Below are 144,179 nucleotides of genomic sequence, written 5' to 3' on the forward strand. Positions count from 1 at the left end.
GATAATAGATGGCAACAAAATTCAACATCAAATTTCAAGGCCATTCAAATAGTGCAAGATGGCTTCATTTGGATGAAACACGACCGTAACAACGATAATAGATGGCAACAAAACTCAACATCAAATTTCAAGGCCATTCAAATAGTGCAAGATGGCTTCATTTGGATGAAACATGGCCGTAACAACGATAATAGATGGCAACAAAATTCAACATCAAATTTCAAGGCCATTCAAATAGTGCAAGATGGCTTCATTTGGATGAAACATGGCCGTAACAACGATAATAGATGGCAAAAAAACTCAACATCAAATTTCAAGGCCATTGAAATAGTGCAAGATGACTTCATTTGGATGAAACACGGCCGTAACAACGATTATAGATGGCAACAAAACTCAACATCAAATTTCAAGGCCATTCAAATAGTGCAAGATGGCTTCATTTGGATGAAACATGGCCGTAACAACGATAATAGATGGCAAAAAAACTCAACATCAAATTTCAAGGCCATTGAATTAGAGCAAGATGCCTTTATTTCGATGAAACATGGCCGTAACAACGATAATAGATGGCAACAAAATTCAACATCAAATTTCAAGGCCATTCAAATAGTGCAAGATGGCTTCATTTGGATGAAACATGGCCGTAACAACGATAATAGATGGCAACAAAATTCAACATCAAATTTCAAGGCCAATGAATTAGTGCAAGATGCCTTAATTTGGATGTAACATGGTCGTAACAACGATAATAGAAGGCAACCAAACTCAACATCAAATTTCAAGGCCATTCAAATAGTGCAAGATGGCTTCATTTGGATGAAACATGGCCGTAACAACGATAATAGATGGCAAAAAATTTCAACATCAAATTTCAAGGCCATTCAAATAGTGCAATATGGCTTCATTTGGATGAAACATGGCCGTAACAACGATAATAGATGGCAACAAAATTCAACATCAAATTTCAAGGCCATTGAATTAGTGCAAGATGGCTTCATTTGGATGAAACATGGCCGTAACAACGATAATAGATGGCAACAAAATTCAACATCAAATTTCAAGGCCATTCAAATAGTGCAAGATGGCTTCATTTGGATGAAACATGGCCGTAACAACGATAATAGATGGCAAAAAAACTCAACATAAAATTTAAAGTACATGCAAATAGTGCAATATGGCTTCATTTGGATGAAACATGGCCGTAACAACGATAATAGATGGCAACAAAATTCAACATCAAATTTCAAGGCCATTCAAATAGTGCAAGGTGGCTTTATTTGGATGAAACATGGCCCCAATAACGATAATAGATGGCAAAAAAACTCAACATCAAATTTCAAGGCCATTCAAATAGTGCAAGATGGCTTCATTTGGATAAAACATGGCCGTAACAACGATAATAGATGGCAACAAAATTCAACATCAAATTTCAAGGCCATTCAAATAGTGCAAGATGGCTTCATTTGGATGAAACATGGACACAACAACGATAATAGATGGCAAAAAAAACTCAACATCAAATTTCAAGGCCATTCAAATAGTGCAAGATGGCTTCATTTGGATGAAACATGGCCACAACAACGATAATAGATAGCAACAAAATTTAACATCAAATTTCAAGGTCATTCAAATAGTGCAAGATGGCTTCATTTGGATGAAACATAGACACAACAACAATAATAGATGGCAAAAAAACTCAACATCAAATTTCAAGGTCACTCAAATAGTGCAAGATGGCTTTATTTGGATGAAACATGGCCGTAACAACGATAATAGATGGCAACAAAACTCAACATCAAATTTCAAGGACATTCAAATAGTGCAAGATGGCTTTATTTGGATGAAACATGGCCGTAACAACGATAATAGATGGCAACAAAATTCAACATCAAATTTCAAGGACATTCAAATAGTGCAAGATGGCTTCATTTGGATGAAACATGGCCACAACAACGATAATAGATGGCAACAAAATTCAACATCAAATTTCAAGGCCATTCAAATAGTGCAAGATGGCTTTCTTTGAAAGAAACATGGCTGTAACAACGATAATAGATGGCAAAAAAACTCAACATCAAATTTCAAAGACATTGAAATAGTGGAAGATGGCTTCATTTGGATGAAACATGGCCGTAACAACGATAATAGATGGCAACAAAATTCAACATCAAATTTCAAGGCCATTCAAATAGTGCAAGATGGCTTCATTTGGATGAAACATGGCCGTAACAACGATAATAGATGGCAACAAAATTCAACATCAAATTTCAAGGACATTCAAATAGTGCAAGATGGCTTCATTTGGATGAAACATGGCCACAACAACGATAATAGATGGCAACAAAATTCAACATCAAATTTCAAGGCCATTCAAATAGTGCAATATGACTTCATTTGGATGTAACATGGCCGTAACAACGATAATAGATGGCAACAAAACTCAACATCAAATTTCACGGCCATTCAAATAGTGCAAGATGGCTTCATTTGGATGAAACATGGCCGTAACAACGATAATAGATGGCAAAAAAAACTCAACATCAAATTTCAAGGCCATTGAATTAGTGCAAGATGGCTTCATTTGGATGAAACACGGCCGTAACAACGATAATAGATGGCAACAAAATTCAACATCAAATTTCAAGGCCATTCAAATAGTGCAAGATGGCTTCATTTGGATGAAACATGGCCGTAACAACGATAATAGATGGCAAAAAAAACTAAACATCAAAATTCAAGGCCATTCAAATAGTGCAATATGACTTCATTTGGATATAACATGGCCGTAACAACGATAATAGATGGCAAAAAAACTCAACATCAAATTTCAAGGCCATTGAATTAGTGCAAGATGGCTTCATTTGGATGAAACATGGCCGTAACAACGATAATAGATGGCAAAAAAACTCAACATCAAATTTAAAGGCCATTCAAATAGTGCAAGATGGCTTCATTTGGATGAAACATGGCCGTAACAACGATAATAGATGGCAACAAAATTCAACATCAAATTTCAAGGCCATTCAAATAGTGCAATATGACTTCATTTGGATATAACATGGCCGTAACAACGATAATAGATGGCAACAAAACTCAACATCAAATTTCAAGGCCATTCAAATAGTGCAATATGGCTTCATTTGGATGAAACATGGCCGTAACAACGATAATAGATGGCAACAAAATTCAACATCAAATTTCAAGGCCATTCAAATAGTGCAATATGACTTCATTTGGATGAAACATGGCCGTAACAACGATAATAGATGGCAAAAAAACTCAACATCAAATTTCAAGGCCATTCAAATAGTGCAAGATGGCTTCATTTGGATGAAACATGGCCGTAACAACGATAATAGATGGCAACAAAATTCAACATCATATTTCAAGGCCAATTAATTAGTGCAAGATGCCTTTATTTGGATGTAACATGGTCGTAACAACGATAATAGAAGGCAACAAAACTCAACATCAAATTTTAAGTTCATTCAAATAGTGCAAGATGGCTTCATTTGGATGAAACATGGCCGTAACAACGATAATAGATGGCAACAAAATTCAACATCAAATTTCAAGGCCATTCAAATAGTGCAAGATGGCTTCATTTGGATGAAACACGACCGTAACAACGATAATAGATGGCAACAAAACTCAACATCAAATTTCAAGGCCATTCAAATAGTGCAAGATGGCTTCATTTGGATGAAACATGGCCGTAACAACGATAATAGATGGCAACAAAATTCAACATCAAATTTCAAGGCCATTCAAATAGTGCAATATGACTTCATTTGGATGAAACATGGCCGTAACAACGATAATAGATGGCAAAAAAACTCAACATCAAATTTTAAGTTCATTCAAATAGTGCAAGATGGCTTCATTTGGATGAAACATGGCCGTAACAACGATAATAGATGGCAACAAAATTCAACATCAAATTTCAAGGCCATTCAAATAGTGCAAGATGGCTTCATTTGGATGAAACACGACCGTAACAACGATAATAGATGGCAACAAAACTCAAAATCAAATTTCAAGGCCATTCAAATAGTGCAAGATGGCTTCATTTGGATGAAACATGGCCGTAACAACGATAATAGATGGCAACAAAATTCAACATCATATTTCAAGGCCAATTAATTAGTGCAAGATGCCTTTATTTGGATGTAACATGGTCGTAACAACGATAATAGAAGGCAACAAAACTCAACATCAAATTTTAAGTTCATTCAAATAGTGCAAGATGGCTTCATTTGGATGAAACATGGCCGTAACAACGATAATAGATGGCAACAAAATTCAACATCAAATTTCAAGGCCATTCAAATAGTGCAAGATGGCTTCATTTGGATGAAACACGACCGTAACAACGATAATAGATGGTGTAATGTGATCGAACGTACGCGGGGCCGTCGTGCACCGTTTTTGCGGGGAGTCAGTCTTTACTGACATGAGCTGAGGTGGAACAAACTATTCGAAGCGGACTGATTTGATCGTCCAGGCGATCATGGAAACCCGGAAGGAGTTTCCCTTACTGGAAATGTTGGAGTTTAGAAGCCTTACCTTGGGTAGGGGGACATAACTAAACTCTTGAAATAAGTTGGTACACGAAGTTTTTAGGAAGCGTAACGTCCTATCTTGGCAGTCCGAACGAATCTGACTTGCCACGGTCGGAATTGGTTTTATTTATACTCAATGGGTTTCGAAATATTGGTTTTGGAATGTGTTTTTGTCCTAATTAAAGGTTATTGATATGAGGTGCAATTTATACATTATATTGGAGTGAGGTGTCTGTCAATTTTGTGCTTATGCTGCGCTTTTAGTGTTTTTACAAAGGTTCTGGAAAGTTTCAACTGTTCTAGCCAAATAACGAGTGCGTTCGTCGATCATTGCCTACACTGCGCTTTTAGCAATAAGTTGCTATGCGTTCTCTGTTTGTCCACTTTGCTGCAGTAACGCTTGAATTGCTTATGTTGCGCGTTACGGTTGTTTTCGATAAATGTCTCAATGGTTTTTTCTATGGATGGTATGGTCTACGTATGTTGCTATGGTGTGGATTGATTTGCTGATGTAATATAATGAATGTGTTGCAATAATGTGATTTGGCTTTCCGAAGTGTGTTACAATGTGTCTATAGCTAATAGTGTGTATTATAATAAGTTCTGTATAGCAGATATGCTACACCTCCTCCCTTTAGGAGAATAACGTAAATAATAAAATGATTGAAGTTATTCTTTTGATTTAATTAACCTGTTTTTGTGTACTGTTGACGATTTGTTGGTGGTTTTGTGTATTATGGTGCAGTTTGGTTCTTGTATATTTGTTACTGTAAATGGTCCAATATAAACGGGATCCAATTTCTTCCTATTTTCATTTGTTAAGTAAACTATGTCGCCTATCTCAAGTTTTAAGGAGTTAGTATTTTTATTTAGTATATTTTGCCTATTTTCTTTAGAGCTCACAAGGTTTTTCTGTGCTATTTCGTGTGATTTCTGTAATTTAAATTTCATTTCATTATAATATTGTTCAACATTATATACTGGCTCTATTTTGTTTTGGTAAATTTCTTGAGGTAGATTTGCTTTTCTGCCAAAAATCAATTCGTAAGGCGTATAACCTGTGTCTGTGTGTTCTGTGGTGTTATAAACAAATTCGTAAAATTTAATCCAGTCATCCCAGTCATCATGGTGCTCATTTACAAAGCTTCTAAGATATTCATTTAAACACCTGTGGTTTCTTTCTAGTGCTCCTATGGTTTGAGGATGGTATGCTGTACTGAACGTTTGTTTAATTTGTAAGATTTCTGTTATTTTGTTAAGGATTTCGTTATTGTATTCTAAGCCTTGATCTGATTTAAGCTCTATAAAAGTTCCAAATGTTAATATGAAATTTTCTACTAATGCTTTTGCAATAGTGTTTGCTTCTTTATTGTGAATAGGTATTATTACAACATATTTTGTCAAGTCACATTGTATAGTTATTGCGTACCTGTAGTTGTTATTGGTCTTTGTCAATGGTCCAACTGTGTCAATAGATATAACGTTAAATGGTTTGTTAGGCGTCGTTGTAATTACTGTCTGTTCTTTAGTGTGTCTGTTTACCTTATTAACTAAGCATGCTTCACACTTATTGATAAAATTTTTGATATCATTGCGCATGTTTTTCCACGTGTAAGTATCTCTTATTTTCCTGTAAAGTCTGAATTGGCCTACGTGTCCTCCCGAAGGGGTCATGTGATAATCATGGATTATTCTTAGCCGATCATGTTCTGTTTCAACCCACCTAGGTGGTGTAAACAGTATGAATTCATACTTGTCAATCACTCTGTTGGCGATTTCTTTAAGGGTTTGATGAGAGTACTGTGTAAATATTTGGTCGTGTAGAGACCAGGCTAGCTTTTTGTTTTTGTAGTTATTGGCGATTTTGCAAATGTTGAGAAGAGCAAGCTCTAAAGCTTGACTTCCATTTTTTTCTGCTTTCGCGTTAACTTTCCCTAGGACTTTCTTGTAAGTGCTGTTGCACACTTCAAATGTTATATTGTTGTCGGAAATGCTTGTTCTAATTTTTAGAAGCTTCCTTGTTTTGGATGGTGTATCCGTTGTCCACATCGTTGGTTGATCAGACCTGGTATCGATGGGTTTATGAGGTGTTACTTTTTTAGCCTCTTTTTGTTTAACCATTGCTCTGGTATTAACCATGAGGATTGTTGATTTAAGATTTTGTATATTGTTAGTTGTTGCTAACATTATGTTTGTTGGTATTTGAGCCTTAAGTTCATCTGAGGTAATGACTACTCTAGACAACGCGTCCGCTGCTACGTTTGCTTTCCCTGCTAAGAACTGTACGTCAAAGTCAAATTCTTCTAGATCTAATCTCATACGAGTTAACTTAGATGTTGGATTTTTCATCCCAAATAGGTATGCTAATGGTCTGTGGTCTGTTTTTACAATGAATTTTCGACCATATATATATGGTTTAAAGTAATTGATTGCCCAATGGATCGCTGTCAGTTCTTTTTCTATTATTGGTTTGTTTTTCTCCCCTGGCGTGAAACTTTTGCTGGCAAATGCCACTGGTAAATCGTTTCCGTCAGTTATTTGAGACAATACAGCGCCACATGCTGTATCCGATGCATCAGTTGTTATAATGAACTGTTTTGTAAAATCGGGATATTGTAGTATTGTTGGTGAGAGTAAACTTTGTTTAAGTTTTTCAAAAGCTTCCTGACATTCTTTGGTCCAATCAAATTTTACGTCCTTTTTAATAAGGTTATTAATAGGTTTAGCTATTTTTGCAAAGTTTTGTACAAATTTTCTGTAATAATTACAAAATGCTACGAAGCGTCTGGCATCATTTGCATTTTTGGGTACAGGAAATTTTTCTATTATTTCGTATTTTGAGTCATCCGGGTATATACCTTTGTCTGTTATTTTGTGACCTAGATAGGTTACTTCTGTTTTAAAGAAGCAGCATTTTTCTGGATTTAACTTAAGATTGCATTTTCTTAATTTGTTAAAAACCTTACTTAAGTTACTTATATGGTGTTGTGCGCTGCACCCTGTAACGATTATATCGTCGATGTAAACAAATGCTAGCTCAGGTGATAATCCTGCCATAGCTATTGCCATCATACGTTGAAAACTATTTGGGCTTATATTTAAACCAAAAGGCATTCTCGTAAATTGATAATGACCTGTTGGTGTGGAAAATGCAGTGAATCTTCTTGATGCTGGTTCTAGCTCAATTTGGTGGAACCCTGACATTAAGTCAAGTGTGCTAAAATATTTTGCTCTACCTAACTGGTCCAATATTGTATCTATTCTAGGGAGAGGAAATTTATCCGGCAGGATTTTTTTATTTAGTTGTCTGAAGTCAACTACTAATCGCCACTTTTTACTTCCGTCAATCGATTTTTTCGGGACTAAGAGAATGGGCGAATTATAAGCTGAAACTGAATGTTCAATTATATCATTTTTCAGCATTTTGTCGACCTGTTGATTAATTTCATCTGCTTGGGAATGGATTTGTTTATAATTAGGTATGTATGATGGGTTGTTGTCCATTAGTTCTATTGGTTGTTTGTAGAAATTATTTGTTGTGATAGGCTCATTTTCGAGACAAAATATATCTGAAAATTCAGCAATAAGGTTTTTTAAATTTCTTTTTGCTATTTCCGGTACTTGTTCTATATGAACTTTATCTTGAATTATTCTAGTTCTTTCTGGGGTATTGTAATTATTTGCCAAGAAAATTTCATAATTTTTTAAAGGTTCTATTTGTGGTCTGATTGTGCCTGTATTAATAAAGGCTGTTGACTCAGTTGTGTTGATAAGCTTGATGTTTGGATCAGTTTTGCTAATTATTGTGTTACCGATAAACACTCCTTGTTTTATTTCTTTAGAAAAAATTACTGAATCTTCTGTTATTGGTTTTAAAGTGAGTTTGCGAATTACCTCACTTCTTGGTGGTATTTCAATAATTCCATTGATGCTGTCATCAACGGGGTGTTCAATGATATCATTTCCGTTACGGAACTGTAACATCCAAGTCGAAAAAAGGATGTCGCATTGGAATTTACTGATAAAGTCCATTCCTAATACTCCGTCTGCTTGAGTTGGTAGGTCTTTTATAATAAAAAATGTATGCTCGACATTTTTGTCACCAAAATGAATGGTTGCTTGAGTGTATCCCTTTGTTTTCATTGTATCTGTTGTGATACCTATGAGTGTGAGTTCCTTGTTTTTCTTTAACTGGATTTGTTTCTTTAAACTTGAGGCTTTAAAAAGTGATACCTCAGCTCCGGAGTCAATGACCAATGTTGTGTTTTTCCCGTTAGCTATGTTCAATTTAACCTTTATGAAGTTGTTTGTTTTTATCCCTGTCATCAAAACTACTGTGGGTATTGGTTTTGGTCGTCGTCTAAAAAACGATCCCCTTCCTCTTCTTCTTTCTTGTCGGGTGTGTTGGTTTGAATTTGTGTATGCATAACCCTGCTGTGTGCCGCTTTGAATGCATTTGCGTTTCTGTTTGTCCCGTTGGTCTGGGGGCCATATCGGGGTTTCGCTTGTGTCGAACGATTTCCGTTCGGTGTAAAGTTTGTGGTGCGACTATTCTGTTCATGTGGCGGGTTTTTTCTTTCATAACTTTTCACTGTATCCAGCATGTCGGTGATACTTGAAAACTCTTTTATGTCTAAAATTAGTTGGCTGTCTCTACTGATACCTGCTTCTTTTAGTTTTATTATGACGTTTTGCTGTGTTAGTGTCTTTGCTATGTCGGGTGTCATGTTTTCCTGAATATATGCTGTTTGCAGTTGATCAGCCAATTCGTTGAGGCTATTTGCAAAAGTGTTAAAATTTTCAAATTTACCTTTTCTTCTGTCGCATAATTGTTTGTAAATTTTGGCGACTGAGATGGTATTCGTATACCTTCCTTTGATGGTAACAATTATCTCATCGAAGGATTTAGGCAGTTCTTTAAACAATTCCCTAGGTTCTTTTCCTAGTTTTGTGAGTAGGAGGTTGATTGCTATAAGGGAATTTGATGAACTGATCATACTTTTTACTGTATTGACTGTATCGATGAATTTAGTCAATTCGGATGCTTTACCCTCAAACGGTTGCATGCCCGTGAGTACGGAGAACCCTACGCTATTAAGATCGAAAGCCATTTTAGATTTTTTATGGAGTTGTAGAAAGGCTGATATGGTCTGTGCTAAGAGTTTGAACGATAACTTATTGGTTGTCAATAATGTTAAGTTGGTATTTTTGTCTTCTAAGCTATTTGTTGAGCAATCAGATGTCTTGTTATGTGAGTCGTCGTTGGTTTTTGATGTGCTCATAGCAATGATATTATGAATTAGTGCGTTAGAAATTTTACTAAATTCTAATAGTTTGTTAAAGGTGTATTTGAATTTATTTTTTTCTATCTCTTTTTGAATCTCTTTAAATGTTTCCTCGGCTTGTATTCTGAGTTGTGTTTTCGTACAAGTCCTTTGATTGGGGTCCTGTATTTTTTTAAAGATATGTTTCAAAATTTCAATTCTATCGCTTATAGTAATCATTCCTGTTTTGAATTGTTTTCATGTAATCTTTTTATAGAACTCATTTCCTAGCTTGAAAACTTTGATTTGATTTGATTTGATTATGTTCTAAAGTTTCAATACCTTAATGGGATATGCTGCGTGCATTTTGTTGCTACTGATGATGATGCTACGCTGAATCTATACCGGTGCTGGGTGTTTAATCGGTATTTGGTGCATACTCGATATTCTACGATGACGTCGTCGATCAGTCGTCGCTCGATGTCTTGTCGGGACACTTGTCTATTCTTGCCTGCCAATCCAGATTGGGCAGTGGGCTCGTCTTGTATTTTCGTCTTCCACGTTGGGAAGGGTGTTTCATTCAATCGCTGCTTGTGAACCGTAGTTTCGCTATGCACTTTATTGTCCCATATCAATTGCTCCACGAATCGTATAGATTACCAAAATGAGTTACATTATATAGGCAGTTGTATGTTATTGATTGCATCACGTTTTGCTAGAGTTTTCAATATTTTGAAAATGGTTTTAATTACTTTTTGCATGAGTATGATAGCAAGAAGTATCAGCACAATGTTCAGTTTTAATTCATGGGTTTCATGCTGCTCTGAATGAACATTTTGTGTTTGAATAATGGTAAGATCATTATCACCATCAACATTAGCTTTAGGGTTTGATGCGTCGTTACCCATTTTAAGGTTACTCTACTTGGTAAATCGATCGCATAAGCGTTACGTTTTTACACATTGGGGTAGGTTCTCACAACACTGTGATGTTCATCAATTTGACATTCCTTTTGCACTACATTGCACTAAATGTTGTTTTTTTTTCTGCACTGCACTTGCTTCTGGCTGTTCTTTCACCGTTATTATTTATAACATATGGGTCACTTGTGCCAGCAGCGTTGTTGAATGTTTCGTTAAAAAAAAAATGCACATTTGACACTTTTTTTTTCTCACGTCCCGTCGAATGCCGGTTATGGTCACAATACTTTTGGTTTGTCACACGACACTTACGTTTTACGTTACCGTTGTACTTATCACATTTTACTTGTAAATAATTTGCTTATACTTCTGCCTGTCGATTGCAGATTAAGGTCACGGTCGCCATGTAATGTGATCGAACGTACGCGGGGCCGTCGTGCACCGTTTTTGCGGGGAGTCAGTCTTTACTGACATGAGCTGAGGTGGAACAAACTATTCGAAGCGGACTGATTTGATCGTCCAGGCGATCATGGAAACCCGGAAGGAGTTTCCCTTACTGGAAATGTTGGAGTTTAGAAGCCTTACCTTGGGTAGGGGGACATAACTAAACTCTTGAAATAAGTTGGTACACGAAGTTTTTAGGAAGCGTAACGTCCTATCTTGGCAGTCCGAACGAATCTGACTTGCCACGGTCGGAATTGGTTTTATTTATACTCAATGGGTTTCGAAATATTGGTTTTGGAATGTGTTTTTGTCCTAATTAAAGGTTATTGATATGAGGTGCAATTTATACATTATATTGGAGTGAGGTGTCTGTCAATTTTGTGCTTATGCTGCGCTTTTAGTGTTTTTACAAAGGTTCTGGAAAGTTTCAACTGTTCTAGCCAAATAACGAGTGCGTTCGTCGATCATTGCCTACACTGCGCTTTTAGCAATAAGTTGCTATGCGTTCTCTGTTTGTCCACTTTGCTGCAGTAACGCTTGAATTGCTTATGTTGCGCGTTTCGGTTGTTTTCGATAAATGTCTCAATGGTTTTTTCTATGGATGGTATGGTCTACGTATGTTGCTATGGTGTGGATTGATTTGCTGATGTAATATAATGAATGTGTTGCAATAATGTGATTTGGCTTTCCGAAGTGTGTTACAATGTGTCTATAGCTAATAGTGTGTATTATAATAAGTTCTGTATAGCAGATATGCTACAATGGCAACAAAACTCAACATCAAATTTCAAGGCCATTCAAATAGTGCAAGATGGCTTCATTTGGATGAAACATGGCCGTAACAACGATAATAGATGGCAACAAAATTCAACATCAAATTTCAAGGCCATTCAAATAGTGCAAGATGGCTTCATTTGGATGAAACATGGCCGTAACAACGATAATAGATGGCAACAAAATTCAACATCAAATTTCAAGGCCATTCAAATAGTGCAAAATGGCTTCATTTGGATGAAACATGGCCGTAACAACGATAATAGATGGCAACAAAATTCAACATCAAATTTCAAGGCCATTGAATTAGAGCAAGATGCCTTTATTTCGATGAAACATGGCCGTAACAACGATAATAGATGGCAACAAAATTCAACATCAAATTTCAAGGCCATTCAAATAGTGCAAGATGGCTTCATTTGGATGAAACATGGCCGTAACAACGATAATAGATGGCAACAAAATTCAACATCATATTTCAAGGCCAATTAATTAGTGCAAGATGCCTTTATTTGGATGTAACATGGTCGTAACAACGATAATAGAAGGCAACAAAACTCAACATCAAATTTTAAGTTCATTCAAATAGTGCAAGATGGCTTCATTTGGATGAAACATGGCCGTAACAACGATAATAGATGGCAACAAAATTCAACATCAAATTTCAAGGCCATTCAAATAGTGCAAGATGGCTTCATTTGGATGAAACACGACCGTAACAACGATAATAGATGGCAACAAAACTCAACATCAAATTTCAAGGCCATTCAAATAGTGCAAGATGGCTTCATTTGGATGAAACATGGCCGTAACAACGATAATAGATGGCAACAAAATTCAACATCAAATTTCAAGGCCATTCAAATAGTGCAAGATGGCTTCATTTGGATGAAACATGGCCGTAACAACGATAATAGATGGCAACAAAATTCAACATCAAATTTCAAGGCCATTCAAATAGTGCAAGATGGCTTCATTTGGATGAAACATGGCCGTAACAACGATAATAGATGGCAACAAAATTCAACATCAAATTTCAAGGCCATTGAATTAGAGCAAGATGCCTTTATTTCGATGAAACATGGCCGTAACAACGATAATAGATGGCAACAAAATTCAACATCAAATTTCAAGGCCATTCAAATAGTGCAAGATGGCTTCATTTGGATGAAACATGGCCGTAACAACGATAATAGATGGCAACAAAATTCAACATCAAATTTCAAGGCCAATGAATTAGTGCAAGATGCCTTTATTTGGATGTAACATGGTCGTAACAACGATAATAGAAGGCAACCAAACTCAACATCAAATTTTAAGTCCATTCAAATAGTGCAAGATGGCTTCATTTGGATGAAACATGGCCGTAACAACGATAATAGATGGCAACAAAATTCAACATCAAATTTCAAGGCCATTCAAATAGTGCAAGATGGCTTCATTTGGATGAAACACGGCCGTAACAACGATAATAGATGGCAACAAAACTCAACATCAAATTTCAAGGCCATTCAAATAGTGCAAGATGGCTTCATTTGGATGAAACATGGCCGTAACAACGATAATAGATGGCAACAAAATTCAACATCAAATTTCAAGGCCATTCAAATAGTGCAAGATGGCTTCATTTGGATGAAACATGGCCGTAACAACGATAATAGATGGCAACAAAATTCAACATCAAATTTCAAGGCCATTCAAATAGTGCAAGATGGCTTCATTTGGATGAAACATGGCCGTAACAACGATAATAGATGGCAACAAAATTCAACATCAAATTTCAAGGCCATTCAAATAGTGCAAGATGGCTTCATTTGGATGAAACATGGCCGTAACAACGATAATAGATGGCAACAAAACTCAACATCAAATTACAAGGCCATTCAAATAGTGCAATATGGCTTCATTTGGATGAAACATGGCCGTAACAACGATAATAGATGGCAACAAAATTCAACATCAAATTTCAAGGCCATTCAAATAGTGCAATATGACTTCATTTGGATGTAACATGGCCGTAACAACGATAATAGATGGCAAAAAAACTCAACATCAAATTTCAAGGCCATTCAAATAGTGCAAGATGGCTTCATTTTGATGAAACATGGCCGTAACAACGATAATAGATGGCAAAAAAAACTTAACATCAAATTTCAAGGCCATTGAATTAGTGCAAGATGGCTTCATTTGGATGAAACATGGCCGTAACAACGATAATAGATGGCAACAAAATTCAACATCAAATTTCAAGGCCATTCAAATAGTGCAAGATGGCTTCATTTGGATGAAATATGGCCGTAACAACGATAATAGATGGCAAAAAAAACTAAACATCAAATTTCAAGGCCATTCAAATAGTGCAATATGACTTAATTTGGATATAACATGGCCGTAACAACGATAATAGATGGCAAAAAAAACTCAACATCAAATTTCAAGGCCATTGAATTAGTGCAAGATGGCTTCATTTGGATGAAACATGGCCGTAACAACGATAATAGATGGCAAAAAAACTCAACATCAAATTTAAAGGCCATTCAAATAGTGCAAGATGGCTTCATTTGGATGAAACATGGCCGTAACAACGATAATAGATGGCAACAAAACTCAACATCAAATTTCAAGGCCATTCAAATAGTGCAATATGACTTCATTTGGATATAACATGGCCGTAACAACGATAATGGATGGCAAAAAAACTCAACATCAAATTTCAAGGCCATTCAAATAGTGCAAGATGGCTTCATTTGGATGAAACATGGCCGTAACAACGATAATAGATGGCAACAAAATTCAACATCATATTTCAAGGCCAATTAATTAGTGCAAGATGCCTTTATTTGGATGTAACATGGTCGTAACAACGATAATAGAAGGCAACAAAACTCAACATCAAATTTTAAGTTCATTCAAATAGTGCAAGATGGCTTCATTTGGATGAAACATGGCCGTAACAACGATAATAGATGGCAACAAAATTCAACATCAAATTTCAAGGCCATTCAAATAGTGCAAGATGGCTTCATTTGGATGAAACACGACCGTAACAACGATAATAGATGGCAACAAAACTCAACATCAAATTTCAAGGCCATTCAAATAGTGCAAGATGGCTTCATTTGGATGAAACATGGCCGTAACAACGATAATAGATGGCAACAAAATTCAACATCAAATTTCAAGGCCATTCAAATAGTGCAAGATGGCTTCATTTGGATGAAACATGGCCGTAACAACGATAATAGATGGCAAAAAAACTCAACATCAAATTTCAAGGCCATTGAAATAGTGCAAGATGACTTCTTTTGGATGAAACACGGCCGTAACAACGATTATAGATGGCAACAAAACTCAACATCAAATTTCAAGGCCATTCAAATAGTGCAAGATGGCTTCATTTGGATGAAACATGGCCGTAACAACGATAATAGATGGCAAAAAAACTCAACATCAAATTTCAAGGCCATTGAATTAGAGCAAGATGCCTTTATTTCGATGAAACATGGCCGTAACAACGATAATAGATGGCAACAAAATTCAACATCAAATTTCAAGGCCATTCAAATAGTGCAAGATGGCTTCATTTGGATGAAACATGGCCGTAACAACGATAATAGATGGCAACAAAATTCAACATCAAATTTCAAGGCCAATGAATTAGTGCAAGATGCCTTTATTTGGATGTAACATGGTCGTAACAACGATAATAGATGGCAACAAAACTCAACATCAAATTTTAAGTCCATTCAAATAGTGCAAGATGGCTTCATTTGGATGAAACATGGCCTTAGCAACGATAATAGATGGCAACAAAATTCAACATCAAATTTCAAGGCCATTCAAATAGTGCAAGATGGCTTCATTTGGATGAAACACGGCCGTAACAACGATAATAGATGGCAACAAAACTCAACATCAAATTTCAAGGCCATTCAAATAGTGCAAGATGGCTTCATTTGGATGAAACATGGCCGTAACAACGATAATAGATGGCAAAAAAATTCAACATCAAATTTCAAGGCCATTCAAATAGTGCAATATGGCTTCATTTGGATGAAACATGGCCGTAACAACGATAATAGATGGCAACAAAATTCAACATCAAATTTCAAGGCCATTGAATTAGTGCAAGATGGCTTCATTTGGATGAAACATGGCCGTAACAACGATAATAGATGGCAACAAAATTCAACATCAAATTTCAAGGCCATTCAAATAGTGCAAGATGGCTTCATTTGGATGAAACATGGCCGTAACAACGATAATAGATGGCAACAAAACTCAACATCAAATTTAAAGTACATGCAAATAGTGCAATATGGCTTCATTTGGATGAAACATGGCCGTAATAACGATAATAGATGGCAACAAAATTCAACATCAAATTTCAAGGCCATTCAAATAGTGCAAGATGGCTTCATTTGGATGAAACATGGCCGTAACAACGATAATAGATGGCAACAAAATTCAACATCAAATTTCAAGGTCATTCAAATAGTGCAATATGACTTCATTTGGATGAAACATGGCCGTAACAACGATAATAGATGGCAAAAAAACTCAACATCAAATTTCAAGGCCATTCAAATAGTGCAAGATGGCTTCATTTGGATGAAACATGGCCGTAACAACGATAATAGATGGCAACAAAATTCAACATCAAATTTCAAGGCCATTCAATTAGTGCAAGATGGCTTCATTTGGATGAAACATGGCCGTAACAACGATAATAGATGGCAAAAAAACTAAACATCAAATTTCAAGGCCATTCAAATAGTGCAAGATGGCTTTATTTGGATGAAACATGGCCGTAACAACGATAATAGATGGCAACAAAATTCAACATCAAATTTCAAGGCCATTCAAATAGTGCAAGATGGCTTCATTTGGATGAAACATGGCCGTAACAACGATAATAGATGGCAAAAAAACTCAACATCAAATTTTAAGTACATGCAAATAGTGCAAGATGGCTTCATTTGGATGAAACATGGCCGTAACAACGATAATAGATGGCAAAAAAACTCAACATCAAATTTCAAGGCCATTCAAATAGTGCAAGATGGCTTCATTTGGATGAAACATGGCCGTAACAACGATAATAGATGGCAACAAAACTCAACATCAAATTTCAAGGCCATTCAAATAGTGCAAGATGGCTTCATTTGGATGAAACATGACCGTAACAACGATAATAGATGGCAACAAAATTCAACATCAAATTTCAAGGCCATTCAAATAGTGCAAGATGGCTTCATTTGGATGAAACACGACCGTAACAACGATAATAGATGGCAACAAAACTCAACATCAAATTTCAAGGCCATTCAAATAGTGCAAGATGGCTTCATTTGGATGAAACATGGCCGTAACAACGATAATAGATGGCAACAAAATTCAACATCAAATTTCAAGGCCATTCAAATAGTGCAAGATGGCTTCATTTGGATATAACATGGCCGTAACAACGATAATAGATGGCAAAAAAACTCAACATCAAATTTCAAGGCCATTCAAATAGTGCAAGATGACTTCATTTGGATGAAACACGGCCGTAACAACGATTATAGATGGCAACAAAACTCAACATCAAATTTCAAGGCCATTCAAATAGTGCAAGATGGCTTCATTTGGATGAAACATGGCCGTAACAACGATAATAGATGGCAAAAAAACTCAACATCAAATTTCAAGGCCATTGAATTAGAGCAAGATGCCTTTATTTCGATGAAACATGGCCGTAACAACGATAATAGATGGCAACAAAATTCAACATCAAATTTCAAGGCCATTCAAATAGTGCAAGATGGCTTCATTTGGATGAAACATGGCCGTAGCAACGATAATAGATGGCAACAAAATTCAACATCAAATTTCAAGGCCAATGAATTAGTGCAAGATGCCTTTATTTGGATGTAACATGGTCGTAACAACGATAATAGAAGGCAACCAAACTCAACATCAAATTTTAAGTCCATTCAAATAGTGCAAGATGGCTTCATTTGGATGAAACATGGCCGTAGCAACGATAATAGATGGCAACAAAATTCAACATCAAATTTCAAGGCCATTCAAATAGTGCAAGATGGCTTCATTTGGATAAAACACGGCCGTAACAACGATAATAGATGGCAACAAAACTCAACATCAAATTTCAAGGCCATTCAAATAGTGCAAGATGGCTTCATTTGGATGAAACATGGCCGTAACAACGATAATAGATGGCAAAAAAATTCAACATCAAATTTCAAGGCCATTCAAATAGTGCAATATGGCTTCATTTGGATGAAACATGGCCGTAACAACGATAATAGATGGCAACAAAATTCAACATCAAATTTCAAGGCCATTGAATTAGTGCAAGATGGCTTCATTTGGATGAAACATGGCCGTAACAACGATAATAGATGGCAACAAAATTCAACATCAAATTTCAAGGCCATTCAAATAGTGCAAGATGGCTTCATTTGGATGAAACATGGCCGTAACAACGATAATAGATGGCAAAAAAACTCAACATCAAATTTAAAGTACATGCAAATAGTGCAATATGGCTTCATTTGGATGAAACATGGCCGTAATAACGATAATAGATGGCAACAAAATTCAACATCAAATTTCAAGGCCATTCAAATAGTGCAAGATGGCTTCATTTGGATGAAACATGGCCGTAACAACGATAATAGATGGCAACAAAACTCAACATCAAATTTTAAGTACATGCAAATAGTGCAATATGGCTTCATTTGGATGAAACATGGCCGTAACAACGATAATAGATGGCAACAAAATTCAACATCAAATTTCAAGGCCATTCAAATAGTGCAAGATGGCTTCATTTGGATGAAACTTGGCCGTAACAACGATAATAGATGGCAACAAAATTCAACATCAAATTTCAAGGTCATTCAAATAGTGCAATATGACTTCATTTGGATGAAACATGGCCGTAACAACGATAATAGATGGCAAAAAAACTCAACATCAAATTTCAAGGCCATTCAAATAGTGCAAGATGGCTTCATTTGGATGAAACATGGCCGTAACAACGATAATAGATGGCAACAAAATTCAACATCAAATTTCAAGGCCATTCAAATAGTGCAAGATGGCTTCATTTGGATGAAACATGGCCGTAACAACGATAATAGATGGCAAAAAAACTAAACATCAAATTTCAAGGCCATTGAATTAGTGCAAGATGCCTTTATTTGGATGAAACATGGCCGTAACAACGATAACAGATGGCAACAAAATTCAACATCAAATTTCAAGGCCATTGAAATAGTGCAAGATGGCTTCATTTGGATGAAACATGGCCGTAACAACGATAATAGATGGCAAAAAAACTCAACATCAAATTTTAAGTACATGCAAATAGTGCAAGATGGCTTCATTTGGATGAAACATGGCCGTAACAACGATAATAGATGGCAAAAAAACTCAACATCAAATTTCAAGGCCATTCAAATAGTGCAAGATGGCTTCATTTGGATGAAACATGGCCGTAACAACGATAATAGATGGCAACAAAACTCAACATCAAATTTCAAGGCCATTCAAATAGTGCAATATGACTTCATTTGGATATAACATGGCCGTAACAACGATAATAGATGGCAAAAAAACTAAACATCAAATTTCAAGGCCATTGAATTAGAGCAAGATGCCTTTATTTGGATGAAACATGGCCGAAACAACGATAATAGATGGCAACAAAATTCAACATCAAATTTCAAGGTCAATGAATTAGTGCAAGATGCCTTTATTTGGATGTAACATGGCCGTAACAACGATAATTTTTTCTTTTTTCTTTGGCACAACAACCACTGTCGGTCAAGGGCCTGCCAAGTACCCACTAGTGAAGTGAGCTTGGCTTTCAGTGACTTATTGTTACCATAGCAGGATAGTCAGTCCTACGTATGGGAGCACGGTCTATTTGGGGCTCGAACCCATGACGGGCATGTTGTTAAGTACGTTAACAACGATAATAGATGGCAACAAAATTCAACATCAAATTTCAAGGCCATTCAACTAGTGCAAGATGGCTTCATTTGGATGAAACATGGCCGTAACAACGATAATAGATGGCAACAAAATTCAACATCAAATTTCAAGGTCAATGAATTAGTGCAAGATGCCTTTATTTGGATGTAACATGGCCGTAACAACGATAATTTTTTCTTTTTTCTTTGGCACAACAACCACTGTCGGTCAAGGGCCTGCCAAGTACCCACTAGTGAAGTGAGCTTGGCTTTCAGTGACTTATTGTTACCATAGCAGGATAGTCAGTCCTACGTATGGGAGCACGGTCTATTTGGGGCTTGAACCCATGACGGGCATGTTGTTAAGTACGTTAACAACGATAATAGATGGCAACAAAACTCAACATCAAATTTCAAGGCCATTGAAATAGTGCAAAATGGCTTCATTTGGATAAAACATGGCCGTAAAACGATAATAGATGGCAACAAAATTCAACATCAAATTTCAAGGCCATTCAAATAGTGCAAGATGGCTTCATTTGGATGAAACATGGCCGTAACAACGATAATAGATGGCAACAAAATTCAACATCAAATTTCAAGGCCAATGAATTAGTGCAAGATGTCTTTATTTGGATGTAACATGGCCGTAACAACGGTAATTTTTTTTTTTCTTTGGCACAACAACCACTGTCGGTCAAGGGCCTGCCAAGTACCCACTAGTGAAGTGAGCTTGGCTTTCAGTGACTTATTGTTACCATAGCAGGATAGTCAGTCCTACGTATGGGAGCACGGTCTATTCGGGGCTTGAACCCATGACGGGCATGTTGTTAAGTACGTTAACAACGATAATAGATGGCAACAAAATTCAACATCAAATTTCAAGGCCATTCAAATAGTGCAAGATGGCTTCATTTGGATGAAACATGGCCGTAACAACGATAATAGATGGCAACAAAACTCAACATCAAATTTCAAGGCCAATGAATTAGTGCAAGATGCCTTTATTTGGATGTAACATGGCCGTAACAACGATAATAGATGGCAAAAAAACTCAACATCAAATTTCAAGGCCATTCAAATAGTGCAAGATGGCTTCATTTGGATGAAACATGGCCGTAACAACGGTAATAGATGGCAACAAAATTCAACATCAAATTTCAAGGACATTCAAATAGTGCAAGATGGCTTCATTTGGATGAAACATGGCCGTAACAACGGTAATAGATGGCAAAAAAACTCAAAATCAAATTTCAAGGCCATTTAAATAGTGCAAGATGGTTTCATTTGGATGAAACATGGCCGTAACAACGATAATAGATGGCAACAAAATTCAACATTCAATTTCAAGGCCATTCAAATAGTGCAAGACGGCTTCATTTGGATGAAACATGGCCGTAACAACGGTAATAGATGGCAACAAAATTCAACATCAAATTTCAAGGCCATTGAAATAGTGCAAGATGGCTTCATTTGGATGAAACATGGCCGTAACAACGATAGTGGCCATGCGTGCCACGATAAGGATGTGTGTATGCTCCGATAGAAACTGACTGCTGGAGCGAAGTGCGCGCCCGACCGCACCACGCGATGACACAAATAAGGGAAGAAACAAAGAAAAAACAACCAAAGCAACCTTCGCCGGTACTGTGCGCACAGGTAGAAGAAGACAGAGCGCGAGAGCGAGAGAGGTGTAGTGTTTTTTCTCTGTCTCTGGCTCTGTGTAGTGGTGGACTGTACGCGAAAAACATTGGTGTCGCTTCAATGACATACGGCGCACGCACACTACCGGACCACGGCTTATTGCGACGAGTTTTGTGGTGCGCAGCGCGTAGGCGCACAGGTAATACGCAAGGCCGAATACACACAGAGCGATGCGACAGCTACCAATACGCAGGGCGCTGCTGCCGTGTCCTTTTTTTCTTCTTGCAGTCGTCGCTGTTTCTATGCACACACAGCCATACGCAGCGATTATTTGAACACAGACGCAAACAAACGGTGGCTCGTTTGGTCCGTCCATATCGCGCCGTCGTTGCGCAAAGTGCGTATGCGTGACCAAGTGCGTTGTGTTGGTGTTGGTCGGGGAAGACCGCGCAAACTGCGTTTTCCTTTTACGGGGTATGCTGCTTCTCTTCTCTACGCTTGCTGGGACAGGGTTTGTTGTAAAAGTTATTGCATTTTTAGCACACAGAAATTCAAGCACGCGCAACAGAGCCGTGCCATGCGTTTCCAGTTTACGCGCACGAGACGAGCTAAGCTAACCCCGCGCCAAGCACGCACTCAGCTTATTTAATTTTCGTGCACTTTCCATCAACCTGTTGCACTGTCCCAAAACCGTCCACCATCTCCACCCCCATCGACTTTTACACACACACACACACACACACACATACACTGACTTCAAAACCACTTGCGAAACGTTTTAGGTGGAGGGACGCACACACGGCTGGGTTAAACCGCTCATTTCACTTCCTTCACGCCAGGGTCACATACACGCACGCACGCACACACCCAACGGAAACGAACCGACGTGTCACGTCGGGTGGCTGGGAGCGTTACAATGCGGGAGGGGAGGGGGGGAATACCACATTCGCAACGATACCCACCCACAACCCTTCTCACAACTCACTCCGTACACGTATACGACCATACGGGCGACCATACTTTGCCTGTCCCTGCCCCACACTCTCCCCGCACAACCGTAGATTCGGTAATTTCTGGTTGCCACCTACGCGATCGATCGATTTCTTTTTCTACTTCGACGATACCTTCGTATTGCGTGTACGGGGAAGTGCGTACCTTCGCTCAGTGGTTCGAGGTTCGTCGTTTGACTGATGGAAAACACAGTGAAGGACCAAGGTGGATTTAAAAATATCAGGTGGTGGACTCTAGTGCATTTTGACAATTCGTCACTTGACGTAAGGTCCCCAGGATTCAAACTTTGTTTACATTAATTAAATTTGTTCATATAATTTATCTACCCCATTTTTTCGAATAAATATTCTTTAAAAATATATTTTGGACTATGTGAGTATTTCTTATTCAACATTGAAACATACATTAAAGTGTGTTATTTTGTGTTATTCTGTGAATTTATTCTAGAATTCTTTGTGTTTTCGACATTTTTGATGATAAAAATTAAGAAATCATTATTTTTTTTCGATTTTTACCTTAATTCCTCATTATCTACGAGCCGCATGGACAATTTACTTGAGATTAGAACTCATGCTAGCATGATTTTAAATTTCGTGCATAAACAAATCATCAAATCTTTTGTTAATATATTACGTTTTTTCGATAAAATCAATAGACACACTAAAATGCACCTAATAACAAAGAAATCTGTTATATTTGCTAAGCTTTGTGTGCGGAAACCAATGGTCAACGGTTCTAAAATGACGTAAAGTCCCTCAACTATGGCGACCCCCCCAAAGGCCCTAATCCACCACCTGATATTTATAATCCACCTTGGTGAAGGACCCGCGGCCAAAGCTAGACATTCCAATTTGCTTTTGACAGTAGAGTGACCAGAATATCTGAACCGATATATCTGTATTCCTACCGATTTTTTATATGCCTACCGATTCACAGATGACCGCCCTAAAACTACCGATTTTCCATTTATCCTACCGAAATCACAGAAATTTGATTTTTCAGTCTTTTGCTATGCTATGCTCATTTGTTACTCATCGCGCTGATGCACGTTTGAAACCTGGCACTTGAAAAATGTAACATGCGTTGGGAATTCAAAATTTTATCCGTTAAAATTTAATGTTCATAATAAGTAGAAAATGTCAGTTGTGTGGATTCCGAGAATTGCTCGTCAAAGAAAATCATTTAAATTTGAAATTGAATCTCGCTGTCAGTGGTTAAAGTTTAAAAAAAATTATCGTTAAAATAATTGATCAAATTTAAATTGTCGCGTCAGTGCAGTCTCAACAGTGCTCCTGCCGAAATCTGAAAACATAGTCTGGCCACTCTGGCCCGCAGGGCAAAAGCTCGCTCGAAAGGTCAAAAACCGTGGCAAAACGTCAAAAAAGACCGTCGCAAGCGCCTCCAAATCGTTGCGATTTTCCCTCGCTGGCGACGTCGTTTTTAAGTACTTGTGACGTCGGTTTTGACGTTTTGCGACGGTTTTACGACGGTGGCCGCCTTACCGTCCAAATAGACATACAGTGACAACGTCGCGTGCGACGACTTCGCGCGCGAAAATAGTAGCTCAATTTTGAAAACAGAGCTACTCGTCGCGCGCGACAATTTTGCTTCATCCTAAATAATCGAATTATCTAGTTTTTTCAAAAGACAGATTAATGCCAAACGCAAAAAATAGATTTGAACACATTTTAACCCATTTTTGTCTGTTTTCAAATAAAAAACAAGTTGGTTGACTGAGTCAAATGAGCTACTTTGATCTACACCGAGTGAAATTTTGAGCTATTTTTCGTCGCGCGCGACGTTGTCGCTCTATGTCTATTTGGACGGTTAACATGTGGGCAAAGTGACCAGAAATACCGATGTCTAGGGAAAGTGTAGAGTTTTTGAAGGAAAAAATCTCATTTTTTTTAATCATTGAACTATAACACTCAGCCAAACAATCAAAACAATCAAATTAATCAAACTGCTGCGGCCCTAAGCGGTCGCGTGGAGCCCCGAGAAAAAGAACTGGGGAAAAAAATTAGCATCTAGTTCTTCTTTGGCTTAGAATTCCTAGTAAAATTTTCAGAGCGACACTTCAAAAAGAACTTCATTTGTGTGACCGCTGAACCAAATCTAATCCATCTCCTAGATAAAGGATGCATATTCTCGTGAGATGGAACTTTCATTTTGCACATTAGCGCAACCAAACCCCCCCCCCCCCCCCACCCCCCGTTGAACACTTCTTTCGCTGTCACTTCTTTTAACTCAGTTAAGTTTCGAGTTTTAACCTACCGAAAACTACCGATAAAATTTTGATGCGCCTACCAAAAACCGCCAAAATAATCTGGCCACACTGTTTGACAGTGGGGAGAATTCACAGACGGAAAAAAATAATTTATTTTTTCATAAATAGGCTGTTTTGCTCCGTATTCCCTTTGTTTGATCTCTTTCATGTGAATTTTGATTGTTTATTTTCTCTTTTTGTTTGTGTGCTATATCGTTGCTTCATGTGGCCACCGCTTACCCGGCGCTCTAGCACCAATCGAACACGACATCGAACATGAAAAATGTATGGGATTTGACATGTTTGTCTTGTTTGTTTGTTTGTGTCTGACAGTGCACCTCCAAGGTGGATTAAAAATATCAGGTGGTGGATTAGGGCCTTTGGGGGGGTCGCCATAGTTGAGGGACTTTACGTCATTTTAGAACCGTTGACCATTGGTTTCCGCACACAAAGCTTAGCAAATATAACAGATTTCTTTGTTATTATGTGCATTTTAGTGTGTCTATTGATTTTATCGAAAAAACGTAATATATTAACAAAAGATTTGATGATTTGTTTATGCACGAAATTTAAAATCATGCTAGCATGAGTTCTAATCTCAAGTAAATTGTCCATGCGGCTCGTAGATAATGAGGAATTAAGGTAAAAATTGAAAAAAAAAATGATTTCTTAATTTTTATCATCAAAAATGTCGAAAACACAAAGAATTCTAGAATAAATTCACAGAATAACACAAAATAACACACTTTAATGTATGTTTCAATGTTGAATAAGAAATACTCACATAGTCCAAAATATATTTTTAAAGAATATTTATTCGAAAAAATGGGGTAGATAAATTATATGAACAAATTTAATTAATGTAAACAAAGTTTGAATCCTGGGGACCTTACGTCAAGTGACGAATTGTCAAAATGCACTAGAGTCCACCACCTGATATTTTTAAATCCACCTTGGTGCACCTCCATATGATTATATGGGTTTGTTCGAGTCGGTTGTCGTGTTCGAGTGGTGCCAGAGCGCAGCCTAAGGCGGCGCTCTGGGACCAATCGAACGAGACAAACAAACACGACTCTGTTCGATAGGTGCTCTGTCAGCTGTTCGATGTCTTATAGACCTGTCATGATGCACTGCAATACGCCTTTCTTTTCGTCTCGAAAATGAAGCATTTTCATAGTTTAAATGAATATCCACCTACAGGGGGAAGATTCAACTCATAATTTACTAGTTCTTCACATCTATAATAACATAGAAATCATTCAAATTTAATATTGAAAAATGTAAACAAACGTCCATGCCAAAACACATACAGTGCATACACATGGATTATGTACACACAATAGTTTAATACGTTTCAATCCTTTATATTTGATGTTATAATTGATTGAAAAGTTTAACAATAATTATTGATAGCTATTTTAAATATTTTGCACGCAATTTTAAGAAGAAAAAGAGACAAACTACGTAAACAAACTTAAAAATGTCCCGAATTGAATTCTATCTACTGTAGCTGTGAAGCGTTTGACAGCCAAGGTACTCACAGCACAGGTGGGTATCGAACATCACAGACAGAAACAACTGACATGTTCGACTCGACGTTTTTCTTGTTTGTTTGTTTGTGTCTGACAGTGCACCTCCATATGATTATATGGGTTTGTTCGTGTCGGATGTCGTGTTCGATTGCTGCTAGAGCGCCGCCTAACGCGCATGATCGGTTTGAGGGAACGGTCAGAACTTCGCCGCATGCGATTTTGCCGCAAGCTTTTGTATGGGATTTAACGTTAATTACAGCACATGCGAATTTGCCGCATGCGGCGATGCGGCAAAATCAAAATCATTTGATATTGCCGCATCGCCGCATGCGATTTTATTTTAGATGTCTAAAATCATATACAATAATGATTATCTTTATAAAGAAATAACTAAATATCATAATAATACCTTGAAAAGCTAGAAAATTGAGAAAACTCATTTCTTGCCGCATGCGGCAAAATCGCATGTGGCGAGGTTCTGACCGTTCCTTGAGCGGCGAAGGTTTATACATAACATTGTGCGGTATGGCTGGCAACACGGCTCTTAAACACAAATTGACCGTTGCGAAAAATTGATCGGCGGAAGAAATCTTTCCACACAATAGTTTTGTTATTTATAGATTGCTTCAATGGCTTAATTTTACGGTGAATTTCTACGTCTTATTTATATTTCAAAAAACAGCTGCCGGGAATGATTACACGGAAACAGGTAATTTAAGCAGTAATGGTGGCGGAATCAGTCACTGGATCGGAGTAGGTACTGTATTGGATCGAAAACTGGGACAGATCAAGGATCTGTTCCATGATAGAGGTACATTAAGGTACAATATTATAACCACAGTAAAAAAGGGAGCAGTATCTCGACCCATTCCAGGAACGGTACGGATTCAGACTCATTTCCATGGCATATCGGTTCAAGATCAACTATAGGAGAGGTTTGAGGATCAGTACCAGGGTAGAAATGATTTCTGAATTAGTTCCAGCAATTGTATAGGGGTGGTACAAATTCCAGGTTCGATACGAGTTATGTTCGGTACGATGGCTAGACCCAAATAGCCAGAATTGCTTAAGCAGCTCATTTTGGCACGCTAAAGATCGCTGCTCTAATTCGCCTTTTGCAGTAGATAAACAGCATCAAAGTTCTATGTGGGTCTTTCAAACAGCGCCTAAGCAGCTTCCTCATGCCACGATGCCAGGGATTATTTTTCTTTGTGTTTTATTTTCAAGCAAGCGTCATCGATGAAATAAACAACAAGATTTGTTTCGTTTAAACACATATGTATATTTTTAAATCCTTTGTATTGATGATTACACAAAATTTTACACAATTTAATGATAATTCACAATCACTTGACTCAATATTCATTCTTCAATTAACGAATCTAACTTATGCAGCAGCAATGAGATTATTGCCGGGGTCCGTCTTTGACACTTTGACAAGAGCCACCTTGTACCGATGTCATGCATTAAAAAGCTATAAAGTTCCACCAAGTTCAGTACCCTTTCTTAACAAGCCTTCAAGTTCCATCATGTACCCTACGCATAGTGCTAATCAGCCGCAAAGTTCCAAAGAGTACCATGTGCCTGTTAAAAAGCTCCATAGTTCCGTAAAGTACCGTCTATCTCTTAATCAGCCACAAAGTACGACATAGGAACGATTTTTCGTTAAACAGCCCTAAATCAGCTATAAAGTACGAGCTGGCTATTTGGGGAACTATTAAGGATTGGGAATCAGTTTCAGAAGCGGTATGGACTCAGTATCAGTTCCAATATGGATTCTGGACCATTTTCATAATCTGAACCTAAGTTTGCTCAGTGCCGGTATTAGCTTCATTAACGTCTTTGGTCTTCACTTTGGTTTAAAATTCGTCTCTCTTTTTCTGCCCCGTGGATTGCAGGGGCATCGGAGAATTCAATTTGTTTTAAATATCTTTACCTTTCATAGTAAAGCCTCCGAAATTAGTTCGCGAAGTCCTGTTATCCAGTTAAATTATAGTGCCGATTATCTGACTCGATTGCGTGAGAAAAGTCTCAAAAACTCTGTGTTGGTATTATGATGCGAGTTTGACAGTTCAAATGCTTCTCGTTTGACATACCAAACTTAACGAAGCAGTTTGACGGGCGTTTGCATTACCTGACTCAAAAGAAGACCGGTTTTTATCAAACGTTTTGCCGTTAGGTCGAAGTGACGGAAAGTGAGTTGATAAATTGTGCATTGTTATCAATATCTGGAACAAATTACGCAAAATGTAAGTACAAAAAAAAATCGAAATGATATTATGCAGTGAAAATAATGTGAATAACACACCGATTTTTTTATGTTATATAGGACAACTGGTGAAGCACGTACTACTAGAGTACAATACCAGCAGTTGGCTACGCTGCTAGAAGAGGTACCCGAAATAGCACGAGGGCTATTTAAGGGAGACCAAAAAAGCTTCTGGACTAAAGTGGAGTCCAACCTAAATGCTCTGGGACCGCCAATAACCCGCCAGTGCGACCTGGAAGCGGGTACGTTTTTATATTTCTTATTGTAATATATACGCGTGCTTATGTTGGTATTAATATGTGATACCATTGTTCTCTTTTCTGTCACTCTCTCGAGACGCTTTTATTGGGCACTACTGCCATTAATATTTTTTTCTATCGTCGCCAACATGCCGTTGATGGCATGTTGTATGGCAAGGCATGGGATGCACCTGGCAAATTAATATACAAGGGAGCGCCGTTTATCCGGGTACCTTTCATCCGGCTTTCCGTTTATCCGTGCTGTTGAGAAATGATAGTTCAATACAAAAGTGACATTGGGTTATGAGGAAGATATTTGAAAAAGCGGTTATAAGAGCACATTGTCACAACAAAAAACACTGTAATTCATGGCAAATTTTAAAAATTCTCTTTTGAAAAACATGAAGTTAATAAAAACTGGGTTATTTTTATTAAAAATAAGAAAAATTTCCAAAAAATCACCATGAATTGGTGATAAAATATATCATTTGACTCATTATCCGTGTTATTCGCTTATCCGGGCGAAGTCATGTCCCCAGAAACCCGGATAAACGGCGCTCCACTGTACTACAATTTATTGTTTTATATTTCAGGTTTGGTTTGATTATAAATGTGCGGTGAAAAGGAAGCTGCGGGACAATAAAAAATCCCTTAATGCTACTGGAGGTGGGCCATTCGCCCAAAAGCCATTAAATGACTTAGAGGAAAGAGTGGCAAATTTCTGTAATTTGCAATTAACATTATTAGGGAATTCAGGAAACTGTCATGGACTGAAAAATAATACGATTAATAATGAAAATCCACCTCCTGAACCAAGTATTCATATAGGGTAAACGTACCTATAGTGGTGCTAGTACCAATAGTGGCGGTATTTTTTCAGTCTTTTGCTATGCTATGCTCATTTGTTACTCATCGCGCTGATGCACGTTTGAAACCTGGCACTTGAAAAATGTAACATGCGTTGGGAATTCAAAATTTTATCCGTTAAAATTTAATGTTCATAATAAGTAGAAAATGTCAGTTGTGTGGATTCCGAGAATTGCTCGTCAAAGAAAATCATTTAAATTTGAAATTGAATCTCGCTGTCAGTGGTTAAAGTTTAAAAAAAATTATCGTTAAAATAATTGATCAAATTTAAATTGTCGCGTCAGTGCAGTCTCAACAGTGCTCCTGCTGAAATCTGAAAACATAGTCTGGCCACTCTGGCCCGCAGGGCAAAAGCTCGCTCGAAAGGTCAAAAACCGTGGCAAAACGTCAAAAAAGACTGTCGCAAGCGCCTCCAAATCGTTGCGATTTTCCCTCGCTGGCGACGTCGTTTTTAAGTACTTGTGACGTCGGTTTTGACGTTTTGCGACGGTTTTACGACGGTGGCCGCCTTACCGTCCAAATAGACATACAGTGACAACGTCGCGTGCGACGACTTCGCGCGCGAAAATAGTAGCTCAATTTTGAAAACAGAGCTACTCGTCGCGCGCGACAATTTTGCTTCATCCTAAATAATCGAATTATCTAGTTTTTTCAAAAGACAGATTAATGCCAAACGCAAAAAATAGATTTGAACACATTTTAACCCATTTTTGTCTGTTTTCAAATAAAAAACAAGTTGGTTGACTGAGTCAAATGAGCTACTTTGATCTACACCGAGTGAAATTTTGAGCTATTTTTCGTCGCGCGCGACGTTGTCGCTCTATGTCTATTTGGACGGTTAACATGTGGGCAAAGTGACCAGAAATACCGATGTCTAGGGAAAGTGTAGAGTTTTTGAAGGAAAAAATCTCATTTTTTTTAATCATTGAACTATAACACTCAGCCAAACAATCAAAACAATCAAATTAATCAAACTGCTGCGGCCCTAAGCGGTCGCGTGGAGCCCCGAGAAAAAGAACTGGGGAAAAAAATTAGCATCTAGTTCTTCTTTGGCTTAGAATTCCTAGTAAAATTTTCAGAGCGACACTTCAAAAAGAACTTCATTTGTGTGACCGCTGAACCAAATCTAATCCATCTCCTAGATAAAGGATGCATATTCTCGTGAGATGGAACTTTCATTTTGCACATTAGCGCAACCAAACCCCCCCCCCCCCCCCAACCCCCGTTGAACACTTCTTTCGCTGTCACTTCTTTTAACTCAGTTAAGTTTCGAGTTTTAACCTACCGAAAACTACCGATAAAATTTTGATGCGCCTACCAAAAACCGCCAAAATAATCTGGCCACACTGTTTGACAGTGGGGAGAATTCACAGACGGAAAAAAATAATTTATTTTTTCATAAATAGGCTGTTTTGCTCCGTATTCCCTTTGTTTGATCTCTTTCATGTGAATTTTGATTGTTTATTTTCTCTTTTTGTTTGTGTGCTATATCGTTGCTTCATGTGGCCACCGCTTACCCGGCGCTCTAGCACCAATCGAACACGACATCGAACATGAAAAATGTATGGGATTTGACATGTTTGTCTTGTTTGTTTGTTTGTGTCTGACAGTGCACCTCCAAGGTGGATTAAAAATATCAGGTGGTGGATTAGGGCCTTTGGGGGGGTCGCCATAGTTGAGGGACTTTACGTCATTTTAGAACCGTTGACCATTGGTTTCCGCACACAAAGCTTAGCAAATATAACAGATTTCTTTGTTATTATGTGCATTTTAGTGTGTCTATTGATTTTATCGAAAAAACGTAATATATTAACAAAAGATTTGATGATTTGTTTATGCACGAAATTTAAAATCATGCTAGCATGAGTTCTAATCTCAAGTAAATTGTCCATGCGGCTCGTAGATAATGAGGAATTAAGGTAAAAATTGAAAAAAAAAATGATTTCTTAATTTTTATCATCAAAAATGTCGAAAACACAAAGAATTCTAGAATAAATTCACAGAATAACACAAAATAACACACTTTAATGTATGTTTCAATGTTGAATAAGAAATACTCACATAGTCCAAAATATATTTTTAAAGAATATTTATTCGAAAAAATGGGGTAGATAAATTATATGAACAAATTTAATTAATGTAAACAAAGTTTGAATCCTGGGGACCTTACGTCAAGTGACGAATTGTCAAAATGCACTAGAGTCCACCACCTGATATTTTTAAATCCACCTTGGTGCACCTCCATATGATTATATGGGTTTGTTCGAGTCGGTTGTCGTGTTCGAGTGGTGCCAGAGCGCAGCCTAAGGCGGCGCTCTGGGACCAATCGAACGAGACAAACAAACACGACTCTGTTCGATAGGTGCTCTGTCAGCTGTTCGATGTCTTATAGACCTGTCATGATGCACTGCAATACGCCTTTCTTTTCGTCTCGAAAATGAAGCATTTTCATAGTTTAAATGAATATCCACCTACAGGGGGAAGATTCAACTCATAATTTACTAGTTCTTCACATCTATAATAACATAGAAATCATTCAAATTTAATATTGAAAAATGTAAACAAACGTCCATGCCAAAACACATACAGTGCATACACATGGATTATGTACACACAATAGTTTAATACGTTTCAATCCTTTATATTTGATGTTATAATTGATTGAAAAGTTTAACAATAATTATTGATAGCTATTTTAAATATTTTGCACGCAATTTTAAGAAGAAAAAGAGACAAACTACGTAAACAAACTTAAAAATGTCCCGAATTGAATTCTATCTACTGTAGCTGTGAAGCGTTTGACAGCCAAGGTACTCACAGCACAGGTGGGTATCGAACATCACAGACAGAAACAACTGACATGTTCGACTCGACGTTTTTCTTGTTTGTTTGTTTGTGTCTGACAGTGCACCTCCATATGATTATATGGGTTTGTTCGTGTCGGATGTCGTGTTCGATTGCTGCTAGAGCGCCGCCTAACGCGCATGATCGGTTTGAGGGAACGGTCAGAACTTCGCCGCATGCGATTTTGCCGCAAGCTTTTGTATGGGATTTAACGTTAATTACAGCACATGCGAATTTGCCGCATGCGGCGATGCGGCAAAATCAAAATCATTTGATATTGCCGCATCGCCGCATGCGATTTTATTTTAGATGTCTAAAATCATATACAATAATGATTATCTTTATAAAGAAATAACTAAATATCATAATAATACCTTGAAAAGCTAGAAAATTGAGAAAACTCATTTCTTGCCGCATGCGGCAAAATCGCATGTGGCGAGGTTCTGACCGTTCCTTGAGCGGCGAAGGTTTATACATAACATTGTGCGGTATGGCTGGCAACACGGCTCTTAAACACAAATTGACCGTTGCGAAAAATTGATCGGCGGAAGAAATCTTTCCACACAATAGTTTTGTTATTTATAGATTGCTTCAATGGCTTAATTTTACGGTGAATTTCTACGTCTAATTTATATTTCAAAAAACAGCTGCCGGGAATGATTACACGGAAACAGGTAATTTAAGCAGTAATGGTGGCGGAATCAGTCACTGGATCGGAGTAGGTACTGTATTGGATCGAAAACTGGGACAGATCAAGGATCTGTTCCATGATAGAGGTACATTAAGGTACAATATTATAACCACAGTAAAAAAGGGAGCAGTATCTCGACCCATTCCAGGAACGGTACGGATTCAGACTCATTTCCATGGCATATCGGTTCAAGATCAACTATAGGAGAGGTTTGAGGATCAGTACCAGGGTAGAAATGATTTCTGAATTAGTTCCAGCAATTGTATAGGGGTGGTACAAATTCCAGGTTCGATACGAGTTATGTTCGGTACGATGGCTAGACCCAAATAGCCAGAATTGCTTAAGCAGCTCATTTTGGCACGCTAAAGATCGCTGCTCTAATTCGCCTTTTGCAGTAGATAAACAGCATCAAAGTTCTATGTGGGTCTTTCAAACAGCGCCTAAGCAGCTTCCTCATGCCACGATGCCAGGGATTATTTTTCTTTGTGTTTTATTTTCAAGCAAGCGTCATCGATGAAATAAACAACAAGATTTGTTTCGTTTAAACACATATGTATATTTTTAAATCCTTTGTATTGATGATTACACAAAATTTTACACAATTTAATGATAATTCACAATCACTTGACTCAATATTCATTCTTCAATTAACGAATCTAACTTATGCAGCAGCAATGAGATTATTGCCGGGGTCCGTCTTTGACACTTTGACAAGAGCCACCTTGTACCGATGTCATGCATTAAAAAGCTATAAAGTTCCACCAAGTTCAGTACCCTTTCTTAACAAGCCTTCAAGTTCCATCATGTACCCTACGCATAGTGCTAATCAGCCGCAAAGTTCCAAAGAGTACCATGTGCCTGTTAAAAAGCTCCATAGTTCCGTAAAGTACCGTCTATCTCTTAATCAGCCACAAAGTACGACATAGGAACGATTTTTCGTTAAACAGCCCTAAATCAGCTATAAAGTACGAGCTGGCTATTTGGGGAACTATTAAGGATTGGGAATCAGTTTCAGAAGCGGTATGGACTCAGTATCAGTTCCAATATGGATTCTGGACCATTTTCATAATCTGAACCTAAGTTTGCTCAGTGCCGGTATTAGCTTCATTAACGTCTTTGGTCTTCACTTTGGTTTAAAATTCGTCTCTCTTTTTCTGCCCCGTGGATTGCAGGGGCATCGGAGAATTCAATTTGTTTTAAATATCTTTACCTTTCATAGTAAAGCCTCCGAAATTAGTTCGCGAAGTCCTGTTATCCAGTTAAATTATAGTGCCGATTATCTGACTCGATTGCGTGAGAAAAGTCTCAAAAACTCTGTGTTGGTATTATGATGCGAGTTTGACAGTTCAAATGCTTCTCGTTTGACATACCAAACTTAACGAAGCAGTTTGACGGGCGTTTGCATTACCTGACTCAAAAGAAGACCGGTTTTTATCAAACGTTTTGCCGTTAGGTCGAAGTGACGGAAAGTGAGTTGATAAATTGTGCATTGTTATCAATATCTGGAACAAATTACGCAAAATGTAAGTACAAAAAAAAATCGAAATGATATTATGCAGTGAAAATAATGTGAATAACACACCGATTTTTTTATGTTATATAGGACAACTGGTGAAGCACGTACTACTAGAGTACAATACCAGCAGTTGGCTACGCTGCTAGAAGAGGTACCCGAAATAGCACGAGGGCTATTTAAGGGAGACCAAAAAAGCTTCTGGACTAAAGTGGAGTCCAACCTAAATGCTCTGGGACCGCCAATAACCCGCCAGTGCGACCTGGAAGCGGGTACGTTTTTATATTTCTTATTGTAATATATACGCGTGCTTATGTTGGTATTAATATGTGATACCATTGTTCTCTTTTCTGTCACTCTCTCGAGACGCTTTTATTGGGCACTACTGCCATTAATATTTTTTTCTATCGTCGCCAACATGCCGTTGATGGCATGTTGTATGGCAAGGCATGGGATGCACCTGGCAAATTAATATACAAGGGAGCGCCGTTTATCCGGGTACCTTTCATCCGGCTTTCCGTTTATCCGTGCTGTTGAGAAATGATAGTTCAATACAAAAGTGACATTGGGTTATGAGGAAGATATTTGAAAAAGCGGTTATAAGAGCACATTGTCACAACAAAAAACACTGTAATTCATGGCAAATTTTAAAAATTCTCTTTTGAAAAACATGAAGTTAATAAAAACTGGGTTATTTTTATTAAAAATAAGAAAAATTTCCAAAAAATCACCATGAATTGGTGATAAAATATATCATTTGACTCATTATCCGTGTTATTCGCTTATCCGGGCGAAGTCATGTCCCCAGAAACCCGGATAAACGGCGCTCCACTGTACTACAATTTATTGTTTTATATTTCAGGTTTGGTTTGATTATAAATGTGCGGTGAAAAGGAAGCTGCGGGACAATAAAAAATCCCTTAATGCTACTGGAGGTGGGCCATTCGCCCAAAAGCCATTAAATGACTTAGAGGAAAGAGTGGCAAATTTCTGTAATTTGCAATTAACATTATTAGGGAATTCAGGAAACTGTCATGGACTGAAAAATAATACGATTAATAATGAAAATCCACCTCCTGAACCAAGTATTCATATAGGGTAAACGTACCTATAGTGGTGCTAGTACCAATAGTGGCGGTATTTTTTCAGTCTTTTGCTATGCTATGCTCATTTGTTACTCATCGCGCTGATGCACGTTTGAAACCTGGCACTTGAAAAATGTAACATGCGTTGGGAATTCAAAATTTTATCCGTTAAAATTTAATGTTCATAATAAGTAGAAAATGTCAGTTGTGTGGATTCCGAGAATTGCTCGTCAAAGAAAATCATTTAAATTTGAAATTGAATCTCGCTGTCAGTGGTTAAAGTTTAAAAAAAATTATCGTTAAAATAATTGATCAAATTTAAATTGTCGCGTCAGTGCAGTCTCAACAGTGCTCCTGCTGAAATCTGAAAACATAGTCTGGCCACTCTGGCCCGCAGGGCAAAAGCTCGCTCGAAAGGTCAAAAACCGTGGCAAAACGTCAAAAAAGACTGTCGCAAGCGCCTCCAAATCGTTGCGATTTTCCCTCGCTGGCGACGTCGTTTTTAAGTACTTGTGACGTCGGTTTTGACGTTTTGCGACGGTTTTACGACGGTGGCCGCCTTACCGTCCAAATAGACATACAGTGACAACGTCGCGTGCGACGACTTCGCGCGCGAAAATAGTAGCTCAATTTTGAAAACAGAGCTACTCGTCGCGCGCGACAATTTTGCTTCATCCTAAATAATCGAATTATCTAGTTTTTTCAAAAGACAGATTAATGCCAAACGCAAAAAATAGATTTGAACACATTTTAACCCATTTTTGTCTGTTTTCAAATAAAAAACAAGTTGGTTGACTGAGTCAAATGAGCTACTTTGATCTACACCGAGTGAAATTTTGAGCTATTTTTCGTCGCGCGCGACGTTGTCGCTCTATGTCTATTTGGACGGTTAACATGTGGGCAAAGTGACCAGAAATACCGATGTCTAGGGAAAGTGTAGAGTTTTTGAAGGAAAAAATCTCATTTTTTTTAATCATTGAACTATAACACTCAGCCAAACAATCAAAACAATCAAATTAATCAAACTGCTGCGGCCCTAAGCGGTCGCGTGGAGCCCCGAGAAAAAGAACTGGGGAAAAAAATTAGCATCTAGTTCTTCTTTGGCTTAGAATTCCTAGTAAAATTTTCAGAGCGACACTTCAAAAAGAACTTCATTTGTGTGACCGCTGAACCAAATCTAATCCATCTCCTAGATAAAGGATGCATATTCTAGTGAGATGGAACTTTCATTTTGCACATTAGCGCAACCAAACCCCCCCCCCCCCCCCACCCCCCGTTGAACACTTCTTTCGCTGTCACTTCTTTTAACTCAGTTAAGTTTCGAGTTTTAACCTACCGAAAACTACCGATAAAATTTTGATGCGCCTACCAAAAACCGCCAAAATAATCTGGCCACACTGTTTGACAGTGGGGAGAATTCACAGACGGAAAAAAATAATTTATTTTTTCATAAATAGGCTGTTTTGCTCCGTATTCCCTTTGTTTGATCTCTTTCATGTGAATTTTGATTGTTTATTTTCTCTTTTTGTTTGTGTGCTATATCGTTGCTTCATGTGGCCACCGCTTAGGCAGCGGTCTAATGTTGTTGCGCGCAACATTGTTGCTCGGCAACATATCGCTGAGGTGGTCTATGAATGTTGCTGGCAACATTTCGCTTTGACATTGTTTAGCGTAAAAAAAATGGCTATTAACAGCTCAGAGTTTATTTTTTATCATTCACTTGTTAAATAAAGTGTTGAAAAAACAAAATATACATGAAAAAATTTAATATAAATGCTTAAAATCCAAATTTAGTGGATGTCAACAAAACACACACTGCTGCTGTGTCATTTGATACACCCGATTACCATGACCAAGGTAAATAGAAAATGTTGCCAGACAAAAATCAAATTGGATTGAATTTGGCATGCAACAAAGTTGCGCTAGCTGTCAAAATCCATACATTTTTCCAGCAACAATGTTGCGCGCAACAAGATTAGACCAGTGCCTTACCCGGCGCTCTAGCACCAATCGAACACGACATCGAACATGAAAAATGTATGGGATTTGACATGTTTGTCTTGTTTGTTTGTTTGTGTCTGACAGTGCACCTCCAAGGTGGATTAAAAATATCAGGTGGTGGATTAGGGCCTTTGGGGGGGTCGCCATAGTTGAGGGACTTTACGTCATTTTAGAACCGTTGACCATTGGTTTCCGCACACAAAGCTTAGCAAATATAACAGATTTCTTTGTTATTATGTGCATTTTAGTGTGTCTATTGATTTTATCGAAAAAACGTAATATATTAACAAAAGATTTGATGATTTGTTTATGCACGAAATTTAAAATCATGCTAGCATGAGTTCTAATCTCAAGTAAATTGTCCATGCGGCTCGTAGATAATGAGGAATTAAGGTAAAAATTGAAAAAAAAAAATGATTTCTTAATTTTTATCATCAAAAATGTCGAAAACACAAAGAATTCTAGAATAAATTCACAGAATAACACAAAATAACATACTTTAATGTATGTTTCAATGTTGAATAAGAAATACTCACATAGTCCAAAATATATTTTTAAAGAATATTTATTCGAAAAAATGGGGTAGATAAATTATATGAACAAATTTAATTAATGTAAACAAAGTTTGAATCCTGGGGACCTTACGTCAAGTGACGAATTGTCAAAATGCACTAGAGTCCACCACCTGATATTTTTAAATCCACCTTGGTCCTTCACTGTGTTTTCCATCTGTCAAACGACGAACCTCGAACCACTGAGCGAAGGTACGCACTTCCCCGTACACGCAATACGAAGGTATCGTCGAAGTAGAAAAAGAAATCGATCGATCGCGTAGGTGGCAACCAGAAATTACCGAATCTACGGTTGTGCGGGGAGAGTGTGGGGCAGGGACAGGCAAAGTATGGTCGCCCGTATGGTCGTATACGTGTACGGAGTGAGTTGTGAGAAGGGTTGTGGGTGGGTATCGTTGCGAATGTGGTATTCCCCCCCTCCCCTCCCGCATTGTAACGCTCCCAGCCACCCGACGTGACACGTCGGTTCGTTTCCGTTGGGTGTGTGCGTGCGTGCGTGTATGTGACCCTGGCGTGAAGGAAGTGAAATGAGCGGTTTAACCCAGCCGTGTGTGCGTCCCTCCACCTAAAACGTTTCGCAAGTGGTTTTGAAGTCAGTGTATGTGTGTGTGTGTGTGTGTGTGTGTGTGTGTGTGTGTGTGTGTGTGTGTGTGTGTGTGTGTGTGTGTGTGTGTGTGTGTGTGTGTGTGTAAAAGTCGATGGGGGTGGAGATGGTGGACGGTTTTGGGACAGTGCAACAGGTTGATGGAAAGTGCACGAAAATTAAATAAGCTGAGTGCGTGCTTGGCGCGGGGTTAGCTTAGCTCGTCTCGTGCGCGTAAACTGGAAACGCATGGCACGGCTCTGTTGCGCGTGCTTGAATTTCTGTGTGCTAAAAATGCAATTACTTTTACAACAAACCCTGTCCCAGCAAGCGTAGAGAAGAGAAGCAGCATACCCCGTAAAAGGAAAACGCAGTTTGCGCGGTCTTCCCCGACCAACACCAACACAACGCACTTGGTCACGCATACGCACTTTGCGCAACGACGGCGCGATATGGACGGACCAAACGAGCCACCGTTTGTTTGCGTCTGTGTTCAAATAATCGCTGCGTATGGCTGTGTGTGCATAGAAACAGCGACGACTGCAAGAAGAAAAAAAGGACACGGCAGCAGCGCCCTGCGTATTGGTAGCTGTCGCATCGCTCTGTGTGTATTCGGCCTTGCGTATTACCTGTGCGCCTACGCGCTGCGCACCACAAAACTCGTCGCAATAAGCCGTGGTCCGGTAGTGTGCGTGCGCCGTATGTCATTGAAGCGACACCAATGTTTTTCGCGTACAGTCCACCACTACACAGAGCCAGAGACAGAGAAAAAACACTACACCTCTCTCGCTCTCGCGCTCTGTCTTCTTCTACCTGTGCGCACAGTACCGGCGAAGGTTGCTTTGGTTGTTTTTTCTTTGTTTCTTCCCTTATTTGTGTCATCGCGTGGTGCGGTCGGGCGCGCACTTCGCTCCAGCAGTCAGTTTCTATCGGAGCATACACACATCCTTATCGTGGCACGCATGGCCACTATCGTTGTTACGGCCATGTTTCATCCAAATGAAGCCATCTTGCACTATTTCAATGGCCTTGAAATTTGATGTTGAATTTTGTTGCCATCTATTACCGTTGTTACGGCCATGTTTCATCCAAATGAAGCCGTCTTGCACTATTTGAATGGCCTTGAAATTGAATGTTGAATTTTGTTGCCATCTATTATCGTTGTTACGGCCATGTTTCATCCAAATGAAACCATCTTGCACTATTTAAATGGCCTTGAAATTTGATTTTGAGTTTTTTTGCCATCTATTACCGTTGTTACGGCCATGTTTCATCCAAATGAAGCCATCTTGCACTATTTGAATGGCCTTGAAATTTGATGTTGAGTTTTTTTGCCATCTATTATCGTTGTTACGGTCATGTTTCATCCAAATGAAGCCATATGCACTATTTGAATGTCCTTGAAATTTGGTGATGAGTTTTTTTGCCATCTATTATCGTTGTTAAGGCCATGTTTCATCCAAATGAAGCCATCTTGCTTTATTTGAATGGCCTCGAAATTTGATGTTGAATTTTGTTGCCATCTATTATCGTTGTTACGGCCATGTTTCATTCAAATAAAGGCATCTTGCACTAATTCAATGGCCTTGAAATTTGATGTTGAGTTTTTTTGCCATCTATTATCGTTGTTACGGCCATGTTTCATCCAAATGAAGCCATCTTGCTTTATTTGAATGGCCTTGAAATTTGATGTTGAATTTTGTTACCATCTATTTTCTTTGTTTCGGCCATGTTTCATCCAAATGAAGCCATCTTGCACTATTTGAATGGCCTTGAAATTGAATGTTGAATTTTGTTGCCATCTATTATCGTTGTTACGGCCATGTTTCATCCAAATGAAACCATCTTGCACTATTTGAATGGCCTTGAAATTTGATGTTGAGTTTTTTTGCCATCTATTATCGTTGTTACGGCCATGTTTCATCCAAATGAAGCCATCTTGCACTATTTGAATGTCCTTGAAATTTGATGTTGAATTTTGTTGCCATCTATTATCGTTGTTACGGCCATGTTTCATCCAAATGAAGCCATCTTGCACTATTTGAATGGCCTTGAAATTTGATGTTGAGTTTTGTTGCCATCTATTATCGTTGTTACGGCCATGTTACATCCAAATAAAGGCATCTTGCACTATTTCAATGGCCTTGAAATTTAATGTTGAATTTTGTTGCCATCTATTATCGTTGTTACGGCCAGGTTTCGTCCAAATGAAGCCATCTTGCACTATTTGAATGGCCTTGAAATTTGATGTTGAATTTTGTTGCCATCTATTATCGTTGTTTTGGCCATGTTTCATCCAAATGAAGCCATCTTGCACTATTTGAATGGCCTTGAAATTGAATGTTGAATTTTGTTGCCATCTATTATTGTTGTTACGGCCATGTTTCATCCAAATGAAACCATCTTGCACTATTTGAATGGCCTTGAAATTTGATGTTGAGGTTTTTTGCCATCTATTATCGTTGTTACGGCCATGTTTCATACGAATGAAGCCATCTCGCACTATTTGAATGTCCTTGAAATTTGATGTTGAATTTTGTTGCCATCTATTATCGTTGTTACGGCCATGTTTCATCCAACTGAAGCATCTTGCACTATTTGAATGGCCTTGAAATTTGATGTTGAGTTTTTTGCCATCTATTATCGTTGTTACGGCCATGTTACATCCAAATAAAGGCATCTTGCACTAATTCATTGGCCTTGAAATTTGATGTTGAATTTTGTTGCCATCTATTATCGTTGTTACGGCCATGTTTCATCCAAATAAAGGCATCTTGCACTATTTCAATGGCCTTGAAATTTGATGTTGAGTTTGTTGCCATCTATTATCGTTGTTACGGCCATGTTTCATCCAAATGAAGCCATCTTGCACTATTTGAATGTCCTTGAAATTTGATGTTGAATTTTGTTGCCATCTATTATCGTTGTTACGGCTATGTTTCATCCAAATGAAGCCATTTTGCACTATTTGAATGGCCTTGAAATTTGATGTTGAGTTTGTTGCCATCTATTATCGTTGTTACGGCCATGTTTCATCCAAATGAAGCCATCTTGCACTATTTGAATGGCCTTGAAATTTGATGTTGAATTTTGTTGCCATCTATTATCGTTGTTAACGTACTTAACAACATGCCCGTCATGGGTTCAAGCCCCGAATAGACCGTGCTCCCATACGTAGGACTGACTATCCTGCTATGGTAACAATAAGTCACTGAAAGCCAAGCTCACTTCACTAGTGGGTACTTGGCAGGCCCTTGACCGACAGTGGTTGTTGTGCAAAAGAAAATAAAATATCGTTGTTACGGCCATGTTACATCCAAATAAAGGCATCTTGCACTATTTGAATGGCCTTGAAATTTAATGTTGAATTTTGTTGCCATCTATTATCGTTGTTACGGCCATGTTTCATCCAAATGAAGCCATCTTGCACTAATTCAATGGCCTTGAAATTTGATGTTGAGTTTTTTTGCCATCTATTATCGTTGTTACGGCCATGTTTCATCCAAATGAAGCCATCTTGCACTATTTGAATGGCCTTGAAATTGAATGTTGAATTTTGTTGCCATCTATTATCGTTGTTACGGCTATGTTTCATCCAAATGAAGCCATCTTGCACTATTTGAATGGCCTTGAAATTTGATGTTGAATTTTGTTGCCATCTATTATCGTTGTTACGGCCATGTTTTATCCAAATGAAGCCATCTTGCACTATTTGAATGGCCTTGAAATTTGAAGTTGAATTTTGTTGCCATCTATTATCGTTGTTAACGTACTTAACAACATGCCCGTCATGGGTTCAAGCCCCGAATAGACCGTGCTCCCATACGTAGGACTGACTATCCTGCTATGGTAACAATAAGTCACTGAAAGCCAAGCTCACTTCACTAGTGGGTACTTGGCAGGCCCTTGACCGACAGTGGTTGTTGTGCCAAAGAAAAAAAATTATCGTTGTTACGGCCATGTTACATCCAAATTAAGGCATCTTGCACTAATTCATTGGCCTTGAAATTTGATTTTGAATCTTGTTGCCATCTATTATCGTTGTTACGGCCATGTTTCATCCAAATGAAGCCATCTTGCACTATTTGAATGGCGTTGAAATTTGATGTTGAATTTTGTTGCCATCTATTATCGTTGTTACGGCCATGTTTTATCCAAATTAAGCCATCTTGCACTATTTGAATGTCCTTGAAATTTGATGTTGAGTTTTTTTGCCATCTATTATCGTTGTTACGGCCATGTTTCATCCAAATGAAGCCATTTTGCACTATTTGAATGGCCTTGAAATTTGATGTTGAATTTTGTTGCCATCTATTATCGTTGTTACGGCCATGTTTCATCCAAATGAAGCCATATGCACTATTTGAATGTCCTTGAAATTTGGTGATGAGTTTTTTTGCCATCTATTATCGTTGTTACGGCCATGTTTCATCCAAATGAAGCCATATGCACTATTTGAATGTCCTTGAAATTTGATGATGAGTTTTTTTGCCATCTATTATCGTTGTTACGCCCATGTTTCATCCAAATGAAGCCATATGCACTATTTGAATGTCCTTGAAATTTGGTGATGAGTTTTTTTGCCATCTATTATCGTTGTTACGGCCATGTTTCATCCAAATGAAGCCATCTTGCTTTATTTGAGTGGCCTCGAAATTTGATGTTGAATTTTGTTGCCATCTATTATCGTTGTTACGGCCATGTTTCATTCAAATAAAGGCATCTTGCACTAATTCAATGGCCTTGAAATTTGATGTTGAATTTTGTTGCCATCTATTATCGTTGTTACGGCCATGTTTCATCCAAATGAAGCCATCTTGCTTTATTTGAATGGCCTTGAAATTTGATGTTGAATTTTGTTGCCATCTATTTTCTTTGTTTCGGCCATGTTTCATCCAAATGAAGCCATTTTGCACTATTTGAATGGCCTTGAAATTGAATGTTGAATTTTGTTGCCATCTATTATCGTTGTTACGGCCATGTTTCATCCAAATGAAACCATTTTGCACTATTTGAATGGCCTTGAAATTTGATGTTGAGTTTTGTTGCCATCTATTATCGTTGTTACGGCCATGTTTCATCCAAATAAAGGCATCTTGCACTAATTCATTGGCCTTGAAATTTGATGTTGAATTTTGTTGCCATCTATTATCGTTGTTACGGCCATGTTTCATCCAAATGAAGCCATCTTGCTTTATTTGAATGGCCTTGAAATTTGATGTTGAATTTTGTTGCCATCTATTATCGTTGTTACGGCCATGTTTCATCCAAATGAAGCCATATGCACTTTTTGAATGTCCTTGAAATTTGATGATGAGTTTTTTTGCCATCTATTATCGTTGTTACGGCCATGTTTCATCCAAATGAAGCCATCTTGCACTATTTGAATGTCCTTGAAATTTGATGTTGAATTTTGTTGCCATCTATTTTCGTTGTTACGGCCATGTTTCATCCAAATGAAGCCATCTTGCACTATTTGAATGGCCTTGAAATTTGATGTTGAATTTTGTTGCCATCTATTATCCTTGTTACGGCCATGTTTCATCCAAATAAAGGCATCTTGCACTAATTCATTGGCCTTGAAATTTGATGTTGAATTTTGTTGCCATCTATTATCGTTGTTACGGCCATGTTTCATCCAAATGAAGCCATCTTGCACTATTTGAATGGCCTTGAAATTTGATGTTGAATTTTGTTGCCATCTATTATCGTTGTTAACGTACTTAACAACATGCCCGTCATGGGTTCAAGCCCCGAATAGACCGTGCTCCCATACGTAGGACTGACTATCCTGCTATGGTAACAATAAGTCACTGAAAGCCAAGCTCACTTCACTAGTGGGTACTTGGCAGGCCCTTGACCGACAGTGGTTGTTGTGCAAAAGAAAAAAAAATATCGTTGTTACGGCCATGTTACATCCAAATAAAGGCATCTTGCACTATTTCAATGGCCTTGAAATTTAATGTTGAATTTTGTTGCCATCTATTATCGTTGTTACGTTCATGTTTCGTCCAAATGAAGCCATCTTGCACTATTTGAATGGCCTTGAAATTTGATGTTGAATTTGTTGCCATCTATTATCGTTGTTACGGCCATGTTTCATCCAAATGAAGCCATTTTGCTCTATTTCAATGGCCTTGAAATTTGATGTTGAATTTTGTTGCCATCTATTATCGTTGTTACGGCCATGTTTCATCCCAATGAAGCCATCTTGCACTATTTGAATGGCTTTGAAATTTGATGTTGAATTTTGTTGCCATCTATTTTCGTTGTTATGGCCATGTTTCATCCAAATGAAGCCATCTTGCACTATTTGAATGGCCTTGAAATTTGATGTTGAATTTTGTTGCCATCTATTATCGTTGTTACGGCTATGTTTCATCCAAATAAAGGCATCTTGCACTATTTGAATGGCCTTGAAATTTGATGTTGAATTTTGTTGCCATCTATTATCGTTGTTACGGCCATGTTTTATCCAAATGAAGCCATTTTGCACTATTTCAATGGCCTTGAAATTTGATGTTGAGTTTGTTGTCATCTATTATCGTTGTTACGGCCATGTTTCATCCAAATGAAGCCATCTTGCACTATTTGAATGGCCTTGAAACTTGAAGTTGAATTTTGTTGCCATCTATTATCGTTGTTAACGTACTTAACAACATGCCCGTCATGGGTTCAAGCCCCGAATAGACCGTGCTCCCATACGTAGGACTGACTATCCTGCTATGGTTACAATAAGTCACTGAAAGCCAAGCTCACTTCACTAGTGGGTACTTGGCAGGCCCTTGACCGACAGTGGTTGTTGTGCCAAAGAAAAAAAAATTATCGTTGTTACGGCCATGTTACATCCAAATTAAGGCATCTTGCACTAATTCATTGGCCTTGAAATTTGATGTTGAATCTTGTTGCCATCTATTATCGTTGTTACGGCCATGTTTCATCCAAATGAAGCCATCTTGCACTATTTGAATGGCCTTGAAATTTGATGTTGAATTTTGTTGCCATCTATTATCGTTTTACGGCCATGTTTCATCCAAATGAAGCCATATTGCACTATTTGAATGGCCTTGAAATTTGGTGATGAGTTTTTTGCCATCTATTATCGTTGTTACGGCCATGTTTCATCCAAATGAAGCCATCTTGCTTTATTTGAATGGCCTCGAAATTTGATGTTGAATTTTGTTGCCATCTATTATTGTTGTTACGGCCATGTTTCATTCAAATAAAGGCATCTTGCACTAATTCAATGGCCTTGAAATTTGATGTTGAATTTTGTTGCCATCTATTATCGTTGTTACGGCCATGTTTCATCCAAATGAAGCCATCTTGCTTTATTTGAATGGCCTTGAAATTTGATGTTGAATTTTGTTGCCATCTATTTTCTTTGTTTCGGTCATGTTTCATCCAAATGAAGCCATCTTGCACTATTTGAATGGCCTTGAAATTGAATGTTGAATTTTGTTGCCATCTATTATCGTTGTTACGGCCATGTTTCATCCAAATGAAACCATCTTGCACTATTTGAATGGCCTTGAAATTTGATGTTGAGTTTTGTTGCCATCTATTATCGTTGTAACGGCCATGTTTCATCCAAATAAAGGCATCTTGCACTCATTCATTGGCCTTGAAATTTGATGTTGAATTTTGTTGCCATCTATTATCGTTGTTACGGCCATTTTTCATCCAAATGAAGCCATCTTGCTTTATTTGAATGGCCTTGAAATTTGATGTTGAATTTTGTTGCCATCTATTATCGTTGTTACGGCCATGTTTCATCCAAATGAAGCCATATGCACTATTTGAATGTCCTTGAAATTTGATGATGAGTTTTTTGCCATCTATTATCGTTGTTACGGCCATGTTTCATCCAAATGAAGCCATCTTGCACTATTTGAATGTCCTTGAAATTTGATGTTGAATTTTGTTGCCATCTATTTTCGTTGTTACGGCCATGTTTCATCCAAATGAAGCCATCTTGCACTATTTGAATGGCCTTGAAATTTGATGTTGAGTTTTGTTGCCATCTATTATCGTTGTTACGGCCATGTTTCATCCAAATAAAGGCATCTTGCACTAATTCATTGGCCTTGAAATTTGATGTTGAATTTTGTTGCCATCTATTATCGTTGTTACGGCCATGTTTCATCCAAATGAAGCCATCTTGCTTTATTTGAATGGCCTTGAAATTTGATGTTGAATTTTGTTGCCATCTATTATCGTTGTTAACGTACTTAACAACATGGCCGTCATGGGTTCAAGCCCCGAATAGACCGTGCTCCCATACGTAGGACTGACTATCCTGCTATGGTAACAATAAGTCACTGAAAGCCAAGCTCACTTCACTAGTGGGTACTTGGCAGGCCCTTGACCGACAGTGGTTGTTGTGCAAAAGAAAAAAAAAATATCGTTGTTACGGCCATGTTACATCCAAATAAAGGCATCTTGCACTATTTCAATGGCCTTGAAATTTAATGTTGAATTTTGTTGCCATCTATTATCGTTGTTACGTTCATGTTTCGTCCAAATGAAGCCATCTTGCACTATTTGAATGACCTTGAAATTTGATGTTGAATTTTGTTGCCATCTATTATCGTTGTTACGGCCATGTTACATCCAAATGAAGCCATCTTGCACTAATTCAATGGCCTTGAAATTTGATGTTGAATTTTGTTGCCATCTATTATCGTTGTTACGTTCATGTTTCGTCCAAATGAAGCCATCTTGCACTATTTGAATGACCTTGAAATTTGATGTTGAATTTTGTTGCCATCTATTATCGTTGTTACGGCCATGTTTTATCCAAATGAAGCCATATTGCACTATTTGAATGACCTTGAAATTTGATGTTGAATTTTGTTGCCATCTATTATCGTTGTTACGGCCATGTTACATCCAAATGAAGCCATCTTGCACTAATTCAATGGCCTTGAAATTTGATGTTGAGTTTTTTTGCCATCTATTATCGTTGTTACGGCCATGTTTCATCCAAATGAAGCCATCTTGCACTATTTGAATGGCCTTGAAATTTGATGTTGAATTTTGTTGCCATCTATTATCGTTGTTACGGCTATATTTCATCCAAATAAAGGCATCTTGCACTATTTGAATGGCCTTGAAATTTGATGTTGAGTTTTGTTGCCATCTATTATCGTTGTTACGGCCATGTTTCATCCCAATGAAGCCATCTTGCACTATTTGAATGGCTTTGAAATTTGATGTTGAATTTTGTTGCCATCTATTATTGTTGTTACGGCCATGTTTTATCCAAATGAAGCCATATTGCACTATTTGAATGGCCTTGAAAATTGATGTTGAGTTTTGTTGCCATCTATTATCCTTGTTACGGCCATGTTTCATCCAAATGAAGCCATCTTGCACTAATTCAATGGCCTTGAAATTTGATGTTGAATTTTGTTGCCATCTATTATCGTTGTTACGGCCATGTTTCATCGCAATGAAGCCATCTTGCACTATTTGAATGGCTTTGAAATTTGATGGTGAATTTTGTTGCCATCTATTATCGTTGTTACGGCCATGTTTTATCCAAATGAAGCCATTTTGCACTATTTCAATGGCCTTGAAATTTGATGTTGAGTTTGTTGCCATCTATTATCGTTGTTACGGCCATGTTTCATCCAAATGAAGCCATCTTGCACTATTTGAATGGCCTTGAAATTTGAAGTTGAATTTTGTTGCCATCTATTATCGTTGTTAACGTACTTAACAACATGCCCGTCATGGGTTCAAGCCCCGAATAGACCGTGCTCCCATACGAAGGACTGACTATCCTGCTATGATAACAATAAGTCACTGAAAGCCAAGCTCATTTCACTAGTGGGTACTTGGCAGGCCCTTGACCGACAGTGGTTGTTGTGCCAAAGAAAAAAAAATTATCGTTGTTACGGCCATGTTACATCCAAATTAAGGCATCTTGCACTAATTCATTGGCCTTGAAATTTGATGTTGAATCTTGTTGCCATCTATTATCGTTGTTACGGCCATGTTTCATCCAAATGAAGCCATCTTGCACTATTTGAATGGCCTTGAAATTTGATGTTGAATTTTGTTGCCATCTATTATCGTTTTACGGCCATGTTTCATCCAAATGAAGCCATATTGCACTATTTGAATGGCCTTGAAATTTGATGTTGAGTTTTTTTGCCATCTATTATCGTTGTTACGGCCATGTTTCATCCAAATGAAGCCATTTTGCACTATTTGAATGGCCTTGAAATTTGATGTTGAGTTTTTTTGCCATCTATTATCGTTGATACGGCCATGTTTCATCCAAATGAAGCCATATGCTCTATTTGAATGTCCTTGAAATTTGGTGATGAGTTTTGTTGCCATCTATTATCGTTGTTACGGCCATGTTTCATCCAAATGAAGCCATATGCACTATTTGAATGTCCTTGAAATTTGATGATGAGTTTTTTTGCCATCTTTTATCGTTGTTACGCCCATGTTTCATCCAAATGAAGCCATATGCACTATTTGAATGTCCTTGAAATTTGTTGATGAGTTTTTTTGCCATCTATTATCGTTGTTACGGCCATGTTTCATCCAAATGAAGCCATCTTGCTTTATTTGAATGGCCTCGAAATTTGATGTTGAATTTTGTTGCCATCTATTATCGTTGTTACGGCCATGTTTCATTCAAATAAAGGCATCTTGCACTAATTCAATGGCCTTGAAATTTGATGTTGAATTTTGTTGCCATCTATCATCGTTGTTACGGCCATGTTTCATCCAAATGAAGCCATCTTGCACTATTTGAATGGCCTTGAAATTTGATGTTGAATTTTGTTGCCATCTATTTTCTTTGTTTCGGTCATGTTTCATCCAAATGAAGCCATCTTGCACTATTTGAATGGCCTTGAAATTGAATGTTGAATTTTGTTGCCATCTATTATCGTTGTTACGGCCATGTTTCATCCAAATGAAACCATCTTGCACTATTTGAATGGCCTTGAAATTTGATGTTGAGTTTTGTTGCCATCTATTATCGTTGTTACGGCCATGTTTCATCCAAATAAAGGCATCTTGCACTAATTCATTGGCCTTGAAATTTGATGTTGAATTTTGTCGCCGTCTATTATCGTTGTTACGGCCATGTTTCATCCAAATGAAGCCATCTTGCTTTATTTGAATGGCCTTGAAATTTGATGTTGAATTTTGTTGCCATCTATTATCGTTGTTACGGCCATGTTTCATCCAAATGAAGCCATATGCACTATTTGAATGTCCTTGAAATTTGATGTTGAGTTTTTTTGCCATCTATTATCGTTGTTACGGGCATGTTTCATCCAAATGAAGCCATCTTGCACTATTTGAATGTCCTTGAAATTTGATGTTGAATTTTGTTGCCATCTATTTTCGTTGTTACGGCCATGTTTCATCCAAATGAAGCCATCTTGCACTATTTGAATGGCCTTGAAATTTGATGTTGAGTTTTTTTTGCCATCTATTATCGTTGTTACGGCCATGTTTCATCCAAATAAAGGCATCTTGCACTATTTCATTGGCCTTGAAATTTGATGTTGAATTTTGTTGCCATCTATTATCGTTGTTACGGCCATGTTTCATCCAAATGAAGCCATCTTGCTTTATTTGAATGGCCTTGAAATTTGATGTTGAATTTTGTTGCCATCTATTATCGTTGTTAACGTACTTAACAACATGCCCGTCATGGGTTCAAGCCCCGAATAGACCGTGCTCCCATACGTAGGACTGACTATCCTGTTATGGTAACAATAAGTCACTGAAAGCCAAGCTCACTTCACTAGTGGGTACTTGGCAGGCCCTTGACCGACAGTGGTTGTTGTGCAAAAGAAAAAAAAATATCGTTGTTACGGCCATGTTACATCCAAATAAAGGCATCTTGCACTATTTGAATGGCCTTGAAATTTGATGTTGAATTTTGTTGCCATCTATTATCGTTGTTACGGCCATGTTTCGTCCAAATGAAGCCATCTTGCACTATTTGAATGGCCTTGAAATTTGATGTTGAATTTTGTTGCCATCTATTATCGTTGTTACGGCCATGTTTTATCCAAATGAAGCCATCTTGCACTATTTGAATGGCCTTGAAATTTGATGTTGAGTTTTTTTGCCATCTATTATCCTTGTTACGGCCATGTTTCATCCAAATGAAGCCATCTTGCACTATTTGAATGGCCTTGAAATTTGATGTTGAGTTTTGTTGCCATCTATTATCGTTGTTACGGCCATGTTTCATCCAAATGAAGCCATCTTGCACTTTTTGAATGTCCTTGAAATTTGATGTTGAATTTTGTTGCCATCTATTATCGTTGTTACGACCATGTTTTATCCATATTAAGCCATCTTGCACTATTTGAAAGGCCTTGAAATTTGATGTTGAATTTTGTTGCCATCTATTATCGTTGTTACGGCCATGTTTTATCCAAATGAAGCCATCTTGCTTTATTTCAATGGCCTTGAAATTTGATGTTGAGTTTGTTGCCATCTATTATCGTTGTTACGGCCATGTTTCATCCAAATGAAGCCATCTTGCACTATTTGAATGGCCTTGAAATTTGATGTTGAATTTTGTTGCCATCTATTATCGTTGTTAACGTACTTAACAACATGCCCGTCATGGGTTCAAGCCCCGAATAGACCGTGCTCCCATACGTAGGACTGACTATCCTGCTATGGTAACAATAAGTCACTGAAAGCCAAGCTCACTTCACTAGTGGGTACTTGGCAGGCCCTTGACCGACAGTGGTTGTTGTGCAAAAGAAAAAAAAATATCGTTGTTACGGCCATGTTACATCCAAATAAAGGCATCTTGCACTATTTCAATGGCCTTGAAATTTAATGTTGAATTTTGTTGCCATCTATTATCGTTGTTACGGCCATGTTTCGTACAAATGAAGCCATCTTGCACTATTTGAATGGCCTTGAAATTTGATGTTGAATTTTGTTGCCATCTATTATCGTTGTTTTGGCCATGTTTTATCCAAATGAAGCCATATTGCACTATTTGAATGGCCTTGAAATTTGATGTTGAGTTTTTTTGCCATCTATTATCGTTGTTACGGCCATGTTTCATCCAAATGAAGCCATCTTGCACTAATTCAATGGCCTTGAAATTTGATGTTGAATTTTGTTGCCATCTATTATCGTTGTTACGGCCATGTTTCAACCCAATGAAGCCATCTTGCACTATTTGAATGGCTTTGAAATTTGATGTTGAATTTTGTTGCCATCTATTATCGTTGTTACGGCCATGTTTCATCCAAATGAAGCCATCTTGCACTAATTCAATGGCCTTGAAATTTGATGTTGAGTTTTTTTGCCATCTATTATCGTTGTTACGGCCATGTTTCATCCAAATGAAGCCATCTTGCACTTATTTGAATGGCCTTGAAATTTGATGTTGAGTTTTGTTGCCATCTATTATCGTTGTTACGGCTATGTTTCATCCAAATAAAGGCATCTTGCACTATTTGAATGGCCTTGAAATTTGATGTTGAATTTTGTTGCCATCTATTATCGTTGTTACGGCCATGTTTTATCCAAATGAAGCCATTTTGCACTATTTCAATGGCCTTGAAATTTGATGTTGAGTTTGTTGCCATCTATTATCGTTGTTACGGGCATGTTTCATCCAAATGAAGCCATCTTGCACTATTTGAATGGCCTTGAAATTTGATGTTGAATTTTGTTGCCATCTATTATCGTTGTTACGGCCATGTTTCATCCAAATGAAGCCATCTTGCACTATTTGAATGGCCTTGAAATATGATGTTGAATTTTGTTGCCATCTATTATCGTTGTTACGGCCATGTTTCATCCAAATAAAGGCATCTTGCACTAATTCATTGGCCTTGAAATTTGATGTTGAATTTTGTTGCCATCTATTATCGTTGTTACGGCCATGTTTCATCCAAATGAAGCCATCTTGCTTTATTTGAATGGCCTTGAAATTTGATGTTGAATTTTGTTGCCATCTATTATTGTTGTTAACGTACTTAACAACATGCCCGTCATGGGTTCAAGCCCCGAATAGACCGTGCTCCCATACGTAGGACTGACTATCCTGCTATGGTAACAATAAGTCACTGAAAGCCAAGCTCACTTCACTAGTGGGTACTTGGCAGGCCCTTGACCGACAGTGGTTGTTGTGCAAAAGAAAAAAAAATATCGTTGTTACGGCCATGTTACATCCAAATAAAGGCATCTTGCACTATTTGAATGGCCTTGAAATTTGATGTTGAATTTTGTTGCCATCTATTATCGTTGTTACGGGCATGTTTCATCCAAATGAAGCCATCTTGCACTATTTGAATGGCCTTGAAATTTGATGTTGAATTTTGTTGCCATCTATTATCGTTGTTACGGGCATGTTTCATCCAAATGAAGCCATCTTGCACTATTTGAATGGCCTTGAAATTTGATGTTGAATTTTGTTGCCATCTATTATCGTTGTTACGGCCATGTTTCATCCAAATGAAGCCATCTTGCTTTATTTGAATGGCCTTGAAATTTGATGTTGAATTTTGTTGCCATCTATTATCGTTGTTAACGTACTTAACAACATGCCCGTCATGGGTTACAGCCCCGAATAGACCGTGCTCCAATACGTAGGACTGACTATCCTGTTATGGTAACAATAAGTCACTGAAAGCCAAGCTCACTTCACTAGTGGGTACTTGGCAGGCCCTTGACCGACAGTGGTTGTTGTGCAAAAGAAAAAAAAATATCGTTGTTACGGCCATGTTACATCCAAATAAAGGCATCTTGCACTATTTGAATGGCCTTGAAATTTGATGTTGAATTTTGTTGCCATCTATTATCGTTGTTACGGCCATGTTTCGTCCAAATGAAGCCATCTTGCACTATTTGAATGGCCTTGAAATTTGATGTTGAATTTTGTTGCCATCTATTATCGTTGTTACGGCCATGTTTTATCCAAATGAAGCCATATTGCACTATTTGAATGGCCTTAAAATTTGATGTTGAGTTTTTTTGCCATCTATTATCCTTGTTACGGCCATGTTTCATCCAAATGAAGCCATCTTGCACTATTTGAATGGCCTTGAAATTTGATGTTGAGTTTTTTTTTGCCATCTATTATCGTTGTTACGGCCATGTTTCATCCAAATGAAGCCATATTGCACTATTTGAATGTCCTTGAAATTTGATGTTGAATTTTGTTGCCATCTATTATCGTTGTTTTGGCCATGTTTTATCCAAATGAAGCCATCTTGCACTATTTCAATGGCCTTGAAATTTGATGTTGAATTTTGTTGCCATCTATTATCGTTGTTACGGCCATGTTTTATCCAAATGAAGCCATCTTGCTTTATTTCAATGGCCTTGAAATTTGATGTTGAGTTTGTTGCCATCTATTATCGTTGTTACGGCCATGTTTCATCCAAATGAAGCCATCTTGCACTATTTGAATGGCCTTGAAATTTGATGTTGAATTTTGTTGCCATCTATTATTGTTGTTAACGTACTTAACAACATGCCCGTCATGGGTTCAAGCCCCGAATAGACCGTGCTCCCATACGTAGGACTGACTATCCTGCTATGGTAACAATAAGTCACTGAAAGCCAAGCTCACTTCACTAGTGGGTACTTGGCAGGCCCTTGACCGACAGTGGTTGTTGTGCCAAAGAAAAAAAAATTATCGTTGTTAACGTACTTAACGTACTTACTCATGTGTTCAAGCCCCAAATATACCGTGCTCCCATATGTAGGACTGACTATTCTGCTATGGTAACAATAAGTCACTGAAAGCCAAGCTCACTTCACTAGTGGGTACTTGGCAGGCCCTTGACCGACAGTGGTTGTTGTGCCAACGAAAACAAAAATTATCGTTGTTACGGCCATGTTTCATCCAAATGAAGCCATCTTGCACTATTTGAATGGCCTTGAAATTTGATGTTGAATTTTGTTGCCATCTATTATCGTTGTTAACGTACTTAACAACATGCCCGTCATGGGTTCAAGCCCCGAATAGACCGTGCTCCCATACGTAGGACTGACTATCCTGCTATGGTAACAATAAGTCACTGAAAGCCAAGCTCACTTCACTAGTGGGTACTTGGCAGGCCCTTGACCGACAGTGGTTGTTGTGCCAAAGAAAACAAAAATTATCGTTGTTACGGCCATGTTTCATCCAAATAAAGGCATCTTGCACTATTTGAATGGCCTTGAAATTTGATGTTGAATTTTGTTGCCATCTATTATCGTTGTTACGGCCATGTTTCATCCAAATGAAGCCATTTTGCACTATTTGAATGACCTTGAAATTTGATGTTGAATTTTGTTGCCATCTATTATCGTTGTTACGGCCATGTTTCATCCAAATGAAGCCATTTTGTACTAATTCAATGGCCTTGAAATTTGATGTTGAATTTTGTTGCCATCTATTATCGTTGTTAACGTACTTAACAACATGCCCGTCATGGGTTCAAGCCCCGAATAGACCGTGCTCCCATACGTAGAACTGAATATCCTGCTATGGTAACAATAAGTCACTGAAAGCCAAGCTCACTTCACTAGTGGGTACTTGGCAGGCCCTTGACCGACAGTGGTTGTTGTGCCAAAGAAAAAAAAAATTATCGTTGTTACGGCCATGTTACATCCAAATAAAGGCATCTTGCACTAATTCAATGGCCTTGAAATTTGATGTTGAATTTTGTTGCCATCTATCATCGTTCTTACGGCCATGTTTCATCCAAATGAAGCCATCTTGCACTATTTGAATGGCCTTGAAATTTGATGTTGAATTTTGTTGCCATCTATTATCGTTGTTACGGCCATGTTTCATCCAAATGAAGCCATCTTGCACTAATTCAATGGCCTTGAAATTTGATGTTGAGTTTTTTTGCCATATATTATCGTTGTTACGGTCATGTTACATCCAAATGAAGCCATCTTGCACTATTTGAATGGCCTTGAAATTTGATGTTGAGTTTTTTTGCCATCTATTATCGTTGTTACGGCCATGTTTTATCCAAATAAAGGCATCTTGCACTATTTGAATGGCCTTGAAATTTGATGTTGAATTTTGTTGCCATTTATTATCGTTGTTACGGCCATGTTACATCCAAATGAAGCCATTTTGCACTATTTCAATGGCCTTGAAATTTGATGTTGAGTTTGTTGCCATCTATTATCGTTGTTACGGCCATGTTTCATCCAAATGAAGCCATCTTGCACTATTTCAATGGCCTTGAAATTTGATGTTGAATTTTGTTGCCATCTATTATCGTTGTTAACGTACTTAACAACATGCCCGTCATGGGTTCAAGCCCCGAATAGACCGTGCTCCCATACGTAGGACTGACTATCCTGCTATGGTAACAATAAGTTACTGAAAGCCAAGCTCACTTCACTAGTGGGTACTTGGCAGGCCCTTCACCGACAGTGGTTGTTGTGCCAAAGAAAAAAAAATTATCGTTGTTACGGCCATGTTACATCCAAATAAAGGCATCTTGCACTAATTCAATGGCCTTGAAATTTGATGTTGAATTTTGTTGCCATCTATTATCGTTGTTACGGCCATGTTTCATCCAAATGAAGCCATCTTGCACTATTTGAATGGCCTTGAAATTTGATGTTGAATTTTGTTGCCATCTATTATCGTTGTTAACGTACTTAACAACATGCCCGTCATGGGTTCAAGCCCCGAATAGACCGTGCTCCCATACGAAGGACTGACTATCCTGCTATGGTAACAATAAGTCACTGAAAGCCAAGCTCACTTCACTAGTGGGTACTTGGCAGGCCCTTGACCGACAGTGGTTGTTGTGCCAAAAAAAAAAAAATTATCGTTGTTACGGCCATGTTACATCCAAATAAAGGCATCTTGCACTAATTCATTGGCCTTGAAATTTGATGTTGAATTTTGTTGCCATCTATCATCGTTGTTACGGCCATGTTTCATCCAAATGAAACCATCTTGCACTATTTGAATGGCCTTGAAATTTGATGTTGAATTTTGTTGCCATCTATTATCGTTGTTTCGGCCATGTTTCATCCAAATGAAGCCATCTTGCACTATTTGAATGGCCTTGAAATTTGATGTTGAGTTTTGTTGCCATCTATTATCGTTGTTACGGCCATGTTTCATCCAAATGAAGCCATCTTGCACTATTTGAATGGCCTTGAAATTTGATGTTGAATTTTGTTGCCATTTATTATCGTTGTTACGGCCATGTTTTATCCAAATGAAGCCATTTTGCACTATTTCAATGGCCTTGAAATTTGATGTTGAGTTTGTTGCCATCTATTATCGTTGTTACGGCCATGTTACATCCAAATAAAGGCATCTTGCACTAATTCAATGGCCTTGAAATTTAATGTTGAATTTTGTTGCCATCTATTATCGTTGTTACGGCCATGTTTTATCCAAATGAAGCCATTTTGCACTATTTGAATGACCTTGAAATTTGATGTTGAGTTTGTTGCCATCTATTATCGTTGTTACGGCCATGTTTCATCCAAATGAAACCATCTTGCACTTTTTCAATGGCCTTGAAATTTGATGTTGAATTTTGTTGCCATCTATTATCGTTGTTACGGCCATGTTACATCCAAATGAAGCCATTTTGCACTATTTGAATGGCCTTGAAATTTGATGTTGAGTTTGTTGCCATCTATTATCGTTGTTTTGGCCATGTTTCATCCAAATGAAGCCATCTTGCACTATTTGAATGGCCTTGAAATTTGATGTTGAATTTTGTTGCCATCTATTATCGTTGTTAACGTACTTAACAACATGCCCGTCATGGGTTCAAGCCCCGAATAGACCGTGCTCCCATACGTAGGACTGACTATCCTGCTATGGTAACAATAAGTCACTGAAAGCCAAGCTCACTTCACTAGTGGGTACTTGGCAGGCCCTTGACCGACAGTGGTTGTTGTGCCAAAGAAAAAAAAAATTATCGTTGTTACGGCCATGTTTCATCCAAATAAAGGCATCTTGCACTATTTGAATGGCCTTGAAATTTGATGTGGAATTTTGTTGCCATCTATTATCGTTGTTACGGCCATGTTTCATCCAAATGAAGCCATTTTGCACTATTTGAATGACCTTGAAATTTGATGTTGAATTTTGTTGCCATCTATTATCGTTGTTACGGCCATGTTACATCCAAATGAAGCCATTTTGCACTAATTCAATGGCCTTGAAATTTGATGTTGAATTTTGTTGCCATCTATTATCGTTGTTAACGTACTTAACAACATGCCCGTCATGGGTTCAAGCCCCGAATAGACCGTGCTCCCATACGAAGGACTGACTATCCTGCTATGGTAACAATAAGTCACTGAAAGCCAAGCTCACTTCACTAGTGGGTACTTGGCAGGCCCTTGACCGACAGTGGTTGTTGTGCCAAAGAAAAAAAAAATTATCGTTGTTACGGCCATGTTACATCCAAATAAAGGCATCTTGCACTAATTCAATGGCCTTGAAATTTGATGTTGAGTTTGTTGCCATATATTATCGTTGTTACGGCCATGTTTCATCCAAATGAAGCCATCTTGCACTATTTGAATGGCCTTGAAATTTGATGTTGAATTTTGTTGCCATCTATTATCGTTGTTACGGCCATGTTTCATCCAAATGAAGCCATCTTGCACTATTTGAATGGCCTTGAAATTTGATGTTGAGTTTGTTGCCATCTATTATCGTTGTTACGGCCATGTTACATCCAAATGAAGCCATCTTGCACTATTTGAATGGCCTTGAAATTTGATGTTGAGTTTTTTGCCATCTATTATCGTTGTTACGGCCATGTTTTATCCAAATAAAGGCATCTTGCACTATTTCAATGGCCTTGAAATTTGATGTTGAATTTTGTTGCCATCTATTATCGTTGTTACGGCCATGTTTTATCCAAATGAAGCCATTTTGCACTATTTCAATGGCCTTGAAATTTGATGTTGAGTTTGTTGCCATCTATTATCGTTGTTACGGCCATGTTTCATCCAAATGAAGCCATCTTGCACTATTTGAATGGCCTTGAAATTTGATGTTGAATTTTGTTGGCATCTATTATCGTTTTACGGCCTTGTTTCATCCAAATGAAGCCATATTGCACTATTTGAATGGCCTTGAAATTTGATGTTGAGTTTTTTTGCCATCTGTTATCGTTGTTACGGCCATGTTTCATCCAAATGAAGCCATCTTGCACTATTTGAATGGCCTTGAAATTTGATGTTGAGTTTTGTTGCCATCTATTATCGTTGTTACGGCCATGTTTCATCCAAATGAAGCCATATTGCACTATTTGAATGTCCTTGAAATTTGATGTTGAATTTTGTTGCCATCTATTATCGTTGTTTTGGCCATGTTTTATCCAAATTAAGCCATCTTGCACTATTTGAATAGCCTTGAAATTTGATGTTGAATTTTGTTGCCATCTATTATCGTTGTTACGGCCATGTTTTATCCAAATGAAGCCATCTTGCTTTATTTCAATGGCCTTGAAATGTGATGTTGAGTTTGTTGCCATCTATTATCGTTGTTACGGCCATGTTTCATCCAAATGAAGCCATCTTGCACTATTTGAATGGCCTTGAAATTTGATGTTGAATTTTGTTGCCATCTATTATCGTTGTTACGGCCATGTTTCATCCAAATGAAGCCATCTTGCACTAATTCAATGGCCTTGAAATTTGATGTTGAGTTTTTTTGCCATCTATTATCGTTGTTACGGCCATGTTTCATCCAAATGAAGCCATCTTGCACTATTTGAATGGCCTTGAAATTTGATGTTGAATTTTGTTGCCATCTATTATCGTTGTTACGGTTATGTTTCATCCAAATAAAGGCATCTTGCACTATTTGAATGGCCTTGAAATTTGATGTTGAATTTTGTTGCCATCTATTATCGTTGTTACGGCCATTGTTGTGTCTCTAGCGGTGGACTGTAACTTGAGGGGGTGGGGTAGTAGGTTTTCTTTTACCATAAATCGGGAGCCCTCACGGACAAGACGATCTTTCTTCGTTGATGTCGCATGCAAGACTAAAGTTCATTTATTATTACTTCAATGTGTGCGTGTCGCACTCCGAATTCTACTGTCACAAAAAATGCAAACCCAAGTGACAAACTCAATCTCTGACTGACATATGTCAGTTTGCCCAAGCAGCAAACGCAATGCGCAACTCGCACAACATCCTCCCCGGCGTTGAAATGTCATTTCAATTTTCATCCTCGTCTAACGGTAGAAAACAGACCTCAGTTACCGCACGCTTGAATTCCGCTCCATTCGCTGTCTTAACGGTAACGACACGAATTGTACCATCGTCTCCAGGGTGTACGGCAACGATTCTGGCAAGTGGCCACTGCAGTAGTGGCGCATTCTGGTCAGCTAGTAGCACAAGTGATCCTACTTTAATCACCTTTCGCTTCAGCCATTTCGATCGATTCTGCAGCTCCGGCAGATATTCGGCGGTCCATCGTTTCCAGAAGTGTTGCAGCATGGACTGCACTAACTGCCATCGTGAGAGATGATTTTCCTTCAAAGTAGAGTAGTCAGGTTCAGGAACCGTCTGCATCTCACGTCCGATCAGGAAATGTGCAGGCGTGATCGCAGTGTAGTCGGATGGGTCATCTGAACTCGGTACCAAGGGACGAGAGTTCAGTACTGCTTCTATCTGGGTCAATGTCGTGTAAAGCTCCTCGTAAGAGAGCTTCCTATCGCCAACAATACGTTTTAGATGGTATTTGACCTGCTTCACACCAGCCTCCCAAATGCCACCAAAGTGTGGGCTTCGTGGTGGTATGAACGACTAGTCAATACCCTTGTCGACACAAAAGTTGGTGATCTTTTTCGTAGCGCAATCGTTCTGGAACATACACCAAAGTTCATGTAGCTCGGTTTTAGCTCCGACAAAATTAGTCGCGTTGTCAGAGAGTATCGTTTTTGGGCATCCACGTCGACTGATGAACCGTCTCAAACTCGCTAGAAAGGCGTCTGTCGTCAAGTCTGAAACCAATTCCAAGTGAACCGCCCGAGTCTGCAAACACACAAACAAGCACACGTACGCCTTGGTGATTTGCGGTTTGCGAGAAGTCGTTGATTTTATCCAGAAGGGACCGGCGTAGTCCACACCGGTATTCGAAAAGACGGGGGCTGGCTGGACGCGATACGACGGTAGGTCACCCATCAGTTGCGTCGTCTTCAACGGGTTTGCCTTGAAACACACGATGCACTTCCGTATCACCTTTCGAATAGTATTCTTCACATTCAGTGGCCAGTACCGTTGACGTACAACTGCAAGCAAACCTCTTTGCCCGATGTGTAGGTTGTCGATGTGTAGTTCGCGAACGAGAGCTTCAGTGATTGGATGCTTAGCCGGCAACAGCATCTGATGTCGACTGTCGAAAGGTATGAAGGCTCGCTTGATCCTGCCTCCAACTCGTATGATCCCATCGTCAGGATCCAAAAACGCTTGTAGTCCATTAAGTCGATGTTTTGTATTCGCACCGTCCATAAGTGCGATGATTTCGGGCTGGAAAGTCTCGCGTTGAACTAGTCGTACTATTAGGAGCGTCGCTGTACGCACTTCCTTCGCTGTCAGTCGGCCCTTTACCACCTCCCTTTTGCGTGACTTGATGAACCTAGCTAGTCGCACCAAGTAGGCCATACTCCTTACAATCTGTGTGTAACTGCTCAACCTGTCAAAGATCGGAAAACGTTCGATCGGAACAGTCATGGCTAAAGCCACTCCAGCTCGCATTTCCGGTAGCTCATTATCCGGAATTTCCACTTCGTCCTCATCCTTCATGAGGTGCTGTGTTGGTTGGGGCCGCCACCAAATAGTTGAACCAATCAATTTCCTCGGTGTAACTCCACGCGAAATCAAATCGGCCGGGTTGTCATGTGTGGAAATGTAATACCAGTGGAAGGATTGGCTAAGCTGCTGGATCTCGCTTACCCGATTTGATACGTATGTCTGCAGTAGTTCTGGCGTTTTCTTGACCCAAGCCAAGACGATTTTTGAGTCGCTCCAAAGATGTACTGATTCAAACTTAAGCTCCGTAGCGTTCAGGAACTTCACGACCATTCGAGCCAGTAACAGTGCCGCTAACAGTTCGGCTCGAGGGGTCGTGATGGCCTTCTCCTTCGGACTTCGTTTTTTCGGTAGGATCCGAGACTTGCTGCAAACAAGCTGCATCTTGGACTCCTCGTCGGTGAAAGTGCCCTGCACGTACAAGTAGGCACCGTAGGCTTGGTCGGATGCGTCAGCGAACCCTTGTAGTTTCAGCTGGAACACATCCTTCCAGGAAATCCATCTCGGAACTCGGATTTCCCTCAGTGATGTCATCTCGGTCCGAAAGTTTCGCCACTTCTCGTCGATTTCGGTTGGGATGGAGTCGTCCCAATCGATTTGTAGTTCACCTACTTCTCGCAAGATCAGCTTCGCGTAGGTGATTACTGGGCCAAAGAATCCAAGTGGGTCGAAGATTTTGGCCAGTTGACTCAGAAGTTTCCTTCGAGTCATTCCTTCTGGGTTGTCAAAGTCAGGAACGGACACCGAGAACCAGTCCTCCAACGGGTTCCATGTCACGCCCAGTGTCTTAACGATGGTCTTCGAGGTGTCGTCCGTAACCTCAAAAGTGTCTCCTCGTTGTTCTTCAGCTACACCTAAAACGATATCTGAATGGTTGGCGCACCACTTGTGAGTGCTGAAGCAGGCTTTCGCTAGTAGTCCAGTCACATCTCGCTGTAGTTGGCAAGCCTCAGCCAGGGTATCGGCACCAGTCAGGATATCATCCATGTATGTCTCCCTATTGACCACCTCTGCGGCCCTTGGGAACTCATCGTGATGATCTTCTGCAGCTTGCTTCAGAGCCATGGTTGCTTGAAACGGGGAAGGTCCCAAGCCATACGTAACTGTCAGCAGCTCTCGCACCGTAAGTGGGTCGTTCCGATTGTACCTCCAAAAGATTCGCTGGTACCTTGTGTCATCCGGATGGACCACTACTTGACGAAACATCTTCGGAATGTCGAGTGTGAAGACGTACTGAAATCCTCTGAAACGAAGCAAAATTGCAGTAAGATCGTTCTGAACCGTCGGTCCAGTCATCAAAACGTCGTTGATCGAGACGCCGGTTGACGTCTTCGCTGATCCATCAAACACGACTCGCAGCTTGGTTGTCGTGCTCGTAGGCCGCAGCACGCAGTGGTGCGGTAGATAAAACACCGATCCTGGGTCGTCATTCGGTGTTTCCACAATCTCGCGCATGTGTCCGAGATCCTCATATTCTCGGATGAACCGCGAATATTGCTCCTTTAAGTCCGGCTGCTTGTCGAGTTTACGCTCCAAAGCCAGAAAACGTCGCAGCGCTGTGTCTCGCGAGCCACCAAGCTCGCGTTTACGTTCGTTGAACGGATATCGTACTACATACCGTCCCTCCTCAGTTCGCTCGTGTGTGCGCCGGAAGTGTTCCAGGCACGCTTCGTCATCCGCCTTCGGGGAAGGGCGGAGCTCGTCGCAGGATTCTACCTTGTAGAAGTTCCTCAGCAGTTCGATGAGCGGCACATCGTCAGCAGTTTGGCAAAGTGTACGCGCAACGACCGTCGTGTCGCTCGCAATCACACCTCCAGCGATCCAACCCAGCTTTGTGTATCGCAGCGTAGGTCGGTTCGGGCCGAGTTCACAACGGCCGTCAAGCATCAGGTTCCAAAAACTTCCAGCGCCAATCAGCATATCGACAGGTCCTCTTCTGTTGAAGGTAGGGTCGGCCAGCACCTGTTCGCTCGAGATGGGCCACTGTGATATGTCGAAAGACTTCGTCGGAAGTTCCCCAGTGATTCGTGGTGTCACTAGGAAGTCTAACTCAGCTGTAAAGTCACTGGCACGAGACCTGATCGTCGTGCGCAGTTTACGGCAAAGACGAGTTCTATTGCCGTTCAGACCACTGACCGTGACGTCAGCGGGTTTTGTCTTAAGGGAGAGAAGGTTTGCAAATCGCTCGGTGACAAAGTTCATCTGCGAAGCAGAGTCTAATACCACTCTACAAGGGTAGGGAGAATCGCACAAACCATCCACTAAAACAATGGCAGTCGAAAGGACGGTCTGCTTCTCCGGTTCCACGTCACTCGCGCACAGGGTTGTCGGTGTTTCAGTTTGTACGTTGGCTGTTTGGGATTCTTCTATCACTGATTCACTAGATGTCGTTTGACCTACGTTAGTTGCAACCTGACTTGGGGAATCTTCATGGAGTAACCTATGATGTTTCTTACCGCAACGACGGCAAGAACTGGATAAACATGCTCGCAATTGATGGCCTTTGGAGAGACAATTGAAGCAAACACCGCACCGTTTTGCAATCTCGAACCTTTCCTTAACACCTTTAGCCCTGAAAAGTTCACAAGCTCGGAGTTCATTAGCCGCACTGCATACTGGACACTTCGCTAACGGTTTAGGTTCACTCACTACCAGGCTCCTTGCCACTGTTTTCGGCTTTGTACCTTCCGTCGATGTTTTCACGCTGGTATCGAGCTTCTCAGAAATTCGACACTGCTCCTCCAAAAACTCCATCATAGCGGCGTAGGAAGAAAGTAAGTTCTTCCTTTGTTTCGTCTCCCAAGCCACTCGCAACTTCTTGTCTAACTTACCAGCTATAAGGTTGACCAACATTTGCTCACCGAGACCACCTACCGGAAGGTTCTGATTCTTCAACGCCTCAACGTTTTTGGTGCAGGTGTCAATCACTTTACGAAGGCTCGAAGCATTGTCCTGGTTGATCTTGGGTAAGCTGAAAAGGTTTTCAATGTGCTTATCCACAACCACTCTTTTGTCTTCATACCGCTGAGTGAGAACCTTCCAGGCAGCTTCGTAGTCGTTGTTGTTTACCAGCTCATCGTCGATGATACCAGCCGCCTTTCCGACAAGGCAGTTTCGCAAATGAAAAAGCTTCAGGGCCGGTTCTTCTTCCTGGTTTCGGTACATCACCGTGGTGAACATCGCCTTGAACGAATACCACTTTTCGTATGACCCATCAAAGGTCGGTAGGGGCACTTGCAACGGAGGGAGGTAGGGCTGAGCCTGCTGCTGGGTCAGTGGGAGAGCAGGTGGAACGGCTACTTCAACTTTCGTTACGGCATCGAAACACGCGGTCAGTTTCAACGAAACGTCATTGAAACTTGTCTCAAATTCGATGTATTTGTCATTCTGCTCTTTGTCTTGGTCATCGTGCAGCGTTAACTCGTAGATTTTGTTCTGTATTTCGTTGCACTCACTATAGATGTTTTCTAAAGCCTTTTCCTGGAGTTGAAGGAAGCGCACGTTTTTTACGTTGAGGTTAGGCTGCTCTGCACTGTCACACAAAGCTGCACACACACGACTAAGCTTTCCACACACTGCTTCCCGTTGCTTCTCCAACACTTTCAGCTGTGCCTCCATTTCGTCGGAATTGTCTTCTACTAGCTGTTGTTGTGATGATGTTGGTTTCGGTGATGTCGTCCCACGCTTAACTGGTGTTCGTTTTAGCTTTTTCGATCGAGTAAATGGTGATGGCATCGTTCGTCACACATGCACACACACCATCAACGTCGTATCGAGCCTTTGCACAAGAATCCGCGCCAAGCTAAGCTGTCACACACACACGCGCATACACGTACACGTACATTCGCTTGCGCCACTGCGCAATTGCACACGAACCGATACCAAGCTGAACGCACTAACACACATTCACTTGCGCCGGCACGCCATTTGCAACCGCTAAAACCCAAGCCAAACACTTCTCCTGAAAAGAACACTTTTCCCTTCTTGTTGTCTGGAATGCCCTCAGGCAGCATCCGTCGAACGGCACTGACCGAAAACACTCGCGTTTACGGATACTGTTCGATCTGTTTGTCAGTAGTAACGCATCAAAAGTCACGTCACTGTAGGGCGTCTAGAGCCCTTAACACCCGATCTCGGATGTTCCTTTGTACCGACTTTACGCGAGAAAGACAAACCACTTATCACAACACTGGGTAACTTTATCCGGTTCCATAGGACCACAATGTTGTGTCTCTAGCGGTGGACTGTAACTTGAGGGGGTGGGGTAGTAGGTTTTCTTTCACCATAAATCGGGAGCCCTCACGGACAAGACGATCTTTCTTCGTTGATGTCGCATGCAAGACTAAAGTTCATTTATTATTACTTCAATGTGTGCGTGTCGCACTCCGAATTCTACTGTCACAAAAAATGCAAACCCAAGTGACAAACTCAATCTCTGACTGACATATGTCAGTTTGCCCAAGCAGCAAACGCAATGCGCAACTCGCACAACAGCCATGTTTTATCCAAATGAAGCCATTTTGCACTATTTCAATGGCCTTGAAATTTGATGTTGAGTTTGTTGCCATCTATTATCGTTGTTACGGCCATGTTTCATCCAAATGAAGCCATCTTGCACTATTTGAATGGCCTTGAAATTTGATGTTGAATTTTGTTGCCATCTATTATCGTTGTTACGGCTATGTTTCATCCAAATAAAGGCATCTTGCACTATTTGAATGGCCTTGAAATTTGATGTTGAATTTTGTTGCCATCTATTATCGTTGTTACGGCCATGTTTTATCCAAATGAAGCCATCTTGCACTATTTCAATGGCCTTGAAATTTGATGATGAGGTTTTTTACCATCTATTATCGTTGTCACGGGCATGTTTCATCCAAATGAAGCCATCTTGCACTATTTGAATGGCCTTGAAATTTGATGTTGAATTTTGTTGCCATCTATTATCGTTGTTACGGCCATGTTTCATCCAAATGAAGCCATCTTGCACTATTTGAATGGCCTTGAAATTTGATGTTGAATTTTGTTGCCATCTATTATCGTTGTTACGGCCATGTTTCATCCAAATGAAGCCATCTTGCTTTATTTGAATGGCCTTGAAATTTGATGTTGAATTTTGTTGCCATCTATTATCGTTGTTACGGCCATGTTTCATCCAAATGAAGCCATCTTGCACTATTTGAATGTCCTTGAAATTTGATGTTGAATTTTGTTGCCATCTATTTTCGTTGTTACGGCCATGTTTCATCCAAATGAAGCCATCTTGCACTATTTGAATGGCCTTGAAATTTGATGTTGAGTTTTGTTGCCATCTATTATCGTTGTTACGGCCATGTTTCATCCAAATAAAGGCATCTGGCACTAATTCATTGGGCTTGAAATTTGATGTTGAATTTTGTTGCCATCTATTATCGTTGTTACGGCCATGTTTCATCCAAATGAAGCCATCTTGCTTTATTTGAATGGCCTTGAAATTTGATGTTGAATTTTGTTGCCATCTATTATCGTTGTTAACGTACTTAACAACATGCCCGTCATGGGTTCAAGCCCCGAATAGACCGTGCTCCCATACGAAGGACTGACTATCCTGTTATGGTAACAATAAGTCACTGAAAGCCAAGCTCACTTCACTAGTGGGTACTTGGCAGGCCCTTGACCGACAGTGGTTGTTGTGCAAAAGAAAAAAAAATATCGTTGTTACGGCCATGTTACATCCAAATAAAGGCATCTTGCACTATTTGAATGGCCTTGAAATTTGATGTTGAATTTTGTTGCCATCTATTATCGTTGTTACGGCCATGTTTCATCCAAATGAAGCCATATGCACTATTTGAATGTCCTTGAAATTTGATGATGAGTTTTTTTGCCATCTATTATCGTTGTTACGGCCATGTTTCATCCAAATGAAGCCATCTTGCACTATTTGAATGGCCTTGAAATTTGATGTTGAATTTTGTTGCCATCTATTATCGTTGTTACGGGCATGTTTCATCCAAATGAAGCCATCTTGCACTATTTGAATGGCCTTGAAATTTGATGTTGAATTTTGTTGCCATCTACTATCGTTGTTAAGGTATTTAACAACATGCCCGTCATGGGTTCTAGCCTTTAATAGACCGTGCTCCCATACGTAGGACTGACTATCCTGCTATGGTAACAATAAGTCACTGAAAGCCAAGCTCACTTCACTAGTGGGTACTTGGCAGGCCCTTGACCGACAGTGGTTGTTGTGCCAAAGAAAAAAAAATTATCGTTGTTAACGTACTTAACAACATGCCCGTCATGGGTTCAAGCCCCAAATAGACCGTGCTCCCATACGTAGGACTGACTATTCTGCTATGGTAACAATAAGTCACTGAAAGCCAAGCTCACTTCACTAGTGGGTACTTGGCAGGCCCTTGACCGACAGTGGTTGTTGTGCCAAAGAAAAAAAAATTATCGTTGTTACGGCCATGTTATATCCAAATAAAGGCATCTTGCACTAATTCATTGGCCTTGAATTTTGATGTTGAAGACTAAATAAATAGACCGTGCTCCCATACGTCGGACTGACTATCCTGCTATGGTAACAATAAGTCACTGAAAGCCAAGCTCACTTCACTAGTGGGTACTTGGCAGGCCCTTGACCGACAGTGGTTGTTGTGCCAAAGAAAACAAAAATTATCGTTGTTACGGACATGTTTCATCCAAATAAAGGCATCTTGCACTATTTGAATGGCCTTGAAATTTGATGTTGAATTTTGTTGCCATCTATTATCGTTGTTACGGCCATGTTTCATCCAAATGAAACCATCTTGCACTTTTTCAATGGCCTTGAAATTTGATGTTGAATTTTGTTGCCATCTATTATCGTTGTTACGGCCATGTTTTATCCAAATGAAGCCATTTTGCACTATTTGAATGGCCTTGAAATTTGATGTTGAGTTTGTTGCCATCTATTATCGTTGTTTTGGCCATGTTTCATCCAAATGAAGCCATCTTGCACTATTTGAATGGCCTTGAAATTTGATGTTGAATTTTGTTGCCATCTATTATCGTTGTTAACGTACTTAACAACATGCCCGTCATGGGTTCAAGCCCCGAATAGACCGTGCTCCCATACGTAGGACTGACTATCCTGCTATGGTAACAATAAGTCACTGAAAGCCAAGCTCACTTCACTAGTGGGTACTTGGCAGGCCCTTGACCGACAGTGGTTGTTGTGCCAAAGAAAAAAAAAATTATCGTTGTTACGGCCATGTTTCATCCAAATAAAGGCATCTTGCACTATTTGAATGGCCTTGAAATTTGATGTTGAATTTTGTTGCCATCTATTATCGTTGTTACGGCCATGTTTCATCCAAATGAAGCCATTTTGCACTATTTGAATGACCTTGAAATTTGATGTTGAATTTTGTTGCCATCTATTATCGTTGTTACGGCCATGTTACATCCAAATGAAGCCATTTTGCACTAATTCAATGGCCTTGAAATTTGATGTTGAATTTTGTTGCCATCTATTATCGTTGTTACGGCCATGTTTCATCCAAATGAAGCCATCTTGCACTAATTCAATGGCCTTGAAATTTGATGTTGAGTTTTTTTTGCCATATATTATCGTTGTTACGGCCATGTTACATCCAAATGAAGCCATCTTGCACTATTTGAATGGCCTTGAAATTTGATGTTGAGTTTTTTTTGCCATCTATTATCGTTGTTACGGCCATGTTTTATCCAAATAAAGGCATCTTGCACTATTTGAATGGCCTTGAAATTTGATGTTGAATTTTGTTGCCATCTATTATCGTTGTTACGGCCATGTTTTATCCAAATGAAGCCATTTTGCACTATTTCAATGGCCTTGAAATTTGATGTTGAGTTTGTTGCCATCTATTATCGTTGTTACGGCCATGTTTCATCCAAATGAAGCCATCTTGCACTATTTGAATGGCCTTGAAATTTGATGTTGAATTTTGTTGCCATCTATTATCGTTGTTAACGTACTTAACAACATGCCCGTCATGGGTTCAAGCCCCGAATAGACCGTGCTCCCATACGTAGGACTGACTATCCTGGTATGGTAACAATAAGTCACTGAAAGCCAAGCTCACTTCACTAGTGGGTACTTGGCAGGCCCTTGACCAACAGTGGTTGTTGTGCCAAAGAAAAAAAAATTATCGTTGTTACGGCCATGTTACATCCAAATGAAGCCATCTTGCACTATTTGAATGGCCTTGAAATTTGATGTTGAATTTTGTTGCCATCTATTATCGTTTTACGGCCATGTTTCATCCAAATGAAGCCATATTGCACTATTTGAATGGCCTTGAAATTTGATGTTGAATTTTGTTGCCATCTATTATCGTTGTTACGGCCATGTTTTATCCAAATGAAGCCATTTTGCACTATTTGAATGGCCTTGAAATTTGATGTTGAGTTTTTTTGCCATCTATTATCGTTGTTACGGCCATGTTTCATCCAAATAAAGGCATCTTGCACTATTTGAATGTCCTTGAAATTTGGTGATGAGTTTTTTTGCCATCTATTATCGTTGTTACGGCCATGTTTCATCCAAATGAAGCCATATGCACTATTTGAATGTCCTTGAAATTTGATGATGAGTTTTTTTGCCATCTATTATCGTTGTTACGGCCATGTTTCATCCAAATGAAGCCATATGCACTATTTGAATGTCCTTGAAATTTGGTGATGAGTTTTTTTGCCATCTATTATCGTTGTTACGGCCATGTTTCATCCAAATGAAGCCATCTTGCTTTATTTGAATGGCCTTGAAATTTGATGTTGAATTTTGTTGCCATCTATTATCGTTGTTACGGCCATGTTACATCCAAATAAAGGCATCTTGCACTATTTGAATGGCCTTGAAATTTGATGTTGAGTTTGATGCCATCTATTATCGTTGTTACGGCCATGTTTCATCCAAATGAAGCCATCTTGCACTATTTGAATGTCCTTGAAATTTGGTGATGAGTTTTTTTGCCATCTATTATCGTTGTTACGGCCATGTTTCATCCAAATGAAGCCATATGCACTATTTGAATGTCCTTGAAATTTGATGATGAGTTTTTTTGCCATCTATTATCGTTGTTACGGCCATGTTTCATCCAAATGAAGCCATATGCACTATTTGAATGTCCTCGAATTTTTTATGTTGAATTTTGTTGCCATCTATTATCGTTGTTACGGCCATGTTTTATCCAAATGAAGCCATTTTGCACTATTTGAATGGCCTTGAAATTTGATGTTGAGTTTTTTTGCCATCTATTATCGTTGTTACGGCCATGTTTCATCCAAATAAAGGCATCTTGCACTATTTGAATGTCCTTGAAATTTGGTGATGAGTTTTTTTGCCATCTATTATCGTTGTTACGGCCATGTTTCATCCAAATGAAGCCATATGCACTATTTGAATGTCCTTGAAATTTGATGATGAGTTTTTTTGCCATCTATTATCGTTGTTACGGCCATGTTTCATCCAAATGAAGCCATATGCACTATTTGAATGTCCTTGAAATTTGGTGATGAGTTTTTTTGCCATCTATTATCGTTGTTACGGCCATGTTTCATCCAAATGAAGCCATCTTGCTTTATTTGAATGGCCTTGAAATTTGATGTTGAATTTTGTTGCCATCTATTATCGTTGTTACGGCTATGTTACATCCAAATAAAGGCATCTTGCACTATTTGAATGGCCTTGAAATTTGATGTTGAGTTTGATGCCATCTATTATCGTTGTTACGGCCATGTTTCATCCAAATGAAGCCATATTGCACTATTTGAATGGCCTTGAAATTTGATGTTGAGTTTTGTTGCCATCTATTATCGTTGTTACGGCCATGTTTCATCCAAATGAAGCCATTTTGCACTATTTGAATGGCCTTGAAATTTGATGTTGAGTTTTTTTGCCATCTATTATCGTTGTTACGGCCATGTTTCATCCAAATGAAGCCATATGCACTATTTGAATGTCCTTGAAATTTGGTGATGAGTTTTTTTGCCATCTATTATCGTTGTTACGGCCATGTTTCATCCAAATGAAGCCATATGCACTATTTGAATGTCCTTGAAATTTGATGATGAGTTTTTTTGCCATCTATTATCGTTGTTACGGCCATGTTTCTTCCAAATGAAGCCATATGCACTATTTGAATGTCCTTGAAATTTGGTGATGAGTTTTTTTGCCATCTATTATCGTTGTTACGGCCATGTTTCATCCAAATGAAGCCATCTTGCTTTATTTGAATGGCCTTGAAATTTGATGTTGAATTTTGTTGCCATCTATTATCGTTGTTACGGCCATGTTACATCCAAATAAAGGCATCTTGCACTATTTGAATGGCCTTGAAATTTGATGTTGAATTTTGTTGCCATCTATTATCGTTGTTACGGCCATGTTTCGTCCAAATGAAGCCATCTTGCACTATTTGAATGGCCTTGAAATTTGATGTTGAATTTTGTTGCCATCTATTATCGTTGTTACGGCCATGTTTTATCCAAATGAAGCCATCTTGCACTATTTGAATGGCCTTGAAATTTGATGTTGAGTTTTTTTGCCATCTATTATCCTTGTTACGGCCATGTTTCATCCAAATGAAGCCATCTTGCACTATTTGAATGGCCTTGAAATTTGATGTTGAGTTTTGTTTCCATCTATTATCGTTGTTACGGCCATGTTTTATCCAAATGAAGCCATATTGCACTTTTTGAATGTCCTTGAAATTTGATGTTGAATTTTGTTGCCATCTATTATCGTTGTTTTGGCCATGTTTTATCCAAATTAAGCCATCTTGCACTATTTGAATGGCCTTGAAATTTGATGTTGAATTTTGTTGCCATCTATTATCGTTGTTACGGCCATGTTTTATCCAAATGAAGCCATCTTGCTTTATTTCAATGGCCTTGAAATTTGATGTTGAGTTTTGTTGCCATCTATTATCGTTGTTACGGCCATGTTTCATCCAAATGAAGCCATCTTGCACTATTTGAATGGCCTTGAAATTTGATGTTGAATTTTGTTGCCATCTATTATCGTTGTTAACGTACTTAACAACATGCCCGTCATGGGTTCAAGCCCCGAATAGACCGTGCTCCCATACGTAGGACTGACTATCCTGCTATGGTAACAATAAGTCACTGAAAGCCAAGCTCACTTCACTAGTGGGTACTTGGCAGGCCCTTGACCGACAGTGGTTGTTGTGCAAAAGAAAAAAAAAATATCGTTGTTACAGCCATGTTACATCCAAATAAAGGCATCTTGCACTATTTCAATGGCCTTGAAATTTAATGTTGAATTTTGTTGCCATCTATTATCGTTGTTACGGCCATGTTTCGTCCAAATGAAGCCATCTTGCACTATTTGAATGGCCTTGAAATTTGATGTTGAATTTTGTTGCCATCTATTATCGTTGTTTTGGCCATGTTTTATCCAAATGAAGCCATATTGCACTATTTGAATGGCCTTGAAATTTGATGTTGAATTTTGTTGCCATCTATTATCGTTGTTACGGCCATGTTTCATCCAAATGAAGCCATCTTGCACTAATTCAATGGCCTTGAAATTTGATGTTGAATTTTGTTGCCATCTATTATCGTTGTTACGGCCATGTTTCATCCTAATGAAGCCATCTTGCACTATTTGAATGGCTTTGAAATTTGATGTTGAATTTTGTTGCCATATATTATCGTTGTTACGGCCATGTTTCATCCAAATGAAGCCATCTTGCACTAATTCAATGGCCTTGAAATTTGATGTTGAATTTTGTTGCCATCTATTATCGTTGTTACGGCCATGTTTTATCCAAATGAAGCCATTTTGCACTATTTCAATGGCCTTGAAATTTGATGTTGAGTTTGTTGCCATCTATTATCGTTGTTACGGCCATGTTTCATCCAAATGAAGCCATCTTGCACTATTTGAATGGCCTTGAAATTTGATGTTGAATTTTGTTGCCATCTATTATCGTTGTTACGGCTATGTTTCATCCAAATAAAGGCATCTTGCACTATTTGAATGGCCTTGAAATTTGATGTTGAGTTTGTTGCCATCTATTATCGTTGTTACGGCCATGTTTTATCCAAATGAAGCCATCTTGCACTATTTCAATGGCCTTAAAATTTGATGATGAGGTTTTTTACCATCTATTATCGTTGTTACGGGCATGTTTCATCCAAATGAAGCCATCTTGCACTATTTGAATGGCCTTGAAATTTGATGTTGAATTTTGTTGCCATCTATTATCGTTGTTACGGCCATGTTTCATCCAAATGAAGCCATCTTGCACTATTTGAATGGCCTTGAAATTTGATGTTGAGTTTTTTTGCCATCTATTATCGTTGTTACGGCCATGTTTCATCCAAATGAAGCCATATGCACTATTTGAATGTCCTTGAAATTTGATGATGAGTTTTTTTGCCATCTATTATCGTTGTTACGGCCATGTTTCATCCAAATGAAGCTATCTTGCACTATTTGAATGTCCTTGAAATTTGATGTTGAATTTTGTTGCCATCTATTTTCGTTGTTACGGCCATGTTTCATCCAAATGAAGCCATCTTGCACTATTTGAATGGCCTTGAAATTTGATGTTGAGTTTTGTTGCCATCTATTATCGTTGTTACGGCCATTTTTCATCCAAATAAAGGCATCTTGCACTAATTCATTGGCCTTGAAATTTGATGTTGAATTTTTTTGCCATCTATTATCGTTGTTACGGCCATGTTTCATCCAAATGAAGCCATCTTGCTTTATTTGAATGGCCTTGAAATTTGATGTTGAATTTTGTTGCCATCTATTATCGTTGTTAACGTACTTAACAACATGCCCGTCATGGGTTCAAGCCCCGAATAGACCGTGCTCCCATACGTAGAACTGACTATCCTGGTATGGTAACAATAAGTCACTGAAAGCCAAGCTCACTTCACTAGTGGGTACTTGGCAGGCCCTTGACCGACAGTGGTTGTTGTGCAAAAGAAAAAAAAAATATCGTTGTTACTGCCATGTTACATCCAAATAAAGGCATCTTGCACTATTTGAATGGCCTTGAAATTTGATGTTGAATTTTGTTGCCATCTATTATCGTTGTTACGGCCATGTTTCGTCCAAATGAAGCCATCTTGCACTATTTGAATGGCCTTGAAATTTGATGTTGAATTTTGTTGCCATCTATTATCGTTGTTACGGCCATGTTTTATCCAAATGAAGCCATATTGCACTATTTGAATGGCCTTGAAATTTGATGTTGAGTTTTTTTGCCATCTATTATCGTTGTTACGGCCATGTTTCATCCAAATGAAGCCATCTTGCACTATTTGAATGGCCTTGAAATTTGATGTTGAGTTTTTTTTGCCATCTATTATCGTTGTTACGGCCATGTTTCATCCAAATGAAGCCATATTGCACTATTTGAATGTCCTTGAAATTTGATGTTGAAGTTTGTTGCCATCTATTATCGTTGTTTTGGCCATGTTTTATCCAAATTAAGCCATCTTGCACTATTTGAATGGCCTTGAAATTTGATGTTGAATTTTGTTGCCATCTATTATCGTAGTTACGGCCATGTTTTATCCAAATGAAGCCATCTTGCTTTATTTCAATGGCCTTGAAATTTGATGTTGAGTTTGTTGCCATCTATTATCGTTGTTACGGCCATGTTTCATCCAAATGAAGCCATCTTGCACTATTTGAGTGGCCTTGAAATTTGATGTTGAATTTTGTTGCCATCTATTATCGTTGTTAACGTACTTAACAACATGCCCGTCATGGGTTCAAGCCCCGAATAGACCGTGCTCCCATACGTAGGACTGACTATCCTGCTATGGTAACAATAAGTCACTGAAAGCCAAGCTCACTTCACTAGTGGGTACTTGGCAGGCCCTTGACCGACAGTGGTTGTTGTGCAAAAGAAAAAAAAATATCGTTGTTACGGCCATGTTACATCCAAATAAAGGCATCTTGCACTAATTCAATGGCCTTGAAATTTGATGTTGAATTTTGTTGCCATCTATTATCGTTGTTACGGCCATGTGTCGTCCAAATGAAGCCATCTTGCACTATTTGAATGGCCTTGAAATTTGATGTTGAATTTTGTTGCCATCTATTATCGTTGTTACGGCCATGTTTTATCCAAATGAAGCCATATTGCACTATTTGAATGGCCTTGAAATTTGATGTTGAGTTTTTTTGCCATCTATTATCGTTGTTACGGCCATGTTTCATCCAAATGAAGCCATCTTGCACTAATTCAATGGCCTTGAAATTTGATGTTGAATTTTGTTGCCATCGATTATCGTTGTTACGGCCATGTTTCATCCAAATGAAGCCATCTTGCACTATTTGAATGGCCTTGAAATTTGATGTTGAATTTTGTTGCCATCTATTATCGTTGTTACGGCCATGTTTCATCCAAATAAAGGCATCTTGCACTATTTGAATGGCCTTGAAATTTGATGTTGAATTTTGTTGCCATCTATTATCGTAGTTACGGCCATGTTTTATCCAAATGAAGCCATCTTGCACTATTTGAATGGCCTTGAAATTTGATGTTGAATTTTGTTGCCATCTACTATCGTTGTTAAGGTATTTAACAACATGCCCGTCATGGGTTCTAGCCTTTAATAGACCGTGCTCCCATACGTAGGACTGACTATCCTGCTATGGTAACAATAAGTCACTGAAAGCCAAGCTCACTTCACTAGTGGGTACTTGGCAGGCCCTTGACCGACAGTGGTTGTTGTGCCAAAGAAAAAAAAATTATCGTTGTTAACGTACTTAACAACATGCCCGTCATGTGTTCAAGCCCCAAATATACCGTGCTCCCATACGTAGGACTGACTATTCTGCTATGGTAACAATAAGTCACTGAAAGCCAAGCTCACTTCACTAGTGGGTACTTGGCAGGCCCTTGACCGACAGTGGTTGTTGTGCCAAAGAAAAAAAAAATTATCGTTGTTACGGCCATGTTACATCCAAATAAAGGCATCTTGCACTAATTCAATGGCCTTGAAATTTGATGTTGAATTTTGTTGCCATCTATCATCGTTGTTACGGCCATGTTTCATCCAAATGAAGCCATCTTGCACTATTTGAATGGCCTTGAAATTTGATGTTGAATTTTGTTGCCATCTATTATCGTTGTTACGGCCATGTTTCATCCAAATGAAGCCATCTTGCACTATTTGAATGGCCTTGAAATTTGATGTTGAGTTTGTTGCCATATATTATCGTTGTTACGGCCATGTTACATCCAAATGAAGCCATCTTGCACTATTTGAATGGCCTTGAAATTTGATGTTGAGTTTTTTGCCATCTATTATCGTTGTTACGGCCATGTTTTATCCAAATAAAGGCATCTTGCACTATTTCAATGGCCTTGAAATTTGATGTTGAATTTTGTTGCCATCTATTATCGTTGTTACGGCCATGTTTTATCCAAATGAAGCCATTTTGCACTATTTCAATGGCCTTGAAATTTGATGTTGAGTTTGTTGCCATCTATTATCGTTGTTACGGCCATGTTTCATCCAAATGAAGCCATCTTGCACTATTTGAATGGCCTTGAAATTTGATGTTGAATTTTGTTGGCATCTATTATCGTTTTACGGCCTTGTTTCATCCAAATGAAGCCATATTGCACTATTTGAATGGCCTTGAAATTTGATGTTGAGTTTTTTTGCCATCTATTATCGTTGTTACGGCCATGTTTCATCCAAATGAAGCCATCTTGCACTATTTGAATGGCCTTGAAATTTGATGTTGAGTTTTGTTGCCATCTATTATCGTTGTTACGGCCATGTTTCATCCAAATGAAGCCATATTGCACTATTTGAATGTCCTTGAAATTTGATGTTGAATTTTGTTGCCATCTATTATCGTTGTTTTGGCCATGTTTTATCCAAATTAAGCCATCTTGCACTATTTGAATAGCCTTGAAATTTGATGTTGAATTTTGTTGCCATCTATTATCGTTGTTACGGCCATGTTTTATCCAAATGAAGCCATCTTGCTTTATTTCAATGGCCTTGAAATGTGATGTTGAGTTTGTTGCCATCTATTATCGTTGTTACGGCCATGTTTCATCCAAATGAAGCCATCTTGCACTATTTGAATGGCCTTGAAATTTGATGTTGAATTTTGTTGCCATCTATTATCGTTGTTACGGCCATGTTTCATCCAAATGAAGCCATCTTGCACTAATTCAATGGCCTTGAAATTTGATGTTGAGTTTTTTTGCCATCTATTATCGTTGTTACGGCCATGTTTCATCCAAATGAAGCCATCTTGCACTATTTGAATGGCCTTGAAATTTGATGTTGAATTTTGTTGCCATCTATTATCGTTGTTACGGTTATGTTTCATCCAAATAAAGGCATCTTGCACTATTTGAATGGCCTTGAAATTTGATGTTGAATTTTGTTGCCATCTATTATCGTTGTTACGGCCATTGTTGTGTCTCTAGCGGTGGACTGTAACTTGAGGGGGTGGGGTGGTAGGTTTTCTTTTACCATAAATCGGGAGCCCTCACGGACAAGACGATCTTTCTTCGTTGATGTCGCATGCAAGACTAAAGTTCATTTATTATTACTTCAATGTGTGCGTGTCGCACTCCGAATTCTACTGTCACAAAAAATGCAAACCCAAGTGACAAACTCAATCTCTGACTGACATATGTCAGTTTGCCCAAGCAGCAAACGCAATGCGCAACTCGCACAACATCCTCCCCGGCGTTGAAATGTCATTTCAATTTTCATCCTCGTCTAACGGTAGAAAACAGACCTCAGTTACCGCACGCTTGAATTCCGCTCCATTCGCTGTCTTAACGGTAACGACACGAATTGTACCATCGTCTCCAGGGTGTACGGCAACGATTCTGGCAAGTGGCCACTGCAGTAGTGGCGCATTCTGGTCAGCTAGTAGCACAAGTGATCCTACTTTAATCACCTTTCGCTTCAGCCATTTCGATCGATTCTGCAGCTCCGGCAGATATTCGGCGGTCCATCGTTTCCAGAAGTGTTGCAGCATGGACTGCACTAACTGCCATCGTGAGAGATGATTTTCCTTCAAAGTAGAGTAGTCAGGTTCAGGAACCGTCTGCATCTCACGTCCGATCAGGAAATGTGCAGGCGTGATCGCAGTGTAGTCGGATGGGTCATCTGAACTCGGTACCAAGGGACGAGAGTTCAGTACTGCTTCTATCTGGGTCAATGTCGTGTAAAGCTCCTCGTAAGAGAGCTTCCTATCGCCAACAATACGTTTTAGATGGTATTTGACCTGCTTCACACCAGCCTCCCAAATGCCACCAAAGTGTGGGCTTCGTGGTGGTATGAACGACTAGTCAATACCCTTGTCGACACAAAAGTTGGTGATCTTTTTCGTAGCGCAATCGTTCTGGAACATACACCAAAGTTCATGTAGCTCGGTTTTAGCTCCGACAAAATTAGTCGCGTTGTCAGAGAGTATCGTTTTTGGGCATCCACGTCGACTGATGAACCGTCTCAAACTCGCTAGAAAGGCGTCTGTCGTCAAGTCTGAAACCAATTCCAAGTGAACCGCCCGAGTCTGCAAACACACAAACAAGCACACGTACGCCTTGGTGATTTGCGGTTTGCGAGAAGTCGTTGATTTTATCCAGAAGGGACCGGCGTAGTCCACACCGGTATTCGAAAAGACGGGGGCTGGCTGGACGCGATACGACGGTAGGTCACCCATCAGTTGCGTCGTCTTCAACGGGTTTGCCTTGAAACACACGATGCACTTCCGTATCACCTTTCGAATAGTATTCTTCACATTCAGTGGCCAGTACCGTTGACGTACAACTGCAAGCAAACCTCTTTGCCCGATGTGTAGGTTGTCGATGTGTAGTTCGCGAACGAGAGCTTCAGTGATTGGATGCTTAGCCGGCAACAGCATCTGATGTCGACTGTCGAAAGGTATGAAGGCTCGCTTGATCCTGCCTCCAACTCGTATGATCCCATCGTCAGGATCCAAAAACGCTTGTAGTCCATTAAGTCGATGTTTTGTATTCGCACCGTCCATAAGTGCGATGATTTCGGGCTGGAAAGTCTCGCGTTGAACTAGTCGTACTATTAGGAGCGTCGCTGTACGCACTTCCTTCGCTGTCAGTCGGCCCTTTACCACCTCCCTTTTGCGTGACTTGATGAACCTAGCTAGTCGCACCAAGTAGGCCATACTCCTTACAATCTGTGTGTAACTGCTCAACCTGTCAAAGATCGGAAAACGTTCGATCGGAACAGTCATGGCTAAAGCCACTCCAGCTCGCATTTCCGGTAGCTCATTATCCGGAATTTCCACTTCGTCCTCATCCTTCATGAGGTGCTGTGTTGGTTGGGGCCGCCACCAAATAGTTGAACCAATCAATTTCCTCGGTGTAACTCCACGCGAAATCAAATCGGCCGGGTTGTCATGTGTGGAAATGTAATACCAGTGGAAGGATTGGCTAAGCTGCTGGATCTCGCTTACCCGATTTGATACGTATGTCTGCAGTAGTTCTGGCGTTTTCTTGACCCAAGCCAAGACGATTTTTGAGTCGCTCCAAAGATGTACTGATTCAAACTTAAGCTCCGTAGCGTTCAGGAACTTCACGACCATTCGAGCCAGTAACAGTGCCGCTAACAGTTCGGCTCGAGGGGTCGTGATGGCCTTCTCCTTCGGACTTCGTTTTTTCGGTAGGATCCGAGACTTGCTGCAAACAAGCTGCATCTTGGACTCCTCGTCGGTGAAAGTGCCCTGCACGTACAAGTAGGCACCGTAGGCTTGGTCGGATGCGTCAGCGAACCCTTGTAGTTTCAGCTGGAACACATCCTTCCAGGAAATCCATCTCGGAACTCGGATTTCCCTCAGTGATGTCATCTCGGTCCGAAAGTTTCGCCACTTCTCGTCGATTTCGGTTGGGATGGAGTCGTCCCAATCGATTTGTAGTTCACCTACTTCTCGCAAGATCAGCTTCGCGTAGGTGATTACTGGGCCAAAGAATCCAAGTGGGTCGAAGATTTTGGCCAGTTGACTCAGAAGTTTCCTTCGAGTCATTCCTTCTGGGTTGTCAAAGTCAGGAACGGACACCGAGAACCAGTCCTCCAACGGGTTCCATGTCACGCCCAGTGTCTTAACGATGGTCTTCGAGGTGTCGTCCGTAACCTCAAAAGTGTCTCCTCGTTGTTCTTCAGCTACACCTAAAACGATATCTGAATGGTTGGCGCACCACTTGTGAGTGCTGAAGCAGGCTTTCGCTAGTAGTCCAGTCACATCTCGCTGTAGTTGGCAAGCCTCAGCCAGGGTATCGGCACCAGTCAGGATATCATCCATGTATGTCTCCCTATTGACCACCTCTGCGGCCCTTGGGAACTCATCGTGATGATCTTCTGCAGCTTGCTTCAGAGCCATGGTTGCTTGAAACGGGGAAGGTCCCAAGCCATACGTAACTGTCAGCAGCTCTCGCACCGTAAGTGGGTCGTTCCGATTGTACCTCCAAAAGATTCGCTGGTACCTTGTGTCATCCGGATGGACCACTACTTGACGAAACATCTTCGGAATGTCGAGTGTGAAGACGTACTGAAATCCTCTGAAACGAAGCAAAATTGCAGTAAGATCGTTCTGAACCGTCGGTCCAGTCATCAAAACGTCGTTGATCGAGACGCCGGTTGACGTCTTCGCTGATCCATCAAACACGACTCGCAGCTTGGTTGTCGTGCTCGTAGGCCGCAGCACGCAGTGGTGCGGTAGATAAAACACCGATCCTGGGTCGTCATTCGGTGTTTCCACAATCTCGCGCATGTGTCCGAGATCCTCATATTCTCGGATGAACCGCGAATATTGCTCCTTTAAGTCCGGCTGCTTGTCGAGTTTACGCTCCAAAGCCAGAAAACGTCGTAGCGCTGTGTCTCGCGAGCCACCAAGCTCGCGTTTACGTTCGTTGAACGGATATCGTACTACATACCGTCCCTCCTCAGTTCGCTCGTGTGTGCGCCGGAAGTGTTCCAGGCACGCTTCGTCATCCGCCTTCGGGGAAGGGCGGAGCTCGTCGCAGGATTCTACCTTGTAGAAGTTCCTCAGCAGTTCGATGAGCGGCACATCGTCAGCAGTTTGGCAAAGTGTACGCGCAACGACCGTCGTGTCGCTCGCAATCACACCTCCAGCGATCCAACCCAGCTTTGTGTATCGCAGCGTAGGTCGGTTCGGGCCGAGTTCACAACGGCCGTCAAGCATCAGGTTCCAAAAACTTCCAGCGCCAATCAGCATATCGACAGGTCCTCTTCTGTTGAAGGTAGGGTCGGCCAGCACCTGTTCGCTCGAGATGGGCCACTGTGATATGTCGAAAGACTTCGTCGGAAGTTCCCCAGTGATTCGTGGTGTCACTAGGAAGTCTAACTCAGCTGTAAAGTCACTGGCACGAGACCTGATCGTCGTGCGCAGTTTACGGCAAAGACGAGTTCTATTGCCGTTCAGACCACTGACCGTGACGTCAGCGGGTTTTGTCTTAAGGGAGAGAAGGTTTGCAAATCGCTCGGTGACAAAGTTCATCTGCGAAGCAGAGTCTAATACCACTCTACAAGGGTAGGGAGAATCGCACAAACCATCCACTAAAACAATGGCAGTCGAAAGGACGGTCTGCTTCTCCGGTTCCACGTCACTCGCGCACAGGGTTGTCGGTGTTTCAGTTTGTACGTTGGCTGTTTGGGATTCTTCTATCACTGATTCACTAGATGTCGTTTGACCTACGTTAGTTGCAACCTGACTTGGGGAATCTTCATGGAGTAACCTATGATGTTTCTTACCGCAACGACGGCAAGAACTGGATAAACATGCTCGCAATTGATGGCCTTTGGAGAGACAATTGAAGCAAACACCGCACCGTTTTGCAATCTCGAACCTTTCCTTAACACCTTTAGCCCTGAAAAGTTCACAAGCTCGGAGTTCATGAGCCGCACTGCATACTGGACACTTCGCTAACGGTTTAGGTTCACTCACTACCAGGCTCCTTGCCACTGTTTTCGGCTTTGTACCTTCCGTCGATGTTTTCACGCTGGTATCGAGCTTCTCAGAAATTCGACACTGCTCCTCCAAAAACTCCATCATAGCGGCGTAGGAAGAAAGTAAGTTCTTCCTTTGTTTCGTCTCCCAAGCCACTCGCAACTTCTTGTCTAACTTACCAGCTATAAGGTTGACCAACATTTGCTCACCGAGACCACCTACCGGAAGGTTCTGATTCTTCAACGCCTCAACGTTTTTGGTGCAGGTGTCAATCACTTTACGAAGGCTCGAAGCATTGTCCTGGTTGATCTTGGGTAAGCTGAAAAGGTTTTCAATGTGCTTATCCACAACCACTCTTTTGTCTTCATACCGCTGAGTGAGAACCTTCCAGGCAGCTTCGTAGTCGTTGTTGTTTACCAGCTCATCGTCGATGATACCAGCCGCCTTTCCGACAAGGCAGTTTCGCAAATGAAAAAGCTTCAGGGCCGGTTCTTCTTCCTGGTTTCGGTACATCACCGTGGTGAACATCGCCTTGAACGAATACCACTTTTCGTATGACCCATCAAAGGTCGGTAGGGGCACTTGCAACGGAGGGAGGTAGGGCTGAGCCTGCTGCTGGGTCAGTGGGAGAGCAGGTGGAACGGCTACTTCAACTTTCGTTACGGCATCGAAACACGCGGTCAGTTTCAACGAAACGTCATTGAAACTTGTCTCAAATTCGATGTATTTGTCATTCTGCTCTTTGTCTTGGTCATCGTGCAGCGTTAACTCGTAGATTTTGTTCTGTATTTCGTTGCACTCACTATAGATGTTTTCTAAAGCCTTTTCCTGGAGTTGAAGGAAGCGCACGTTTTTTACGTTGAGGTTAGGCTGCTCTGCACTGTCACACAAAGCTGCACACACACGACTAAGCTTTCCACACACTGCTTCCCGTTGCTTCTCCAACACTTTCAGCTGTGCCTCCATTTCGTCGGAATTGTCTTCTACTAGCTGTTGTTGTGATGATGTTGGTTTCGGTGATGTCGTCCCACGCTTAACTGGTGTTCGTTTTAGCTTTTTCGATCGAGTAAATGGTGATGGCATCGTTCGTCACACATGCACACACACCATCAACGTCGTATCGAGCCTTTGCACAAGAATCCGCGCCAAGCTAAGCTGTCACACACACACGCGCATACACGTACACGTACATTCGCTTGCGCCACTGCGCAATTGCACACGAACCGATACCAAGCTGAACGCACTAACACACATTCACTTGCGCCGGCACGCCATTTGCAACCGCTAAAACCCAAGCCAAACACTTCTCCTGAAAAGAACACTTTTCCCTTCTTGTTGTCTGGAATGCCCTCAGGCAGCATCCGTCGAACGGCACTGACCGAAAACACTCGCGTTTACGGATACTGTTCGATCTGTTTGTCAGTAGTAACGCATCAAAAGTCACGTCACTGTAGGGCGTCTAGAGCCCTTAACACCCGATCTCGGATGTTCCTTTGTACCGACTTTACGCGAGAAAGACAAACCACTTATCACAACACTGGGTAACTTTATCCGGTTCCATAGGACCACAATGTTGTGTCTCTAGCGGTGGACTGTAACTTGAGGGGGTGGGGTAGTAGGTTTTCTTTCACCATAAATCGGGAGCCCTCACGGACAAGACGATCTTTCTTCGTTGATGTCGCATGCAAGACTAAAGTTCATTTATTATTACTTCAATGTGTGCGTGTCGCACTCCGAATTCTACTGTCACAAAAAATGCAAACCCAAGTGACAAACTCAATCTCTGACTGACATATGTCAGTTTGCCCAAGCAGCAAACGCAATGCGCAACTCGCACAACAGCCATGTTTTATCCAAATGAAGCCATTTTGCACTATTTCAATGGCCTTGAAATTTGATGTTGAGTTTGTTGCCATCTATTATCGTTGTTACGGCCATGTTTCATCCAAATGAAGCCATCTTGCACTATTTGAATGGCCTTGAAATTTGATGTTGAATTTTGTTGCCATCTATTATCGTTGTTACGGCTATGTTTCATCCAAATAAAGGCATCTTGCACTATTTGAATGGCCTTGAAATTTGATGTTGAATTTTGTTGCCATCTATTATCGTTGTTACGGCCATGTTTTATCCAAATGAAGCCATCTTGCACTATTTCAATGGCCTTGAAATTTGATGATGAGGTTTTTTACCATCTATTATCGTTGTCACGGGCATGTTTCATCCAAATGAAGCCATCTTGCACTATTTGAATGGCCTTGAAATTTGATGTTGAATTTTGTTGCCATCTATTATCGTTGTTACGGCCATGTTTCATCCAAATGAAGCCATCTTGCACTATTTGAATGGCCTTGAAATTTGATGTTGAATTTTGTTGCCATCTATTATCGTTGTTACGGCCATGTTTCATCCAAATGAAGCCATCTTGCTTTATTTGAATGGCCTTGAAATTTGATGTTGAATTTTGTTGCCATCTATTATCGTTGTTACGGCCATGTTTCATCCAAATGAAGCCATCTTGCACTATTTGAATGTCCTTGAAATTTGATGTTGAATTTTGTTGCCATCTATTTTCGTTGTTACGGCCATGTTTCATCCAAATGAAGCCATCTTGCACTATTTGAATGGCCTTGAAATTTGATGTTGAGTTTTGTTGCCATCTATTATCGTTGTTACGGCCATGTTTCATCCAAATAAAGGCATCTGGCACTAATTCATTGGGCTTGAAATTTGATGTTGAATTTTGTTGCCATCTATTATCGTTGTTACGGCCATGTTTCATCCAAATGAAGCCATCTTGCTTTATTTGAATGGCCTTGAAATTTGATGTTGAATTTTGTTGCCATCTATTATCGTTGTTAACGTACTTAACAACATGCCCGTCATGGGTTCAAGCCCCGAATAGACCGTGCTCCCATACGAAGGACTGACTATCCTGTTATGGTAACAATAAGTCACTGAAAGCCAAGCTCACTTCACTAGTGGGTACTTGGCAGGCCCTTGACCGACAGTGGTTGTTGTGCAAAAGAAAAAAAAATATCGTTGTTACGGCCATGTTACATCCAAATAAAGGCATCTTGCACTATTTGAATGGCCTTGAAATTTGATGTTGAATTTTGTTGCCATCTATTATCGTTGTTACGGCCATGTTTCATCCAAATGAAGCCATATGCACTATTTGAATGTCCTTGAAATTTGATGATGAGTTTTTTTGCCATCTATTATCGTTGTTACGGCCATGTTTCATCCAAATGAAGCCATCTTGCACTATTTGAATGGCCTTGAAATTTGATGTTGAATTTTGTTGCCATCTATTATCGTTGTTACGGGCATGTTTCATCCAAATGAAGCCATCTTGCACTATTTGAATGGCCTTGAAATTTGATGTTGAATTTTGTTGCCATCTACTATCGTTGTTAAGGTATTTAACAACATGCCCGTCATGGGTTCTAGCCTTTAATAGACCGTGCTCCCATACGTAGGACTGACTATCCTGCTATGGTAACAATAAGTCAATGAAAGCCAAGCTCACTTCACTAGTGGGTACTTGGCAGGCCCCTATTATCGTTGTTAACGTACTTAACAACATGCCCGTCATGGGTTCAAGCCCCAAATAGACCGTGCTCCCATACGTAGGACTGACTATCCTGCTATGGTAACAATAAGTCACTGAAAGCCAAGCTCACTTCACTAGTGGGTACTTGGCAGGCCCTTGACCGACAGTGGTTGTTGTGCCAAAGAAAAAAAAATTATCGTTGTTACGGCCATGTTATATCCAAATAAAGGCATCTTGCACTAATTCATTGGCCTTGAAATTTGATGTTGAAGACTAAATAAATAGACCGTGCTCCCATACGTCGGACTGACTATCCTGCTATGGTAACAATAAGTCACTGAAAGCCAAGCTCACTTCACTAGTGGGTACTTGGCAGGCCCTTGACCGACAGTGGTTGTTGTGCCAAAGAAAACAAAAATTATCGTTGTTACGGACATGTTTCATCCAAATAAAGGCATCTTGCACTATTTGAATGGCCTTGAAATTTGATGTTGAATTTTGTTGCCATCTATTATCGTTGTTACGGCCATGTTTCATCCAAATGAAACCATCTTGCACTTTTTCAATGGCCTTGAAATTTGATGTTGAATTTTGTTGCCATCTATTATCGTTGTTACGGCCATGTTTTATCCAAATGAAGCCATTTTGCACTATTTGAATGGCCTTGAAATTTGATGTTGAATTTTGTTGCCATCTATTATCGTTGTTTTGGCCATGTTTCATCCAAATGAAGCCATCTTGCACTATTTGAATGGCCTTGAAATTTGATGTTGAATTTTGTTGCCATCTATTATCGTTGTTAACGTACTTAACAACATGCCCGTCATGGGTTCAAGCCCCGAATAGACCGTGCTCCCATACGTAGGACTGACTATCCTGCTATGGTAACAATAAGTCACTGAAAGCCAAGCTCACTTCACTAGTGGGTACTTGGCAGGCCCTTGACCGACAGTGGTTGTTGTGCCAAAGAAAAAAAAAATTATCGTTGTTACGGCCATGTTTCATCCAAATAAAGGCATCTTGCACTATTTGAATGGCCTTGAAATTTGATGTTGAATTTTGTTGCCATCTATTATCGTTGTTACGGCCATGTTTCATCCAAATGAAGCCATTTTGCACTATTTGAATGACCTTGAAATTTGATGTTGAATTTTGTTGCCATCTATTATCGTTGTTACGGCCATGTTACATCCAAATGAAGCCATTTTGCACTAATTCAATGGCCTTGAAATTTGATGTTGAATTTTGTTGCCATCTATTATCGTTGTTAACGTACTTAACAACATGCCCGTCATGGGTTCAAGCCCCGAATAGACCGTGCTCCCATACGAAGGACTGACTATCCTGCTATGGTAACAATAAGTCACTGAAAGCCAAGCTCACTTCACTAGTGGGTACTTGGCAGGCCCTTGACCGACAGTGGTTGTTGTGCCAAAGAAAAAAAAAATTATCGTTGTTACGGCCATGTTACATCCAAATAAAGGCATCTTGCACTAATTCAATGGCCTTGAAATTTGATGTTGAATTTTGTTGCCATCTATCATCGTTGTTACGGCCATGTTTCATCCAAATGAAGCCATCTTGCACTATTTGAATGGCCTTGAAATTTGATGTTGAATTTTGTTGCCATCTATTATCGTTGTTACGGCCATGTTTCATCCAAATGAAGCCATCTTGCACTAATTCAATGGCCTTGAAATTTGATGTTGAGTTTTTTTTGCCATATATTATCGTTGTTACGGCCATGTTACATCCAAATGAAGCCATCTTGCACTATTTGAATGGCCTTGAAATTTGATGTTGAGTTTTTTTTGCCATCTATTATCGTTGTTACGGCCATGTTTTATCCAAATAAAGGCATCTTGCACTATTTCAATGGCCTTGAAATTTGATGTTGAATTTTGTTGCCATCTATTATCGTTGTTACGGCCATGTTTTATCCAAATGAAGCCATTTTGCACTATTTCAATGGCCTTGAAATTTGATGTTGAGTTTGTTGCCATCTATTATCGTTGTTACGGCCATGTTTCATCCAAATGAAGCCATCTTGCACTATTTGAATGGCCTTGAAATTTGATGTTGAATTTTGTTGCCATCTATTATCGTTGTTAACGTACTTAACAACATGCCCGTCATGGGTTCAAGCCCCGAATAGACCGTGCTCCCATACGTAGGACTGACTATCCTGGTATGGTAACAATAAGTCACTGAAAGCCAAGCTCACTTCACTAGTGGGTACTTGGCAGGCCCTTGACCAACAGTGGTTGTTGTGCCAAAGAAAAAAAAATTATCGTTGTTACGGCCATGTTACATCCAAATGAAGCCATCTTGCACTATTTGAATGGCCTTGAAATTTGATGTTGAATTTTGTTGCCATCTATTATCGTTTTACGGCCATGTTTCATCCAAATGAAGCCATATTGCACTATTTGAATGGCCTTGAAATTTGATGTTGAATTTTGTTGCCATCTATTATCGTTGTTACGGCCATGTTTTATCCAAATGAAGCCATTTTGCACTATTTGAATGGCCTTGAAATTTGATGTTGAGTTTTTTTGCCATCTATTATCGTTGTTACGGCCATGTTTCATCCAAATAAAGGCATCTTGCACTATTTGAATGTCCTTGAAATTTGGTGATGAGTTTTTTTGCCATCTATTATCGTTGTTACGGCCATGTTTCATCCAAATGAAGCCATATGCACTATTTGAATGTCCTTGAAATTTGATGATGAGTTTTTTTGCCATCTATTATCGTTGTTACGGCCATGTTTCATCCAAATGAAGCCATATGCACTATTTGAATGTCCTTGAAATTTGGTGATGAGTTTTTTTGCCATCTATTATCGTTGTTACGGCCATGTTTCATCCAAATGAAGCCATCTTGCTTTATTTGAATGGCCTTGAAATTTGATGTTGAATTTTGTTGCCATCTATTATCGTTGTTACGGCCATGTTACATCCAAATAAAGGCATCTTGCACTATTTGAATGGCCTTGAAATTTGATGTTGAGTTTGATGCCATCTATTATCGTTGTTACGGCCATGTTTCATCCAAATGAAGCCATCTTGCACTATTTGAATGTCCTTGAAATTTGGTGATGAGTTTTTTTGCCATCTATTATCGTTGTTACGGCCATGTTTCATCCAAATGAAGCCATATGCACTATTTGAATGTCCTTGAAATTTGATGATGAGTTTTTTTGCCATCTATTATCGTTGTTACGGCCATGTTTCATCCAAATGAAGCCATATGCACTATTTGAATGTCCTTGAAATTTGATGTTGAATTTTGTTGCCATCTATTATCGTTGTTACGGCCATGTTTTATCCAAATGAAGCCATTTTGCACTATTTGAATGGCCTTGAAATTTGATGTTGAGTTTTTTTGCCATCTATTATCGTTGTTACGGCCATGTTTCATCCAAATAAAGGCATCTTGCACTATTTGAATGTCCTTGAAATTTGGTGATGAGTTTTTTTGCCATCTATTATCGTTGTTACGGCCATGTTTCATCCAAATGAAGCCATATGCACTATTTGAATGTCCTTGAAATTTGATGATGAGTTTTTTTGCCATCTATTATCGTTGTTACGGCCATGTTTCATCCAAATGAAGCCATATGCACTATTTGAATGTCCTTGAAATTTGGTGATGAGTTTTTTTTGCCATCTATTATCGTTGTTACGGCCATGTTTCATCCAAATGAAGCCATCTTGCTTTATTTGAATGGCCTTGAAATTTGATGTTGAATTTTGTTGCCATCTATTATCGTTGTTACGGCTATGTTACATCCAAATAAAGGCATCTTGCACTATTTGAATGGCCTTGAAATTTGATGTTGAGTTTGATGCCATCTATTATCGTTGTTACGGCCATGTTTCATCCAAATGAAGCCATATTGCACTATTTGAATGGCCTTGAAATTTGATGTTGAGTTTTGTTGCCATCTATTATCGTTGTTACGGCCATGTTTCATCCAAATGAAGCCATTTTGCACTATTTGAATGGCCTTGAAATTTGATGTTGAGTTTTTTTGCCATCTATTATCGTTGTTACGGCCATGTTTCATCCAAATGAAGCCATATGCACTATTTGAATGTCCTTGAAATCTGGTGATGAGTTTTTTTGCCATCTATTATCGTTGTTACGGCCATGTTTCATCCAAATGAAGCCATATGCACTATTTGAATGTCCTTGAAATTTGATGATGAGTTTTTTTGCCATCTATTATCGTTGTTACGGCCATGTTTCATCCAAATGAAGCCATATGCACTATTTGAATGTCCTTGAAATCTGGTGATGAGTTTTTTTGCCATCTATTATCGTTGTTACGGCCATGTTTCATCCAAATGAAGCCATCTTGCTTTATTTGAATGGCCTTGAAATTTGATGTTGAATTTTGTTGCCATCTATTATCGTTGTTACGGCCATGTTACATCCAAATAAAGGCATCTTGCACTATTTGAATGGCCTTGAAATTTGATGTTGAATTTTGTTGCCATCTATTATCGTTGTTACGGCCATGTTTCGTCCAAATGAAGCCATCTTGCACTATTTGAATGGCCTTGAAATTTGATGTTGAATTTTGTTGCCATCTATTATCGTTGTTACGGCCATGTTTTATCCAAATGAAGCCATCTTGCACTATTTGAATGGCCTTGAAATTTGATGTTGAGTTTTTTTGCCATCTATTATCCTTGTTACGGCCATGTTTCATCCAAATGAAGCCATCTTGCACTATTTGAATGGCCTTGAAATTTGATGTTGAGTTTTGTTTCCATCTATTATCGTTGTTACGGCCATGTTTTATCCAAATGAAGCCATATTGCACTTTTTGAATGTCCTTGAAATTTGATGTTGAATTTTGTTGCCATCTATTATCGTTGTTTTGGCCATGTTTTATCCAAATTAAGCCATCTTGCACTATTTGAATGGCCTTGAAATTTGATGTTGAATTTTGTTGCCATCTATTATCGTTGTTACGGCCATGTTTTATCCAAATGAAGCCATCTTGCTTTATTTCAATGGCCTTGAAATTTGATGTTGAGTTTTGTTGCCATCTATTATCGTTGTTACGGCCATGTTTCATCCAAATGAAGCCATCTTGCACTATTTGAATGGCCTTGAAATTTGATGTTGAATTTTGTTGCCATCTATTATCGTTGTTAACGTACTTAACAACATGCCCGTCATGGGTTCAAGCCCCGAATAGACCGTGCTCCCATACGTAGGACTGACTATCCTGCTATGGTAACAATAAGTCACTGAAAGCCAAGCTCACTTCACTAGTGGGTACTTGGCAGGCCCTTGACCGACAGTGGTTGTTGTGCAAAAGAAAAAAAAAATATCGTTGTTACAGCCATGTTACATCCAAATAAAGGCATCTTGCACTATTTCAATGGCCTTGAAATTTAATGTTGAATTTTGTTGCCATCTATTATCGTTGTTACGGCCATGTTTCGTCCAAATGAAGCCATCTTGCACTATTTGAATGGCCTTGAAATTTGATGTTGAATTTTGTTGCCATCTATTATCGTTGTTTTGGCCATGTTTTATCCAAATGAAGCCATATTGCACTATTTGAATGGCCTTGAAATTTGATGTTGAATTTTGTTGCCATCTATTATCGTTGTTACGGCCATGTTTCATCCAAATGAAGCCATCTTGCACTAATTCAATGGCCTTGAAATTTGATGTTGAATTTTGTTGCCATCTATTATCGTTGTTACGGCCATGTTTCATCCTAATGAAGCCATCTTGCACTATTTGAATGGCTTTGAAATTTGATGTTGAATTTTGTTGCCATATATTATCGTTGTTACGGCCATGTTTCATCCAAATGAAGCCATCTTGCACTAATTCAATGGCCTTGAAATTTGATGTTGAATTTTGTTGCCATCTATTATCGTTGTTACGGCCATGTTTTATCCAAATGAAGCCATTTTGCACTATTTCAATGGCCTTGAAATTTGATGTTGAGTTTGTTGCCATCTATTATCGTTGTTACGGCCATGTTTCATCCAAATGAAGCCATCTTGCACTATTTGAATGGCCTTGAAATTTGATGTTGAGTTTTTTTGCCATCTATTATCGTTGTTACGGCCATGTTTCATCCAAATGAAGCCATATGCACTATTTGAATGTCCTTGAAATTTGATGATGAGTTTTTTTGCCATCTATTATCGTTGTTACGGCCATGTTTCATCCAAATGAAGCTATCTTGCACTATTTGAATGTCCTTGAAATTTGATGTTGAATTTTTTTGCCATCTATTTTCGTTGTTACGGCCATGTTTCATCCAAATGAAGCCATCTTGCACTATTTGAATGGCCTTGAAATTTGATGTTGAGTTTTGTTGCCATCTATTATCGTTGTTACGGCCATTTTTCATCCAAATAAAGGCATCTTGCACTAATTCATTGGCCTTGAAATTTGATGTTGAATTTTTTTGCTATCTATTATCGTTGTTACGGCCATGTTTCATCCAAATGAAGCCATCTTGCTTTATTTGAATGGCCTTGAAATTTGATGTTGAATTTTGTTGCCATCTATTATCGTTGTTAACGTACTTAACAACATGCCCGTCATGGGTTCAAGCCCCGAATAGACCGTGCTCCCATACGTAGAACTGACTATCCTGGTATGGTAACAATAAGTCACTGAAAGCCAAGCTCACTTCACTAGTGGGTACTTGGCAGGCCCTTGACCGACAGTGGTTGTTGTGCAAAAGAAAAAAAAAATATCGTTGTTACTGCCATGTTACATCCAAATAAAGGCATCTTGCACTATTTGAATGGCCTTGAAATTTGATGTTGAATTTTGTTGCCATCTATTATCGTTGTTACGGCCATGTTTCGTCCAAATGAAGCCATCTTGCACTATTTGAATGGCCTTGAAATTTGATGTTGAATTTTGTTGCCATCTATTATCGTTGTTACGGCCATGTTTTATCCAAATGAAGCCATATTGCACTATTTGAATGGCCTTGAAATTTGATGTTGAGTTTTTTTGCCATCTATTATCGTTGTTACGGCCATGTTTCATCCAAATGAAGCCATCTTGCACTATTTGAATGGCCTTGAAATTTGATGTTGAGTTTTTTTTGCCATCTATTATCGTTGTTACGGCCATGTTTCATCCAAATGAAGCCATATTGCACTATTTGAATGTCCTTGAAATTTGATGTTGAAGTTTGTTGCCATCTATTATCGTTGTTTTGGCCATGTTTTATCCAAATTAAGCCATCTTGCACTATTTGAATGGCCTTGAAATTTGATGTTGAATTTTGTTGCCATCTATTATCGTAGTTACGGCCATGTTTTATCCAAATGAAGCCATCTTGCTTTATTTCAATGGCCTTGAAATTTGATGTTGAGTTTGTTGCCATCTATTATCGTTGTTACGGCCATGTTTCATCCAAATGAAGCCATCTTGCACTATTTGAGTGGCCTTGAAATTTGATGTTGAATTTTGTTGCCATCTATTATCGTTGTTAACGTACTTAACAACATGCCCGTCATGGGTTCAAGCCCCGAATAGACCGTGCTCCCATACGTAGGACTGACTATCCTGCTATGGTAACAATAAGTCACTGAAAGCCAAGCTCACTTCACTAGTGGGTACTTGGCAGGCCCTTGACCGACAGTGGTTGTTGTGCAAAAGAAAAAAAAATATCGTTGTTACGGCCATGTTACATCCAAATAAAGGCATCTTGCACTAATTCAATGGCCTTGAAATTTGATGTTGAATTTTGTTGCCATCTATTATCGTTGTTACGGCCATGTGTCGTCCAAATGAAGCCATCTTGCACTATTTGAATGGCCTTGAAATTTGATGTTGAATTTTGTTGCCATCTATTATCGTTGTTACGGCCATGTTTTATCCAAATGAAGCCATATTGCACTATTTGAATGGCCTTGAAATTTGATGTTGAGTTTTTTTGCCATCTATTATCGTTGTTACGGCCATGTTTCATCCAAATGAAGCCATCTTGCACTAATTCAATGGCCTTGAAATTTGATGTTGAATTTTGTTGCCATCGATTATCGTTGTTACGGCCATGTTTCATCCAAATGAAGCCATCTTGCACTATTTGAATGGCCTTGAAATTTGATGTTGAATTTTGTTGCCATCTATTATCGTTGTTACGGCCATGTTTCATCCAAATAAAGGCATCTTGCACTATTTGAATGGCCTTGAAATTTGATGTTGAATTTTGTTGCCATCTATTATCGTAGTTACGGCCATGTTTTATCCAAATGAAGCCATTTTGCACTATTTCAATGGCCTTGAAATTTGATGTTGAATTTTGTTGCCATCTATTATCGTTGTTACGGCCATGTTTCATCCAAATGAAGCCATCTTGCACTATTTGAATGGCCTTGAAATTTGATGTTGAATTTTGTTGCCATCTATTATCGTTGTTAACGTACTTAACAACATGCCCGTCATGGGTTCAAGCCCCGAATAGACCGTGCTCCCATACGTAGGACTGACTTTCCTGCTATGGTAACAATAAGTCACTGAAAGCCAAGCTCACTTCACTAGTGGGTACTTGGCAGGCCCTTGACCGACAGTGGTTGTTGTGCCAAAGAAAACAAAAATTATCGTTGTTACGGCCATGTTTCATCCAAATAAAGGCATCTTGCACTATTTGAATGGCCTTGAAATTTGATGTTGAATTTTGTTGCCATCTATTATCGTTGTTACGGCCATGTTTCATCCAAATGAAGCCATTTTGCACTATTTGAGTGACCTTGAAATTTGATGTTGAATTTTGTTGCCCTCTATTATCGTTGTTACGGCCATGTTACATCCAAATGAAGCCATTTTGCACTAATTCAATGGCCTTGAAATTTGATGTTGAATTTTGTTGCCATCTATTATCGTTGTTAACGTACTTAACAACATGCCCGTCATGGGTTCAAGCCCCGAATAGACCGTGCTCCCATACGAAGGACTGACTATCCTGCTATGGTAACAATAAGTCACTGAAAGCCAAGCTCACTTCACTAGTGGGTACTTGGCAGGCCCTTGACCGACAGTGGTTGTTGTGCAAAAGAAAAAAAAATTATCGTTGTTACGGCCATGTTACATCGAAATAAAGGCATCTTGCACTAATTCAATGGCCTTGAAATTTGATGTTGAATTACGTTGCCATCTATCATCGTTGTTACGGCCATGTTTCATCCAAATGAAGCCATCTTGCACTATTTGAATGGCCTTGAAATTTGATGTTGAATTTTGTTGCCATCTATTATCGTTGTTACGGCCATGTTTCATCCAAATGAAGCCATCTTGCACTAATTCAATGGCCTTGAAATTTGATGTTGTGTTTTTTTTGCTATATATTATCGTTGTTACGGCCATGTTACATCCAAATGAAGCCATCTTGCACTATTTGAATGGCCTTGAAATTTGATGTTGAGTTTTTTTGCCATCTATTATCGTTGTTACGGCCATGTTTTATCCAAATAAAGGCATCTTGCACTATTTGAATGGCCTTGAAATTTGATGTTAAATTTTGTTGCCATCTATTATCGTTGTTACGGCCATGTTACATCCAAATGAAGCCATTTTGCACTATTTCAATGGCCTTGAAATTTGATGTTGAGTTTGTTGCCATCTATTATCGTTGTTACGGCCATGTTTCATCCAAATGAAGCCATCTTGCACTATTTGAATGGCCTTGAAATTTGATGTTGAATTTTGTTGCCATCTATTATCGTTGTTAACGTACTTAACAACATGCCCGTCATGGGTTCAAGCCCCGAATAGACCGTGCTCCCATACGTAGGACTGACTATCCTGTTATGGTAACAATAAGTCACTGAAAGCCAAGCTCACTTCACTAGTGGGTACTTGGCAGGCCCTTGACCGACAGTGGTTGTTGTGCCAAAGAAAACAAAAATTATCATTGTTACGGCCATGTTTCATCCAAATAAAGGCATCTTGCACTAATTCAATGGCCTTGAAATTTGATGTTGAATTTTGTTGCCATCTATTATTGTTGTTACGGCCATGTTTCATCCAAATGAAGCCATCTTGCACTATTTGAATGGCCTTGAAATTTGATGTTGAATTTTGTTGCCATCTATTATCGTTGTTAACGTACTTAACAACATGCCCGTCATGGGTTCAAGCCCCGAATAGACCGTGCTCCCATACGAAGGACTGACTATCCTGCTATGGTAACAATAAGTCACTGAAAGCCAAGCTCACTTCACTAGTGGGTACTTGGCAGGCCCTTGACCGACAGTGGTTGTTGTGCCAAAGAAAAAAAAATTATCGTTGTTACGGCCATGTTACATCCAAATAAAGGCATCTTGCACTAATTCATTGGCCTTGAAATTTGATGTTGAATTTTGTTGCCATCTATTATCGTTGTTACGGCCATGTTTCATCCAAATGAAACCATCTTGCACTATTTTAATGGCCTTGAAATTTGATGTTGAATTTTGTTGCCATCTATTATCGTTGTTACGGTCATGTTTTATCCAAATGAAGCCATTTTGCACTATTTCAATGGCCTTGAAATTTGATGTTGAGTTTTTTGCCATCTATTATCGTTGTTACGGCCATGTTTCATCCAAATGAAGCCATCTTGCACTATTTGAATGGCCTTGAAATTTGATGTTGAATTTTGTTGCCATCTATTATCGTTGTTACGGTCATGTTTCATCCAAATGAAGCCATTTTGCGCTATTTGAATGACCTTGAAATTTGATGTTGAGTTTGTTGCCATCTATTATCGTTGTTACGGCCATGTTTCATCCAAATGAAGCCATCTTGCACTATTTGAATGGCCTTGAAATTTGATGTTGAATTTTGTTGCCATCTATTATCGTTGTTAACGTACTTAACAACATGCCCATCATGGGTTCAAGCCCTAAATAGACCGTGCTCCCATACGAAGGACTGACTATCCTGCTATGGTAACAATAAGTCACTGAAAGCCAAGCTCACTTCACTAGTGGGTACTTGGCAGGCCCTTGACCGACAGTGGTTGTTGTGCCAAAGAAAAAAAAATTATCGTTGTTACGGCCATGTTACATCCAAATAAAGGCATCTTGCACTAATTCAATGGCCTTGAAATTTAATGTTGAATTTTGTTGCCATCTATTATCGTTGTTACGGCCATGTTTTATCCAAATGAAGCCATTTTGCACTATTTGAATGACCTTGAAATTTGATGTTGAGTTTGTTGCCATCTATTATCGTTGTTACGGCCATGTTTCATCCAAATGAAGCCATCTTGCACTATTTGAATGGCCTTGAAATTTGATGTTGAATTTTGTTGCCATCTATTATCGTTGTTAACGTACTTAACAACATGCCCGTCATGGGTTCAAGCCCCGAATAGACCGTGCTCCCATACGTAGGACTGACTATCCTGCTATGGTAACAATAAGTCACTGAAAGCCAAGTTCACTTCACTAGTGGGAACTTGGCAGGCCCTTGACCGACAGTGGTTGTTGTGCCAAAGAAAAAAAAAATATCGTTGTTACGGCCATGTTACATCCAAATAAAGGCATCTTGTACGAATTCATTGGCCTTGAAATTTGATGTTGAATTTTGTTGCCATCGATTATCGTTGTTACGGCCATGTTTCATCCAAATGAAGCCATCTTGCACTATTTGAATGGCCTTGAAATTTGATGTTGAATTTTGTTGCCATCTATTATCGTTGTTACGGCTATGTTTCATCCAAATAAAGGCATCTTGCACTATTTGAATGGCCTTGAAATTTGATGTTGAATTTTGTTGCCATCTATTATCGTTGTTACGGCCATGTTTTATCCAAATGAAACCATCTTGCACTTTTTCAATGGCCTTGAAATTTGATGTTGAATTTTGTTGCCATCTATTATCGTTGTTACGGCCATGTTTTATCCAAATGAAGCCATTTTGCACTATTTCAATGGCCTTGAAATTTGATGTTGAGTTTGTTGCCATCTATTATCGTTGTTACGGGCATGTTTCATCCAAATGAAGCCATCTTGCACTATTTGAATGGCCTTGAAATTTGATGTTGAATTTTGTTGCCATCTACTATCGTTGTTAAGGTATTTAACAACATGCCCGTCATGGGTTCTAGCCTTTAATAGACCGTGCTCCCATACGTAGGACTGACTATTCTGCTATGGTAACAATAAGTCACTGAAAGCCAAGCTCACTTCACTAGTGGGTACTTGGCAGGCCCTTGACCGACAGTGGTTGTTGTGCCAAAGAAAAAAAAATTATCGTTGTTACGGCCATGTTATATCCAAATAAAGGCATCTTGCACTAATTCATTGGCCTTGAAATTTGATGTTGAAGACTAAATAAATAGACCGTGCTCCCATACGTCGGACTGACTATCCTGCTATGGTAACAATAAGTCACTGAAAGCCAAGCTCACTTCACTAGTGGGTACTTGGCAGGCCCTTGACCGACAGTGGTTGTTGTGCCAAAGAAAACAAAAATTATCGTTGTTACGGACATGTTTCATCCAAATAAAGGCATCTTGCACTATTTGAATGGCCTTGAAATTTGATGTTGAATTTTGTTGCCATCTATTATCGTTGTTACGGCCATGTTTCATCCAAATGAAACCATCTTGCACTTTTTCAATGGCCTTGAAATTTGATGTTGAATTTTGTTGCCATCTATTATCGTTGTTACGGCCATGTTTTATCCAAATGAAGCCATTTTGCACTATTTGAATGGCCTTGAAATTTGATGTTGAGTTTGTTGCCATCTATTATCGTTGTTTTGGCCATGTTTCATCCAAATGAAGCCATCTTGCACTATTTGAATGGCCTTGAAATTTGATGTTGAATTTTGTTGCCATCTATTATCGTTGTTAACGTACTTAACAACATGCCCGTCATGGGTTCAAGCCCCGAATAGACCGTGCTCCCATACGTAGGGCTGACTATCCTGCTATGGTAACAATAAGTCACTGAAAGCCAAGCTCACTTCACTAGTGGGTACTTGGCAGGCCCTTGACCGACAGTGGTTGTTGTGCCAAAGAAAAAAAAAATTATCGTTGTTACGGCCATGTTTCATCCAAATAAAGACATCTTGCACTATTTGAATGGCCTTGAAATTTGATGTTGAATTTTGTTGCCATCTATTATCGTTGTTACGGCCATGTTTCATCCAAATGACGCCATTTTGCACTATTTGAATGACCTTGAAATATGATGTTGAATTTTGTTGCCATCTATTATCGTTGTTACGGCCATGTTACATCCAAATGAAGCCATTTTGCAATAATTCAATGGCCTTGAAATTTGATGTTGAGTTTTGTTGCCATCTATTATCGTTGTTAACGTACTTAACAACATGCCCGTCATGGGTTCAAGCCCCGAATAGACCGTGCTCCCATACGAAGGACTGACTATCCTGCTATGGTAACAATAAGTCACTGAAAGCCAAGCTCACTTCACTAGTGGGTACTTGGCAGGCCCTTGACCGACAGTGGTTGTTGTGCCAAAGAAAAAAAAAATTATCGTTGTTACGGCCATGTTACATCCAAATAAAGGCATCTTGCACTAATTCAATGGCCTTGAAATTTGATGTTGAATTACGTTGCCATCTATCATCGTTGTTACGGCCATGTTTCATCCAAATGAAGCCATCTTGCACTATTTGAATGGCCTTGAAATTTGATGTTGAATTTTGTTGCCATCTATTATCGTTGTTTCGGCCATGTTTCATCCAAATGAAGCCATCTTGCACTAATTCAATGGCCTTGAAATTTGATGTTGAGTTTTTTTTGCCATATATTATCGTTGTTACGGCCATGTTACATCCAAATGAAGCCATCTTGCACTATTTGAATGGCCTTGAAATTTGATGTTGAGTTTTTTTGCCATCTATTATCGTTGTTACGGCCATGTTTTATCCAAATAAAGGCATCTTGCACTATTTCAATGGCCTTGAAATTTGATGTTGAATTTTTTTGCCATCTATTATCGTTGTTACGGCCATGTTTTATCCAAATGAAGCCATTTTGCACTATTTCAATGGCCTTGAAATTTGATGTTGAGTTTGTTGCCATCTATTATCGTTGTTACGGCCATGTTTCATCCAAATGAAGCCATCTTGCACTATTTGAATGGCCTTGAAATTTGATGTTGAATTTTGTTGCCATCTATTATCGTTGTTACGGCCATGTTTCATCCAAATGAAGCCATATGCACTATTTGAATGTCCTTGAAATTTGGTGATGAGTTTTTTTTGCCATCTATTATCGTTGTTACGGCCATGTTTCATCCAAATGAAGCCATATGCACTATTTGAATGTCCTTGAAATTTGGTGATGAGTTTTTTTGCCATCTATTATCGTTGTTACGGCCATGTTTCATCCAAATGAAGCCATCTTGCTTTATTTGAATGGCCTCGAAATTTGATGTTGAATTTTGTTGCCATCTATTATCGTTGTTACGGCCATGTTTCATTCAAATAAAGGCATCTTGCACTAATTCAATGGCCTTGAAATTTGATGTTGAATTTTGTTGCCATCTATTATCGTTGTTACGGCCATGTTTCATCCAAATGAAGCCATCTTGCTTTATTTGAATGGCCTTGAAATTTGATGTTGAATTTTGTTGGCATCTATTTTCTTTGTTTCGGTCATGTTTCATCCAAATGAAGCCATCTTGCACTATTTGAATGGCCTTGAAATTGAATGTTGAATTTTGTTGCCATCTATTATCGTTGTTACGGCCATGTTTCATCCAAATGAAACCATCTTGCACTATTTGAATGGCCTTGAAATTTGATGTTGATTTTTGTTGCCATCTATTATCGTTGTTACGGCCATGTTTCATCCAAATAAAGCCATCTTGCACTAATTCATTGGCCTTGAAATTTGATGTTGAATTTTGTTGCCATCTATTATCGTTGTTACGGCCATGTTTCATCCAAATGAAGCCATCTTGCTTTATTTGAATGGCCTTGAAATTTGATGTTGAATTTTGTTGCCATCTATTATCGTTGTTACGGCCATGTTTCATCCAAATGAAGCCATCTTGTACTATTTGAATGGCCTTGAAATTTGATGTTGAATTTTGTTGCCATCTATTATCGTTGTTACGGCTATGTTTCATCCAAATGAAGCCATCTTGCACTATTTGAATGTCCTTGAAATTTGATGTTGAATTTTGTTGCTATCTATTTTCGTTGTTACGGCCATGTTTCATCCAAATGAAGCCATCTTGCACTATTTGAATGGCCTTGAAATTTGATGTTGAGTTTTGTTGCCATCTATTATCGTTGTTACGGCCATGTTTCATCCAAATAAAGGCATCTTGCACTAATTCATTAGCCTTGAAATTTGATGTTGAATTTTGTTGCCATCTATTATCGTTGTTACGGCCATGTTTCATCCAAATGAAGCCATCTTGCTTTATTTGAATGGCCTTGAAATTTGATGTTGAATTTTGTTGCCATCTATTATCGTTGTTAACGTACTTAACAACATGCCCGTCATGGGTTCAAGCCCCGAATAGACCGTGCTCCCATACGTAGGACTGACTATCCTGTTATGGTAACAATAAGTCACTGAAAGCCAAGCTCACTTCACTAGTGGGTACTTGGCAGGCCCTTGACCGACAGTGGTTGTTGTGCAAAAGGAAAAAAAATATCGTTGTTACGGCCATGTTACATCCAAATAAAGGCATCTTGCACTATTTGAATGGCCTTGAAATTTGATGTTGAATTTTGTTGCCATCTATTATCGTTGTTACGGCCATGTTTCGTCCAAATGAAGCCATCTTGCACTATTTGAATGGCCTTGAAATTTGATGTTGAATTTTGTTGCCATCTATTATCGTTGTTACGGCCATGTTTCATCCAAATGAAGCCATCTTGCTTTATTTGAATGGCCTTGAAATTTGATGTTGAATTTTGTTGCCATCTATTATCGTTGTTAACGTACTTAACAACATGCCCGTCATGTGTTCAAGCCCCGAATAGACCGTGCTCCCATACGTAGGACTGACTATCCTGTTATGGTAACAATAAGTCACTGAAAGCCAAGCTCACTTCACTAGTGGGTACTTGGCAGGCCCTTGACCGACAGTGGTTGTTGTGCCAAAGAAAAAAAAAAAATTATCGTTGTTACGGCCATGTTACATCCAAATAAAGGCATCTTGCACTATTTCAATGGCCTTGAAATTTGATGTTGAATTACGTTGCCATCTATCATCGTTGTTACGGCCATGTTTCGTCCAAATGAAGCCATCTTGCACTATTTGAATGGCCTTGAAATTTGATGTTGAATTTTGTTGCCATCTATTATCGTTGTTACGGCCATGTGTCATCCAAATGAAGCCATCTTGCACTAATTCAATGGCCTTGAAATTTGATGTTGAGTTTTTTTTTGCCATATATTATCGTTGTTACGGCCATGTTACATCCAAATGAAGCCATCTTGCACTATTTGAATGGCCTTGAAATTTGATGTTGAGTTTTTTTGCCATCTATTATCGTTGTTACGGCCATGTTTTATCCAAATAAAGGCATCTTGCACTATTTGAATGGCCTTGAAATTTGATGTTGAATTTTGTTGCCATCTATTATCGTTGTTACGGCCATGTTTTATCCAAATGAAGCCATTTTGCACTATTTCAATGGCCTTGAAATTTGATGTTGAGTTTGTTGCCATCTATTATCGTTGTTACGGCCATGTTTCATCCAAATGAAGCCATCTTGCACTATTTGAATGGCCTTGAAATTTGATGTTGAATTTTGTTGCCATCTATTATCGTTGTTAACGTACTTAACAACATGCCCGTCATGGGTTCAAGCCCCGAATAGACCGTGCTCCCATACGTAGGACTGACTATCCTGCTATGGTAACAATAAGTCACTGAAAGCCAAGCTCACTTCACTAGTGGGTACTTGGCAGGCCCTTGACCAACAGTGGTTGTTGTGCCAAAGAAAAAAAAATTATCGTTGTTACGGCCATGTTACATCCAAATGAAGCCATCTTGCACTATTTGAATGGCCTTGAAATTTGATGTTGAATTTTGTTGCCATCTGTTATCGTTTTACGGCCATGTTTCATCCAAATGAAGCCATATTGCACTATTTGAATGGCCTTGAAATTTGATGTTGAGTTTTTTTGCCATCTATTATCGTTGTTACGGCCATGTTTCATCCAAATGAAGCCATTTTGCACTATTTGAATGGCCTTGAAATTTGATGTTGAATTTTTTTGCCATCTATTATCGTTGTTACGGCCATGTTTCATCCAAATGAAGCCATCTTGCACTATTTGAATGTCCTTGAAATTTGATGATGAGTTTTTTTGCCATCTATTATCGTTGTTACGGCCATGTTTCATCCAAATGAAGCCATATGCACTATTTGAATGTCCTTGAAATTTGGTGATGAGTTTTTTTGCCATCTATTATCGTTGTTACGGCGATGTTTCATCCAAATGAAGCCTTCTTGCTTTATTTGAATGGCCTTGAAATTTGATGTTGAATTTTGTTGCCATCTATTATCGTTGTTACGGCCATGTTACATCCAAATAAAGGCATCTTGCACTATTTGAATGGCCTTGAAATTTGATGTTGAGTTTGTTGCCATCTATTATCGTTGTTACGGCCATGTTTCATCCAAATGAAGCCATCTTGCACTATTTGAATGGCCTTGAAATTTGATGTTGAATTTTGTTGCCATCTATTATCGTTGTTAACGTACTTAACAACATGCCCGTCATGGGTTCAAGCCCCGAATAGACCGTGCTCCCATACGTAGGACTGACTATCCTGCTATGGTAACAATAAGTCACTGAAAGCCAAGCTCACTTCACTAGTGGGTACTTGGCAGGCCCTTGACCGACAGTGGTTGTTGTGCCAAAGAAAAAAAAATTATCGTTGTTACGGCCATGTTTCATCCAAATAAAGCCATCTTGCACTATTTGAATGGCCTTGAAATTTGATGTTGAATTTTGTTGCCATCTATTATCGTTGTTACGGCCATGTTTCATCCAAATGAAGCCATATTGCACTATTTGAATGGCCTTGAAATTTGATGTTGAGTTTTTTTGCCATCTATTATCGTTGTTACGGCCATGTTTCATCCAAATGAAGCCATTTTGCACTATTTGAATGGCCTTGAAATTTGATGTTGAGTTTTTTTGCCATCTATTATCGTTGTTACGGCCATGTTTCATCCAAATGAAGCCATATGCACTATTTGAATGTCCTTGAAATTTGGTGATGAGTTTTTTTGCCATCTATTATCGTTGTTACGGCCATGTTTCATCCAAATGAAGCCATATGCACTATTTGAATGTCCTTGAAATTTGATGATGAGTTTTTTTGCCATCTATTATCGTTGTTACGGCCATGTTTCATCCAAATGAAGCCATATGCACTATTTGAATGTCCTTGAAATTTGGTGATGAGTTTTTTTGTCATCTATTATCGTTGTTACGGCCATGTTTCATCCAAATGAAGCCATCTTGCTTTATTTGAATGGCCTTGAAATTTGATGTTGAATTTTGTTGCCATCTATTATCGTTGTTACGGCTATGTTACATCCAAATAAAGGCATCTTGCACTATTTGAATGGCCTTGAAATTTGATGTTGAATTTTGTTGCCATCTATTATCGTTGTTACGGCCATGTTTCGTCCAAATGAAGCCATCTTGCACTATTTGAATGGCCTTGAAATTTGATGTTGAATTTTGTTGCCATCTATTATCGTTGTTACGGCCATGTTTTATCCAAATGAAGCCATCTTGCACTATTTGAATGGCCTTGAAATTTGATGTTGAGTTTTTTTGCCATCTATTATCCTTGTTACGGCCATGTTTCATCCAAATGAAGCCATCTTGCACTATTTGAATGGCCTTGAAATTTGATGTTGAGTTTTGTTTCCATCTATTATCGTTGTTACGGCCATGTTTCATCCAAATGAAGCCATATTGCACTATTTGAATGTCCTTGAAATTTGATGTTGAATTTTGTTGCCATCTATTATCGTTGTTTTGGCCATGTTTTATCCAAATTAAGCCATCTTGCACTATTTGAATGGCCTTGAAATTTGATGTTGAATTTTGTTGCCATCTATTATCGTTGTTACGGCCATGTTTTATCCAAATGAAGCCATCTTGCTTTATTTCAATGGCCTTGAAATTTGATGTTGAGTTTGTTGCCATCTATTATCGTTGTTACGGCCATGTTTCATCCAAATGAAGCCATCTTGCACTGTTTGAATGGCCTTGAAATTTGATGTTGAATTTTGTTGCCATCTATTATCGTTGTTAACGTACTTAACAACATGCCCGTCATGGGTTCAAGCCCCGAATAGACCGTGCTCCCATACGTAGGACTGACTATCCTGCTATGGTAACAATAAGTCACTGAAAGCCAAGCTCACTTCACTAGTGGGTACTTGGCAGGCCCTTGACCGACAGTGGTTGTTGTGCAAAAGAAAAAAAAATATCGTTGTTACGGCCATGTTACATCCAAATAAAGGCATCTTGCACTATTTCAATGGCCTTGAAATTTAATGTTGAATTTTGTTGCCATCTATTATCGTTGTTACGGCCATGTTTCGTCCAAATGAAGCCATCTTGCACTATTTGAATGGCCTTGAAATTTGATGTTGAATTTTGTTGCCATCTATTATCGTTGTTTTGGCCATGTTTTATCCAAATGAAGCCATATTGCACTATTTGAATGGCCTTGAAATTTGATGTTGAATTTTGTTGCCATCTATTATCGTTGTTACGGCCATGTTTCATCCAAATGAAGCCATCTTGCACTAATTCAATGGCCTTGAAATTTGATGTTGAATTTTGTTGCCATCTATTATCGTTGTTACGGCCATGTTTCATCCTAATGAAGCCATCTTGCACTATTTGAATGGCTTTGAAATTTGATGTTGAATTTTGTTGCCATCTATTATCGTTGTTACGGCCATGTTTCATCCAAATGAAGCCATCTTGCACTAATTCAATGGCCTTGAAATTTGATGTTGAATTTTGTTGCCATCTATTATCGTTGTTACGGCCATGTTTTATCCAAATGAAGCCATTTTGCACTATTTCAATGGCCTTGAAATTTGATGTTGAATTTTGTTGCCATCTATTATCGTTGTTACGGCCATGTTTCATCCAAATGAAGCCATCTTGCACTATTTGAATGGCCTTGAAATTTGATGTTGAATTTTGTTGCCATCTATTATCGTTGTTACGGCTATTTTTCATCTAAATAAAGGCATCTTGCACTATTTGAATGGCCTTGAAATTTGATGTTGAGTTTGTTGCCATCTATTATCGTTGTTACGGCCATGTTTTATCCAAATGAAGCCATCTTGCACTATTTCAATGGCCTTGAAATTTGATGATGAGGTTTTTTACCATCTATTATCGTTGTTACGGGCATGTTTCATCCAAATGAAGCCATCTTGCACTATTTGAATGGCCTTGAAATTTGATGTTGAATTTTGTTGCCATCTATTATCGTTGTTACGGCCATGTTTCATCCAAATGAAGCCATCTTGCACTATTTGAATGGCCTTGAAATTTGATGTTGAGTTTTTTTGCCATCTATTATCGTTGTTACGGCCATGTTTCATCCAAATGAAGCCATATGCACTATTTGAATGTCCTTGAAATTTGATGATGAGTTTTTTTGCCATCTATTATCGTTGTTACGGCCATGTTTCATCCAAATGAAGCTATCTTGCACTATTTGAATGTCCTTGAAATTTGATGTTGAATTTTGTTGCCATCTATTTTCGTTGTTACGGCCATGTTTCATCCAAATGAAGCCATCTTGCACTATTTGAATGGCCTTGAAATTTGATGTTGAGTTTTGTTGCCATCTATTATCGTTGTTACGGCCATTTTTCATCCAAATAAAGGCATCTTGCACTAATTCATTGGCCTTGAAATTTGATGTTGAATTTTGTTGCCATCTATTATCGTTGTTACGGCCATGTTTCATCCAAATGAAGCCATCTTGCTTTATTTGAATGGCCTTGAAATTTGATGTTGAATTTTGTTGCCATCTATTATCGTTGTTAACGTACTTAACAACATGCCCGTCATGGGTTCAAGCCCCGAATAGACCGTGCTCCCATACGTAGGACTGACTATCCTGTTATGGTAACAATAAGTCACTGAAAGCCAAGCTCACTTCACTAGTGGCTACTTGGCAGGCCCTTGACCGACAGTGGTTGTTGTGCAAAAGAAAAAAAAAATATCGTTGTTACTGCCATGTTACATCCAAATAAAGGCATCTTGCACTATTTGAATGGCCTTGAAATTTGATGTTGAATTTTGTTGCCATCTATTATCGTTGTTACGGCCATGTTTCGTCCAAATGAAGCCATCTTGCACTATTTGAATGGCCTTGAAATTTGATGTTGAATTTTGTTGCCATCTATTATCGTTGTTACGGCCATGTTTTATCCAAATGAAGCCATATTGCACTATTTGAATGGCCTTGAAATTTGATGTTGAGTTTTTTTGCCATCTATTATCGTTGTTACGGCCATGTTTCATCCAAATGAAGCCATCTTGCACTATTTGAATGGCCTTGAAATTTGATGTTGAGTTTTTTTTGCCATCTATTATCGTTGTTACGGCCATGTTTCATCCAAATGAAGCCATATTGCACTATTTGAATGTCCTTGAAATTTGATGTTGAATTTTGTTGCCATCTATTATCGTTGTTTTGGCCATGTTTTATCCAAATTAAGCCATCTTGCACTATTTGAATGGCCTTGAAATTTGATGTTGAATTTTGTTGCCATCTATTATCGTAGTTACGGCCATGTTTTATCCAAATGAAGCCATCTTGCTTTATTTCAATGGCCTTGAAATTTGATGTTGAGTTTGTTGCCATCTATTATCGTTGTTACGGCCATGTTTCATCCAAATGAAGCCATCTTGCACTAATTCAATGGCCTTGAAATTTGATGTTGAGTTTTTTTGCCATCTATTATCGTTGTTACGGCCATGTTTCATCCAAATGAAGCCATCTTGCACTATTTGAATGGCCTTGAAATTTGATGTTGAATTTTGTTGCCATCTATTATCGTTGTTACGGCCATGTTTCATCCAAATGAAGCCATCTTGCACTATTTGAATGGCCTTGAAATTTGATGTTGAATTTTGTTGCCATCTATTATCGTTGTTACGGCCATGTTTCATCCAAATAAAGGCATCTTGCACTATTTGAATGGCCTTGAAATTTGATGTTGAATTTTGTTGCCATCTATTATCGTTGTTTTGGCCATGTTTTATCCAAATTAAGCCATCTTGCACTATTTGAATGGCCTTGAAATTTGATGTTGAATTTTGTTGCCATCTATTATCGTAGTTACGGCCATGTTACATCCAAATAAAGGCATCTTGCACTATTTGAATGGCCTTGAAATTTGATGTTGAATTTTGTTGCCATCTATTATCGTTGTTACGGCCATGTTTTATCCAAATGAAGCCATATTGCACTATTTGAATGGCCTTGAAATTTGATGTTGAGTTTTTTTGCCATCTATTATCGTTGTTACGGCCATGTTTCATCCAAATGAAGCCATCTTGCACTAATTCAATGGCCTTGTTACGGTCATGTTTTATCCAAATGAAGCCATTTTGCACTATTTCAATGGCCTTGAAATTTGATGTTGAGTTTGTTGCCATCTATTATCGTTGTTACGGCCATGTTTCATCCAAATGAAGCCATCTTGCACTATTTGAATGGCCTTGAAATTTGATGTTGAATTTTGTTGCCATCTATTATCGTTGTTACGGCCATGTTTCATCCAAATGAAGCCATTTTGCGCTATTTGAATGACCTTGAAATTTGATGTTGAGTTTGTTGCCATCTATTATCGTTGTTACGGCCATGTTTCATCCAAATGAAGCCATCTTGCACTATTTGAATGGCCTTGAAATTTGATGTTGAATTTTGTTGCCATCTATTATCGTTGTTAACGTACTTAACAACATGCCCATCATGGGTTCAAGCCCTAAATAGACCGTGCTCCCATACGAAGGACTGACTATCCTGCTATGGTAACAATAAGTCACTGAAAGCCAAGCTCACTTCACTAGTGGGTACTTGGCAGGCCCTTGACCGACAGTGGTTGTTGTGCCAAAGAAAAAAAAATTATCGTTGTTACGGCCATGTTACATCCAAATAAAGGCATCTTGCACTAATTCAATGGCCTTGAAATTTAATGTTGAATTTTGTTGCCATCTATTATCGTTGTTACGGCCATGTTTTATCCAAATGAAGCCATTTTGCACTATTTCAATGGCCTTGAAATTTGATGTTGAGTTTGTTGCCATCTATTATCGTTGTTACGGCCATGTTTCATCCAAATGAAGCCATCTTGCACTATTTGAATGGCCTTGAAATTTGATGTTGAATTTTGTTGCCATCTATTATCGTTGTTAACGTACTTAACAACATGCCCGTCATGGGTTCAAGCCCCGAATAGACCGTGCTCCCATACGTAGGACTGACTATCCTGCTATGGTAACAATAAGTCACTGAAAGCCAAGCTCACTTCACTAGTGGGTACTTGGCAGGCCCTTGACCGACAGTGGTTGTTGTGCCAAAGAAAACAAAAATTATCATTGTTACGGCCATGTTTCATCCAAATAAAGGCATCTTGCACTAATTCAATGGCCTTGAAATTTGATGTTGAATTTTGTTGCCATCTATTATCGTTGTTACGGCCATGTTTTATCCAAATGAAGCCATCTTGCACTATTTGAATGGCCTTGAAATTTGATGTTGATTTTTGTTGCCATCTATTATCGTTGTTACGGCCATGTTTCATCCAAATGAAGCCATCTTGCACTATTTGAATGGCCTTGAAATTTGATGTTGAATTTTGTTGCCATCTATTATCGTTGTTACGGCCATGTTTCATACAAATGAAACCATCTTGCACTTTTTCAATGGCCTTGAAATTTGATGTTGAATTTTGTTGCCATCTATTATCGTTGTTACGGCCATGTTTCATCCAAATGAAGCCATTTTGCACTATTTGAATGACCTTGAAATTTGATGTTGAATTTTGTTGCCCTCTATTATCGTTGTTACGGCCATGTTACATCCAAATGAAGCCATTTTGCACTAATTCAATGGCCTTGAAATTTGATGTTGAATTTTGTTGCCATCTATTATCGTTGTTAACGTACTTAACAACATGCCCGTCATGGGTTCAAGCCCGGAATAGACCGTGCTCCCATACGAAGGACTGACTATCCTGCTATGGTAACAATAAGTCACTGAAAGCCAAGCTCACTTCACTAGTGGGTACTTGGCAGGCCCTTGACCGACAGTGGTTGTTGTGCCAAAGAAAAAAAAATTATCGTTGTTACGGCCATGTTACATCGAAATAAAGGCATCTTGCACTAATTCAATGGCCTTGAAATTTGATGTTGAATTACGTTGCCATCTATCATCGTTGTTACGGCCATGTTTCATCCAAATGAAGTCATCTTGCACTATTTGAATGGCCTTGAAATTTGATGTTGAATTTTGTTGCCATCTATTATCGTTGTTACGGCCATGTTTCATCCAAATGAAGCCATCTTGCACTAATTCAATGGCCTTGAAATTTGATGTTGTGTTTTTTTTGCCATATATTATCGTTGTTACGGCCATGTTACATCCAAATGAAGCCATCTTGCACTATTTCAATGGCCTTGAAATTTGATGTTGAGTTTTTTTGCCATCTATTATCGTTGTTACGGCCATGTTTTATCCAAATAAAGGCATCTTGCACTATTTGAATGGCCTTGAAATTTGATGTTGAATTTTGTTGCCATCTATTATCGTTGTTACGGCCATGTTACATCCAAATGAAGCCATTTTGCACTATTTCAATGGCCTTGAAATTTGATGTTGAGTTTGTTGCCATCTATTATCGTTGTTACGGCCATGTTTCATCCAAATGAAGCCATCTTGCACTATTTGAATGGCCTTGAAATTTGATGTTGAATTTTGTTGCCATCTATTATCGTTGTTAACGTACTTAACAACATGCCCGTCATGGGTTCAAGCCCCGAATAGACCGTGCTCCCATACGTAGGACTGACTATCCTGCTATGGTAACAATAAGTCACTGAAAGCCAAGCTCACTTCACTAGTGGGTACTTGGCAGGCCCTTGACCGACAGTGGTTGTTGTGCCAAAGAAAACAAAAATTATCATTGTTACGGCCATGTTTCATCCAAATAAAGGCATCTTGCACTAATTCAATGGCCTTGAAATTTGATGTTGAATTTTGTTGCCATCTATTATCGTTGTTACGGCCATGTTTCATCCAAATGAAGCCATCTTGCACTATTTGAATGGCCTTGAAATTTGATGTTGAGTTTTGTTGCCATCTATTATCGTTGTTAACGTACTTAACAACATGCCCGTCATGGGTTCAAGCCCCGAATAGACCGTGCTCCCATACGAAGGACTGACTATCCTGCTATGGTAACAATAAGTCACTGAAAGCCAAGCTCACTTCACTAGTGGGTACTTGGCAGGCCCTTGACCGACAGTGGTTGTTGTGCCAAAGAAAAAAAAAATTATCGTTGTTACGGCCATGTTACATCCAAATAAAGGCATCTTGCACTAATTCATTGGCCTTGAAATTTGATGTTGAATTTTGTTGCCATCTATTATCGTTGTTACGGCCATGTTTCATCCAAATGAAACCATCTTGCACTATTTTAATGGCCTTGAAATTTGATGTTGAATTTTGTTGCCATCTATTATCGTTGTTACGGTCATGTTTTATCCAAATGAAGCCATTTTGCACTATTTCAATGGCCTTGAAATTTGATGTTGAGTTTGTTGCCATCTATTATCGTTGTTACGGCCATGTTTCATCCAAATGAAGCCATCTTGCACTATTTGAATGGCCTTGAAATTTGATGTTGAATTTTGTTGCCATCTATTATCGTTGTTACGGCCATGTTTCATCCAAATGAAGCCATTTTGCGCTATTTGAATGACCTTGAAATTTGATGTTGAGTTTGTTGCCATCTATTATCGTTGTTACGGCCATGTTTCATCCAAATGAAGCCATCTTGCACTATTTGAATGGCCTTGAAATTTGATGTTGAATTTTGTTGCCATCTATTATCGTTGTTAACGTACTTAACAACATGCCCATCATGGGTTCAAGCCCTAAATAGACCGTGCTCCCATACGAAGGACTGACTATCCTGCTATGGTAACAATAAGTCACTGAAAGCCAAGCTCACTTCACTAGTGGGTACTTGGCAGGCCCTTGACCGACAGTGGTTGTTGTGCCAAAGAAAAAAAAATTATCGTTGTTACGGCCATGTTACATCCAAATAAAGGCATCTTGCACTAATTCAATGGCCTTGAAATTTAATGTTGAATTTTGTTGCCATCTATTATCGTTGTTACGGCCATGTTTTATCCAAATGAAGCCATTTTGCACTATTTGAATGACCTTGAAATTTGATGTTGAGTTTGTTGCCATCTATTATCGTTGTTACGGCCATGTTTCATCCAAATGAAGCCATCTTGCACTTTTGAATGGCCTTGAAATTTGATGTTGAATTTTGTTGCCATCTATTATCGTTGTTAACGTACTTAACAACATGCCCGTCATGGGTTCAAGCCCCGAATAGACCGTGCTCCCATACGTAGGACTGACTATCCTGCTATGGTAACAATAAGTCATTGAAAGCCAAGTTCACTTCACTAGTGGGAACTTGGCAGGCCCTTGACCGACAGTGGTTGTTGTGCCAAAGAAAAAAAAAATATCGTTGTTACGGCCATGTTACATCCAAATAAAGGCATCTTGTACGAATTCATTGGCCTTGAAATTTGATGTTGAATTTTGTTGCCATCGATTATCGTTGTTACGGCCATGTTTCATCCAAATGAAGCCATCTTGCACTATTTGAATGGCCTTGAAATTTGATGTTGAATTTTGTTGCCATCTATTATCGTTGTTAACGTACTTAACAACATGCCCGTCATGGGTTCAAACCCCGAATAGACCGTGCTCCCATACGTAGGACTGACTATCCTGCTATGGTAACAATAAGTCACTGAAAGCCAAGCTCACTTCACTAGTGGGTACTTGGCAGGCCCTTGACCGACAGTGGTTGTTGTGCCAAAGAAAAAAAAAATTATCGTTGTTACGGCCATGTTACATCCAAATAAAGGCATCTTGCACTAATTCAATGGCCTTGAAATTTGATGTTGAATTTTGTTGCCATCTATTATCGTTGTTACGGCCATGTTTCATCCAAATGAAGCCATCTTGCACTATTTGAATGGCCTTGAAATTTGATGTTGAATTTTGTTGCCATCTATTATCGTTGTTACGGCTATGTTTCATCCAAATAAAGGCATCTTGCACTATTTGAATGGCCTTGAAATTTGATGTTGAATTTTGTTGCCATCTATTATCGTTGTTACGGCCATGTTTTATCCAAATGAAGCCATTTTGCACTATTTCAATGGCCTTGAAATTTGATGTTGAGTTTGTTGCCATCTATTATCGTTGTTACGGCCATGTTTCATCCAAATGAAGCCATCTTGCACTATTTGGCCTTGAAATTTGATGTTGAATTTTGTTGCCATCTATTATCGTTGTTACGGCCATGTTTCATCCAAATGAAGCCATCTTGCACTATTTGAATGGCCTTGAAATTTGATGTTGAATTTTGTTGCCATCTACTATCATTGTTATTTATTATTATTTATTATACGACAGTGGTTGTTGTGCCAAAGAAAAAAAAATTATCGTTGTTAACGTACTTAACAACATGCCCGTCATGTGTTCAAGCCCCAAATATACCGTGCTCCCATACGTAGGACTGACTATTCTGCTATGGTAACAATAAGTCACTGAAAGCCAAGTTCACTTCACTAGTGGGTACTTGGCAGGCCCTTGACCGACAGTGGTTGTTGTGCCAAAGAAAAAAAAATTATCGTTGTTACGGCCATGTTACATCCAAATAAAGGCATCTTGCACTAATTCATTGGCCTTGAAATTTGATGTTGAATTTTGTTGCCATCTATTATCGTTGTTACGGCCATGTTTCATCCAAATGAAACCATCTTGCACTTTTTCAATGGCCTTGAAATTTGATGTTGAATTTTGTTGCCATCTATTATCGTTGTTACGGCCATGTTTTATCCAAATGAAGCAATTTTGCACTATTTGAATGGCCTTGAAATTTGATGTTGAATTTTGTTGCCATCTATTATCGTTGTTACGGCCATGTTTCATCCAAATGAAGCCATATTGCACTATTTAAATGGCCTTGAAATTTGATGTTGAGTTTTGTTGCCATCTATTATCGTTGTTTTGGCCATGTTTTATCCAAATTAAGCCATCTTGCACTATTTGAATGGCCTTGAAATTTGATGTTGAATTTTGTTGCCATCTATTATCGTTGTTACGGCCATGTTTCATCCAAATGAAGCCATATTGCACTATTTAAATGGCCTTGAAATTTGATGTTGAGTTTGTTGCCATCTATTATCGTTGTTACGGCCATGTTTCATCCAAATGAAGCCATCTTGCACTATTTGAATGGCCTTGAAATTTGATGTTGAATTTTGTTGCCATCTATTATCGTTGTTAACGTACTTAACAACATGCCCGTCATGGGTTCAAGCCCCGAATAGACCGTGCTCCCATACGTAGGACTGACTATCCTGCTATGGTAACAATAAGTCACTGAAAGCCAAGCTCACTTCACTAGTGGGTACTTGGCAGGCCCTTGACCGACAGTGGTTGTTGTGCAAAAGAAAAAAAAATATCGTTGTTACGGCCATGTTACATCCAAATAAAGGCATCTTGCACTATTTCAATGGCCTTGAAATTTAATGTTGAATTTTGTTGCCATCTATTATCGTTGTTACGGCCATGTTTCGTCCAAATGAAGCCATCTTGCACTATTTGAATGGCCTTGAAATTTGATGTTGAATTTTGTTGCCATCTATTATCGTTGTTTTGGCCATGTTTTATCCAAATGAAGCCATATTGCACTATTTGAATGGCCTTGAAATTTGATGTTGAGTTTTGTTGCCATCTATTATCGTTGTTACGGCCATGTTTCATCCAAATGAAGCCATCTTGCACTAATTCAATGGCCTTGAAATTTGATGTTGAATTTTGTTGCCATCTATTATCGTTGTTACGGCCATGTTTCATCCCAATGAAGCCATCTTGCACTATTTGAATGGCTTTGAAATTTGATGTTGAATTTTGTTGCCATCTATTATCGTTGTTACGGCCATGTTTCATCCAAATGAAGCCATCTTGCACTAATTCAATGGCCTTGAAATTTGATGTTGAATTTTGTTGCCATCTATTATCGTTGTTACGGCCATGTTTTATCCAAATGAAGCCATTTTGCACTATTTCAATGGCCTTGAAATTTGATGTTGAGTTTGTTGCCATCTATTATCGTTGTTACGGCCATGTTTCATCCAAATGAAGCCATCTTGCACTATTTGAATGGCCTTGAAATTTGATGTTGAATTTTGTTGCCATCTATTATCGTTGTTAACGTACTTAACAACATGCCCGTCATGGGTTCAAGCCCCGAATAGACCGTGCTCCCATACGTAGGACTGACTATCCTGCTATGGTAACAATAAGTCACTGAAAGCCAAGTTCACTTCACTAGTGGGAACTTGGCAGGCCCTTGACCGACAGTGGTTGTTGTGCCAAAGAAAAAAAAAATATCGTTGTTACGGCCATGTTACATCCAAATAAAGGCATCTTGTACGAATTCATTGGCCTTGAAATTTGATGTTGAATTTTGTTGCCATCGATTATCGTTGTTACGGCCATGTTTCATCCAAATGAAGCCATCTTGCACTATTTGAATGGCCTTGAAATTTGATGTTGAATTTTGTTGCCATATATTATCGTTGTTAACGTACTTAACAACATGCCCGTCATGGGTTCAAACCCCGAATAGACCGTGCTCCCATACGTAGGACTGACTATCCTGCTATGGTAACAATAAGTCACTGAAAGCCAAGCTCACTTCACTAGTGGGTACTTGGCAGGCCCTTGACCGACAGTGGTTGTTGTGCCAAAGAAAAAAAAAATTATCGTTGTTACGGCCATGTTACATCCAAATAAAGGCATCTTGCACTAATTCAATGGCCTTGAAATTTGATGTTGAATTTTGTTGCCATCTATTATCGTTGTTACGGCCATGTTTCATCCAAATGAAGCCATCTTGCACTATTTGAATGGCCTTGAAATTTGATGTTGAATTTTGTTGCCATCTATTATCGTTGTTACGGCTATGTTTCATCCAAATTAAGGCATCTTGCACTATTTGAATGGCCTTGAAATTTGATGTTGAATTTTGTTGCCATCTATTATCGTTGTTACGGCCATGTTTTATCCAAATGAAGCCATTTTGCACTATTTCAATGGCCTTGAAATTTGATGTTGAGTTTGTTGCCATCTATTATCGTTGTTACGGCCATGTTTCATCCAAATGAAGCCATCTTGCACTATTTGGCCTTGAAATTTGATGTTGAATTTTGTTGCCATCTATTATCGTTGTTACGGCCATGTTTCATCCAAATGAAGCCATCTTGCACTATTTGAATGGCCTTGAAATTTGATGTTGAATTTTGTTGCCATCTACTATCATTGTTATTTATTATTATTTATTATACGACAGTGGTTGTTGTGCCAAAGAAAAAAAAATTATCGTTGTTAACGTACTTAACAACATGCCCGTCATGTGTTCAAGCCCCAAATATACCGTGCTCCCATACGCAGGACTGACTATTCTGCTATGGTAACAATAAGTCACTGAAAGCCAAGTTCACTTCACTAGTGGGTACTTGGCAGGCCCTTGACCGACAGTGGTTGTTGTGCCAAAGAAAAAAAAATTATCGTTGTTACGGCCATGTTACATCCAAATAAAGGCATCTTGCACTAATTCATTGGCCTTGAAATTTGATGTTGAATTTTGTTGCCATCTATTATCGTTGTTACGGCCATGTTTCATCCAAATGAAACCATCTTGCACTTTTTCAATGGCCTTGAAATTTGATGTTGAATTTTGTTGCCATCTATTATCGTTGTTACGGCCATGTTTTATCCAAATGAAGCCATTTTGCACTATTTGAATGGCCTTGAAATTTGATGTTGAGTTTGTTGCCATCTATTATCGTTGTTTTGGCCATGTTTCATCCAAATGAAGCCATCTTGCACTATTTGAATGGCCTTGAAATTTGATGTTGAATTTTGTTGCCATCTATTATCGTTGTTAACGTACTTAACAACATGCCCGTCATGGGTTCAAGCCCCGAATAGACCGTGCTCCCATACGTAGGACTGACTATCCTGCTATGGTAACAATAAGTCACTGAAAGCCAAGCTCACTTCACTAGTGGGTACTTGGCAGGCCCTTGACCGACAGTGGTTGTTGTGCAAAAGAAAAAAAAATATCGTTGTTACGGCCATGTTACATCCAAATAAAGGCATCTTGCACTATTTCAATGGCCTTGAAATTTAATGTTGAATTTTGTTGCCATCTATTATCGTTGTTACGGCCATGTTTCGTCCAAATGAAGCCATCTTGCACTATTTGAATGGCCTTGAAATTTGATGTTGAATTTTGTTGCCATCTATTATCGTTGTTTTGGCCATGTTTTATCCAAATGAAGCCATATTGCACTATTTGAATGGCCTTGAAATTTGATGTTGAGTTTTGTTGCCATCTATTATCGTTGTTACGGCCATGTTTCATCCAAATGAAGCCATCTTGCACTAATTCAATGGCCTTGAAATTTGATGTTGAATTTTGTTGCCATCTGTTATCGTAGTTACGGCCATGTTTCATCCCAATGAAGCCATCTTGCACTATTTGAATGGCTTTGAAATTTGATGTTGAATTTTGTTGCCATCTATTATCGTTGTTACGGCCATGTTTCATCCAAATGAAGCCATCTTGCACTAATTCAATGGCCTTGAAATTTGATGTTGAATTTTGTTGCCATCTATTATCGTTGTTACGGCCATGTTTTATCCAAATGAAGCCATTTTGCACTATTTGAATGGCCTTGAAATTTGATGTTGAGTTTGTTGCCATCTATTATCGTTGTTACAGCCATGTTTCATCCAAATGAAGCCATCTTGCACTATTTGAATGGCCTTGAAATTTGATGTTGAATTTTGTTGCCATCTATTATCGTTGTTACGGCTATGTTTCATCCAAATAAAGGCATCTTGCACTATTTGAATGGCCTTGAAATTTGATGTTGAGTTTGTTGCCATCTATTATCGTTGTTACGGCCATGTTTTATCCAAATGAAGCCATCTTGCACTATTTGAATGGCCTTGAAATTTGATGATGAGGTTTTTTACCATCTATTATCGTTGTTACGGGCATGTTTCATCCAAATGAAGCCATCTTGCACTATTTGAATGGCCTTGAAATTTGATGTTGAATTTTGTTGCCATCTATTATCGTTGTTACGGCCATGTTTCATCCAAATGAAGCCATCTTGCACTATTTGAATGGCCTTGAAATTTGATGTTGAGTTTTGTTGCCATCTATTATCGTTGTTACGGCCATGTTTCATCCAAATGAAGCCATATGCACTATTTGAATGTCCTTGAAATTTGATGACGAGTTTTTTTGCCATCTATTATCGTTGTTACGGCCATGTTTCATCCAAATGAAGCTATCTTGCACTATTTGAATGTCCTTGAAATTTGATGTTGAATTTTGTTGCCATCTATTTTCGTTGTTACGGCCATGTTTCATCCAAATGAAGCCATCTTGCACTATTTGAATGGCCTTGAAATTTGATGTTGAGTTTTGTTGCCATCTATTATCGTTGTTACGGCCATTTTTCATCCAAATAAAGGCATCTTGCACTAATTCATTGGCCTTGAAATTTGATGTTGAATTTTGTTGCCATCTTTTATCGTTGTTACGGCCATGTTTCATCCAAATGAAGCCATCTTGCTTTATTTGAATGGCCTTGAAATTTGATGTTGAATTTTGTTGCCATCTATTATCGTTGTTAACGTACTTAACAACATGCCCGTCATGGGTTCAAGCCCCGAATAGACCGTGCTCCCATACGTAGGACTGACTATCCTGTTATGGTAACAATAAGTCACTGAAAGCCAAGCTCACTTCACTAGTGGGTACTTGGCAGGCCCTTGACCGACAGTGGTTGTTGTGCCAAAGAAAAAAAAATTATCGTTGTTACGGCCATGTTATATCCAAATAAAGGCATCTTGCACTAATTCATTGGCCTTGAAATTTGATGTTGAAGACTAAATAAATAGACCGTGCTCCCATACGTCGGACTGACTATCCTGCTATGGTAACAATAAGTCACTGAAAGCCAAGCTCACTTCACTAGTGGGTACTTGGCAGGCCCTTGACCGACAGTGGTTGTTGTGCCAAAGAAAACAAAAATTATCGTTGTTACGGACATGTTTCATCCAAATGAAGCCATCTTGCACTATTTGAATGGCCTTGAAATTTGATGTTGAATTTTGTTGCCATCTATTATCGTTGTTACGGCCATGTTTCATCCAAATGAAACCATCTTGCACTTTTTCAATGGCCTTGAAATTTGATGTTGAATTTTGTTGCCATCTATTATCGTTGTTACGGCCATGTTTCATCCAAATGAAGCCATCTTGCACTATTTGAATGGCCTTGAAATTTGATGTTGAGTTTTTTTGCCATCTATTATCGTTGTTACGGCCATGTTTCATCCAAATGAAGCCATATGCACTATTTGAATGTCCTTGAAATTTGATGATGAGTTTTATTGCCATCTATTATCGTTGTTACGGCCATGTTTCATCCAAATGAAGCTATCTTGCACTATTTGAATGTCCTTGAAATTTGATGTTGAATTTTGTTGCCATCTATTTTCGTTGTTACGGCCATGTTTCATCCAAATGAAGCCATCTTGCACTATTTGAATGGCCTTGAAATTTGATGTTGAGTTTTGTTGCCATCTATTATCGTTGTTACGGCCATGTTTCATCCAAATAAAGGCATCTTGCACTAATTCATTGGCCTTGAAATTTGATGTTGAATTTTTTTGCCATCTATTATCGTTGTTACGGCCATGTTTCATCCAAATGAAGCCATCTTGCTTTATTTGAATGGCCTTGAAATTTGATGTTGAATTTTGTTGCCATCTATTATCGTTGTTAACGTACTTAACAACATGCCCGTCATGGGTTCAAGCCCCGAATAGACCGTGCTCCCATACGTAGGACTGACTATCCTGTTATGGTAACAATAAGTCACTGAAAGCCAAGCTCACTTCACTAGTGGGTACTTGGCAGGCCCTTGACCGACAGTGGTTGTTGTGCAAAAGAAAAAAAAAATATCGTTGTTACTGCCATGTTACATCCAAATAAAGGCATCTTGCACTATTTGAATGGCCTTGAAATTTGATGTTGAATTTTGTTGCCATCTATTATCGTTGTTACGGCCATGTTTCGTCCAAATGAAGCCATCTTGCACTATTTGAATGGCCTTGAAATTTGATGTTGAATTTTGTTGCCATCTATTATCGTTGTTACGGCCATGTTTTATCCAAATGAAGCCATATTGCACTATTTGAATGGCCTTGAAATTTGATGTTGAGTTTTTTTGCCATCTATTATCGTTGTTACGGCCATGTTACATCCAAATGAAGCCATCTTGCACTATTTGAATGGCCTTGAAATTTGATGTTGAGTTTTTTTTTGCCATCTATTATCGTTGTTACGGCCATGTTTCATCCAAATGAAGCCATATTGCACTATTTGAATGTCCTTGAAATTTGATGTTGAGTTTTTTTGCCATCTATTATCGTTGTTACGGCCATGTTTTATCCAAATTAAGCCATCTTGCACTATTTGAATGGCCTTGAAATTTGATGTTGAATTTTGTTGCCATCTATTATCGTAGTTACGGCCATGTTTTATCCAAATGAAGCCATCTTGCTTTATTTCAATGGCCTTGAAATTTGATGTTGAGTTTGTTGCCATCTATTATCGTTGTTACGGCCATGTTTCATCCAAATGAAGCCATCTTGCACTATTTGAGTGGCCTTGAAATTTGATGTTGAATTTTGTTGCCATCTATTATCGTTGTTAACGTACTTAACAACATGCCCGTCATGGGTTCAAGCCCCGAATAGACCGTGCTCCCATACGTAGGACTGACTATCCTGCTATGGTAACAATAAGTCACTGAAAGCCAAGCTCACTTCACTAGTGGGTACTTGGCAGGCCCTTGACCGACAGTGGTTGTTGTGCAAAAGAAAAAAAAAATATCGTTGTTACGGCCATGTTACATCCAAATAAAGGCATCTTGCACTAATTCAATGGCCTTGAAATTTGATGTTGAATTTTGTTGCCATCTATTATCGTTGTTACGGCCATGTGTCGTCCAAATGAAGCCATCTTGCACTATTTGAATGGCCTTGAAATTTGATGTTGAATTTTGTTGCCATCTATTATCGTTGTTACGGCCATGTTTTATCCAAATGAAGCCATCTTGCACTATTTGAATGGCCTTGAAATTTGATGTTGAGTTTTTTTGCCATCTATTATCGTTGTTACGGCCATGTTTCATCCAAATGAAGCCATCTTGCACTAATTCAATGGCCTTGAAATTTGATGTTGAGTTTTTTTGCCATCTATTATCGTTGTTACGGCCATGTTTCATCCAAATGAAGCCATCTTGCACTATTTGAATGGCCTTGAAATTTGATGTTGAATTTTGTTGCCATCTATTATCGTTGTTACGGCCATGTTTCATCCAAATAAAGGCATCTTGCACTATTTGAATGGCCTTGAAATTTGATGTTGAATTTTGTTGCCATCTATTATCGTAGTTACGGCCATGTTTTATCCAAATGAAGCCATTTTGCACTATTTCAATGGCCTTGAAATTTGATGTTGAGTTTGTTGCCATCTATTATCGTTGTTACGGCCATGTTTCATCCAAATGAAGCCATCTTGCACTATTTGAATGGCCTTGAAATTTGATGTTGAATTTTGTTGCCATCTATTATCGTTGTTAACGTACTTAACAACATGCCCGTCATGGGTTCAAGCCCCGAATAGACCGTGCTCCCATACGTAGGACTGACTATCCTGCTATGGTAACAATAAGTCACTGAAAGCCAAGCTCACTTCACTAGTGGGTACTTGGCAGGCCCTTGACCGACAGTGGTTGTTGTGCCAAAGAAAACAAAAATTATCGTTGTTACGGCCATGTTTCATCCAAATAAAGGCATCTTGCACTATTTGAATGGCCTTGAAATTTGATGTTGAATTTTGTTGCCATCTATTATCGTTGTTACGGCCATGTTTCATCCAAATGAAGCCATTTTGCACTATTTGAATGACCTTGAAATTTGATGTTGAATTTTGTTGCCCTCTATTATCGTTGTTACGGCCATGTTACATCCAAATGAAGCCATTTTGCACTAATTCAATGGCCTTGAAATTTGATGTTGAATTTTGTTGCCATCTATTATCGTTGTTAACGTACTTAACAACATGCCCGTCATGGGTTCAAGCCCCGAATAGACCGTGCTCCCATACGAAGGACTGACTATCCTGCTATGGTAACAATAAGTCACTGAAAGCCAAGCTCACTTCACTAGTGGGTACTTGGCAGGCCCTTGACCGACAGTGGTTGTTGTGCAAAAGAAAAAAAAAATATCGTTGTTACGGCCATGTTACATCGAAATAAAGGCATCTTGCACTAATTCAATGGCCTTGAAATTTGATGTTGAATTACGTTGCCATCTATCATCGTTGTTACGGCCATGTTTCATCCAAATGAAGCCATCTTGCACTATTTGAATGGCCTTGAAATTTGATGTTGAATTTTGTTGCCATCTATTATCGTTGTTACGGCCATGTTTCATCCAAATGAAGCCATCTTGCACTAATTCAATGGCCTTGAAATTTGATGTTGTGTTTTTTTTGCCATATATTATCGTTGTTACGGCCATGTTACATCCAAATGAAGCCATCTTGCACTATTTGAATGGCCTTGAAATTTGATGTTGAGTTTTTTTGCCATCTATTATCGTTGTTACGGCCATGTTTTATCCAAATAAAGGCATCTTGCACTATTTGAATGGCCTTGAAATTTGATGTTGAATTTTGTTGCCATCTATTATCGTTGTTACGGCCATGTTTCATCCAAATGAAGCCATCTTGCACTATTTGAATGGCCTTGAAATTTGATGTTGAATTTTGTTGCCATCTATTATCGTTGTTAACGTACTTAACAACATGCCCGTCATGGGTTCAAGCCCCGAATAGACCGTGCTCCCATACGTAGGACTGACTATCCTGCTATGGTAACAATAAGTCACTGAAAGCCAAGTTCACTTCACTAGTGGGAACTTGGCAGGCCCTTGACCGACAGTGGTTGTTGTGCCAAAGAAAAAAAAATATCGTTGTTACGGCCATGTTACATCCAAATAAAGGCATCTTGTACGAATTCATTGGCCTTGAAATTTGATGTTGAATTTTGTTGCCATCGATTATCGTTGTTACGGCCATGTTTCATCCAAATGAAGCCATCTTGCACTATTTGAATGGCCTTGAAATTTGATGTTGAATTTTGTTGCCATCTATTATCGTTGTTAACGTACTTAACAACATGCCCGTCATGGGTTCAAACCCCGAATAGACCGTGCTCCCATACGTAGGACTGACTATCCTGCTATGGTAACAATAAGTCACTGAAAGCCAAGCTCACTTCACTAGTGGGTACTTGGCAGGCCCTTGACCGACAGTGGTTGTTGTGCCAAAGAAAAAAAAAATTATCGTTGTTACGGCCATGTTACATCCAAATAAAGGCATCTTGCACTAATTCAATGGCCTTGAAATTTGATGTTGAATTTTGTTGCCATCTATTATCGTTGTTACGGCCATGTTTCATCCAAATGAAGCCATCTTGCACTATTTGAATGGCCTTGAAATTTGATGTTGAATTTTGTTGCCATCTATTATCGTTGTTACGGCCATGTTTCATCCAAATAAAGGCATCTTGCACTATTTGAATGGCCTTGAAATTTGATGTTGAATTTTGTTGCCATCTATTATCGTTGTTACGGCCATGTTTTATCCAAATGAAGCCATTTTGCACTATTTCAATGGCCTTGAAATTTGATGTTGAGTTTGTTGCCATCTATTATCGTTGTTACGGCCATGTTTCATCCAAATGAAGCCATCTTGCACTATTTGGCCTTGAAATTTGATGTTGAATTTTGTTGCCATCTATTATCGTTGTTACGGCCATGTTTCATCCAAATGAAGCCATCTTGCACTATTTGAATGGCCTTGAAATTTGATGTTGAATTTTGTTGCCATCTACTATCGTTGTTAAGGTATTTAACAACATGCCCGTCATGGGTTCTAGCCTTTAATAGACCGTGCTCCCATACGTAGGACTGACTATCCTGCTATGGTAACAATAAGTCACTGAAAGCCAAGCTCACTTCACTAGTGGGTACTTGGCAGGCCCTTGACCGACAGTGGTTGTTGTGCCAAAGAAAAAAAAATTATCGTTGTTAACGTACTTAACAACATGCCCGTCATGTGTTCAAGCCCCAAATATACCGTGCTCCCATACGTTGGACTGACTATTCTGCTATGGTAACAATAAGTCACTGAAAGCCAAGCTCACTTCACTAGTGGGTACTTGGCAGGCCCTTGACCGACAGTGGTTGTTGTGCCAAAGAAAAAAAAATTATCGTTGTTACGGCCATGTTATATCCAAATAAAGGCATCTTGCACTAATTCATTGGCCTTGAAATTTGATGTTGAAGACTAAATAAATAGACCGTGCTCCCATACGTCGGACTGACTATCCTGCTATGGTAACAATAAGTCACTGAAAGCCAAGCTCACTTCACTAGTGGGTACTTGGCAGGCCCTTGACCGACAGTGGTTGTTGTGCCAAAGAAAACAAAAATTATCGTTGTTACGGACATGTTTCATCCAAATAAAGGCATCTTGCACTATTTGAATGGCCTTGAAATTTGATGTTGAATTTTGTTGCCATCTATTATCGTTGTTACGGCCATGTTTCATCCAAATGAAACCATCTTGCACTTTTTCAATGGCCTTGAAATTTGATGTTGAATTTTGTTGCCATCTATTATCGTTGTTACGGCCATGTTTCATCCAAATGAAGCCATTTTGCACTATTTGAATGACCTTGAAATATGATGTTGAATTTTGTTGCCATCTATTATCGTTGTTACGGCCATGTTACATCCAAATGAAGCCATTTTGCACTAATTCAATGGCCTTGAAATTTGATGTTGAATTTTGTTGCCATCTATTATCGTTGTTAACGTACTTAACAACATGCCCGTCATGGGTTCAAGCCCCGAATAGACCGTGCTCCCATACGAAGGACTGACTATCCTGCTATGGTAACAATAAGTCACTGAAAGCCAAGCTCACTTCACTAGTGGGTACTTGGCAGGCCCTTGACCGACAGTGGTTGTTGTGCCAAAGAAAAAAAAAATTATCGTTGTAACGGCCATGTTACATCCAAATAAAGGCATCTTGCACTAATTCAATGGCCTTGAAATTTGATGTTGAATTACGTTGCCATCTATCATCGTTGTTACGGCCATGTTTCATCCAAATGAAGCCATCTTGCACTATTTGAATGGCCTTGAAATTTGATGTTGAATTTTGTTGCCATCTATTATCGTTGTTACGGCCATGTTTCATCCAAATGAAGCCATCTTGCACTAATTCAATGGCCTTGAAATTTGATGTTGAGTTTTTTTTGCCATATATTATCGTTGTTACGGTCATGTTACATCCAAATGAAGCCATCTTGCACTATTTGAATGGCCTTGAAATTTGATGTTGAGTTTTTTTGCCATCTATTATCGTTGTTACGGCCATGTTTTATCCAAATAAAGGCATCTTGCACTATTTCAATGGCCTTGAAATTTGATTTTGAATTTTGTTGCCATCTATTATCGTTGTTACGGCCATGTTTTATCCAAATGAAGCCATTTTGCACTATTTCAATGGCCTTGAAATTTGATGTTGAGTTTGTTGCCATCTATTATCATTGTTACGGCCATGTTTCATCCAAATGAAGCCATCTTGCACTATTTGAATGGCCTTGAAATTTGATGTTGAATTTTGTTGCCATCTATTATCGTTGTTACGGCCATGTTTCATCCAAATGAAGCCATATGCACTATTTGAATGTCCTTGAAATTTGGTGATGAGTTTTTTTTGCCATCTATTATCGTTGTTACGGCCATGTTTCATCCAAATGAAGCCATATGCACTATTTGAATGTCCTTGAAATTTGGTGATGAGTTTTTTTGCCATCTATTATCGTTGTTACGGCCATGTTTCATCCAAATGAAGCCATCTTGCTTTATTTGAATGGCCTCGAAATTTGATGTTGAATTTTGTTGCCATCTATTATCGTTGTTACGGCCATGTTTCATTCAAATAAAGGCATCTTGCACTAATTCAATGGCCTTGAAATTTGATGTTGAATTTTGTTGCCATCTATTATCGTTGTTACGGCCATGTTTCATCCAAATGAAGCCATCTTGCTTTATTTGAATGGCCTTGAAATTTGATGTTGAATTTTGTTGGCATCTATTTTCTTTGTTTCGGTCATGTTTCATCCAAATGAAGCCATCTTGCACTATTTGAATGGCCTTGAAATTGAATGTTGAATTTTGTTGCCATCTATTATCGTTGTTACGGCCATGTTTCATCCAAATGAAACCATCTTGCACTATTTGAATGGCCTTGAAATTTGATGTTGAGTTTTGTTGCCATCTATTATCGTTGTTACGGCCATGTTTCATCCAAATAAAGGCATCTTGCACTAATTCATTGGCCTTGAAATTTGATGTTGAATTTTGTTGCCATCTATTATCGTTGTTACGGCCATGTTTCATCCAAATGAAGCCATCTTGCTTTATTTGAATGGCCTTGAAATTTGATGTTGAATTTTGTTGCCATCTATTATCGTTGTTACGGCCATGTTTCATCCAAATGAAGCCATCTTGTACTATTTGAATGGCCTTGAAATTTGATGTTGAATTTTGTTGCCATCTATTATCGTTGTTACGGCTATGTTTCATCCAAATGAAGCCATCTTGCACTATTTGAATGTCCTTGAAATTTGATGTTGAATTTTGTTGCTATCTATTTTCGTTGTTACGGCCATGTTTCATCCAAATGAAGCCATCTTGCACTATTTGAATGGCCTTGAAATTTGATGTTGAGTTTTGTTGCCATCTATTATCGTTGTTACGGCCATGTTTCATCCAAATAAAGGCATCTTGCACTCATTCATTAGCCTTGAAATTTGATGTTGAATTTTGTTGCCATCTATTATCGTTGTTACGGCCATGTTTCATCCAAATGAAGCCATCTTGCTTTATTTGAATGGCCTTGAAATTTGATGTTGAATTTTGTTGCCATCTATTATCGTTGTTAACGTACTTAACAACATGCCCGTCATGGGTTCAAGCCCCGAATAGACCGTGCTCCCATACGTAGGACTGACTATCCTGTTATGGTAACAATAAGTCACTGAAAGCCAAGCTCACTTCACTAGTGGGTACTTGGCAGGCCCTTGACCGACAGTGGTTGTTGTGCAAAAGGAAAAAAAATATCGTTGTTACGGCCATGTTACATCCAAATAAAGGCATCTTGCACTATTTGAATGGCCTTGAAATTTGATGTTGAATTTTGTTGCCATCTATTATCGTTGTTACGGCCATGTTTCGTCCAAATGAAGCCATCTTGCACTATTTGAATGGCCTTGAAATTTGATGTTGAATTTTGTTGCCATCTATTATCGTTGTTACGGCCATGTTTCATCCAAATGAAGCCATCTTGCTTTATTTGAATGGCCTTGAAATTTGATGTTGAATTTTGTTGCCATCTATTATCGTTGTTAACGTACTTTAACAACATGCCCGTCATGGGTTCAAGCCCCGAATAGACCGTGCTCCCATACGTAGGACTGACTATCCTGTTATGGTAACAATAAGTCACTGAAAGCCAAGCTCACTTCACTAGTGGGTACTTGGCAGGCCCTTGACCGACAGTGGTTGTTGTGCCAAAGAAAAAAAAAATTATCGTTGTTACGGCCATGTTACATCCAAATAAAGGCATCTTGCACTATTTCAATGGCCTTGAAATTTGATGTTGAATTACGTTGCCATCTATCATCGTTGTTACGGCCATGTTTCATCCAAATGAAGCCATCTTGCACTATTTGAATGGCCTTGAAATTTGATGTTGAATTTTGTTGCCATCTATTATCGTTGTTACGGCCATGTGTCATCCAAATGAAGCCATCTTGCACTAATTCAATGGCCTTGAAATTTGATGTTGAGTTTTTTTTGCCATATATTATCGTTGTTACGGCCATGTTACATCCAAATGAAGCCATCTTGCACTATTTGAATGGCCTTGAAATTTGATGTTGAGTTTTTTTGCCATCTATTATCGTTGTTACGGCCATGTTTTATCCAAATAAAGGCATCTTGCACTATTTGAATGGCCTTGAAATTTGATGTTGAATTTTGTTGCCATCTATTATCGTTGTTACGGCCATGTTTTATCCAAATGAAGCCATTTTGCACTATTTCAATGGCCTTGAAATTTGATGTTGAGTTTGTTGCCATCTATTATCGTTGTTACGGCCATGTTTCATCCAAATGAAGCCATCTTGCACTATTTGAATGGCCTTGAAATTTGATGTTGAATTTTGTTGCCATCTATTATCGTTGTTAACGTACTTAACAACATGCCCGTCATGGGTTCAAGCCCCGAATAGACCGTGCTCCCATACGTAGGACTGACTATCCTGTTATGGTAACAATAAGTCACTGAAAGCCAAGCTCACTTCACTAGTGGGTACTTGGCAGGCCCTTGACCAACAGTGGTTGTTGTGCCAAAGAAAAAAAAATTATCGTTGTTACGGCCATGTTACATCCAAATGAAGCCATCTTGCACTATTTGAATGGCCTTGAAATTTGATGTTGAGTTTTGTTGCCATCTATTATCGTTTTACGGCCATGTTTCATCCAAATGAAGCCATATTGCACTATTTGAATGGCCTTGAAATTTGATGTTGAATTTTGTTGCCATCTATTATCGTTTTACGGCCATGTTTCATCCAAATGAAGCCATCTTGCTTTATTTGAATGGCCTTGAAATTTGATGTTGATTTTTGTTGCCATCTATTATCGTTGTTACGGCCATGTTACATCCAAATAAAGGCATCTTGCACTATTTGAATGGCCTTGAAATTTGATGTTGAGTTTGTTGCCATCTATTATCGTTGTTACGGCCATGTTTCATCCAAATGAAGCCATCTTGCACTATTTGAATGGCCTTGAAATTTGATGTTGAATTTTGTTGCCATCTATTATCGTTGTTAACGTACTTAACAACATGCCCGTCATGGGTTCAAGCCCCGAATAGACCGTGCTCCCATACGTAGGACTGACTATCCTGCTATGGTAACAATAAGTCACTGAAAGCCAAGCTCACTTCACTAGTGGGTACTTGGCAGGCCCTTGACCGACAGTGGTTGTTGTGCCAAAGAAAAAAAAATTATCGTTGTTACGGCCATGTTTCATCCAAATGAAGCCATCTTGCACTATTTGAATGGCCTTGAAATTTGATGTTGAGTTTTGTTGCCATCTATTATCGTTTTACGGCCATGTTTCATCCAAATGAAGCCATATTGCACTATTTGAATGGCCTTGAAATTTGATGTTGAGTTTTTTTGCCATCTATTATCGTTGTTACGGCCATGTTTCATCCAAATGAAGCCATTTTGCACTATTTGAATGGCCTTGGAATTTGATGTTGAGTTTTTTTGCCATCTATTATCGTTGTTACGGCCATGTTTCATCCAAATGAAGCCATATGCACTATTTGAATGTCCTTGAAATTTGGTGATGAGTTTTTTTGCCATCTATTATCGTTGTTACGGCCATGTTTCATCCAAATGAAGCCATATGCACTATTTGAATGTCCTTGAAATTTGATGATGAATTTTTTTTGCCATCTATTATCGTTGTTACGGCCATGTTTCATCCAAATGAAGCCATATGCACTATTTGAATGTCCTTGAAATTTGGTGATGAGTTTTTTTGCCATCTATTATCGTTGTTACGGCCATGTTTCATCCAAATGAAGCCATCTTGCTTTATTTGAATGGCCTTGAAATTTGATGTTGAATTTTGTTGCCATCTATTATCGTTGTTACGGCCATGTTACATCCAAATAAAGGCATCTTGCACTATTTGAATGGCCTTGAAATTTGATGTTGAATTTTGTTGCCATCTATTATCGTTGTTACGGCCATGTTTCGTCCAAATGAAGCCATCTTGCACTATTTGAATGGCCTTGAAATTTGATGTTGAATTTTGTTGCCATCTATTATCGTTGTTACGGCCATGTTTTATCCAAATGAAGCCATCTTGCACTATTTGAATGGCCTTGAAATTTGATGTTGAGTTTTTTTGCCATCTATTATCCTTGTTACGGCCATGTTTCATCCAAATGAAGCCATATGCACTATTTGAATGGCCTTGAAATTTGATGTTGAGTTTTGTTTCCATCTATTATCGTTGTTACGGCCATGTTTCATCCAAATGAAGCCATATTGCACTATTTGAATGTCCTTGAAATTTGATGTTGAATTTTGTTGCCATCTATTATCGTTGTTTTGGCCATGTTTTATCCAAATTAAGCCATCTTGCACTATTGGAATGGCCTTGAAATTTGATGTTGAATTTTGTTGCCATCTATCATCGTTGTTACGGCCATGTTTTATCCAAATGAAGCCATCTTGCTTTATTTCAATGGCCTTGAAATTTGATGTTGAGTTTGTTGCCATCTATTATCGTTGTTACGGCCATGTTTCATCCAAATGAAGCCATCTTGCACTATTTGAATGGCCTTGAAATTTGATGTTGAATTTTGTTGCCATCTATTATCGTTGTTAACGTACTTAACAACATGCCCGTCATGGGTTCAAGCCCCGAATAGACCGTGCTCCCATACGTAGGACTGACTATCCTGCTATGGTAACAATAAGTCACTGAAAGCCAAGCTCACTTCACTAGTGGGTACTTGGCAGGCCCTTGACCGACAGTGGTTGTTGTGCAAAAGAAAAAAAAATATCGTTGTTACGGCCATGTTACATCCAAATAAAGGCATCTTGCACTATTTCAATGGCCTTGAAATTTAATGTTGAATTTTGTTGCCATCTATTATCGTTGTTACGGCCATGTTTCATCCAAATGAAGCCATCTTGCACTATTTGAATGGCCTTGAAATTTGATGTTGAATTTTGTTGCCATCTATTATCGTTGTTTTGGCCATGTTTTATCCAAATGAAGCCATATTGCACTATTTGAATGGCCTTGAAATTTGATGTTGAATTTTGTTGCCATCTATTATCGTTGTTACGGCCATGTTTCATCCAAATGAAGCCATCTTGCACTAATTCAATGGCCTTGAAATTTGATGTTGAATTTTGTTGCCATCTATTATCGTTGTTACGGCCATGTTTCATCCTAATGAAGCCATCTTGCACTATTTGAATGGCTTTGAAATTTGATGTTGAATTTTGTTGCCATCTATTATCGTTGTTACGGCCATGTTTCATCCAAATGAAGCCATCTTGCACTAATTCAATGGCCTTGAAATTTGATGTTGAATTTTGTTGCCATCTATTATCGTTGTTACGGCCATGTTTTATCCAAATGAAGCCATTTTGCACTATTTCAATGGCCTTGAAATTTGATGTTGAGTTTGTTGCCATCTATTATCGTTGTTACGGCCATGTTTCATCCAAATGAAGCCATCTTGCACTATTCGAATGTCCTTGAAATTTGATGTTGAATTTTGTTGCCATCTATTATCGTTGTTACGGCTATGTTTCATCTAAATAAAGGCATCTTGCACTATTTGAATGGCCTTGAAATTTGATGTTGAGTTTGTTGCCATCTATTATCGTTGTTACGGCCATGTTTTATCCAAATGAAGCCATCTTGCACTATTTCAATGGCCTTGAAATTTGATGATGAGGTTTTTTACCATCTATTATCGTTGTTACGGGCATGTTTCATCCAAATGAAGCCATCTTGCACTATTTGAATGGCCTTGAAATTTGATGTTGAATTTTGTTGCCATCTATTATCGTTGTTACGGCCATGTTTCATCCAAATGAAGCCATCTTGCACTATTTGAATGGCCTTGAAATTTGATGTTGAGTTTTTTTGCCATCTATTATCGTTGTTACGGCCATGTTTCATCCAAATGAAGCCATATGCACTATTTGAATGTCCTTGAAATTTGATGATGAGTTTTTTTGCCATCTATTATCGTTGTTACGGCCATGTTTCATCCAAATGAAGCTATCTTGCACTATTTGAATGTCCTTGAAATTTGATGTTGAATTTTGTTGCCATCTATTATCGTTGTTACGGCCATGTTTCATCCAAATGAAGCCATCTTGCACTATTTGAATGGCCTTGAAATTTGATGTTGAGTTTTGTTGCCATCTATTATCGTTGTTACGGCCATTTTTCATCCAAATAAAGGCATCTTGCACTAATTCATTGGCCTTGAAATTTGATGTTGAATTTTGTTGCCATCTATTATCGTTGTTACGGCCATGTTTCATCCAAATGAAGCCATCTTGCTTTATTTGAATGGCCTTGAAATTTGATGTTGAATTTTGTTGCCATCTATTATCGTTGTTAACGTACTTAACAACATGCCCATGCCCGTCATGGGTTCAAGCCCCGAATAGACCGTGCTCCCATACGTAGGACTGACTATCCTATTATGGTAACAATAAGTCACTGAAAGCCAAGCTCACTTCACTAGTGGGTACTTGGCAGGCCCTTGACCGACAGTGGTTGTTGTGCAAAAGAAAAAAAAAATATCGTTGTTACTGCCATGTTACATCCAAATAAAGGCATCTTGCACTATTTGAATGGCCTTGAAATTTGATGTTGAATTTTGTTGCCATCTATTATCGTTGTTACGGCCATGTTTCGTCCAAATGAAGCCATCTTGCACTATTTGAATGGCCTTGAAATTTGATGTTGAATTTTGTTGCCATCTATTATCGTTGTTACGGCCATGTTACATCCAAATAAAGGCATCTTGCACTATTTGAATGGCCTTGAAATTTGATGTTGAATTTTGTTGCCATCTATTATCGTTGTTACGGCCATGTTTTATCCAAATGAAGCCATATTGCACTATTTGAATGGCCTTGAAATTTGATGTTGAGTTTTTTTGCCATCTATTATCGTTGTTACGGCCATGTTTCATCCAAATGAAGCCATCTTGCACTAATTCAATGGCCTTGAAATTTGATGTTGAGTTTTTTTGCCATCTATTATCGTTGTTACGGCCATGTTTCATCCAAATGAAGCCATCTTGCACTATTTGAATGGCCTTGAAATTTGATGTTGAATTTTGTTGCCATATTATCGTTGTTACGGCCATGTTTCATCCAAATAAAGGCATCTTGCACTATTTGAATGGCCTTGAAATTTGATGTTGAATTTTGTTGCCATCTATTATCGTTGTTACGGCCATGTTTTATCCAAATGAAGCCATTTTGCACTATTTCAATGGCCTTGAAATTTGATGTTGAGTTTGTTGCCATCTATTATCGTTGTTACGGCCATGTTTCATCCAAATGAAGCCATCTTGCACTATTTGAATGGCCTTGAAATTTGATGTTGAATTTTGTTGCCATCTATTATCGTTGTTAACGTACTTAACAACATGCCCGTCATGGGTTCAAGCCCCGAATAGACCGTGCTCCCATACGTAGGACTGACTATCCTGCTATGGTAACAATAAGTCACTGAAAGCCAAGCTCACTTCACTAGTGGGTACTTGGCAGGCCCTTGACCGACAGTGGTTGTTGTGCCAAAGAAAACAAAAATTATCGTTGTTACGGCCATGTTTCATCCAAATAAAGGCATCTTGCACTATTTGAATGGCCTTGAAATTTGATGTTGAATTTTGTTGCCATCTATTATCGTTGTTACGGCCATGTTTCATCCAAATGAAGCCATTTTGCACTATTTGAATGACCTTGAAATTTGATGTTGAATTTTGTTGCCCTCTATTATCGTTGTTACGGCCATGTTACATCCAAATGAAGCCATTTTGCACTAATTCAATGGCCTTGAAATTTGATGTTGAATTTTGTTGCCATCTATTATCGTTGTTAACGTACTTAACAACATGCCCGTCATGGGTTCAAGCCCCGAATAGACCGTGCTCCCATACGAAGGACTGACTATCCTGCTATGGTAACAATAAGTCACTGAAAGCCAAGCTCACTTCACTAGTGGGTACTTGGCAGGCCCTTGACCGACAGTGGTTGTTGTGCCAAAGAAAAAAAAATTATCGTTGTTACGGCCATGTTACATCGAAATAAAGGCATCTTGCACTAATTCAATGGCCTTGAAATTTGATGTTGAATTACGTTGCCATCTATCATCGTTGTTACGGCCATGTTTCATCCAAATGAAGCCATCTTGCACTATTTGAATGGCCTTGAAATTTGATGTTGAATTTTGTTGCCATCTATTATCGTTGTTACGGCCATGTTTCATCCAAATGAAGCCATCTTGCACTAATTCAATGGCCTTGAAATTTGATGTTGTGTTTTTTTTGCCATATATTATCGTTGTTACGGCCATGTTACATCCAAATGAAGCCATCTTGCACTATTTGAATGGCCTTGAAATTTGATGTTGAGTTTTTTTGCCATCTATTATCGTTGTTACGGCCATGTTTTATCCAAATAAAGGCATCTTGCACTATTTGAATGGCCTTGAAATTTGATGTTGAATTTTGTTGCCATCTATTATCGTTGTTACGGCCATGTTTTATCCAAATGAAGCCATTTTGCACTATTTCAATGGCCTTGAAATTTGATGTTGAGTTTGTTGCCATCTATTATCGTTGTTACGGCCATGTTTCATCCAAATGAAGCCATCTTGCACTATTTGAATGGCCTTGAAATTTGATGTTGAATTTTGTTGCCATCTATTATCGTTGTTAACGTACTTAACAACATGCCAGTCATGGGTTCAAGCCCCGAATAGACCGTGCTCCCATACGTAGGACTGACTATCCTGCTATGGTAACAATAAGTCACTGAAAGCCAAGCTCACTTCACTAGTGGGTACTTGGCAGGCCCTTGACCGACAGTGGTTGTTGTGCCAAAGAAAACAAAAATTATCATTGTTACGGCCATGTTTCATCCAAATAAAGGCATCTTGCACTAATTCAATGGCCTTGAAATTTGATGTTGAATTTTGTTGCCATCTATTATCGTTGTTACGGCCATGTTTCATCCAAATGAAGCCATCTTGCACTATTTGAATGGCCTTGAAATTTGATGTTGATTTTTGTTGCCATCTATTATCGTTGCTAACGTACTTAACAACATGCCCGTCATGGGTTCAAGCCCCGAATAGACCGTGCTCCCATACGAAGGACTGACTATCCTGCTATGGTAACAATAAGTCACTGAAAGCCAAGCTCACTTCACTAGTGGGTACTTGGCAGGCCCTTGACCGACAGTGGTTGTTGTGCCAAAGAAAAAAAAAATTATCGTTGTTACGGCCATGTTACATCCAAATAAAGGCATCTTGCACTAATTCATTGGCCTTGAAATTTGATGTTGAATTTTGTTGCCATCTATTATCGTTGTTACGGCCATGTTTCATCCAAATGAAACCATCTTGCACTATTTTAATGGCCTTGAAATTTGATGTTGAATTTTGTTGCCATCTATTATCGTTGTTACGGTCATGTTTTATCCAAATGAAGCCATTTTGCACTATTTCAATGGCCTTGAAATTTGATGTTGAGTTTGTTGCCATCTATTATCGTTGTTACGGCCATGTTTCATCCAAATGAAGCCATCTTGCACTATTTGAATGGCCTTGAAATTTGATGTTGAATTTTGTTGCCATCTATTATCGTTGTTACGGCCATGTTTCATCCAAATGAAGCCATTTTGCGCTATTTGAATGACCTTGAAATTTGATGTTGAGTTTGTTGCCATCTATTATCGTTGTTACGGCCATGTTTCATCCAAATGAAGCCATCTTGCACTATTTGAATGGCCTTGAAATTTGATGTTGAATTTTGTTGCCATCTATTATCGTTGTTAACGTACTTAACAACATGCCCATCATGGGTTCAAGCCCTAAATAGACCGTGCTCCCATACGAAGGACTGACTATCCTGCTATGGTAACAATAAGTCACTGAAAGCCAAGCTCACTTCACTAGTGGGTACTTGGCAGGCCCTTGACCGACAGTGGTTGTTGTGCCAAAGAAAAAAAAATTATCGTTGTTACGGCCATGTTACATCCAAATAAAGGCATCTTGCACTAATTCAATGGCCTTGAAATTTAATGTTGAATTTTGTTGCCATCTATTATCGTTGTTACGGCCATGTTTTATCCAAATGAAGCCATTTTGCACTATTTGAATGACCTTGAAATTTGATGTTGAGTTTGTTGCCATCTATTATCGTTGTTACGGCCATGTTTCATCCAAATGAAGCCATCTTGCACTATTTGAATGGCCTTGAAATTTGATGTTGAATTTTGTTGCCATCTATTATCGTTGTTAACGTACTTAACAACATGCCCGTCATGGGTTCAAGCCCCGAATAGACCGTGCTCCCATACGTAGGACTGACTATCCTGCTATGGTAACAATAAGTCACTGAAAGCCAAGTTCACTTCACTAGTGGGAACTTGGCAGGCCCTTGACCGACAGTGGTTGTTGTGCCAAAGAAAAAAAAATATCGTTGTTACGGCCATGTTACATCCAAATAAAGGCATCTTGTACGAATTCATTGGCCTTGAAATTTGATGTTGAATTTTGTTGCCATCGATTATCGTTGTTACGGCCATGTTTCATCCAAATGAAGCCATCTTGCACTATTTGAATGGCCTTGAAATTTGATGTTGAATTTTGTTGCCATCTATTATCGTTGTTAACGTACTTAACAACATGCCCGTCATGGGTTCAAACCCCGAATAGACCGTGCTCCCATACGTAGGACTGACTATCCTGCTATGGTAACAATAAGTCACTGAAAGCCAAGCTCACTTCACTAGTGGGTACTTGGCAGGCCCTTGACCGACAGTGGTTGTTGTGCCAAAGAAAAAAAAAATTATCGTTGTTACGGCCATGTTACATCCAAATAAAGGCATCTTGCACTAATTCAATGGCCTTGAAATTTGATGTTGAATTTTGTTGCCATCTATTATCGTTGTTACGGCCATGTTTCATCCAAATGAAGCCATCTTGCACTATTTGAATGGCCTTGAAATTTGATGTTGAATTTTGTTGCCATCTATTATCGTTGTTACGGCTATGTTTCATCCAAATAAAGGCATCTTGCACTATTTGAATGGCCTTGAAATTTGATGTTGAATTTTGTTGCCATCTATTATCGTTGTTACGGCCATGTTTTATCCAAATGAAGCCATTTTGCACTATTTCAATGGCCTTGAAATTTGATGTTGAGTTTGTTGCCATCTATTATCGTTGTTACGGCCATGTTTCATCCAAATGAAGCCATCTTGCACTATTTGGCCTTGAAATTTGATGTTGAATTTTGTTGCCATCTATTATCGTTGTTACGGCCATGTTTCATCCAAATGAAGCCATCTTGCACTATTTGAATGGCCTTGAAATTTGATGTTGAATTTTGTTGCCATCTACTATCATTGTTATTTATTATTATTTATTATACGACAGTGGTTGTTGTGCCAAAGAAAAAAAAATTATCGTTGTTAACGTACTTAACAACATGCCCGTCATGTGTTCAAGCCCCAAATATACCGTGCTCCCATACGTAGGACTGACTATTCTGCTATGGTAACAATAAGTCACTGAAAGCCAAGTTCACTTCACTAGTGGGTACTTGGCAGGCCCTTGACCGACAGTGGTTGTTGTGCCAAAGAAAAAAAAATTATCGTTGTTACGGCCATGTTACATCCAAATAAAGGCATCTTGCACTAATTCATTGGCCTTGAAATTTGATGTTGAATTTTGTTGCCATCTATTATCGTTGTTACGGCCATGTTTCATCCAAATGAAACCATCTTGCACTTTTTCAATGGCCTTGAAATTTGATGTTGAATTTTGTTGCCATCTATTATCGTTGTTACGGCCATGTTTTATCCAAATGAAGCCATTTTGCACTATTTGAATGGCCTTGAAATTTGATGTTGGGTTTGTTGCCATCTATTATCATTGTTTTGGCCATGTTTCATCCAAATGAAGCCATCTTGCACTATTTGAATGGCCTTGAAATTTGATGTTGAATTTTGTTGCCATCTATTATCGTTGTTAACGTACTTAACAACATGCCCGTCATGGGTTCAAGCCCCGAATAGACCGTGCTCCCATACGTAGGACTGACTATCCTGCTATGGTAACAATAAGTCACTGAAAGCCAAGCTCACTTCACTAGTGGGTACTTGGCAGGCCCTTGACCGACAGTGGTTGTTGTGCAAAAGAAAAAAAAAATATCGTTGTTACTGCCATGTTACATCCAAATAAAGGCATCTTGCACTATTTGAATGGCCTTGAAATTTGATGTTGAATTTTGTTGCCATCTATTATCGTTGTTACGGCCATGTTTCGTCCAAATGAAGCCATCTTGCACTATTTGAATGGCCTTGAAATTTGATGTTGAATTTTGTTGCCATCTATTATCGTTGTTACGGCCATGTTTCATCCAAATGAAGCCATATTGCACTATTTGAATGGCCTTGAAATTTGATGTTGAGTTTTTTTGCCATCTATTATCGTTGTTACGGCCATGTTTCATCCAAATGAAGCCATCTTGCACTATTTGAATGGCCTTGAAATTTGATGTTGAGTTTTTTTTGCCATCTATTATCGTTGTTACGGCCATGTTTCATCCAAATGAAGCCATATTGCACTATTTGAATGGCCTTGAAATTTGATGTTGAATTTTGTTGCCATCTATTATCGTTGTTTTGGCCATGTTTTATCCAAATTAAGCCATCTTGCACTATTTGAATGGCCTTGAAATTTGATGTTGAATTTAATTGCCATCTATTATCGTAGTTACGGCCATGTTTTATCCAAATGAAGCCATCTTGCTTTATTTCAATGGCCTTGAAATTTGATGTTGAGTTTGTTGCCATCTATTATCGTTGTTACGGCCATGTTTCATCCAAATGAAGCCATCTTGCACTATTTGAGTGGCCTTGAAATTTGATGTTGAATTTTGTTGCCATCTATTATCGTTGTTAACGTACTTAACAACATGCCCGTCATGGGTTCAAGCCCCGAATAGACCGTGCTCCCATACGTAGGACTGACTATCCTGCTATGGTAACAATAAGTCACTGAAAGCCAAGCTCACTTCACTAGTGGGTACTTGGCAGGCCCTTGACCGACAGTGGTTGTTGTGCAAAAGAAAAAAAAAATATCGTTGTTACGACCATGTTACATCGAAATAAAGGCATCTTGCACTAATTCAATGGCCTTGAAATTTGATGTTGAATTACGTTGCCATCTATCATCGTTGTTACGGCCATGTTTCATCCAAATGAAGCCATCTTGCACTATTTGAATGGCCTTGAAATTTGATGTTGAATTTTGTTGCCATCTATTATCGTTGTTACGGCCATGTTTCATCCAAATGAAGCCATCTTGCACTATTTCAATGGCCTTGAAATTTGATGTTGTGTTTTTTTTGCCATATATTATCGTTGTTACGGCCATGTTACATCCAAATGAAGCCATCTTGCACTATTTGAATGGCCTTGAAATTTGATGTTGAGTTTTTTTGCCATCTATTATCGTTGTTACGGCCATGTTTTATCCAAATAAAGGCATCTTGCACTATTTGAATGGCCTTGAAATTTGATGTTGAATTTTGTTGCCATCTATTATCGTTGTTACGGCCATGTTACATCCAAATGAAGCCATTTTGCACTATTTCAATGGCCTTGAAATTTGATGTTGAGTTTGTTGCCATCTATTATCGTTGTTACGGCCATGTTTCATCCAAATGAAGCCATCTTGCACTATTTGAATGGCCTTGAAATTTGATGTTGAATTTTGTTGCCATCTATTATCGTTGTTAACGTACTTAACAACATGCCCGTCATGGGTTCAAGCCCCGAATAGACCGTGCTCCCATACGTAGGACTGACTATCCTGCTATGGTAACAATAAGTCACTGAAAGCCAAGCTCACTTCACTAGTGGGTACTTGGCAGGCCCTTGACCGACAGTGGTTGTTGTGCCAAAGAAAAAAAAAATTATCGTTGTTACGGCCATGTTACATCCAAATAAAGGCATCTTGCACTAATTCAATGGCCTTGAAATTTGATGTTGAATTTTGTTGCCATCTATTATCGTTGTTACGGCCATGCTTCATCCAAATGAAGCCATCTTGCACTATTTGAATGGCCTTGAAATTTGATGTTGAATTTTGTTGCCATCTATTATCGTTGTTAACGTACTTAACAACATGTCCGTCATGGGTTCAAGCCCCGAATAGACCGTGCTCCCATACGAAGGACTGACTATCCTGCTATGGTAACAATAAGTCACTGAAAGCCAAGCTCACTTCACTAGTGGGTACTTGGCAGGCCCTTGACCGACAGTGGTTGTTGTGCCAAAGAAAAAAAAATTATCGTTGTTACGGCCATGTTTTATCCAAATGAAGGCATCTTGCACTAATTCATTGGCCTTGAAATTTGATGTTGAATTTAGTTGCCATCTATTATCGTTGTTACGGCCATGTTTCATCCAAATGAAACCATCTTGCACTATTTTAATGGCCTTGAAATTTGATGTTGAATTTTGTTGCCAACTATTATCGTTGTTACGGTCATGTTTTATCCAAATGAAGCCATTTTGCACTATTTCAATGGCCTTGAAATTTGATGTTGAGTTTGTTGCCATCTATTATCGTTGTTACGGCCATGTTTCATCCAAATGAAGCCATCTTGCACTATTTGAATGGCCTTGAAATTTGATGTTGAATTTTGTTGCCATCTATTATCGTTGTTACGGCCATGTTTCATCCAAATGAAGCCATTTTGCGCTATTTGAATGACCTTGAAATTTGATGTTGAGTTTGTTGCCATCTATTATCGTTGTTACGGCCATGTTTCATCCAAATGAAGCCATCTTGCACTATTTGAATGGCCTTGAAATTTGATGTTGAATTTTGTTGCCATCTATTATCGTTGTTAACGTACTTAACAACATGCCCATCATGGGTTCAAGCCCTAAATAGACCGTGCTCCCATACGAAGGACTGACTATCCTGCTATGGTATCAATAAGTCACTGAAAGCCAAGCTCACTTCACTAGTGGGTACTTGGCAGGCCCTTGACCGACAGTGGTTGTTGTGCCAAAGAAAAAAAAATTATCGTTGTTACGGCCATGTTACATCCAAATAAAGGCATCTTGCACTAATTCAATGGGCTTGAAATTTAATGTTGAATTTTGTTGCCATCTATTATCGTTGTTACGGCCATGTTTTATCCAAATGAAGCCATTTTGCACTATTTGAATGACCTTGAAATTTGATGTTGAGTTTGTTGCCATCTATTATCGTTGTTACGGCCATGTTTCATCCAAATGAAGCCATCTTGCACTATTTGAATGGCCTTGAAATTTGATGTTGAATTTTGTTGCCATCTATTATCGTTGTTAACGTACTTAACAACATGCCCGTCATGGGTTCAAGCCCCGAATAGACCGTGCTCCCATACGTAGGACTGACTATCCTGCTATGGTAACAATAAGTCACTGAAAGCCAAGTTCACTTCACTAGTGGGAACTTGGCAGGCCCTTGACCGACAGTGGTTGTTGTGCCAAAGAAAAAAAAAATATCGTTGTTACGGCCATGTTACATCCAAATAAAGGCATCTTGTACGAATTCATTGGCCTTGAAATTTGATGTTGAATTTTGTTGCCATCGATTATCGTTGTTACGGCCATGTTTCATCCAAATGAAGCCATCTTGCACTATTTGAATGGCCTTGAAATTTGATGTTGAATTTTGTTGCCATCTATTATCGTTGTTAACGTACTTAACAACATGCCCGTCATGGGTTCAAACCCCGAATAGACCGTGCTCCCATACGTAGGACTGACTATCCTGCTATGGTAACAATAAGTCACTGAAAGCCAAGCTCACTTCACTAGTGGGTACTTGGCAGGCCCTTGACCGACAGTGGTTGTTGTGCCAAAGAAAAAAAAAAATTATCGTTGTTACGGCCATGTTACATCCAAATAAAGGCATCTTGCACTAATTCAATGGCCTTGAAATTTGATGTTGAATTTTGTTGCCATCTATTATCGTTGTTACGGCCATGTTTCATCCAAATGAAGCCATCTTGCACTATTTGAATGGCCTTGAAATTTGATGTTGAATTTTGTTGCCATCTATTATCGTTGTTACGGCTATGTTTCATCCAAATAAAGGCATCTTGCACTATTTGAATGGCCTTGAAATTTGATGTTGAATTTTGTTGCCATCTATTATCGTTGTTACGGCCATGTTTTATCCAAATGAAGCCATCTTGCACTATTTCAATGGCCTTGAAATTTGATGTTGAGTTTGTTGCCATCTATTATCGTTGTTACGGCCATGTTTCATCCAAATGAAGCCATCTTGCACTATTTGGCCTTGAAATTTGATGTTGAATTTTGTTGCCATCTATTATCGTTGTTACGGCCATGTTTCATCCAAATGAAGCCATCTTGCACTATTTGAATGGCCTTGAAATTTGATGTTGAATTTTGTTGCCATCTACTATCATTGTTATTTATTATTATTTATTATACGACAGTGGTTGTTGTGCCAAAGAAAAAAAAATTATCGTTGTTAACGTACTTAACAACATGCCCGTCATGTGTTCAAGCCCCAAATATACCGTGCTCCCATACGTAGGACTGACTATTCTGCTATGGTAACAATAAGTCACTGAAAGCCAAGTTCACTTCACTAGTGGGTACTTGGCAGGCCCTTGACCGACAGTGGTTGTTGTGCCAAAGAAAAAAAAATTATCGTTGTTACGGCCATGTTACATCCAAATAAAGGCATCTTGCACTAATTCATTGGCCTTGAAATTTGATGTTGAATTTTGTTGCCATCTATTATCGTTGTTACGGCCATGTTTCATCCAAATGAAACCATCTTGCACTTTTTCAATGGCCTTGAAATTTGATGTTGAATTTTGTTGCCATCTATTATCGTTGTTACGGCCATGTTTTATCCAAATGAAGCCATTTTGCACTATTTGAATGGCCTTGAAATTTGATGTTGAGTTTGTTGCCATCTATTATCGTTGTTTTGGCCATGTTTCATCCAAATGAAGCCATCTTGCACTATTTGAATGGCCTTGAAATTTGATGTTGAATTTTGTTGCCATCTATTATCGTTGTTAACGTACTTAACAACATGCCCGTCATGGGTTCAAGCCCCGAATAGACCGTGCTCCCATACGTAGGACTGACTATCCTGCTATGGTAACAATAAGTCACTGAAAGCCAAGCTCACTTCACTAGTGGGTACTTGGCAGGCCCTTGACCGACAGTGGTTGTTGTGCAAAAGAAAAAAAAATATCGTTGTTACGGCCATGTTACATCCAAATAAAGGCATCTTGCACTATTTGAAT

Source organism: Anopheles gambiae, unplaced genomic scaffold (assembly GCF_943734735.2).
Source record: "Anopheles gambiae unplaced genomic scaffold, idAnoGambNW_F1_1 scaffold_14, whole genome shotgun sequence".
Lineage (NCBI taxonomy): Eukaryota > Metazoa > Arthropoda > Insecta > Diptera > Culicidae > Anopheles > Anopheles gambiae.